This window comes from Chlorocebus sabaeus, chromosome 2 (assembly GCF_047675955.1).
Source record: "Chlorocebus sabaeus isolate Y175 chromosome 2, mChlSab1.0.hap1, whole genome shotgun sequence".
NCBI classification, from domain to species: domain Eukaryota; kingdom Metazoa; phylum Chordata; class Mammalia; order Primates; family Cercopithecidae; genus Chlorocebus; species Chlorocebus sabaeus.
Window position 1 is genome coordinate 36672411 of NC_132905.1, and position 114274 is coordinate 36786684.

General features: G+C 50.3%; 3 protein-coding genes across 8 annotated transcripts; all 3 read left to right on the forward strand.

Moving 5' to 3' along the window:
• Positions 1-18459: 18459 nt before the first annotated feature.
• Positions 18460-36329, forward strand: TRIB3 (tribbles pseudokinase 3). Of its 2 annotated transcripts, none has more exons than XM_008019831.3 (4): positions 18460-18668; positions 24963-25253; positions 29722-30014; positions 34969-36329. In XM_008019831.3, the coding sequence occupies exons 2-4, from the start codon at positions 24963-24965 to the stop codon at positions 35459-35461; spliced, it is 1077 nt and encodes a 358-aa protein (XP_008018022.2). In that variant the 5' UTR covers positions 18460-18668; the 3' UTR covers positions 35462-36329. The 2 variants fall into 2 exon arrangements, with proteins under 2 accessions (XP_008018022.2, XP_037849873.1); XM_037993945.2 differs by lacking the exon at positions 18460-18668 and adding an exon at positions 20159-20254.
• Positions 36330-42798: 6469 nt separating this feature from the next.
• On the forward strand, positions 42799-65904 carry RBCK1 (RANBP2-type and C3HC4-type zinc finger containing 1). 5 transcript variants are annotated; one of them, XM_073007558.1, is made up of 12 exons: positions 42799-43445; positions 45220-45364; positions 53167-53260; positions 53373-53571; positions 54685-54806; positions 54910-55083; positions 56166-56326; positions 57395-57506; positions 60393-60572; positions 61566-61664; positions 62026-62169; positions 63431-65904. In XM_073007558.1, exons 2-12 carry the CDS (start codon positions 45228-45230, stop codon positions 63509-63511), a joined length of 1503 nt encoding a protein of 500 aa, XP_072863659.1. In that variant the 5' UTR covers positions 42799-43445; positions 45220-45227; the 3' UTR covers positions 63512-65904. The 5 variants fall into 5 exon arrangements, with proteins under 5 accessions (XP_072863659.1, XP_037849875.1, XP_072863656.1 ...); XM_073007555.1 differs by lacking the exon at positions 42799-43445 and adding an exon at positions 43472-44123; XM_073007561.1 differs by lacking the exons at positions 42799-43445; positions 45220-45364 and adding an exon at positions 43472-44123.
• On the forward strand, positions 64827-112468 carry PYGB (glycogen phosphorylase B). Its single transcript, XM_073007574.1, is given in 21 exon segments — positions 64827-64925; positions 69780-69881; positions 83574-83652; positions 85806-85909; positions 88964-89095; positions 90976-91087; positions 91573-91655; positions 92659-92769; positions 93391-93483; positions 94627-94776; positions 95319-95491; positions 96389-96426; positions 96429-96502; positions 97521-97622; positions 98526-98673; positions 102749-102807; positions 104817-104958; positions 106660-106867; positions 108380-108514; positions 109817-109883; positions 110887-112468. Coding segments are annotated over 21 exon segments (2292 nt in total). The 5' UTR covers positions 64827-64898; the 3' UTR covers positions 111040-112468.
• Positions 112469-114274: the final 1806 nt, after the last annotated feature.

The following is a 114274-nucleotide window of genomic DNA, read 5'->3' on the forward strand; positions in this document are numbered from 1 at the left end:
CTAAAAACAGGGCAATTATACTCACTCCCAGTCTTGTTAGAATAACCTAACGCATCATGACCTCAACACATCATGATTTTCTTTCCTGAGTTCCTGCCTTCCCAGCTATATTGTCTATTCCTCAGCAGTATCCACTGACTCTTATATCCCCGTTTCTCCTGTGACACTCCGTTATACAGGACTCAAATAACTACCTGCTCTAAGAATTGCTGAGTGACATGTAGTCCTCATAAATAGCAATAATAGTCACTAACATTTATATAACAACAAAAGCCAGCAATTTTGATTTTTTATTATGTCGGGCATTGCACTGAGCACTTTACATTCCTTCATGCATTTGACAGACGTTCACTGAACAACTGGTAGGTGCTGGGCTCTGTGCTAGACGTGGGGATGCAGCATCTTTGCCCTCAAGGTTCTTACATTCTAATGGGGAAGAAGGGACAGAAAAAAGACAATTTGGCTGGGCACAGGGGCTCACCCCTGTAATCCCAACAGTTTGGGAAGCCGAGGCAGGCAGATCACTTGAGGTCAGGAGTTTGAGACCAGCCTGGTCAACATGGTGAAACCCCTGTCTCTACCGAAAAAATGCAAAAATTAGCCAGGTGTGGAGGTGGGCACCTGTAATCCCAGCTACTCGGGAGGCTGAGGCACAAGAATTACTTGAACCTAGAAGGTGGAGGTTGTAGTGAGCGGAGATTGAGCCACTGCACTTCAGCCTGGGTGACAGAGTGAGACTCAATCTCAAAAAAAAAAAAAAAAAAGATAATTTAATACATAAATGGGATAACTTCAAACCTTGACAAGTGCTATGAATAAAATAAGGAAGAGTTATGGATTAGAGACAAACTGTAGGGATTAGATGGGGCATCATACTTGATGAGTGGTCAAGGAGGGCCTCTCTGAGGAGCAGACATTTGATCTGAGACCTGAAGAAGAGGAGCCTGGAAAGATATAGGAAAAGTTCCAGGAAGATGGCACAGCAAGGGCAAAGGCCCTGGGGCAGAAGAACTTGGTAGGTTTGAGGACTAGGAGAAAGGGAGTGTAGCTGGAGGATGATTCAGCAAGCCTGGCAGGTCTGTTCTGGATGACTCAGCAAGCCTGGCAGGTCTGTCCTGGATGACTCAGCAAACCTCCCAGGTCTGTTCTGGTTTCAGAACCCAGGCATTTTGTCCTTCACTCCGGGCAGCCTCAGAGACATGCATCCCTGCCATACACAACAATGTGTGCACATTGGCACACACGCACATGTATGTGCACACACATCTGCATGCTGACACACAACTAAGGGCCGGACCAGCCATGATAGTCTAAGACGCTAACATTTTTCTCTAGTGTCTTGTGGGGCCAAGTAGGAGGGCCAGATGTCACCTTACCCCAGCCTTCCAGAAGCTCTGGGCCTAAGAAAGATTAAATGGCAGAAAGAGAGAAATGGCTTACTAAGAAGGTGTAGGGGTACTCGGGTGGTCTGTGGGGGTACGGAGATGGGGGGAGATGATAGAGCCGCTGGGGACATCCCCTCTAGGGAAGTGAGGGAGCGCTGAGGACAGAGAAGCAGAGGGAGTGAAGACAGTTCTCAGAAGCGCAGGGCCTCCACACTCACCACAGCCCCCACTCAGCGGACATGCCCTGCTTCCTCTCACCTCCCCAGCTTCACCTCAGAGATGGGACACTTGTTGCCCACCAGGGCAGCCTGGGTGGTGCTGACTGTGAGACAGCTCCTCTTCCACATCTGCTTTCATGGCTGTAAAATGTGGAAAGTTTCATCCACTAGAATAAGAGAAATACCTATGAAAGCTGCAGGAGACTTTTTTTATTTTTTTGAGATGGAGTTTTGCTCTTGTTACCTAGGCTGGAGTGCAGTGGCGTGATCTTGGCTCACTGCAACCTCCGCCTGCCAGGTTCAAGCGATTCTCCTGCCTCAGCCTCCCAAGTAGCTGGGATTACAGGCGTTTGCCATCATGCCCAGTTAATTTTTTTTTATTAGTAGAGACGGGGTTTCGCCGTGTTGGCCAGGCTGGTCTCGAACCCCTGACCTCGGGTGATCCACCCACCTCAGTCTCCCAGAGTGCTGGGATTACATTTTTCTAAATCAGTTTGGTAAGAATCAAAAATTTTGGTAACACCCAGTGCTGTTGTAGTTCTGGGAAACAGGTACTCACATCCTTTGCTGGCAGGAGGTAGATTGATAACAATCTCTATAGAGGAGGAGCCAGAGATCGCCATTAAAAGTGCAAATGCACAAATATTTGACTGTGCCTAGAAACTCTTCTTCTAGGCAGGGCGTGGTGGCTCACGCCTGTAATCCCTGCCTCCCAGGTGGAGGTTGCAGTGAGCTGAGATCGCGCCATTGCACTCCAGCCTAGGCAACAAGAGCGAAACTGTCTCAAAAAAGAAAAAAAAAAAAAAGAAATGAAAAAGAAAGAAGGAAAGAAAGAAAGATTCTAGGTAATTAAAGATTCTAGCTAATTAAAGGAAATTAGCTCAGAACTTCTCTCTACAACCCCATGTATGAACGTTGTAGCATTTTTTGTTATAGCAAAAGACTGGAAATAATTAAATGTTCATTGACAAGGGATGGTTTAAATAAACCAGTACATTCCTAACCATGGAATAGGACCAAGCTGTAAAAACTGACCAGGCAGGTCTTTCTGAATTTTCTGATATGGAAGAGTCCCCAAGATAAATTGTTAAATAGGAAGGAAAAAGGCAATCTGAAGGACATGGAGTGTGCTCCCGTCTGTGTAAAAAAGTGACAACAAATAGTCATATTTTATGTCCTGAAGGAAACACAAGGAAATGGCTTGACCCCAGGAAGACGAACTAGGAGATGGAGATAGGAATGCGAGGGAGACTTCTCAAGTATTACCCTTCTGTGCCTTTGAATTTTGAGCTAAAATATTTAACAAAAATATTAATATAATTAACATAATATAATTAATATTGAATAAAATAAAATACTTAAAAATCTGCTCCCCAGGCGGTGGCTCACGCCTATAATCCCGGCACTTTGGGAGGCCGAGGCAGGTGGATAACCTGAGGTTGGGAGTTCAAGACCAGCCTGACCAACATGGAGAAACCCCGTCTCTACTAAAAATACAAAATAATTAGCCGGGCATGGTGGCGCATGCCTGTAATCCCAGCTACTCAGGAGGTGGAGGCAGAAGAATCGCTTGAACCCGGGAGGTGGAGGTTGCAGTGAGCCGAGATCGCGCCATTGCACTCCAGCCTGGGCAACAGAAGTGAAACTCTGTCTCAAAAAAAAAAAAAAAAAAAAAAAAAAAAAAAAAGTCTGCTCAAAAGTGCCACATACTCCTACACACTCCTTGCCCTCAGCTAAGTTCTGTCCCCATGGAACTCTCCCTGGAAGAGATAATCTGTCTCCCAAGACAGCAGGCCTGGGTGTGAGTCCTGATTCTATCACTGACCCTAAGTGACCTCAGGCAAGACACCCACAGCCCTGGCTTGTACTAGACAATGCTCTCCAGCACTGACACTCGGTCTCTCCCGCTGGAGGGGCAGGCACAGTGTCTTCTTGCTCTGTAATTCATTCAGTTCACCTAAACTGAGTTACCTACTCTGGGCCAGAGTCTGGGTTTGTCCATTTCTTGCCCTCCATGCCCCACTGCAGTGTCTGGCAGGGGAGTTGGTACCCTAGAGGAGTTCTGGATAGACTCAGCTTACGGATGAGGAACGGATGGTGGGTCAGATGCACGGTAAGGATGGTCAGGTACAGGCACATGGTGATTGAATAGATTCATGGGGTGGGTCTTTAAGACAACAGCCTTTACTCAATCCTAAACCCTCCCCACAGCTACCACCCTATTTTTTCTCCCCTCTGCAGAAAAGGTCTTGGAGAAAATTGTCTATCCTCGCTGTTTTTAATTTCTCTTCTCTATCTCTCTCCCTCTGAGACAGGATCTACTCTCTCACCCAGGCTGGAGTGCAGTGGCGTGATCATGGCTCACTGCAGCCTCAACCTCCTGGGCTCAAACGATCTTCCCACCTCAGCCTCCCGAGTAGCTGGGACTACAGGTATGCACTACCACGCCTGGCTAATTTTTGTGTTTTTTGTAGAGACTGGGTTTTGCCATGTTGCCCAGGCTGGTTTTGAACTCCCAGGCTCAAGTGATCCATCCACCTCAGCCTCCCAAAGTGCTGGGACTACAGGTGTGAGCTACCACACCAGGGCCTCTTGTCTCTTAACTCCATTCCAATCATACTTCTTCTACCTGTCACTTCCCCAATTGAAACTGCTCTTGTCAATTTCACCACATTGCTAAATCCAATGCTCAGTTCTCATTCTTCATCTTTTTTTTTTTTTTTTCCTTTGAGACAGAGTCTTGCTGTGTCATCCAGGCTGGAGTACAGTGGCACGATCTTGGTTCACTGCAACCTCTGCCTCCTGGGTTCAAGCGATTCTCCTGCCTCAGCCTCCCGAGTAGCTGGGACTTCAGGCACAAGCCACCAAGCCCAGTTAATTTTTGTATTTTCAGTAGAGACGGCGTTTCACCATGTTGGCCAGGATGGTCTCAATCTCTTGACCTCGTGATCCACCTGCCTTGGCCTCCAAAAGTGCTGGGATTACAGGTGTGAGCCACTGCGCCCGGCCCATTCTTCATCTTCTTAACCGATCAACAGTTTGACACAGCTGACCACTCCCTGCCCCTTGATGTACTTCTCTTCACTTGGTGGCCAGGCCTCCACTCTCTACTGGCTTTCCTCCTTCTCAGGCTCCCTGCTTCTCTCATTCCTGTTGGAGCAGTCAGGACTCGGTCCCTGGAGCTCTCATCCAGTCTCACGTCTGACTCCCAACACTGTATCCTCAGCCCATAAGTCTCCCCTGAACTCCAGCCCATACATTCAAATACCTACCTGATGTCTCCTCGAGGGTGTCTAAAAGCCATCACAGACTCCACAGAACCAAAGCTGAACCTGGGCTTCCCCCAAACACCTCGCTTCATCTCATTTGATGGCAGTTCCACACCTGTCACTGTTCAGGCCAAGAAACCTTGGCAGCACCTTGACACCTCCTTTTCCCTCACACTCCACATCTAGACCTGTTGACTCCACCTTTAAAATATACCCAGAATCTGGGCCAGGCACGGTGGCACATGCCTGTAATCCCAGCACTTTGGGAGGCCGAGGTGGGTGGATCACCTGAGGTCAGGAGTTTGAGACTAGCCTGACCAACATGGTAAAACTCCTTCTCTACTAAATAAAAAAATTAGCTAGGCGTGGTGGTGCATGCCTGTAATCTCAGCTACTTAGGAGGCTAAGGCAGGAGAATCAGTTGAACCTGGGAGACGGAGGTTGCAGTGAGCCGAGATTGTGCTATTGCACTCCAGCCTGGGCAACAAGAGTGAAACTCTTTCCCAAAAAAAAAAAAAAAAAATACACCCAGAATCCAATCACATCTCACCCCTAGCACAGCCACTGCCCTGCTCTGAGCCACTGGAGTTTAACGGAATTATTGCAACATCTGCTCCCTTGTCTTCCTGTCCTTGCCTCATTCAGTCTATTCCAAGTACAGATCCCTAAATGGTTTTATTTAAAAAGTAAGTCAAGGCTGGGCATGGTAGCTCATGCCTATAATCCTAGTGCTTTGGGAGGCCGAGGAAGGAGGATCACTCAGGTGCAGGAGTTTGAGACTCACCTGGGCAATGTGGCAAGACCCTGTCTGTACGTTAAAAAAAAGAAAAAAAAAAAAAAGGCTGGGCATGGTGGCTCACGCCTGTAATCTTAGCACTTTGGGAGGCTGAGATGGGTGGATCACCTGAGGTCAGGAGTTCAAGACCAGCCTGGCCAACACGATGAAACCCCGTCTCTACTAAAAATACAAAAATTAGCCAAGCATAGTGGTGCACGTCTGTAATCCCAGCTACTCAGGAGGCTGAGGAAGAAGGATTGCTTGAACCCAGGAGATGGAGGTTGCAGTGAGCCTAGATCGCGCCACTGTACTCCAGCCTGCATGATGGGAGCAAGACTCCATCTCAAAAAAAAAAAAAGATAGGTGAGATCATTGCCCTCCTCTCCTTAAACCCTCCCCTGCCTCCCCATGACTCCCAGTATCCTTTCAAAGGCCTCCAAATCTCCAGATTATCTGAACTCCCTTTACCTCTCTGACCTCATCTGCCGCTGCCCCCCCTGTCACTTGCTGCACTCCAGCCACACTGACCTTCTCTGATGGCACACCAGTCAGCTAGTCAGCTTCCCCATGGAACTTTTGCATGAGCTGTTCCTCTTCCTGAACAATTTGCCCTTCAGATAGTCTCAGGGCATCCACTGGAACACTCCACTCAGTACAGCCACTGTCCACCGACCCAACAGTCCTCATCCTCTGTACTTACTCTTTTTTTCCCTTGCATTCATCACCCTCTAAAATATGCTATAATGTATTTATTATAGTAATTATTTCTTGCATGTTTCTTTCTCTCTTTTTTTGAGACAGGGTCTCACTCTCTTGCTCAGTTTGGAGTGCAGCAGCGTGATCTCAGCTCACTGAAATCTTGGCCTACGTGGCTCAAGCCGTCCTCCTACCTCTGCCTCCTGAGTAGGTGGGACTACAGGCACTCACCACCATGCCTGGCTAATTTTTGTATTTTTTTGTAGAGATGAGGTTTCACCATGTTGCCTAAGCTAGTCTTAAACTCCTGGGCTCAAGTGATCCTCCCGCCTCAGCCTCCCAAAGTACTGGGATTGCAGGTATGAGCCACTGTGCCTGGCTGCCCATGTCCTTCTAATGGGATGTAAGCACCACTTTTGTCTGTTATTTTCACTGTAGTATTGCCAGCCTTTGGAATGTTGTCTGGCAAGTAGTAGGTACTCAGTAAATATTTGTCGAAGAAACGGATGAATGTATAAATAGCATGGATTGATATGGGAAAGCTATGTAGGTGGATGGATGGATGCTTGTCGAATGGAATGTAGATGAAAGAACAGCGAGAAATTCGAATGGCTAGATGGTGGGGATTGTTATGAAAGAATAATTCATAGATGGAATAGGAATGCATAGATGGGTGGAGGGATTTAATCCCTTCAGCTACTATTTACTGACCACTTGCTGTGTGCCAGGCACTGTATGAGGTTCTAGAGACACTGGTGAGCCACGCAGGCAAGGTGCCTGTCCTAAGGGAGCCTGTAGTTCAGTGGGGGAGGCAGACACTAAACAAATAACAAATGCATGCATAATTCCAATTATAGTGAGTGTTCTGGTGGAAAAGAACAGGATGCTCTGGGAGAGAATAATATGGATAAGTGATGGAAAAATGGACAATAAATGGGTAGATGGGGATGGATAGGATTGGGGCTACTTGCCTTAAAGGGCCTTTCGGACCACATGCACATCCCACATTACCAGACCAGCTCTGCTCTCAGAGACTGTCCCCTCTCTCCCTGCCCTGACTCAGCACCTGCCTGGCCTATCCCCAGTGGTCCTGCCTGACTCCACCTCCAGCCCCGACCCTGCTGAGGAACAGTCAGGCTGGTCAGGGGACTGCCTCATGTTCAACCCAGCCCCTCAGCCTTCCTCGACCTGGGGAGGCGTGGGGAGCAGGCCAGAGGGGAGGGGAGCAGGTGCCAAGCTCTTGATGCCTGTGCCTGAGCACTGCCCTGTTGAGACTAGAGAGAGAATCTATGTCCAGGGTATCTGAGGCTAGAGTTGGGGTTTATCTGGGGCCTGGGGTCACACATGATGGATTAGAGCTAAATCTGTCTCCAGGGTTATAACTAAATCAGGAGTTAGAATTCAAATTCAGTTTATGGATCATGTGGGGAAAAGGTGGCTGCCCAGTGAACGACCAAGACAGTGTTCAGTTTGGGGCCTGGGTCAGGGTTAACTGTGGCTAGGGCTCAGGGCTTAGCGATCACAGCTCAGACTACATTCAAGGTTTCAGGCCAGAGTGCAGTTGAAGTGCAAATTCAGGCAATAGGGTTCACTCTAGGACCAGAGTCAAGGATCTGGGCTCAGTCAGTGTCCAGGGCACTGGCCTTGTCTCCTCTTCTTCCGGAGGGGAGCTAGGTGGATGAGTTGGATCTAAATGCCCTGAGGAGCAACTTCCAGCTCAAGTTCCATCACCCAGGCAGCCTAAGCCCTCTCAGCACTGGCCCCAAAGCCTTCCTCCATCCCTCAACTTCCTCCATCACTCCCTGACAGCCTGGCCTGGCTCAGTGTCCCTCACAAGGCCAAACAGTCCTCACTTTGGCACCCCAGGGGACAGGGTAGGGGTGGGGACTATGGGACAGGGTGTTTGACCCAGGAGGGCGTCTTGCGCAAGGTTTTCTGATGCAACTGGCTGAGTGCTTCAGCGCTCCACCCCCACCCCCCAAGCTTTTCTCAGAAAGGCAAGGGCTGGGCAGTTATCCAGACTGAACACACATAATCCCCTTCCTTCTCTGGCCTCTGATGGCTTCAGGACCTGCAGACAAAAGGAAGGCAGGCAGGAAGGAAGGAAAGAAGGTCAGGTGACTCAGCAATGAGTCCAGCATTGGGAGCTGGCAGATCTGGGGCTCCCTCCTCCTCCAGCTGAGAGGCGAGAAAGAGAATCAGGATCCCTGGAAGTTCGGAGATCCTAACCCTTTATACACTCAAAGCAGCAATTATATGCCTGAGCCCAGGGAGAGACCTGTAGTTGCCCAAGGTCAGAGGCAGGGTCAGAACCAGACCAGCTGTCTTCAGCCCATGACTATGATCTAGCTCTTTCCACCACACAGAGGGAGAGAGCCCTTCACCCTTGAGGAGGGCAGAGGACTTCCCCAGGAATCTCCTGTCCATCTTGTTGAGGCTCCTGAAATGGTGGAAAGACGTGGACTTTGGAACCACACAGACTTGGGTTTAAATCCCAGGCCGGGAGCAGTGGCTCACGCCTGTAATCCCAACACTTTGGGAGGCTGAGGCAGGCAGATCACTTATGGTCAGGAGTTTGAGACCAGCCTGGCCAACATGGTAAAACCCCGTCTCTACTAAAAATACAAAAATTAGCCAGGCATGGTGGTGCACACCTGTAATCCCAGCTACTCAGGAGGCTGAAGTGTAAAAATCTCTTGAACCCAGGAGGCGGAGGTTGCAGTGAGCTGAGATCACGTCACTGCACTCCTCGGTGAGAGTGAGACTCTGTCTCAAAAAACCCCACTGGCTTGCTGTGTAATGCTGGGGAGGTTACTCTCACTCTTTGACACCGGATTTGCTCATGTGCAAAGTGGGCGTAAATGCATCCTTAGCTTACAGGGCTGTGGTGAGACTGACGTGAGGAAGCACTGGAAGGCACAGCCTAGGCTCCACATGGGCCACTCTCAGGAAGTGTGTCCCCACCTCCCCCTTTATCCTCAGCTCTCACAGGGTGTGTCTGCTGGGAGAGGAGGTGCAGCAGCCCTGGGGCCTTGGAAATAATAACAGCCACTCACCCTCCAGTGCTTACCATGTGCTGGGAACACTCCTAAGCGGTGAACTTAACTTGTATTAGCCCATTTAACCCTCCATTTAATCCAATAACAGTTCCCAGGCCAGGCATGGTAGCGCATGCCCATATCCCAACTACACAAGAAGCTGAGGTGGGAGGACCGCTTGAGCCTGGGAGGTTGAGGCTACAGTGAGTCACGATCACCCTACCACACTCCAGCCTGGGCAACAGAGCGAGACCTTCTAAGAAAGAAAGAAAGAAAGAAAGAGAGAGAGAAAAAGAGAGAGAGAGAGAGAAAGAACAGAAAATCCCGATGACAATAAGCAGTTCAATAACCCTACAGGAAAACACTGTCATGAATCCCGCTTTATAGATACGGCTGTGGGTCTCAGAGTAGCTAAGTGACTTTGTCCAGGACTTTGTCCAAGACAGTGGACAAGAGGCCATATGGATTTTGAGCCAGGCCAACTGGCTCTGAATCCCACTGTCCCCTCCCTCCTTAAACTAGTGATGTCACTGCTCTAAGCCCCAGTTTCCTCATCTGTCTCCAGGGATAAAAACAGCAGCTTCAAGGGGGAAGTCTGAGGATGACACAAGATGACATAAGGGAGATCCTCACACAGGGCCATGCTCCACCCACCGGCATGAGAAAAGACTTTCTCAGGAAGAATCCCAGGCCGTCCCTGGGGCAACCACCGGGCTGGCCTTCCTGTCTCTCCTTAGGCCCAGCCTAGCATCATCTGGATGGTGAGGGATTTCTGCAAAGCCCCCAGGGGCCTCTAGAAAGGAAGGTGCCTAGTCTCCTAGATAAGGGCTCTCAGAGAGGATCATAGCCTGGAGTTGCCATTCTTGAATCACCCACTGTCTTCCCCTAGTTGATTGGTCTGAATCCATGTACTTATTTTTTATATTAGTTCCATAATGTTTTCCTTCCAACCAGCTCATCTTTTATTTATTTATTTTTATTTATTATTATTTTTTAATACAGAGTCTTGCTGTGTCACCCAGGCTGAAGTACAGTGGTATGATCTCGGCTCATTGCAATCTTTGCCTCCCGGGTTCAAGCGATTCTCATGCCTCAGCCTCCCAAGTAGCTGGGACTACAGCTGCACACCACCCTGTCCGGCTAATTTTTATATTTTTAGTGGAGATGGGTTTTTGCCATGTTGACCAGGCTGGTCTCAAACTCCTGACCTCCGGTGATCAACTCGCCTCTGCCTCCCAAAGTGCTGGGATTACAGGCATGGGCCACTGCACTCGGCTGCAACCACCTCATTTTTAAAAACTATGTAAATTTATTTAACATAGAAATTTTAAATCACTGACCTCAAATAGAAAACTATATGATTTGCCATAAAGAAGAGGTAAGCATAAAATTAAATACAAAAAAAAGCAGACCAAGGTTATTCCATTCCAGCTAAATCCTGTTTCTTGCTGAAAGCTCCAAGCTAAATTCTGCTCTCTCATTCTTAACAAGAGAGGTGTTAAAAACATAGAAGCTGTTAGGCGCGGTGGCTCATGCCTGTAATCCCAGCACTTTGGGAGGCCGAGGCGGGTAGATCACAAGGTCAGGAGATCGAGATCATCCTGGCTAACACAGTGAAACCCCGTCTCTACTAAAAATACCAAAAAAAAAAAAAAAAAAAAAAAAATTAAACAGGAGTTGTGGCACATGCCTGTAATCCCAGCTACTTGGGAGGCTGAGGCAGAAAAATCGCTTGAACCCAGGAGTCAGAGGTTGCAGTGAGCCGAGATCACACCGCTGCACTCCACCTTGGGTGACAGAGCAAGAGCAAGACTCAGTCTCAAAAAAAAAAAAAAAAAAAAATAGAGCTGTTGGCCGGGCACAATGGCTCATGCCTGTAATCCCAGCACTTTTGGAGGCCATGGTGGGAGGATCACGTGGTCAGGAGATCAAGACCATCCTGGCCAACATGGTGAAACCCCGTCTCTAGTAAAAATACAAAAATTAGCTGGGTGTGGTGTTGCACGCCTGTATTCCCAGCTACTCGGGAGGCTGAGGTAAGAGAATTGCTTGAACCTGGGAAGTGAAGACTGCAGTGAGCCGAGACGCCACTGTACTCCATCCTGGCAATAGAGCCAGACTCCATCTCAAAAAATAATAATAATAAAATAAATAGAAGCTGTTAAATGAGACTTTCTCCCTGAGTCCTTGGAGAAACATGAAGAAAATTGAAAGGGTATAAGTGTATCACAATTATGATTCAATGTTATTTCATACAGAATCTGGAGACCCTAAAACCCTCTGGCACTCAGCCATTGTTGTACATAGTATATTTCAGAAAACACTGACCTACTCCAACTGTCTCTTCTTTTTTTTTTTTTTTTTTTTTTTGAGACAGAGTCTAGCTCTGTTGCCCAGGGTGGAGTGCAGTGGCCAGATCTCAGCTCACTGCAAGCTCCGCCTCCCGGGTTTTCGCCATTCTCCAGCCTCAGCCTCCCGAGTAGCTGGGACTGCAGGTGCCCGCCACCTTGCCCAGCTATTTTTTTATATTTTTTAAGTAGAGACGGGGTTTCACCGTGTTAGCCAGGATGGTCTCGATCTCCTGACCTTGTGATCCGCCCGTCTCGGCCTCCCAAAGTGCTGGGATTACAGGCTTGAGCCACCGCACCCAGCCTCTCTTCTTATTTTACAGATAAGAAATTTGAGGCCCCCCAAAGGGAGGTGACTGGTCCACAATCTCACAGGCTCAGTGGCTTCAGTCAGACCTGGAACACAACCAGAAGTTCTAAGGCATCATGTCACTTTTGTGGGGGAAATGTATGAAGATGAAAAATTTCAAGGACACCTATGGTGGAATTTTAGGCATATGGCAGTCATTAGGGACACCCACGTGGAAGGGAAGGAGTCGGGCATGGCTCATATCATTGCTGTGGGCCCCACATCCTTTCCTTCCTCATCCCAGTGCTGGGAGTCAGAGACGGAACTCATCAGAACTATAGGAAAGAGGCTGGGCGCAGTGGCTCACGCCTATAATCCCAGCACTTTAGGAGGCCGAGGTGGGTGGATCATTTAAAGTCAGGAATTCGAGACCAGTGTGGCCAACTTGGTGAAACCCCGTCTCTACCAAAACTACAAAAGCATTAGTGGGGTGTGGTGGTGCACACCTGTAATGCCAGCTACTTGGGGAGCTGAGGCAGGAGAAATGCTTGAACCCAGAGGCGGAGGTTGCAGTAAGCCAAGATTACATGCCACTTCCCTCCAGCCTGGGTGGCACAGCGAGACACTGTCTCAAAAAAAAAAAACCCAAAACTATAGCAAAGAGAAAAGCAGCCTTCTGGGCTCAGAAACCTGAGTAGAAAGATGTTCTGAACCTGGAGAAAGAAATTCATAAAAGCCTGACTCTCTCTCCAGAAAAGAGTACATTTCTGAATTTAATTTTGGGGGGATTGGTCACCATTTTCTTTCTCGCTTCTGAACAAATGATTGTATAGCATTTATATTCCAAGCACTTCACAAATATTGTCATTTAATTCTCATGCAAACCAGTGAGGTAGAAACTATTGTTATCCCCATTTTACAGATGGGGAAACTGAAGTACAAAGAGCTGAAGTAACTTGCCCAAAATAGATGTGGTTTTGAACCCAAGAAATGTGGTACAACTATGACATGAGGCAGCCTCAATTCATTTAATCCTTATGACTGCAATGCAAGGGAGGTATAATTAATTCCATTTTATAGATGCAGAAACCAAGGCTTGAGGCTATTTGGTGTTTATGGTGTAGATCTAGGAGTCAAACTCCAGCCTACCTAGACTCTTCGCCTCTGTTGCACCCCTGGACCATGTGTTAGGAATTCTTGGTACAGGGTCGTACTGCTCAATATGGTAGTGGTTTTAGTCTGTTTTCTGTTGCTTATAACAGAATGCCTGAAACTGAACAATTCTGAAAGAAAAGGAATTTATTCCTTACAGCTATGGAGGATGGGAAGTCCAAGACCGAGGGGGCACTTCTGGTGAGGACCTTATTCCTGGCGGGGACTCTCTGAAGTGTCTGGAGGTGGCACAGGGCACAGCATGGCAAGGGGACTGGGCGTGCTGACATGCTATGCTTTGGTCTCTCTTCCTCTTCTTATAAAGCCACCAACTCTCCTCCTGTGATGACCCACAAGCCCATTAATCCACGAGTGGGTTAGTCCATTCATGAAGGCAATTCATGATCCAATCACTTCTTAAATGTCCCAACCACTCAATACTGCCACATTGGCGATTAAGTTTCCAGCACATGACATTTGGGGGACACATTTAAACCATAGCAGTAGCCATTTGCCACATGTGGTTATTGAGCACTTCAAGTATGGCTAATGTGGCTAGTGTGACTGAGAATTTTTTTATTTTATTGAATATTTTAATTTAATTTAATTAATTAATTTATTTTTTTTGAGATGGAGTCTCCCTCTGTCGCCCAGGTCAGAGTGCAGGTCATGATCTCAGCTTACTGCAACCTCCACCTTCCGGGGTCAAGTGATTCTCCTGCCTCAACCTCCCAAGTAGCTGGGATTACAGGTGTGTGCCAGCATGCCTGGTGAATTTTTGTATTTTTAGTAGAGACAGGGTTTCACTATGTTGGCCAAGGATGGTCTCGAGCTGCTGACCTCAAGTGATCCACCTGCCTCGGCCTACCAAAGTGCTGGGGTTACAGGTGCGAGCCACCGTACCTGGCTGAATTTTAAATTTAAAACCAAAGCAGGTAAAATATTTTTATCTATTAAATACAATTTAATTGTTTTGGTAGGACTACATTTCACTTTAACCATTGGCAGTGTAGCTTTCACACTCATTTGTGTACAAACTAAGCATAAAATAAACACCAGATTTTGTTTTCTTTTGTTTTAGAGACAGGATCTTACTCTGTTATCCAGCCTGGAGTGCAATGATGCGATCATAGCTCACCGCAGCCTCTGAACTCCTGGACTAAAGCAATCCTCTTGCCTCAGCCTCCAGAGTAGCTAGCACTACAGACATGCATCATGATGCCTGGCTAACTTTAAATTTTTTGTAGAGATGAGATCTCACTGCTTTGCCCAGGTTGGCCTTGAACTGCTGGCTTCAAGCAATCTTCCCACGTCAGCCTCCCAAAGTGCTGGGATTACAACCGTGACCCACTACATTCAGCCTACACCAGATTTTGAAGACATTAGCATGAAAAATGGTTTTTTGTTTTGTTTTGTTTTGTTTTTTTGAGATGGAGTCTCACTCTGTTGCCCAGGCTGGAGTGCAGTGGCATGATCTCGGCTCACTGCAACCTCCGCCTCTCACGTTCAAGCAATTCTCCTGCCTCAGCCTCTGGTGTAGCTGGGACTACAGGTGCTGGCCACCACACACGGCTAATTTTTGTATTTTTAGTAGAGACAGGGTTTCATCATGTTGGTCAGGCTGGTCTCGAACTCCTGACCTTAGGTGATCCGCCCGCCTCAGCCTCTCAAAGTGCTGGGATTATAGGCGTGACCCACCGTGCCCAGCAAAAAATAGTTTTAATGATGTCATTACTGATTTTTATATTATCAGTTGGCAAAATATTATGTTGAGTATATTGGGTTAAATAGACTGGGTTATTAAAATTAATTTCACCAGTGTGTTTAGTGCATGACTAATTTTAAATTACATATGTGGCTCACATTATATTTCCTTTTTTTTTTTGAGACGGAGTCTCGCTCTGTCGCATAGGCTGAAGTGCAGTGGCACCATCTTGGCTCACTATAAGCTCCACTTCCCAGGTTCACGCCATTCTCCTGCCTCAGCCTCCCGAGTAGCTGGGACTACAGGCACCCACCACAACGCCCGGCTAATTTTTTGTGTTTTTAGTAGAGACAGGGTTTCACCATGTTAGCCAGGATGGTCTCAATCTCCTGACCTCGTGATCCGCCTGCCTCGGCCTCCCAAAGTGCTGGGATTACAGGCGTGAGCCACCGCGCCCGGCCAGCATTATATTTCTATTGGAACACAGAAGGGTCTAGAGAATTGGGATTTGACAACACCAGCTGTGACAAGGCACCAAAATTTGGGGGCCATACCCGGGGTGCTGATCCTGTCACCATACCCATAGATCCATGTGGAGGCTGCAGGGATACAAAGCTTGTGAAATATCCCAGGATGGCATGGGCACTGGAGTCAGCTGCCCCAAGTTCAAATCTAAAATCGGTCTTTTTTTTTTTTTGAGATGGAGTTTCACTCTTATTGCCCAAGTTGGAATGCAGTGGCGCAATCTCGGCTCACTGCAACCTCCACCTCCTGGGTTCAAGCGATTTTCCTGTCTCAGCCTCCCGAGTAGCTGAGATTACAGATACGTGCCTGTACCTGTAATCCTGGCTAAATTTTTGTATTCTTAGCAGAAACAGGGTTTCACCATGTTAGCCAGGCTGCTCTCGATCTCATGACCTCAGGTGATCCGCCTGCCTCGGCCTCCCAAAGTGTTGGGATTACAGGCGTGAGCCACCGCGCCCAGCCTGAAATCAGTCTTATATGACCAGCTGGGTGGTCTTGGGTAGGTCCTTTACCTTAACTCTTCTTGTCTGCAGAATGGAGGTGACTTACTGTTTTTCTCTGTCTCCCTTTCACACCTTTGCACTCTTCACCCTTTCTCTTCCCTCAGCTTTTAGTTTAAACATCACCTTTCTGATAAGCCCTGCTGAAAATGACAGAGAACAAATCTTTCCTATTTTATTCAAGAAAATGCATGATGCAATCTATTTTAAATGATCATGGTTTTAATTTTATTTTCCTGATAATGGTCTCTCTCTCCATTGATCTGTAAGATTTGTAAGGGCAGGGGTGGATCAGTCTGGTCACTGCTGAGTCCCCAGCATTTAGCACAGGGGCTGACACAGCACAAAATAACGTTAGTTGGGAATGTACATGCAAACCCAGCACACCTTCAGAGGGGTGCTCAGGAAACAACCCTCCCACCTTTCTTCACCCCTTACAGCTGTGGGATCTTCCTAACTGTTTCGGTGTCCCAGGATAGAAGATGAGTTTATTCACCCCTCCCCAGGAGGGGAGTTGCCAGGGTTAAATGAGATCCCAGAATGCCCTGGTACGCCCTGAGGTCTCTGGGACACAGGTGAGCTGCTCCCCAGGGATTTGGAAACACGAAAACAAATATGACTCCACCCTGCCTCCCATATAGCCTCTGCCTAGAGGAGTTTTTTTTTTTTTTTTGAGACGGAGTCTCGTTCTGTCGCCCAGGCTGGAGTGCAGTGGCGTGATCTCAGCTCACTGCAAGCTCCGCCTCCTGGGTTTACGCCATTCTCCTGCCTCAGCCTCCTGAGTAGCTGGGACTACAGGCGCCCGCCACCTCGCCCAGCTAGTTTTTTGTATTTTTTAGTAGAGACAGGGTTTCACCGTGTTAGCCAGGATGGTCTCGATCTTCTGACCTCGTGATCCGCCCGTCTCGGCCTCCCAAAGTGCTGGGATTACAGACTTGAGCCACTGCGCCCGGCTGAGGAGTTATTTTATTTATTTTATTTTACTTTATTTTATTTTGAGACGGAGTCTCAAACTGTCGCCCAGGCTGGAGTGCAATGGCACGGTCTTAGCTCATTGCAATTCCCACCTCCCAGGTTCAAGTAATTCTCCTGCCTCAGCCTCCTGAGTAGCTGGGACTACAGGCGTGTTTTTTGTATTTTTAGTAATTTTTGTACTTTTAGTAGAGACGGGTTTCACCGTGTTAGCCAGGATGGCCTTGATCTCCTGACTTCATGATCCACCTGCCTCAGCCTCCCAAAGTGCTGGTATTACAGGCGTGAGCCACCACGTCCGGCCTCTAGAGGAGTTATTTATTTATTTATTTATGAATGACACAGGATCTCACTCTGTCACCCAAGCTGGAGTGCAGTGGCACAATCATGTTTCACTGTAACCTGAACTCCTGGGCTCAAGTGATCCTCCTACCTCAGCTTACCAAGTAGCTGGGACCGCAAGCTCACACCACCATGCCCACTATTTTTTTCTCTTTGTAAAGACAGGGACTTACTACGTCGCCCAGGCTGTTCTTAAACTCCTGGCCTCAAGCAATCCTCCCGTCTTGGCCTCTCAAAGTGCTAGGGTTACAGACATGAGCCAGCTCGCCCAGCTGAGGAGTTATTTTTTGACACTGGTGAATTCAGATCAAAAGGGATTTCGAAGAAAGGTGCTGGACCCCTGGGACGCAGAGGGGTGTTTCACCCCAAAGGAAGTAGCACCAAGCCCTCCCAGGCCTAGGGTGCAAGCATATTAAAGGCCTTTTTCCCTCTTTGTCTCCATTGTCTACACTCCATTGAGCATGCGCAATGTGCCACACACTGTTCTAAGCGTCTTACACATATTACATTATTTAATCCTCACAATAACTTTATGAAGTGAGTGCAATTATGAGCCCATTTTATGGAAAAGGAAATTGAGGCAGGGTTTTAGGTAGCACTGTGGGTTGGAGGGGAGGTGCAGTGCACTCTTAGGCCAGCTGGCTCTAGGGGCTCTTCGCCACTAGGCCGCACTGCCTCTAGCAAAGGAACGCGGGGAAGCTCACCAGACCTTAGGCCTCCCCAGGGTGCCACAGTGGTTCTTTTGAGCCCAGAGTCAGCTCTTAGGTCCATAGGCCTTCCTGAAGCTTCTGGACCACTTGCCCACAGCTGGGCCTCAGGCTGGCTCTCAGTAGAAGGGGGAGAATGGAGATTGCCAGATGTCCAATTCTCCTAAAGGTTTTATAAGGCGGTGCTGGGAATGTGCTTTACAAAAGGGGAAGCACCCGGACAACAGTCACTGTTTGCTCTTTTGAGCACCATCCCGAGAAGGAGGAATGTTTTTCTCATTTCATAGGTGGGGAAAGTAAGGCTCAGAAAAGCAAATGTTTTTTTCCAAGGTGATAGGGAGAGTCCGTGGCTGGTGTCTGCACTGAGACCAGACACCCCTAGTGGGCCAATGAGGGCGGGGTCCCCAGGTGCAGCCGAGAAGGAGAGAGGCCCTGGCGGAGCGCGCCCTGGCGGCGACCCGGAGAGGCGGGACGCGGGGGATGGTGCAATCCTGGGCCTGAGGGCATCAGACGGCGGCTGATTAGCTCAGGTTTACATCACCCAGGCCAGGAGCCGGGCGCGCACGAGACTCGCAGCGGAAGTGGGGGCGGCTCCGCACACGTCCGCTGTTAGGAACCGAGCCGGGCTGGAGCTGGACAGGGATCCCGAGCTCGGCAGCAGCGAAGCGGGCCGGCCCACCTGCTGGTACCCTGGAGGCTCTGAGCACCGGCGGCGCCAGGACCCACGCGGGACGGCAGGACAAGGTACTCGGCGGGGTGCGGACTGTGGACTCGCCCGGAGCCTGGGGGGTTGGAGCCGGCGGCCGGGGAAGGGGCGCCGGGAGGCTCTGCGCGTCTGCGTGTTGCTGCGTGTTACACGCGCACACACACACACCTTTTAACAGACTCTGCCGTCGGGGGACACCCGGGGCCTAGTGCTCCCCCCGGGCTTCAGGTGACGCGGCCCCGCAGGGCGTGGGGTCGCCCGAGTTGGGCTGGGGAAGCCAGGGACGGAGGTGTCTGGCTGTCACCCCTAGAGGAGGGTGTGCGAGGGTCTGTTTTGCGTGAGTGTGGGACAGGGGAGTCGTGTGGTGAGGTGAGGGGCTTGTGGGGGGCACTGGAGGACTCTTTGTGGGGGTGTCGGAGGATCTGCGGGGGATCTGCGGGGGTCCTCGTGAACCCGTAGGGGAGAGTTCTGGGTGAGGGTGGGTCCCGGGGACCTGTGCTTCTGGGGATGGTGAGAACTGTCTGGAGGGCTGGGCACTTGGTGGCAGGGGTTGGTGGTGCAGGGGACACGGCCGGGACAGGGCTGGGGTGCCCTGGGAGCGAACCGAGCGAGTGGTGCGGGAGCCGAGCGAGTGGGAGCGAAGGCGCAGCGCGGATCCCCGGCCGGGCAGCGCCGCTGGTTCTTCCCGCTGCGTGGCTCCGGGTTTGCAGGTGGAAGGTGCGCGTGTGTTTGCGGTGTGTGCTGTGCCTGCAGACCGGGGAGGGCGGGGGACGACAGCCACCTCTTTCCCTCTGCCTCACCCCCTCCTGTCCCAGGGCCGCCCTTCAATTTCCGCTGAAACTTCTGACTGGGACACCGCCGCCTTTCGCTTTCGCTCCCACTGAAGGGCCCTGGCTGCGGGGGGCGGGGCGGGGCGGGGTGGGGCCGGCCTTGCTTGTGTAGACCATGGGTGTGATAGCTGGGAGGGCTGTGTGTGTGTGTGTGTGTGTGTGCGCGCTAACGCTTACCCGTGGAGGGCAAGGGTGTGTCACTTAATGTCTGTCTTCCCTGGATGTGTTGTCGCTGGCTGGCTTAGACAGTGTCTCAGGGGTGTGTGTACACCTGTCAGCCCTGGGGGTGTGTGTGTGTGTGTGCGCGCGCGCGCGCTTGATGTAACCCGCCGTCATTTCCCTGGGTCCCGAGTATGGCAGGGAACAGCAAGAGGTAGATATTAGGGGCTGCTTTCATTCCACAGCACAGATTCTATTCTGCAGTGTGGTCTGCAAAATGCCTTGCCCAAGATTTATAGACTCAGTTACCCCCTCTGTCCCCATCTGGGTGGAGCTTATCCCAGGCCCCAGCAGGCTCTGAGGGATGACTGGGGCCAAGGCAGCCTGGAGTACTGATGTGGCACAGGCCAGAGGGACTCCAGGCAGTCTTCTGCTGCGCAGGGCACAAAGCATGTGCACGGCCAGGTAGCATCCTGCGGGACTCAGAACAGCCTCGAGATGTAAGGAGTGTCATCCCAGCCTCCAACCTGGGGAGCTTTCTAAGACTCTCAAGGATGGTACTTAAGCATCTTGCTGTGAAGAACAACAGGATGAGTGCTAATAGTGACCATTTCCTGACACCTACCCTGCAACAGGTCCATAAGCTCTACGTGCTTCATTTGTTTTTTCATTTCATCATCACTAAAAACCTGTAAACTTTGCATCCTGTTCCCACTTTACAGGAACTGAGGCTCAGAAAGGTTGAGGAACTTGACCAGGGGTACCCCCCAGCTAGAAAGGGTCTGAGACAGGATTAGAACCCAGGAATATCTGACTAAGCCACTCCTTACTGCATTCTTACCAAGCCAAAGTCATGACCTTTCACTCATGTGGGGAGACCTTCCCTTCCAAGGCAGCTCTTCCGTTTAGGAGCCGCCTACTTGGAGAGGTGGGCCTCTGTCTGGTAACTGACTCGTGTTTCCCTGTTCATCCTGCCTTGAACTGTTGGGAAGGTCTTTAACCAGGCTGAGGTCCCTCTCGCACCAGTGCTCAGACCTGGGCATGCACATTCTTGGAATGGAGTTTAAGTGGGTGGGCAGATGGGTTCTAGAGAGAACCTTCCTGCCCTGACATGCCCTACTGCCCTCTCCTTCAGCCACCCCACACACAGTCACACGGCTGCGTGGATAGTGGCTTTCTTTTCATTTAACAGTTCACGCTGGAGATCCTTTCAATTAGGCTATAAACAGCATCCTCAACCTTTTAAATGGCTGCAAATTTTTCCGTTGTGTGGATGAAGTATAATTTATGTAACCAGCCCTGTAATTATAGACAGCAAATTATTTCTGTCACAAGGGCTGCAGGATAACTTTGTATTTGCATGCTTACACACGCACACCTCTACAGGATACATTTTAGCAATGGGATTAATTGCTGAATCAAAACTCACACACTTTTCATTTTGTTGTTTGTTTGTTTTTTTGAGACATTCTCACTTTGTCACCCAGGCTAGAGTGCTTGACCATGGCTCACTGAAGCCTTTACCTTCTGGGGTCAAGTGATTCCCCTACTTCAACTTCCTGCATGGCTGGGACCACAGGTGTGTGCCATTATGACCAGATAATTTTTTTTTTCCTTAGGGACAGAGTCTCGCTATGTTGCCTAGGCTGGTCTTGAACTCCTGGGCTCAAGTGATCTTCCTGCCTCAGCCTCCCAAAGTGCTGGGATTACAGGCATGAAGCACTGCACCCAGCCTGTTTTTCATTTTGATATTGTCAAAATGCACTCCTCGAAGTTTGCACCTTTTATTCCCCCACTAGCACTGTCTTCATTGTTAGTGGGTGCACTGCCACTATTCCACAGAATAAACCCACTTTTCATGATACTGCCAGGACCTAACAGGTCTGAAATTAAACTTAAAATTTTTCTTCCATAGTCCCCCAAATAAAGGCTTCTCCTCCAGCTTAGGACATGTAGCCATCATCTCTTCTCATTGCAGGAGCCAAAAGCTGGACCTTACCTCGATTCCACCCTCTCCGTCAACCCCCATGTCCAATCAATCCAGTTCATCCAGTCTGCCACTGAGTCCTCTTGATCCTCCTCCTATGAGCCCTTAACTTCGTGTCTCCATCTAGCAACCCCCCTAGTCCAGGTCACCTTTTCCTGCCTGGACTCCTGCTTGTGCAGAACTCCTAGCTAGTCTCACTGCCTGTCTAGTACTTTCAAATCCACCCTAAAGGCATGATGTTCCCCTGCTGAAAATCCTTCAGTGGCTCCCCACTGCCTTTGGATAATTCCAAATCCTATTGTGTGTTAATTAGGATTAGGCTCAGCTATAATATAGAAACAGCCACTTAATAGCTAAAATGAAATAGACGTTTCTTTCTTTTCTTTTCTTTTCTTTTCTTTTTTTGGGACAGTCTTGCTCTGTCACCAGGCTGGAGTGCTGTGGCAAGATCTCAGCTCACTACAACCTCTGCCTCCCGGGCTCAAGTGATTCTCCTGCCTCAGCCTCCTGAGTAGCTGGGATTATAGGCACGCGCCACCATGCCCAGCTAATTTTTGTATTTTTAGAAGAGATGAGGTTTCACCATGTTGGCCAAGATGGTCTCTATCTCCTGACCTTGTGATCCGCCTGCCTCGGCCTCCCAAAGTGCTGGGATTACGGGCGTGAGCCACCGCGCCCCGCCTATTTTTTTTTTTCTTTAACTTTTCACTTTTTTTTGCAGTCAGGCTCATTCTCCAACATGTTTTTGGGGAACATGCAGCACGTTCTTTTGCCTCTTCCATCACCCCAGAACAGGGGTTACTGGACAGTGGCATCAACTTCCCCTGGGAACTGGATGGAAATGCAGATTCAGACCTTCTGAATGAGCTACTTTGGGAGTCGGGCCCAGCAATGTATGTGGAAACAGGCCTTCAGGTGATCTCAATGCTTGCTCAAGTTGGAGAACCACTGACTCTCCATGGTCATGGAGAACCATGGTGACTCTCCATGTCACCTGGCTAACTCTGCCTCACTTTCAGGTCTCAGTGTAGATATCACCTCTTCTAGGAAGTCCTCTTTTGACCCACCAGCCCAGGAGAGAGGCCTCTCTGGGTTCCTAGAGGCCCACGCTTCTCTGTATAATAGGGCTGATCACACTGTACGTGACTTTTTTTTTGAGACAGAGTCTCACTCTGTCACCCAGGCTGGAGTGCAGTGGCACAAACATGGTTCACTGCAGCCTCAACCTCCCGGGCTCAAGCAATCTTACCACCTCAGCCTCCCAAGTAGCTGGGACTACAGGCATCCACCACCACACCCAGCTAATTAAAAAAAAATTTTTTTTGATAGAGATAGGGTCTCACTATGTTGCCCAAGCTGGTGTTGAACTTTTGAGTTCAAGCAGTCTTCCCACCATGGCCTTCCAAAGTGCTAGGATTACAGGTGTGGGCCACTGCACCTAGTCTTGGATATGATTTTATGATTTCATCTGCCCTCCAAATTGACTGGAAGATCCTGATGGCAAGAATGCTGTCTAACCCACTTCTCTTCCCTAGCACCCAGTGTTAAGTGAGTGAACAAGATCATATCTCTCATCTGTGAATGTACTAGAGCCATGGATTACGAAATTAGTTGATCTTCTTTACTTTAATTTTTAGGAACAAGCTGGGTTTTCAAGCAGGTATTTATTTTCTTAAATGTAAATTTCTGATTAGGAAATACTTTTTTTTTGAGACAGAGTCTTACTCTATCACCCAGGCTGGAGTGTAGTGGCACAATTTCGGCTCACTGCAACCTCTGCCTCCTGGGTTCAACCGATTCTCCTGCCTCAGCCTTCCCAGTAGCTGAGATTACAGGTGCGCGTCAGCACACCCGGCTAATTATTTTTTCCCCCGTGACGGAGTCTTGCTCTGTTGGCCAGGCTGGAGTGCACCAGGCAGTGGTGTGATCTCAGCTCACTGCAACCTCCACCTCCCAGGTTCAAGTGATTCTCCTGTCTCAGCCTCCCAAGTAGCTGGGATTACAGGCCCACACCACCACGCCTGGCTAATTTTTGCATTTTTAGTAGAGATGGGGTTTCACCATGTTTGCAGGTTGGTCTCAAACTCCTGACCACCGCCTCGGCCTCCCAAAGTGCTGCCGTGGGCTGTATTTTGGCGTTGCCTTGGTCACGTGTTGCTACCTGGGATTACAGGCATAAACCACTGCACCCGGCCTAATTTTTGTATTTTTTAGTAGAGACAGGGTTTCACCATATTGGCCAGGCTGGTCTTGAACTCCCAGCCTCAAGATCCGCCCACTTCGGCCTCCCAAAGTGTTGGGATTACAGGCGTGAGCCACTGCGCCTAGCCAGGAAATACATTTACGTGGCTCAAATTCAAAACTATAAAAGTTGGCCAAACATGGTGACTCACATCTGTAATCCTAACACTTTGGGAGACTGAGGCAGGAGGATTGCTTGAGCTCAGGTGAGACCAGCCTGGGCAGCATAGGGAGACCCCGTCTCTACAAAGAATAAAAAAATTAGCCAGGCATTATAGTGCATACCTGTATTCCCAGCTACTTGGGAGGCTGAGGTGGGAGGATCACCTGAATGCTGAGGTCAAGGCTACAAGTGAACTGTGATAGTAAGAGTCTCCTCCTAATCTTGTGCATCCTTCCAGAGACAGAGATTATATATATTCAAAAATATATATACATATATATACACATATATTATATATAATTATATATTTATATAATATATATAAATATATATACATATATAATATAACATATTTATACATATTCTTTTTTTAACATAAATGCATAGCCAGGTGAGGTGGTTCACTCCTAGAGTCCCGGCTACTTAGGAAGCTGAGGTGGGAGGTTCACTTGAGGCCATGAGTTTGAGACCAGCCTGGGCAACAACATCTCTTGGGGGAAAAAAAAAAAAAAAAAACACCATAAAAGTATTCTATAATACCTAATTCTGTGTTTGTCTTTCTTAATACATCTTGGAGATCAGTGCACATCAATATATAGAGAGTTTCCTTGTCCTTTTTCATGGCTGTGTAGTATTCTGCTACATGGCTATACCATGAAGTTTTAACTAGCTTTCTACTGCCTGACATTTGGGATATTTCCTGCTTTTGCTATTGGACACAAGGCTCTGATGAACAGCCTTTACTATATTCAATTTTTTGGTAAGAAGTTTAACTGGAGGATAAATTCCCAGAGGTGGGTCACCCAGTTAAGGGTATGTGACTTTGTCATTTTAACACACACTGCCAGATCACCCCCTATAAATGTTGGGCCATGTATGTGTGAGGATACAGCAGGGGAAAGGAGGGTCGCCAAGCAGTCTCACTCTACTGCTTTTCTCCCCTTTTTGCTAGATGCGAGCCACCCCTCTGGCTACTCCTGCAGGTTCCCTGTCCAGGAAGAAGCAGTTGGAGTTGGATGACAACTTAGACACCGAGCATCCCGTCCAGAAACGAGCTCGAAGTGGGCCCCAGCCCAGGCTGCCCCCCTGCCTGTTGTCCCTGAGCCCACCTCCTGCTCCAGATCGTGCAACTGCTGTGGCCACTGCCTCCTGTCTTGGGCCCTATGTCCTCCTGGAGCCCGAGGAGGGCGGGCGGGCCTACCGGGCCCTGCACTGCCCTACAGGCACTGAGTATACCTGCAAGGTACGTCCCATGGTACAGTACCCATGGGCCACTGTCTCCCAGCATCACAGGAGGCCTGGAAAGGAGGCCTCCAAAGGATTGCCAGGGTACAGAGGGGTCCTTATGTTCATTCATTCTTGTGTTTAGTGGGGAAGCATCCAGTGAGCCCCTGCTGGACTGATACCAGATAGAAGTGGGAGATGGGAGTTGCAGGCAGGGGGAACAGCTGTTCAAAGGCCTAGAAAAGTGAGGGGATAGTACTTTAGAGAATGAAAAGGACTTATCTGTGGCCAGAGTGGAGAGGGTGTGCAGAAAGGGGCAGGAGATGAGGGTTGGCAGCAGCTGGTCATGAAGGTGTTAACAAGGGGCCTCCACTGGGCTGTGCAGAGCTACTGAAGATGTTTGCACAAGAGAAGGGTAGGGCATGGTAGACATCAAAACTCCTGGGACCCCGGAGGTGATTGAGCCTAACCCGTGGCCATTTTACAGATAGGAAGACTGAGATGAAGACAGGGGAAGGGCCATGCGTGAAGTCACATAGCACTGGGCCTGGCTCCCGGGGTAAGGTAAGGGGTAGAAAAGTCTGAAGATTCCTGGCTGAAACCAGGAAATGGACAGGATCAAGGCCCCTGAGGGTCAGCCCATGCAGGACACTGGCAAGTGACAGTCCAAGAGGACAGAGATGAGAATAAGAAGTGTAACAATAGGTATTCACTGTGCACCAGGTACTATGTTGATTGTTTAGTGTGCACAATCTCTTAATCTTCACACAACGAATGAGGTGGTTACTATCATTGTGCCCATTTTACAGATAGAGGACACTGAGACTCAGAAAGCCATGGTTACTTGCCACGTGACAGAGCCAGGTGGTATCAGAGCTGGGATTGGGCCCAGGAGGCTGAGCCCAGAGAGTCCTGTGCCTGTGCTAGGATAAGCGTTTCAGACACAACCAGGGCAGGCTGCCCTGGCAGGCAAGCATAAGGAAGATAAGGGGGACCTGGACACCCAAGGGAGAGTAGCGGGGGCCTGGGTCCCTTGGGAATGCACAGAGAGGTGGAAGGACTTAAACCTCCTCCTCCTGGGAGCAGCAGCAGAGCTTTGCTCTGTTGATGGAAATGCAGTTAGCAGCGGGGTAGATCCAGACAGGGTCCAGCTCCTAGCTTCACCTGGGCTCTTGTGCACAGGTCTCCAGTGCTCTTAGCAGGTGCCGTAAGGAGCCCAGAACTCTGGGTCCCCCTCCTGCAGCACCACAGGTTCTTTTCCATTCTCCCTGGGAAGGTGAGTCCATGATGAGAGGAATAATGCAAGCAGGCTCAGGACAGAAGCGTCCTGCGTTCACAGGGCCCCGATTCTCCAGAAACATTTGGGAAAATCCACTGGAACATACTCATCCCCATGCCAGTGTGCATCACGGGTGCTGAACAGCCATTTCCACACTTCCTCAGCTTTTCTGGTCAGTGTGTAGAAAGATCAAACTCCTGTCTTTGTAAATTATCACCTTATTCATTAATTCAACACAATTTCATTGAGCACCTGTATTTGCCATGTACCATGCTGTGGTTAAAAACAAAGTTCTGTTCTCATCAAGCTGACATTCCAGTGGGAGATACAGACAATAAACAAGTGAGTAAGTAAAATATGTGTCAGGTGACCGGGCGCCATGGTTCACGCCTGTAATCCCAGCACTTTGGGAGGCTGAGGCAGGTGGATCACGAGGTCCAGAGTTCAAGACCAGCCTGGCCAATATGGTGAAACCCCATTGCTACTAAAAATACAAAAATTAGCCAGGCATGGTGGCAAGTGCCTGTAATCACAGCTACTTGTGAGGCTGAGGCAGGAGAATCACTTGAACCCGGGAGGCAGAGGTCACAGTGAGCCGAGATTGCGCCACTGCCCTCCAGCCTGGGCGACAGAGCATGACTCCGTCTCAAAAGATAAATAAATAAATAAAATGTGTCAGGTAATCACAAGCACTATGGAGAAAAATAAAGCTGGGAACAGAGAGATCAGAGGACAAGGAGGGCAGGAGTGCAGGTGATTTTAGCAAGGGAGGTCCAGGAAGACCTCTCTGAGGGGTGACATTTGAGCAGTGACTTGAACAAATGGAAGGAGTCAGCCTTGCAGGTCTAGTGGAAGAGCATCCAGGCAGCAAGTGCGAGTGCACGGGAGCAGGAATGAGCTCGCCCCAACTAAAAATAATAATCATCTCTGTTTGGGGGTTATTTCCCCCATGTCACCCCAACTTGTTTTTTGTTGGTGTGTTTTTGAGATGGAGTCTCACTCTGTCGCCCAGGCTGGAGTGCAGTGGCATGATCTTGGCTCACTGCAACCTCCATCTCCCAGGTTCAAGTGATTCTCCTGCCTCAGCCTTCCGAATAGCTGGGATTACAGGCGTGAGCCACCACGCCCAGCCCCAACTGGTTTTTAAAGTCAGGTACTTTAACTTTTTTTTATCATAGATTAAATATGTATGTGTCTTATTTATTTTTCTTTGTGGCATAGTCAACATAACATGCAAAGGATTTAAAGTCAGACAAACCAAAGTGAGTATACTTGTTCTGCCACCAATTAGCTGCCTGGCTTCTAGTAAGTCACCTTCCTTTTCTGAACCCAGTCTTATCGTTGGTAAAATGGGACATACCTTTCAGGGCTAGGGTGGAGTTTTGCTGTAATGCCCACAGACGCCTAGCACATTTCCCATCAAGCTTGCCACCCTCATCACATGTCCTTTTTCCCCTCCCCAACCCTTTCTGGCTACGCTGATCTTTGGTTGGGTTTCTAGAGCAGGCCAAGCTGTTTCCGGTCTCAGGGCCTTTGCACTGTCTGTGCCCCTACTCAGAAAGCTTATTCCATGCGCATCTCTGAATCATTCAGATCACTTTTCCAGAGTCCCTCCTGAACCATACTTTCTTTCTTTTTTTCTTTTTTTTTTTTGAGTTGGAGTCTTGCTGTGTCACCCAGGCTGGAGTGCAGTGGCGCAATCTTGGCTCACTGCAAGCTCCATCTCCCGGGTTCACGCCGTTCTCCTGCCTCAGCCTCCCAAGTAGCTGGGACTACAGGCGCCCGCCACCACGTCCGGCTAATTTTTTGTATTTTTTGTAGAGATGGGGTTTCACCGTGTTAGCCAGGATGGTCTTAATCTCCTGACCTTGTGATCCGCCCGCCTCAGCCTCCCAAAGTGCTGGGATTACAGGCATGAGCCACTGCGCCTGGCCTCTGAGCCATATTTTCTAAAATGGGTGCCCCCTTCCAAAATAATCTATTCCAGGCCAGGCACAATGGCTCACGCCAGCTCAAGTCGAGGCAGGCAGATCACCTGAAGTCAGGAGTTCGAGACTATCCTGGCCAACATGGTAAAACCCTGTCTCTATTAAAAATACAAAAAATTAGCCAGGCATGGTGGCAGGTGCCTATAATCCCAGCTACTCGGGAGGCTGAGGCAGGAGAATCTCTTGAACCCGGGAGGCGGAGGTTGCAGTGAGCTGAGATCACACCACTGCACTCCAGCCTGGGCAACAAGAGCGATCTCCGTCTCAAAAAAACAAAAAACAAACCAAAAAAAACACCTCTATTCCAGCATCTTTCTTGGTTCCTTTGCAATGCTTATCAGCATTTGTCAATATTTAGTTTCTGGGCATGTTTGCATGGCCTCCCAGCGGGCACCGGAGAGCAGAGCCCATGGCTGTCAGTCCAGCTGGACACATGGCTGGCCCACACAGGCCCAGGGCCAGGATACTGAATGAATGAAAGGGTGGGTGGACAGTCAAGTGTAGAGGACAGGAGCTGTGACGGTGATGAGCATCAGGTGCCTTCTGCATCATCTGCCCTTCTGGGTTCCTCCTGCTTTGAACCTGTTACTTTTCATTTATCTGATGTTTGAGGCCATATAGCCTAGCAGTTAAGAGCACAGACCAAAGGCTGGGTGCGGTGGCTCACACCTGTAATCCCAGCCTTTTGGAAGGCTGAGGCGGGAGGATCACCTGAGGTCAGGAGGATCACCTGAGGTCAGGAGTTTGAGACCAGCTTAGCCAACATGGTGAAACCCCATCTCTACTAAAAATACAAAAATTAGCTGGTTGCGGTGGCGTACACCTATAATCCCAGCTACACGGGAGGCTGAAGCAGGAGAATCACTTGAATCCAGGAGGCGGAGTTTACAGTGAGCTGAGATTGCACCACTGCGCTCCAGCCTGGGTGACAGAGCGAGACTCCGTCTCAAAAAACAAAAAAGCACAGACAATGGAGTGCATAGGCTCAAATCCCAGCTGTGCTGCTTGCTGGCTGTGTGGCCTCTCAGCTTCCTTAACTGTAAAATGGAGTGAGTTATCCTACTTACAGGGTGGGGTCAGGGCTGAATGACTCGGGAAGTGAAGCGCTTAGTGCAATGCCTAGCACATGGTAGCACAGCTAGGTCAGCTGTGACTGTTTGCAATGCCAGCCTCAGCTCCCGGGAGTCCCCAGCTGTGCTCACACCATTCTCTGCCCACAGGTGTACCCCATCCACGAGGCCCTGGCCGTGCTGGAGCCCTACGCGCGGCTGCCCCCGCACAAGCATGTGGCTCGGCCCACTGAGGTCCTGGCTGGTACCCAGCTCCTCTATGCCTTTTTCACTCGGACCCACGGGGACATGCACAGCCTGGTGCGAAGCTGCCGCCGCATCCCTGAGCCTGAGGCTGCTGCGCTCTTCCGCCAGATGGCCACCGCCCTGGCACACTGTCACCAGCACGGTCTGGTCCTGCGTGATCTCAAGCTGTGTCGCTTTGTCTTCACTGACCGTGAGAGGTGAGTGTGGTTGCAGAGCCCCAGCCACAGACACACCCCGGGGGGGAGCATGATGGAGAGAAACTGAGGCCCAGGAAGGCAAAGTAACTGAGGCAAGAAGTGGAGAGGCTGGAGTAACTAGCAGCCCCTGTCTAGTTCCCTGAGAAGAGTTGACTGAGGCCAGGTGCAGTGGCTCATGTCTTTAATCCCAGCACTTTGGGAGGCAGAGGTGGGTGGATCACTTGAAGTCAGGAGCTCAAGACCAGCCTGGCAAACTTGGTGAAAGTCCATCTCTACTAAAAATATAAAACTTAGCCGAGTGTGGTAGTGCACACCTGTAATCCTAGCTACTCGGAGGGCTGAGGCAGGAGAACTGCTTGAACCTGGGAGACAGATGTTGCAGTGAGCCAAGATCATGCCACTGCACTCCATCCTGGGCAACAGAGTGAGATGCCATCTCAAAAAAAAAACAAAAACAGAAACAAGAAAAAGAGTTGACTCAGTCCTCTTGGGAGCCCCTTTGGAAGGCTGGGATGGAGCACTGAGATGTGAAAGTCATAGTAGCTGACAGTGATGAAAGCATCACCACATTATCTAATGAGGTCTTCCATCCTTACAAACATGAGGCAGGTGCTATTATTATTCCCATATGATCAAGGAAACTGAGGCCCAGAGAACTCAAGTAACTTGCCCAAGATCCCATAGCAAAATAAATGGTAGAGCTGGGATTTGAACCTAGATCTGACTCCAGAGCCTGGGTCTTAATTCAATCTAAGCTTGAGAGGCAGGGGGCCTGGCTGGGCTTACTAACTGACTTTGGGTGACCTAGTGTCTCTGAGCCTCAGTTTCTCCATTGGTAGGGAAAAGGGTTGGATTGTTAGGGTGTTTTCAGGATTCTAAGACCACAGCCAAAACATGGTCTGAGGTTCCCCACTCGGGCACTTTTTCTGTGAAACTGAGAATTAGCACTTTTTGGTTAAAAGATAATCTTCCTTCTCTAGGTTGGGATGCTAAGAATTTTTTTTTTTTTTTTTAATTGAGACAGAATCTCACTCTGTCACCCAGGCTGGAATGCAATGGTGCGATCTTGGCTCACTGCAACCTCTGCTGCCCAGGTTCAAGTGATACTCCTGCCTCAGCCTCCCAAATAGCTGGGACTACAGGCATGTGCCACCATGCCCGGCTAATTTTTTTCTCTGTTTAGTAGAAACGGGGTTTTGCCGTGTTGGCCAAGCTGGTCTTGAACTCTTGACCTTAGGTGATCCGCCTGCCTTAGCCTCCCAAAGGGCTGGGATTACAGGTGTGAGCTACTGTACCTGACCTAGATGCTAAGAAAAAATTTTAAAAGATAATTCTGGGGAAAAGGGCAGAGAGACTCGCCTCCTGTTCCGTCTCCAGACTCCTGGGGGCAGTCAAGATGTGTCAGGGAGTGCACTAAGCCGCCAGTTACACAGGAGTTTTCTGTGGAGAAAGGAGTGTGATCCCATTGCATTTTCAAAAACTTTTTATCTTGAAATAATTTTAGACTTTTAGAAAACCTACAAAAATAGTTCAAAGAGTTTCTATATATCCTTTAACCAGTGTCCTCCAATGTTAACCCCTGACATAGCTATGGTACAATTGCCCAAACTAAGAAATCAACCTTGGTAGAGTACTATTAACTAAGCCACAGATTTATTCCAACTTCCTGAGTTTCCCACTAACACCCCTTGCTGTGCAGGATACAGTGAGGATCCTAATTTAGTTGTCAGTGGTTTCCTTGGTCTCTTCCAATCTGAGACAGTTCCTCAGTCTTTCCTTATCTTTGATGATCCATGACCTTGACACTTTTTTTTTGAAACAGGGTCTCACTCTGTCACCCAGGCTGGAGTGCAGTGGTGTGATCACAGCTCACTGCAGCCTTGATCTCCTGGGCCCAAGTGATCCTCCCACCTCAGCCTCCTGAGTAGCTAGTTCTACAGGTGTGTGCCACGCCGCCTGGCTAATTGAGATGGGGTCTTGCCTGGGCTGGTCTCGGACTCCTGAGCTCAAGCAATCTGCCTGCCTCGGCCTCCCAAAATGCTGGGATTATAGGCGTGAGCCAACGCTCCTGGCCATAACTTTGAGATTTTTGAAGAGTACTGATCAGTTACTTTGTATGTCCCTCAATTTGGATTTGATTGATGTTTTCTCATAGTTAGATTGCAGTTATATATTTTTGGCAAGAACAACACAGAATCGATAGGCCCCTCTCCATATCGTATCAGGAGATGCTTGAGTTGATAGTCATCACTGTGTTATAACCTTGATCACTTGGTTAGAGTAGGACCTGCCAGGTTTCTCTACTGTAAAGTTCCTAATTTACCCTTTGTAATTGACAGATACCTTGGGGGGAGGTAAGCTAAGCATATAAATATCCTGTTTTTCCTCAACTTTCACCCACTAATTTTAGCAACCATCTATATTGCCTATAGCAGTTATTATTGTGTGTTTGCCTAAGTCTGATTTTCTTTTTATTTTAATTTATTTTATTTTTTCTGAGACAGAGTCTCGCTCTGTTGCCCAGGTTGGAGTGCAGTGGCACGATCTCGGCTCACTGCAACCTCCACCTTCTGGGTTCAAGTGAGTGACTCAGCCTTTTGAGTAGCTGGGATTACAGGCGCATACCACCACGCTTGGCTAATTTTTGTGTTTTTAGTAGAGATGGGGTTTTGCCATGTTGGCCAGGCTGGTCTCCAACTCCTCAAGTGATTCGCCTGCCTCAGCCTCCCAAAGTGCTGGGATTATAGCCATGGGCCGCTGTGCCTGGCCCCTAAGGCTGATTTGCTGTTAATGTTACCTTCTACAATAGGCATGCCTTTTTTAAAGAAGTAAAATTTATAATGATTTGTAAGCTAGTACATAACTTCAAACACATTTTAAGCTTAGGGGAGATACGACTACCCCAGACCTACTGGAGGAGAGAGCGTGCTTCCTGCTCTTTTCAAGAAGCCATTTGATGGCTCACACCTGTAATTCCAGTGCTTCACGAGGCCAAAGTAGGAGGATTGCTTGAACCCAGGAGTTCGAGGCCAGTCTAGGCAACATAGCAAGACCCCATCTGTACAAAAAAATTTAGAAAAATTAGCCAGGTGTGGTGATGCACACCTGTGATCCCAGTTACTTGGGAGGCGGAGGCAGGAGGATCGCTTGAGCCCAGAAGTTCCAGGCTGCAGTGAGCTAGGACTGCACCACTGCACTACAGCCTGGGTGACAGAGTGAGACCCTGTCTCTAAAGAAAAAAAAAGAAGGGGCCAGGCGTGGTGGCTCATGCCTGTAATCCCAACACTTTGGGAGGCCGAGGCAGGCAGATCACGAGGTCAGAAGATCGAGACCATCCTGGCTAACACAGTGAAACCCCGTCTCTACTAAAAATACAAAAAAAAAAAAAAAAAAAAAAAAATTAGCTGGGCATGGTGGCAGGCGCCTGTGGTCCCAGCTACTCGTGAGGCTGAGGCGGGAGAATGGCATGAACCTGGGAGGCAGAGCTTGCAGTGAGCCGAGATTGCACCACTGCACTCCAGCCTGGGCGACGAAGCGAGACTCCATCTCAAAAAAAAAAAAAGAAAAATCACCTGAGAGTCATTGGTAGAAGAGGGACCGTAAGTTAGATAGAACTGTGTTTAAATCCTGGGTTCTGCTTCTTACCTGCTTTTTGGCCCTTAGCAAATGACTTCACCTGCTTGAGCCTTTGTTTCTTCATCTGTAAAATGGGCTAATAATGCTGACACTCTTTGTCCCCCAATACTGTGATTCATAGGATTGGTCAGTATTTGTGAAATGCCACTGGACACCCAGGAAATAGTGGAAGTAGGGCCATAAAGGAAAAACTAATAGCAGTGGTAATAGAATGATTACTATTAAAGTCATCTTAGAGTGCTCCATAGGAGTTGTTTAAAGTAAAAATTGCAAATGGCAGGACAAACTTTTTTTTTTTTTTTTTGAGATAGGGTCTCACTCTGTTGCCGAGGCCAGAGTGCAGTGGCGTGATCTCGGCTCACTGCAAACCTCCGCCTCCTGGGCTCAAGCGATACTCTCCTGCCTCAGCCTCCCAAGGAGCTGGGACTACAGGTGCGAATCACTATGCCTGCTAATTTTTATATTTTTTGTAAAGATAGGTTTTCACCGTGTTGCCCAGGCTGGTCTTGAACTTCTGAACTCAAGCTATCCCCCTACCTCGACCTCCCAAAGTGCTAGGATTACAGGCATGAGCCACCGCGCCCAGCCTTACACACACTTTCTTTTTGCCCTGCTTACCTGTTTGTGTTTTTTATAGAAACTGGTTGCCAATATTTTTTTAAATGGGGACTTTTTCATTAAAATACAAGTCCTGGCTTCTCTTTGGGAAAAGAATGGGAACATGGGGCCATCTTGGGAACTACGAGAGCGGGTCACAGCACTGGCTCTGGGTATCTGCCAGCCAGGGTTCCCATCCCAGGCCAATGCTCAAGAGCTGTAAAATGGTGTCCTCCTTGCAGGTTGTAGCCTGGATAGAATGAGATAAGCCAGGTAATGAGAGGCCAAGGGCCAGGAACACAGCAGAAACTCGATAAACCCTAGAATGCGTTGTTAGTGGTACCCTTTTTAGGCAGGGCTTGTGCTGAGATGTCTGGCACACTTCCTGTTTCTCTCATTTTATTACCTGCCTGGACCCTAAGTTTGTATCTGGTTTAAGAGAGGCTTACCCCTCTCAGCCCCATCAGGCTCCTCCCCATGGGACTGTTGAAAAATGTATTTCTTTCAGAATTTTTCGTTTAAATGTAATTGCTCTGTGGCCTTAAATGACTTAACCTCTCTGAGCCTGGGCTTGGTTATCTATAAAACAGGATCAGATATCACAGGACTGTCAAAGGCCAGCAGGCACTTGGAAAGTGGGTACCACTAGGGTGACAGTATGGGGTGGTGGCATGGGGGTTCTGGGTAGGACCTGACCCTTCAGTGTCTCCCCATGTCCCAGGAAGAAGCTGGTGCTGGAGAACCTGGAGGACGCCTGTGTGCTGACTGGGCCGGATGATTCCCTGTGGGACAAGCACGCATGCCCAGCCTACGTGGGACCTGAGATACTCAGCTCACGGGCATCATACTCGGGCAAGGCAGCAGATGTCTGGAGCCTGGGCGTGGCGCTCTTCACCATGCTGGCAGGCCACTACCCCTTCCAGGACTCAGAGCCTGTCCTGCTCTTTGGCAAGATCCGTCGCGGGGCCTACGCCTTGCCTGCAGGCCTCTCAGCCCCTGCCCGCTGTCTGGTTCGCTGCCTCCTTCGTCGGGAGCCAGCTGAGCGGCTCACAGCCACAGGCATCCTCCTGCACCCCTGGCTGCAAGAGGACCCCATCCCCTCAGCCCCAACCAGATCCCATCTCTGGGAGGCTGACCAGGTGGTCCCTGATGGACCAGGGCCGGATGAAGCCAGGGAAGAGGAGGGAGACAGAGAAGTGGTTCTGTATGGCTAGGGCCACCCTACTACATGCTCGGCTGCCAACAGTGGATTGAATTTGGGGTGGCTCCAAGCCTTCTCCTGCCTCTGAACTGAGCCAAACCTTCAGTGCCTTCCAGAAGGGAGAAAGGCAGAAGCCCATGTGGAGTGTGCTGTGTACACATCTGCTTTGTTTCACACATATGCAATTCCTGCTTGGGTGCTTATCAAGTGCCAAGACCTGTTCTAGGTGCTGCGAATACAGCAGTGAGCAAAGGGGACGATACTCCCTGCTCGCAGAGATGACAAACTGGCATTCTTGAGCTGACAGCACTTTCCCATGACCATAGGTCATTGTCTACACTGGGTACACTTTGTACCAGTGTCGGCCTCCACTGATGCTGCTGCTCAGGCACCTTTGTCCAAGGACAATCCCTTTCACAAACAAACCAGCTGCCTTTGTGTCTTGTACCTTTTCAGAGAAAGGGGGGTATCCCTGTGCCAAAGGCTCCAGGCCTCTCCCCTGCAACTCAGGACCCAAGCCCAGCTCACTCTGGGACCCATGTTCCCAGCATCTCTGTCCTCTTGATTGAGAGATTCTCCTTCCAGGCCTAAGCCTGGGATTTGGGCCAGAGATAAGAATCCAAACTATGATGCTAGTTCTTGTCTAACTCAAGAATGTTCTGGAATGAGGGTTCAGGCCTGTCAACCATGGGGCTTCTGACCTAAGCACCAAAGTTGAGGGACAGGATTAGGCAGGGTCTGTCCTGTGGCCACCCGGAAAGTCCCAGGTGGGACTGTTCTGGGGACACTTGGGGTCCACAATCCCAGGTCCCTACTCTAGGTTTTGGATACTGTGAGTATGTATTTTTACCTGTGCCTAATAAAGGAGAATTATGAAATAATTTTATTTTTCTAGGCGATTTCTTCCATCCTTTCCAACCATCTCTTACCAATTTTCCCTGCCTTCAAAACTGCCCCCCATGGTGAAAGGCCATAGAATTGTGTCACAACCTGGGCTGAGTGGTTTGTGAGAACAGATTACCTGGAGCCCGGCGGGTCTTCCTGCACTCCCTCTGTTTCTTCTGGCAGCAGCAGTGTCTCTATTAGGGTACTTTCTGAGTCAAAATGGCTTCAACAAGATGGAAATACATTTTACAGAAAGCAATAAGTCAGCACATAGGGTGGGCTTCAGTGCTGGTCCATTCAACTCCCAAAGCTGTGGCAGGGACCCCGGCTCTCCAGGCTCCTTCTGTCTCTTGGCTGTATTGTCCCTTGAGACTGCTGGCCCAATGGCTACAGCAGGTGTCACATTAAAGAGGTCCGTGACCAGAGGAAGAAGCCAGGGGTCACTGTAATACCTGAGAACTCAGAACTCTGGAGTTAGGCTGCCTGGAATTAAATCCTGGCTCCAGCACTCAATAGCTGTTTGACCCTTGGCAAGTTTCTTAACCACTCTGTGCCTCAGATTCTTCATCTGTAAAATGGGGGACAACGATATTACCTAACTTATGAGAACTGAACGACTTATTTTGTGTAAAGCAATAAGAACAAGCAGCGCCTGGCACAATAAGCCCACAATAAAAGTTACTGCTGGCTGGGCGTGGTGGCTCAACGCCTGTAATCCCAGCACTTTGGGAGGCCAAGGTGGGCGGATCACGAGGTCAAGAGATTGAGACCATCCTGACCAATGTGGTGAAACTCTGTCTCTACTAAAAATACAAAAATTAGCTGGGCATGGTGGCGCATGCCCGTAATCCCAGCTACTTGGGAGGCTGAGGCAGGAGAATCACCTGAACCCAGGAGGTGGAGGTTGCAGTGAGCCGAGATCAGGCCACTGCACTCTAGCTTGGCAACAGAGTGAGACTCCACCTCAAAAAAAAAAAAAAAAAAAAAAAGTTAACAATAAATAGAACAGTTGTAACAGTATGTTGTAATACAAGTTATCTGAATGTGGTCTCTCCCTCAAAATGTCCTATTGCTCTGTACTCACCCTTCTTGTGATGATGGGAGATAATCAAATGCCTACATGATGAGATGACGGTAAATGAATGACATGGGCATTGTGATCTAGCATTAGGCTACTGCTGACCTGACGATACGTCAGAAGGAGAATCATCTCCTTTGGGTGATCCAGGATCATGAAGCCATGACAATGACCGTGGTTGGATGTCAGGAGCAGATGATGTTGATGATTAATGGTGGGTAACGTCTACAATATGGATACCGTGGAAAAGAGATGATTCACATCCTAGGAGGAATAGTGCAGGATGGCATGAGATTTCATCATGTGGTTGGCTGCAGGTAACTGAAATTGCAGAAAGCAAAACCACAGATCATGGGGGTGGGAGTGGGGAACTACTGTACAACATGAGATATATTTGATTAAATAAGATGATGTGCACCTAAAACTGTCCTTACAGGTTGTGTGCCCCTGGGTAAATTGCTTGGTGTCTCTGGATCTCCAGCTGTTCGTCTTCTTTCTGCATGGCTAAGCCCTATCCATCACTTGAGGCTGGACCTAGAGCCCTGCCTGGCCACTAAGCCCTCAGAACAGGGTGTCTTTTTTAAAAAAAAGACAGGGTCGGGAGGCAGAGGTTGCAATGAGCCAAGATCGCACCATTGCACTCCAGCTTAGGCGACAAGCGTGAAACTCCATCTCAAAAAAAAAAAAAAAAAAGACAGGGTCTCGCTCTGCCACCCAGGCTGGAGTACAGTGGTGTGATCATGGCTCTCTGCAGCCTTGAACACCTGGGCTCAAGCTATCCTGCCACCTCAGCTTCCTGAGTAGCTGGGAGCACAAGTGAGTGCCACCATGCCTGGCTAATTTTTTAAAAATTTGTTTTGTAGAGACAGGGGCCTCACTATGTTGCCCAGGCTGGTCTTGAATGCCTGGCCTTAAATGATGCTCCTGCCTTGGCCTCCCAAAGCACTGGGTTTACAGGCATGACCACTACCCACAACCAGAACATTTCTCAAATGTGATTGGTTGATCTCCTGCATCCATCCCTGGAGTGCTTGTTTAAAATGCAGATCCCTGGACCCTCCCCCAACCTAGAGAGTCAGAAGATCTGGGCTCCTGCATCTTAACAAGCTCCCTGGGTGATGCTGCTGGGCCTCCAAGTTGGAGAACCTCTGTATTTGAAGAAATTCGGACTCCTTGGGGACTCAAATCTTATTTCAGCTCTTCTCTGGACCAGTTTGACTTTAGCCTAGATGTAAAATTGGTATAAATTTTACATGCCTGTGATGCCAGGATGCACTCACAGGGGAGGGAGGGCTTTAGCAGAGGTCAGAATCTAAGCCACCACTACAGTTGTACCAGATCCATGGAGAAAGACACCCAGGCCTCATTTCCTCATTGTTCTCTCTTCCCTTACCTGGTTTTATGGTTCTTCATAGCACTGAGCACCACCGGGCAGTGTATTTTATGTTTTTTTGAGTTTCATAAGGCCAAGGACTATGTTTTATTTATAACTGTTCCCCCAGTTCCTAGAACAGTGCCTGGTACACAGGGGTGCTCAATAAATGTTTGTGGAATGATTGAATAAAAGTTGTTCCTGTACAGATTCCACCTGCCTAGAGCAAAGCCAGGACACTGATTGGGATGAACACATAGCACATGCCAGACATGGCTCTGAGTGCTTTACCTGCATCATCTCACTTCATATGTGACAGCCAAATGGCCCCCAGTGGCCTTCACCAGTTCACACCTTTGAACAGTTTCATCCTATCCTGAGCTGGGCTGACCAGTGTAATTAATAGGATATTGTGAAATGAGAAAGTATGACTTTTAAGATTAGGTCATAAAATACGTTATGGTTTCTGCTTTGCTTTTCTGGATCATCTGCTCTGGGGAGAGCCAGCTGCCATGTTGTGAGGACACTCAATTACCCCTGTGGAAACGTACACGTGGTGAGGAACGTAGGCATTCTGCAAATAACCAGCACCACCCAGGCACATGAGAGAGCTTTCTGGAGTCGATCCTCCAGCCCCAGTCAAGCCTTCAGATGACTGCAGCCCCAGCCAACATCTTAACTACAACTTCATGAGAGACCCTGAGTCAGAACCATCTATGTAGCTGCTCCCCAGCTCCTACCCCACAGAAACTGTGTAACAGCATACATGTTTATTGCTGTTTTAAGCTGTTAATTTTGGGAAATTTGCTATGTATCAATAATTAATAACTTGTACAGATTCTCACAACAGCCTATGTGGGAGGAGCCATTATAATCACCATTGTACAGAGAAAGAAACTGAGGCCCAGATGGGGGAATCTTTGTCCAGGGTCACAGAGATAGTGAACTGTAGCACTGAGATTGGAACCCAAGTTTGAATGACTAGAGTCTACCCACTGAGGTGAAGGGTGTTCAACTTGAATGCCAGCTCTTCCCCTGAAGGGCCAAGGCTGAGACCAGAAAACCTGAAACAATATAGCTGCCCCCAATATAAATATGTGCAGGTCACTCAGGGCTGATGGTACATGACCATAATAAATCAGCAGGGTCATTAGGAGAAAGCAAGACAATAGGAGTGAAAACGGACAGAAACAGATATGCCCAGAGTTTGCATATCAGTATTATCAGATGCAGATTACAAAACAAAATGTTGGCCAGGTGTGGTGGCTCATGCCTGTAATCCCAACCCTTTGCGGGGCCGAGGCACATGGATCACCTGAGGTCGGGAGTTCAAGACCAGCCTGGCCAACATGGTGAAACCCAGTCTCTACCAAAAATACAAAAAATTAGCCAGGAGTGGTGGCAGATGCCTGTAATCCCAGCTACTCAGGAGGCTGAGGCAGGAGAATCAGGAGGCGGAGGTTACAGTGAGCCAAGATCGTGCCATTTGCACTTCAGCCTGGGCAACAAGAGTGAAACGCCATCATACACACACGCATACACAAAAATTAAATTTAAAAGATGGGCTAAACAGCAAATTAGACATGGCTAAAGAGGGAGACAGAAATCAGACACCAATCACAGATTCAAGAAACTCCATAAATTTCACACATAGACACATCATAGTAAAAATGCAAAAAAACCCCCAAATATTAAAAAAAAAATTCTTAAAAGCACTCAGAGGAAAAGAATCAGAGATTCTAAGAACAAAAAACAAAACAAACAAACAAACAAAATCCCAAAACAACAACAAAAAACAAAAAATACCCAGTACTACCACATGGATAAACCTCAAAAACATTATGTCAAGAAAAACCCCAATGTTATGCCAAGTGAAAGAAGCCAGTCACAAAGGTTCACATATTGTCAAAGCCTAATTTTCTTTTGGTCTCACTCTGTCACCCAGGCTGCAGTGCAGTGGGGCAATCACTGCTCTACAGGTGCACACCATCACACTTGGCTAATTTTTATATTTTTTGTAGAGATGGAGTTTCACCATGTTGCCCAGGCTGGTCTTGAATCCTGGGCTCAAGCGATCCACTCGGCTTGGCCTCCCCAAGTGCTGGGATTACTGGCACGAGCCACTGTGGCCCATCAGTAAGATCTAATTTCTATAAAATATCAAGAAGAGGAAAGTCTATAGAGACATAAAGTATATTAGTGCTGTCAGTTGGAGGATGGGGAAGAGGCAATGTCTGCTAATGAGTACAGGTCTATTTTGGGGTGATAAAAATTTTCTTTCTTTCTTTCTCTCTCTCTCTCTCTCTTTTTCTTTTCTTATGGAATCTCACTCTATCACGCAGGCTGGAGTATAATGGTGCGATCTCAGCTCACTGCAACCTCTGCCTCCTGGGTTCAAGCAATTCTCATGTCTCAGGCTCCACAGTAGCTAGGATTACAGATGCCCACCACCACACCTGGCTAATTTTTGCATTTTTAGTAGAGACAGGGTTTCACCATGTTGGGCAGGCTGGTCTCAAACTCCTGACCTCAAGTGATCTGCCCGCCTCAGCCTCCCAAAGTGCTGGGATTGCAGGTGTGAGCCACCATGCCCAGCCAAAAATGTTCTAAAATTTGATTGTGGTGATGGGTACACAATTCTGTAAATGTTACTAAAAACTATTAAATTGTATATTTTAAGTGGGCGGATTTTATGGCATATAAATTATATCTCAATAAAGTTATTTATAAAAAGAACAGCAGTTAGATTGACAGGTGATGATGTCTCAACAGCAACCATTTCCCAGCATTTTGGGAGGCCAAGGTGGGCAGATCTCTTGGGCCCACCACGAGTTCAAGACCAGCCTGGGGACCATGACCAAACCCTGTCTCTACAAAAATTAGCCAAGTGTGGTGGCACGTGCCCGTGGTTGCAGCCACTCGGGAAGCTGAGCCCAGGAGTTGGAGGCTATAGTGAGCCATGATTACGCCACTGCACTTCAGCCTGAGCAACACGAGTGAAACTCTGTCTCAAAAAAAATAAAAAATAAAAAATAAAAGCTTGCCCCAGGCCATTCAAATGTACAGCCAAAGTTGAAAAACATTGTCTTAAGAGATGCGTTTCAGGTAAAAGAAAAATTATCACAGATAGGCCTGGCGGCGCGGTGGCGCATGCCTGTAATCCCAGCACTTTGGGAGGCCGAGCCAGGCGGATCACGAGGTCAGGAGATCGAGACCATCCTGGCTAGCACGATGAAATCCCATCTCTACTAAAAATACACAAAATCAGCCAGGCCTGGTGGCGGGCGCCCGTAGTCCCAGCTACTCGGGAGGCTGAGGCAGGAGAATGGCATGAACCCGGGAGGCGGAGTTTGCAGTGAGCCGAGATCATGCCACTGCACTCTGGCCTGGGCGACAGAGCAAAACTCTTGTCTCAAAAAAAAAAAAAAAAAAGAAACAAGAAAAAAAGAAAGAAAAATTATCCCAGATGAAGATCAGGTTCATTCCTTCATTCAACATATGGAGCCTCCGTTACGTGTTTGGAACTGTGCTAGACACCAGAACACAGCAGTGAGCAAAACAAACCAAAGTCCCTGCCCTCTAGGAGGGGAAAACAGACCCAGAAAAACAGAAATAAGTAAAATATGCTTCGTTAGACACTAATAGATGCTGAGAAGAAAAAAAAAATGAAGCCAGGAAGGCGGATGTGAAATGCTGGATACATGTGTGTCTGTGAAATTTCAGATGGAGTAGCTAGGGAAGATTTTTGGGTAAAGACCAAAATAAAGGGAAGGAGCGAGCCATGCAGATGTTTGGGTTATGGCAGGTGCAAAGACCCTAAGGCGGGAGTGTGTCTGACTTACTCCAGGACCCAGCAGGTCAATGGGACTTGAGTGGAGTGAGGCAAGGGCAGGTTAGTCAGCTACGAAGACAGAGATCTGGAGGCAGTTTGCAAGCCCTGGGGAAGATCTCGGCTGTTGCTTTAAGCGAGATGGGAGTACTTGAGTCGGGGAGTGGCCTGAGTTTGATTTACATTTTTAACAGGACTCTCCGGCAGCTGGGTGGAAATGGACAGAAGAGGGCAAAAAGAGAAGCAAGGAGGCCCAGGAGGAGGCTGATTCAGGACCCCTGAGACGATGGAGCACTGATGGAGCTGGAGCGGGATGGGGCCGGAGGAGGTGAGGGATGAGAGTCTGCAAGTGGAGCCCACAGCATCTGCTGATCGATGGGACGAGGAGCGGGAGAAAAATTAAAGCAGGCGAATGCAAACTTCACCAATAGCTCAACGAAAAGACAGACGGTGACCGCTGAGAGGCAGCGTCGGACCTGGGTAAGGGCGGGTTCCTGAGCCTGCCAGGCCTGGATTCAAACCTCGGCTGAGTGGCCTTGGACAGGTCATCAACAAACAGAGCCTTCGTTTATTCATTTGCAAACGGAGCCAAGGACCGGGCCTGCCCCGTGGTATGCCTGAGGCTTGGGTGAGCAGGCGCCGGGCTCGCAGGGGGCGCTCCTAACCCGGCCCCGGCAGCTCGACGCTGTGGATCTAGCCGCCTTCCAGCCCCGGCTCCAGCTCCTGCTCAGGTTCCTGCTACTGCCCCCGGTCCCCGGCCCCGGGCCCCGCGCCCCGCCCACCCCGCCTCTCGGCCCCGCCCCCTCCCGCTGCTCCGCGGCGCAGCCGGCAAGGTGAGCTCGGTGGGGGTCCGGGGGTCCGCGGTCAGCCCCGGAGGACAGGGTGGGGTCGCCCCAAACAGGAGCGCTGGGAGCGCTGGAACCCCGCGCTCGGCGTCCGCCGCCGCCGGGTGGCCGGGCAGTGGAGGTCCCGGATGAGGCGACAATTTTTCCGGCCCCCCTCCCAGTCCCGCCCCACTTCCGGGGCCGCCACTTTCACTTTCTCTTCCGCCGAAGCCGCTCCGCTTGCGAAGAACTGGGGCCTCCTGGGAGGAGAGAGGGCTTTGCGTTGAAACCCAGGACGCCAGGAGTGCTCCCGCAAGTGGGGGTCCTCCGGGACTTGGAACGCCCTGGCTGGGCGGTGTCCGGGCGTCCTTTCCCCGCTTCTCCCCACCTCGGCTGGTCCCGTTTCTTCTTGCGCCCAGTGCGGACTTGTCTCGGCGCCCGCTGCCCTCTCACCGCCCCACTCGGGATCCCGGCCTGGTCACCAGGCAGTGTGATGCTTCCCGATTGCCGCGGGGACAGCGAGGCACAGACAGAACTTGGGCCGCGCCGGAGGCCACACGGCCTGGCTGAGTTGCTCCTGGTCTCCCGCCTCTCCCAGGCGACCCGGGGGTAGCATTTCCCAGGAGGCACGGTCCCCCGCAGGGGGATGGGCGCAGCCACACCAGATGGACGAGAAGACCAAGAAAGGTGGGCAGAGGCTGGAGGTGGCTGGGGAACTTCCGGTGGGAAGTGGGCCCCGCCGGACCTGGCCTTGCCTGCCTGGAAGGACCTTGGAGAGGGGGCTTTAGCCTGCCCTCCCTCTGCCCCCCTCCCCATCAGTTTCCTCCTTTAGTACCTGCTGGCTTCCAGAGCCATCTTGGGGCCCTGAGAACTCCTTGGGCCGGCTCTGTGCTGAGATGGGGCTTGGGGACTCGCAGAGGACACAGGGCATTGAACTTGGAGACCTCCTGGGCTGGTGGGATACAGACCTCAGGTTGACCTGAGTAGCAGGGGTCCTTGCCTTTTCTCTTGCCCCCTGCACCTAGGGTTGTAGAACAGAAGTCAGTCACTGCCTTGCTGGAAACCTTCCCATGCCCCTCTGTGTTCTACAAACAAAACCCAGAGCCCCTGGGTGACCCACAGGACATCTCAGTCACCCCGCCATGCTCACTCTACTGGAGCCCCACTGGCTTCTTTCGGTTCTCATCCAACCATTTCTTGGCCAAGGCCCTTACTCTTCCTTCCACCTGGACCACTCTTCCCCACTGGGGCTTGACACGTGCAGCTTCCTTCAGGTCTCACCTTCAGTGTTACTCCCTCCCAGAAGCCTTCCCTGGTCTCCTTAACCTGTTTATTTTCCTGCCAGCAAGGATCACAATCTGACTTTTTTTTTTTTTTTTCTTGTTAAACTTGTTCATTGTCTCCCCACTGGGCAGGGAGATCCATAAGGAGAGGGACCCTGTTTATAAATCTCTGTGAGATTCCAGTTCCTGGGACAGTGGGTGGCACACAGTAGGAGCTCAATAACTGCTTATTGGATAAATGAATAGAAGTATGAGGGACCCTGGGAATATGAAGGACAAACAGAACCAAATGAGCCTAGAGTGAGGAGGAGTGGGGAATATCAAAGAACCCCTCCCAGAGAAAGGGACTTTTAGTCTGGGTGCTGAAGGATATGTAGGAGTTCACCAGGAAGACAGAGAAAGCAGCACACACAAAGGATCATCTCCTTTCCTACCCCATTACGCCCACCTCCTGAAAATAAAACCCTGTGCTAACTGGCTCCTGCTGTACTGGCTTTCAGCAGAGGAAATGGCCCTGAGCCTCACCCGAGCAGTGGCAGGTGGGGATGAACAGGTGGCAATGAAGTGTGCCATCTGGCTGGCAGAGCAACGGGTGCCCCTGAGTGTGCAACTGAAGCCTGAGGTCTCCCCAACGCAGGACATCAGGTGAGGAGTGCATGGCTGGCCTGAACCCTAGGGACAGCAGGACAGGACATTCTTGCGTGTAAAACAGTTCTTCCTAATGGCAGGTTCTGGCTTCAGGAGGGCTGGCTTCTAACCCTAGTTATGTCATTAATCAACTGTGAAATATAGGGCAGGTCACTTCACCTCTCAGTGTGTCCTCATGTTAAAAATCAGACCATATCATAGGGTTGTTAGGAGGTGTACTGTATTAGGATGACCGTAACAGTAGCTATCTCATAGGGTTGTTAGGAGGTGTACTGTATGTTAGTCCTTACACAACAGAAGAAAACAGAACAGTGATGTAAACAAATTTATGGCAGGGAGTCCAGATAGGGGGGTTCTGCTCCCCACAGTCCTCAGAGGCTCATGTTGCTTCTCTCACTGTTCTGCCCTTCATTCCCAGATTCCTCATGGTGCAAAATGGCCATTCCAGCTCCATCCAGCCATCACATCACAGGAGGAAGGGAAGAAAGGCACCCCTCCACATTCCTCTAAAGAGCATAGCTCAAAAGCTGTACACACTTCTTCCATTAATTCCTATGGACCAGAACTGATTTGTACAGCTACAGTTCAACTTGAGGGAAGACTGTATAGTCAGGATATTCAACTAGAATTCAGGGGTTTGCTTGGTAAGGGAAGGGAAGAGAATGGATACTGTCAGTCTCTGCTCCAGGAGACTTAAACTCAATGCTGAAACACTTTGCACAGTGCCTGGCGTGTGTTATGCACTCAATAAACATTAGTGTCTATGGTTCTTTTTTGACTGCTTTTTCATTACTGGATAGTAAGGCAATAGTTTTATGGTTTCTGATTTTCAGTTTTCATGGTAGGTCCCATTTGATTTTTCTTAAAACAGTTTTATTTATTTATCCATACAGTTCAACCATTTAAAGTATACAGTTCAATGGCTTTTAGTATATTCAAGTTTGTGCAACCATTACCACAATCAATTTTAGAACATTTTCATCATCCTGTAAAGAAACCTGGTACTCATTAGCAGTCAGTCTCCATCTCTCTACCTTTTCCCTAACTCCCCAACCTTAGGCAACCACTAATCTACTTTTTATCTCTAGGGATCTCCCTTCTCTGGAAATTTCATATAAGTTGAATCATACAACATATGGCCTTTTGTGTCTGGCTTCTTTCACTTAGGATCATGTTTTCTAGATTCATCCATGTTGTAGCATGTATAACAACTTCATTTCCCTTTTTTTGACATGAGGTCTCACTCTGTTGTCCAAGTTGAAGTGCAGTGGTGCCATCATCTCTCACTACAGCCTCAACTTCCTGGGTTCAAGCAGTCCTGCCTTGGCCTCCCAGGTAGCTGGGACTACTGGCGTGTACCATCACACCCAGCTAATTTTTTAAGAATTTGTAGAGATAAGGTCTTGCTGTGTTGTCTAGGCTGGTCTTGAACTTCTGGCCCAAGCAGTCTTCCCACCTCAGCCTCTCAGAGTGCTAGGATTACAGGTGTGAGCCACCATGCCCAGCCAGAACCTTATTCCTTTTTATTGCCAAATAATAATCTATTGTGTGGACATACCTCATTATCATTACTGATTAAATCAGTTGATGGACATTTGGGTGTTTCTATTTTTTGGCTATTATAAACAATGCTGCCATGAACATTTGTGTCCAACTTTTTGCGTGGACATGTTTTCATTTCTCTTGGGTACATACTAGGAGTGGAATTGCTGGGTCATACAGTAACTCTATGTTTAACCTTTTAAAGAAATGCCAGACAGTTTTCCAAAGTGGCTACACTGTTTTACATTCCCACCAGCATATATGAGGGTTCTAGTTTCTCCACATCCTCTCTAAGACTTGTTATTTATCTATTTTATTATAGTCATCCTAGTAAATTTGAAGAGGTATCTCATTGTGGTTTTGATTTGCAATTTCCTAACCATTTGATGACAAATGATGTTGAGCATCTTCATGTGCTTATTTGCCATTTGCATATTTTCTTTTGAGGTTTGCCTATTCAGGTCTTTTGCCCATTTTAAAATTGGGTTTATCTTTTTTTTTTTTTTTTTTTTTGAGATGGAGTCTCACTGTATTGCCCAGGCAGGAGTGCAATGGTGCAATCTCAGCTCACTGAACCTCCGCCTCCCAGGTTCAAATGATTCTCCTGCCCCAGCCTCCTGAGTAGCTGGACTACAGGTGCCTACCACCACACCAGCTAATTTTTGTATTTTTAGTAGAGATGGAGTCTCACTGTGTTGGCCAGGCTGGTCTTGAACTCCTGAAGCCTCAGGTGATCCACCCACCTTGGCCTCCCAAAGTGCTGGGATTACAGGCATGAGCCACCACACCCAGCTGGATTTATGTTTTTATTATTGAGTTGTAGGAATACTTTATTCATCTGAGATAGAAGTGCCTTATCAGCTGCATGATTTGCAAAAATTCTCTCTCATTCTGTGGGTTGTCTTCTCACTTTGTTGATAGTGTCCTTTGAAGCACAAAAGTTTTAAATTTAGATGATGTCCAGGTCGTCTATGTTTTATTTTGTTGTTTGTGCTTTTGGTGTCATATCTAAGAAATCATTGCCTCATCCAAGGTAATGAAGATTTACCTCTATATTTTCTCCTAAATATTTTATGGTTTCAGCTCTTACATTTAGGTCTTTGGTCCATTTTGATTTAATTTTTATATATGGTGTGAGGTAAGGGTCCAACTTCATTCTTTTGCATGTGGATATTGAGTTTTGCCGGCACTATTTGTTAAAAAGACTATTTTCCCGTGTTTAATCATCTTAACCCTTTTTGAAAATTAATTGACCATAAATATGAGTGCTTATTTCTGGACTCTCATTTCTATACCATTGAACTATTATATACATCTGCCCTTATGCCAGTACCACACTGTTCTGATTACTGTAACTTCATAGTATTTGAAATCAGGAAATGGAAGTTCTCCAGCTTTTGTTCTTTTTCAATATTGTTTTGGTTATTGCAAGTCTCGAATTTCCATATAAATTTTAGGATTAGCTTGTCTCGTTCTGCAAAAAAGAAAAAAAAAATGGGATTTTGGTAGGGATTTCATTGAATCTGTAGATCATTGGCCACTTGATTTTAACCAAAATATTGGTATATCTACTTTTTGAAATGGTTGATTGAGACAGTACCTGTGTACTCCTTGCTATGAAAAATGAGGAAGTTAACATACTCATCTTCCACCTTTGCTTTTCATGACTTTTTTTGTTGAAGTATCATTGTGGACATTTTCCCAGTTGACTTCCACTTGATCCCCTGAATTAACTAACTGGCACTGGCGTTTCCTCTGTACAATGTACAATGTCAGCCACCATCTTGCTATTAAAGTGTGGCCCCTGGACCACAACATGGGGGGAATCTCAGGTCCCACCTCAGACTTGCTGGATCAGAACCTGAGTTTTGAGAGGCTGTGGGCAACCAGCACCTCTCAGACCTGCTGTTGGGTTCTCATCGATGGACCCTATGCTTCCTAGCAAATGATACCTGTTGTATGTGTTATTGGTAATAACATAGTTTACTTAGCTGTTACATTAATTAATAAAACATGAGCACTGAAAGAGTCATTTCTGTGAAAAGCTGATTGCTTTAAAAAGACAAGAGACAAATCACACAGACACATACACACACACACACACACACACACACACACAGATTAACACTTTTGGGTGAGACAGTAGTAAGGAAATACAGTAAAAATCCAGAAGGGCTCTGTGCTCTGATGCTTCAGGAGTGTGTCTAAGTTCTTGCTCACTTTAAAGAAGCCGCTACTAGAAATATATAGATCATGATTATGGATGTGATTCATACAAAAAAAAAGAAAAATCCATGGGAAACTCCAGTCAGCAGGTATAAACGCATGCTGGGCATGGCGGCTCAGCACTTTGGGAGGCAACATAGTGAGAACTTGTCTCTACAAAAAATGAAAACATTAGCCAGGTTGGGTGGCACACGCCTATAGTCCCAGCTACTTGAGAGGCTGAGGCCAGAGGATTATTAGATCTCAGGTGGTTGAGGTTGCAGTGAGCCATGATCATGCCTGAGTGACAAGGTGAAACCCTGTCTCAAAGAAAGAAAGAGAGAAAAGCTGTTGGCTGTACACCTAGAGACTGGCCAGTGAATATGCATTTATAGCATGTAAGTTAAAATTAAGTGTTTAAGCTTTGACTGCAGCTGTTTTTGTGATTCTCTGCTGTTCACCAGCGATCTTGATGTGACATTGAATGAGAGAGCTCCAGCTGTATTTTTTTGTTGATAGTGTTAAGATTATAGCTTTTAAAAATTTTGTTTTCTAACATAATTAAGGCTTTTATGCTTTGCCTCTAGGTTGATTCTAAAAGTGCAATACTACTAGAAAGGATTTATAGTATTTTGATTATGGAAATATTATTCACTATAGAATAACTAGCGCAGCTGAAACCATATGCACTTTTATGTTTCAAAACCCTTATTGCTGGAAGAACATTTTGGGGTTAAGATCCAGTCCTTTTCATGTTTTACTTTTCTTCTATTCTCCTGTATGAGACTCATCTATTTTTGTTTTTCAAGAACTTTTCATGTGGAAAATGTGGTACATTTTTAGTTTTTGCATGTTTAAAAATTTCTAGGCTGGGCGCGGTAGCTCACGCCTGTAATCTCAGCACTTTGGGAGGCCGAGGCGGGCGGATCACGAGGTCAGGAGATTGAGACCATCCTGGCTAACATGGTGAAACCCCGTCTCTAAAAATACAAAAAATTAGCTGGGCGTGGTGGCGGGCACCTGTAGTCCCAGCTACTGGGGAGGCTGAGGCAGGAGAATGGCGTAAACCCGGGAGGCAGAGCTTGCAGTGAGTGGAGATCGCGCCACTGCACTCCAGCCTGGGCGACAGAGCGAGACTCCTCAAAAAAAAAAAATTCTGTATTTTGCTCTCAATTCATTGACAGTCGACTGGGTATTCAAATTGTTTACCTGAAGAATTTTAAGAACATTTTCTGGACTACTTTTAAACAAATTTCAGATATTATTTTATCCTTAAATCTTTAGTATGTGTCTTCAAAAAATTAGGACTTGGCCGGGCACGGTGGATCATGCTTGTAATCCTAGCACTGTGGGAGGCTGAGGCAGGTGGATTGCTTGAATCCAGGAGTTCAGAACCAGCCTGGGCAACATAGTGAAACCTTATCTCTACAAAATATTAGCCGGACATGGTGGTGCGCCCCTCTAGTCCCAGCTACCCGGGAGGCTGAGGTGGGAGGGTCACTGCAGTCCAGGAGATTGAAGCTGCAGTGAGCCAAGATCATGCCATTACACTCCAGCCTGGGTGACAGAAGCGAAACCCTGTCTCAAAAAAAACAAAAACAAACAAACAAAAAACATCAATATTATTATCACACCTTAGAAAAGGAATAAGAATTCCTTAAAATCCCCTAATGCACTGTTTATATTCAAATTTTCCTATTTCATTAGTGCTTTTTACAGTTTGTTTTCTTCAAATCAAGAGCCAAACAAGATCTACACATAGCATTTCTTAATATGTCTTAAGTCTCTTTTATTCTTCTCTATTTTTATGCCACTAGTTTTTTTTAAGAAACCTGGTCCTTTGACCTCTAGAATTTTCCCCATATTCTGGATCTATCCATTACCTCTTCATGGTATGTATTAGGCCACTCTAGCATTGTTACAAAGAAATATCTGAGACTGGGTAATTTACAAAGAAAAGAGGTTTGGCGGGGCGCGGTGGCTCACGCCTGTAATCCCAGCAGTTTGGGAGGCCAAGGTGGGCGGATCATGAGGTCAGGAGATGGAGACCATCCTGGCTAACATGGTGAAACCCGTCTCTACGAAAAATACAAAAAATTAGCCGGGCGTGGCGGCGGGCGCCTGTAGTCCTAGCCACTGGGGAGGCTGAGGCAGGAGAATGGCGTGAACCTGGGAAGTGGAGTTTGCAGTTAGCCAAGATCGCGCCACTGCACTCCAGCCTGGGCGACAGAGCAAAACTCCGTCTCAGAAAAAAAAAAAAAAGGAAAAGAGGTATAATTGACTCAGTTCTGCAGGTTGCATAGGAAGCATGGTCCTGACATTTGCTTGGCTTCTAGGGAGGCCTCAGTGAGCTTTTACTGAAGCGGGAGCAGGCACTTCACATGGTGAGAGAGGGAGAAAGAGAGAGAGTTGCGGGGGAGGTGCCACACTTTACAAAAGCCAGATCTCACGAGGACTCACTGGGGCGAGAAGTCACTACGGTCAGAGCGGCTCCAGGCTGTGAGGGAGCTGTGCCTATGACACAAACATCTCCCACCAGGCCTCACCTTCAACACTGAGGATTACAGTTCAAGATAAGATTTGGTCGGGGACAAATACCCAGACTGTCATGGTGTCATTTACTATCTCCCATTTTTCCTGTAACTGGTAGTTAGAGATAAAGGTTCAGGTAGTCAGCAGTCACTTTTTTTTTTTTTTCCTTTTTTTTTTTTTAAGACAGAGTTTCACTCTGTCGTCCAGGCTAGAGTGCAGTGGTGCAATCTCGGCTCACGGCAAACTCCGCCTCCCGGGTTCATGCCATTCTCCTGCCTCAGTCTCCCAAGTAGCTGGGACTACAGGCGCCCACCACAGCGCCCAGCTAATTTTTTTTTTTTTTTTTTTTTGTATTTTTAGTAGAAACAGGGTTTCACTGTGTTAACCAGGATGGTCTTGATCTCCTGACCTTGTGATCCACCCACCTCAGCCTCCCAAAGTGCTGGGATTCAGCAGTCACTTTTAATGTGCAGGACTCTTTCTCATTTTTTGGTTACTTCATGCCTTTTCTTGCTTTCTGAATGCAATGTTTTCCCAAATCTCTCTGAAGACTTCACTGTTGCTTATTGTTCTATACCCTAAATGATCTCAGTTTGCTTTGGGGTCAGTTCTGCTTTTTCATCTTCTCATGCTTTTGATTTTTCAAAAATGTTGGAGGATCCTCGAGAAAGTTAAAACCACTTTCTCTGGAATAATACCATGTGGATTTAAATCCTGCCTCTGGCTGAACACAGTGGCTTACTCCTGTAATCTCACTTCAGGAGGCCAAGGCAGGAGGATCACTTGAGGCTAAGAGTTCGAGACCAGCTTTGGCAACACAGTGACACCCTGTCTCTACAAAAACTTAAAAAATTAGCCATGGGGTCATGAGCCTGTGGTCCCAGCTACTTAGGAGGCTGAGATGGGAAGATCCCTTGACCCCAGGAGGTTGACGCTGCAGTGAGCCAAGGTAGCACTACTGCACTCCAGCCTGGGCCACAGAAAGAGAGCCTGTGTCTTAAAAGTAAATCAATACATACAAATGAATCCTGCCTCTAACAGTTAGTTGCTTAGTTTGGCAGAGTCACTGTAACCTATCTCTGCCTCACATTTTTATCTGTAAAACAGGGATACAGCAGTACCTGCCTGATGGGTTCATTGAGAGGATTAAATGAGTTAATACACATTCAGTGCATTGAATAGTCTTAGCATATAGTAAACAACAACTTTTGGTGGTTTGACTAAGGAGCAGGGGAGAGAAGATAGAAAAGGTTGGAGAGGTCAGGGAGGTGCCAGCTCATGGAGGCCCTCGTGTGCTGCCATGAGTTGATTCTAAGAGTAGCATGGAGCCATTGGAGGGGCCTAACTGGTGGGTTCTAATAAAGGAGGAAGCATGGGTGGGGGCCTACCCCAGACTGGGGGTTGTGTGTGTGTATGTGCATGGCCACGCGCCTGTGTGCAAATACATACATGTCTGTAGCCGGTGGCTGAGGCTGGACCCCTGGCCAGAGCCCATGCTGAGCCCCTGCTGTTCTCTGCAGGCTGTGGGTGCGCGTGGAAGATGCTCAGATGCACACTGTCACCATCTGGCTCACAGTGCGCCCTGATATGACAGTGGCATCCCTCAAAGACATGGTGAGTGAGGAGGCTGAGGGCGACACTGGGGTGGAGGCTCTCCCTTTCGCTCCTGCTTCCTCTCTCTCCTCTGGCCCTGCCTTCCCACTCTCTCTCTCGGTGCCCCCACCAGGTTTTTCTGGACTATGGCTTCCCACCAGTCTTGCAGCAGTGGGTGATTGGGCAGCGGCTGGCACGAGACCAGGAGACCCTGCACTCCCATGGGGTGCGGCAGAATGGGGACAGTGCCTACCTCTATCTGCTATCAGCCCGCAACACCTCCCTCAACCCTCAGGAGCTGCAGCGGGAGCGGCAGCTGCGGATGCTGGAAGGTGAGGCTCTGCCCGGAGCACCGTGGGACCCAGCAGGGGCCCTGGACTCACTGAGAGTGTAGGGCAAGCAGGGGCAGAGCCCCTGGGTTTTTAGTCAGGGGCTCACCCAGAGGACCCTATCCAAGTGGGGAAGAGAGGACCTAAGACACATGGGAGGGAGCATTTCAGGGACCCATCATGACAACAGCTGGCATGGGGACGGGTGGATTCCATCCAGGCTCTGGCATGCCCAGCTGTGTGACCTTGGGCAAGGTTAGTCCTATCTGCTGCCCAGTTTGCTAAAATCATAAACTGGGTATGACGGTGATGATAACTAGTGTTTATTCTTAATTTTTAACTTGTGAAATGTTTCAGACCTACAGAAAAGTTGCCAAATTTTACAAAGTAGTATATAAAGAATTCCCATGTGCCTTTCATGTGGGTTTTACCATATTTGCTTTCTTTTATCATTCTCTTTCTATATAAAATTATTTTATTTTCTGAACCATTTTGAGAGTAAGTTGCAGCCATGATGTCTCTTTCCCCTAAATAATTCAGTGTGCATTCCCTTGAAAAGAAAGGTCATTTTTTTACATTACTAGGCATAGCAATCCAACTCAGGAAACTAACACTGATACAGTACTGGTATCTGGTATCTAATCTACAGATCTTACTCAGATTTTACCAGTTGTCCCACTATTATCATTTATAGCAAAGACTTGGCATTCAACTGTCATGTCTCAATCCCTTTCAAAGAGTCTAGGCCAGTTTCTTTTTTGTGGCGGGGGTGGGGGCTGATGTGTCCTCGGGAATGGAGTGAGCCACTGTTTTGACAGGACCGCCTCAGCGGTGCTCTTGTGTCCCACTTGGTGAATCCTTCAGGAGGCACAGAAAGGCAGGTGTTATGTTAGATTTTGAAGCTCAGAGGACACAGAAGCATTTGCGGGTGGAATAGGGACCCTGACCCTGGAGGAGCCAGGATGCCCATTTGGCCAGATGGAAGCTGGAGATGCCCCCAGGGAGGAGGGAGAGGATAGGGGGAGGGTCTGCCTGGCTGGCTCAGGGAGACCCACCCCCATGGGTGTGGACCAAGCGGGCCACGTGGAACCACCACCCCTTAACCCTTCTCCACAGATCTGGGCTTCAAGGACCTCACGCTGCAGCCACGGGGCCCTCTGGAACCAGGTCCCCCAAAGCCCAGGGTCCCCCAGCAACCCGGATGGGGGCAGCCAGATGCAGTGCCCGAGCCCCCACCGGTAAGCTGTCCCTGACCACACCTCCCTGGCCTCAGTATCCTCTTCTGTGCCCCTCCCTTGCCCTACCCTGTCCAGTCCGGCTCACAGCCCGCTTTGCTCCCAGGTGGGCTGGCAGTGCCCCGGGTGCACCTTCATCAACAAGCCTACACGGCCTGGCTGTGAGATGTGCTGCCGGGCACGTCCCGAGGCCTACCAGGTCCCCGCCTCATACCAGCCCGACGAGGAGGAGCAAGCACGCCTGGCGGGCGAGGAGGAGGCGCTGCGTCAGTACCAGCAGGTGGGTGCGGAAGTCCCTGGACAGACACCTGCAGACCGCACGGGGGAGGTGTAGGCCAGGAAGGGAGACACCTGTGCATTGCCGCTCCTCCCCATTACTGCCTTGCCCCTCCCAACCACGCTGCTGGCAGTGACCCTGCACCTGGCTGTGACCTGCCCTCTCTCAAAGGTCACCCTGTGGCTGAGACCCACTCCCTGGCTGTGACGCACATCCAGGTTCACATGCCTCACTCCCACGTGAGCTGTGGCTCCATCCCTAGCTTTGACACACCACACAAGTATGGCTGGCTATGACCCCAGCATCCTAGCCATGACCACACCTCAGCTCGGACCTCACCCTCACCTGCCTGTGACCTAATCCTACTCCACCTCCCTGTGACCTCACCCTGGACTCTCCTACTCCTGACCTCATCCCTCTCAGGCTTGGCCCACCCTTGACTTCCTGAGAGCCTGGCCTGGCCCCTCACTGCTCCCTAGGGGGATGACCCCCAACCCTAGTCTTGCGCCTTAGCCCTCCCCCGCCCCCATCATGACACACACACTAATGACACAGACACTGACCCCCGAGTGCTCCCCATTCTGATCTCACCCCTGGCCCACCTGCATTCCCCTTGGACCCGGTGCTACCCCTGGCCACCCCACTCCTGTTCTCGTCTCAGCCTTGCTCTGCTCCCCGGCTTTGTCACTTCCCCACCCCTGACCTTGAGCTGGCTCCACCAGCCCTGGCCCAGGCCCTGCCCTGCTACCTGACTCACCACTCAGACCCTGGCCCCCTTCCTTTCCCTGCTGCCACTGCTCCCTCTCCTGATGCCTTCCCTGGCTACCTGGCCCGCCTCCCCTCCCTTGGCTTCCCCATGGTCTGCCTGGCCTCTCTCCCAGCCCCGCCCCTACCAACCTTCCTGCTCCTGACCACCCCTGCCCACCCCCATCCCGGATCCCCGATCCCCGATCCCGACTGGCTCCCAGCTTTGCCTCTTGCTGGTCTGACCCAGCCCTGACCACGCCCTCCGGTCCTTCCCCCTTCGTGGTCTGACCCGCCCCTGAGGCCCTGACCCACCCCGTGGCCCCGCCCCGTGTGCCCAGCGGAAGCAGCAGCAGCAGGAGGGGAACTACCTGCAGCACGTCCAGCTGGACCAGAGGAGCCTGGTGCTGAACACCGAGCCCGCCGAGTGCCCCGTGTGCTACTCGGTGCTGGCGCCCGGCGAGGCCGTGGTGCTGCGTGAGTGTCTGCACACCTTCTGCAGGTGCGGCCCCCAATCCCACCCCCGGCAATGCAGCTTTATTAAAGCCGCCAGTTACGCAGGGCTGGACGTGGGTGGGGCCCTGTGCTCTGATACCTCATTGGACGCCTGCGAAAACCTACGAGGTAGGCTCCGTCTCCCCATTTTGCAGATGAGGAACCTGAGGTACGGAGAGGCCAAGCAGCTTACCCAAGGCCACATGGCTCGTAAGAGAAGCAGCCTAGACATGAACGCAGGCATGAGTGGAGAGCCTCCCTTCCCCTCTACCTTTCACCGCCCAGGCTCCTGCAGCCACGCTGCTCTGAGCCTCGCTGTGGGCATCTGCCAGTTTCTGAGTCTCCTGTCATGGCCCTTCCACCCCTGAATGTGGGGAACACAGACCCACTCACCACAGCAGACCCTTGTGGAGCAGTCCCTGGGTGACAGGCTCCATGCCTGCCTCCTGGAGCTTACATTCCAGCAGAGAGGCTGATGTGAATTGGATAATCACTGGTTGATGTCCTTGTGAATTATGTCAAATGCTACATACAGTACGTTAAGAGACAACAGGAGTCCTTCCTGGAAAGGGTGGTCTGGAAGCTTCCAAGGAGGTAGCTCCAGAGCAGGGACTGGAAGTCCTGCTGTAGGTGTGGGCCTGGCGTGTTGGAGGAGGCTAAGGAGGTCTCTTGGTGGCTGGAGCAGAGGGGTGAAGGGGGTAATCAAAGAGCAGGATAGAGAGGTGTTGGGTTTTGTTCTGGGTGGGATGGGGGTCACTGGGGAGACATGGCTGCTGTTCTGAGATAGACTTTAGGGACCAGATGGATGCAGGGAGCCCAGTGAGGAGGCTCCTGGAGTCGCCCAGGCAGGGGATGTGGGGCCTGGACCAGAGAATTAGAGCGGCCGTATGGAGACAGGATTGGAGGCCTTGGTGATGGGTTGGTGAGAGGGATGGGAAGGAGGGGGATATTGAGGAGAAGCCCACCTGGGGTGACTGAGTGAGGCCCCTGGGGTCAGCCCTTGCCATGTGAGGGGTGGAGTCACCAGTGGATCGGGTTCCTATGATCCTAACTCTTCTCCCCTCCCCTCCCCTAGGGAGTGCCTGCAGGGCACCATCCGCAACAGCCAGGAGGCGGAGGTCTCCTGCCCCTTCATTGACAACACCTACTCGTGCTCGGGCAAGCTGCTGGAGAGGGAGATCAAAGCGGTAAGGCCTTGGGGTGGGAGACATACCCCAGTCCTAAGGAACTGGGCCCGGAGCAGGCAGGTAGGGACTGGCTCAGGCAGCAGGCATCTTTTCTTTCTTTTTCTTTTCTTTTTTTTTTTTTTTTTTTGGAGATGGGGGTCTCCCTATGTGGTCCAAGCTGGTCTCAAACTCCTGGGCTTAAGCGATCATCCATCCTTGGCCCTCCAGACATTTTTCAAGAGATTTGTCTATGTGGGGTGCTGAGACCCCAAGCAGAGAAAGAATTGAGGGGAGTAGCTAGTCAAGAAACCACATCTATGAAGGAAAGACAGCAGAGTTGTTAAGAGTCAGGGACTCGGCTAGGCGTGGCAGCTCACACCTGTAATCCCAGCACTTTGGGAGGCCAAGGTGGGCAGATTGCTTGAACTCAGGAGCTCCAGACCAGCCTGGGCAACATGGCAAAACCCTGTCTCTCCAAAAAATATTCAAAAAATAGCCAGTCGTGGGGGCATGCGCCTGTAGTCCTAGCTACTTGGGCGGGGGTCAGGAGTGAGTGGGCTGAGGTGGGAGGATTGCTTGAGCCTGGGAGGTCAAGGTTACGGTGAGCTGTGATTGTGCCACTACACTCCAGCCTGGGCAACAGAGTGAGACCTTGCCTCAAAAAAAGAAAAAAAAATAGTCGGGGAACTCTGGAGTCTGGTGGCCTGGATATGTGACCACAAGTCAGATATTTAACCTCTCTATGCCTCTATCTCATCTCTGTTAGAGTCAGAGTTACAGCTTCTATTTCCAGGATTACAAAGATTATGGCAGAGCATATGTGTATAGAATTTAGAGTAGTGCGGCCAGGCACAGTGGCTCATTCCTGTAATCCCAGCGCTTTGGGAGGCCAAGATGGGTAGATCACCTGAGGTCGGGAATTCGAGACCAGCCTGACTAACATGGAGAAACCCCATCTCTACTAAAAATACAAAATTAGCCGGGTATGGTGGCACATGCCTGTAATCCCAGCTACTCCAGAGGCTGAGGCAGGGGAATCGCTTGATCCCAGAAGGTGGAGGTTGCAGTGAGCTGAGATTGCGCCATTGCACTCCAGCCTGGGCAACCAGAGCGAAACTCTGTCTCAAAAAATATATATGTATTTAGAGTAGTGCTTGTCACATGGTAAGCCTTTGTTGTTGTTAGCACTTACTGTGTAACAAATCACTGCAGGCTCAAAACAACAGTCATTTATTTAGCTCATAAATCTGCAAGTTGAGTTGGCCGTCTGTATCTGTGGGTACCACACTGGGGAATTCAACAACGGTGGATAGAACATATTCTTGAGAAAACAAAAAAATTACAATAAAAACCAAATTTAAAAAACAATACAGCATAAACTGTTTATATAACATTTATGTTATATTAGGTATTATAAGTAATCTACAGATGATTTAGAGTGTATGGGAGGATGTTGGTAGGTTGTATGCAAATACTATGCCATTTTATATAAGGAGTTTGAGCATCCCTGGATTTGGGTATCTGCAGGGATCTTGGAACCAATTCTCTCTGGATACCGAGGGATGACTATAATTTGGGTTGGACTTACCCGGATGGTTCTTCTGATCTGGGCGGGGCCTCGCTGATTTCACCTGGGCCTTGCTGGTGGGTCAGCTGTTTGTTTGTTTAATTTTTATTTTTTATTTTTGAGGGTACATAGTTGGTGTATACATTTCTGGGGTACATGAAATACTTTGATACAGGCATGCAGTGCGTAGTAATCACATCATGGAGAATGGGGAAGCCATCCCCTCAAGCATTTGTCCTTTGTGTTATGGACAGTCCAGTTATGCTTTCTTAGTTATATATAAAATGTACAATTAAATTATTGACTATAGTCTGTCCGTTGTGCTATCAAATACCAGTTCTTACTCTATTTTTTTGTACCAATTTACCATCCCCACTCCCTTCCCACGCCCCACTACCCTTCGCTGCTTCTGGTAACCATCCTTTTACTGTCTTCGATAGTTCAGTTGTTTTGATTTTTAGCACCTGCAAATAAGTGAGAACATGTAATGTTTGTCTGTCTGTGCCTGGCTTATTTCATTTAACATAATGACCTCCAGTTCCTCCATGTTGCTGTAAACGACAGAATTGCATTCTTTTTTTATGGCTGAGTAGTACTCCATTGTGTATATGTACCACTTTTTTTTTATAGGATACTAGTTTAATCATGTCTTTCCCAACATTGCTTATTATTTATGTTCCTTTCTTTATTGTGAGAAAGTAGACATAACATTTACCATTTTAACCAGTTTTTAAGTGTACAGTTCAGTGGCATTAAGTACATTCACACTGTTGTGTGACCATTACCACCATCCACCACCAAAACTTTTGGAAATTCCCCCCACTTTCTTTTTACTTTTCTTTTCCTTTTTTTTTTTTTTTTTTTTTTTTTTCCAGCTAGGATTTCATTCTGTCACCCAGGTTGGAGTGCAGTGCATCAGTCATGGCTCACTGCAGTCTTAACCTTCTGGGCTCAAGCGGTCCTCACAACCCAGCCTCCCAAGTAGCTGGGACTACAGGTGTGAGCACCACACCTGCTTTTTTTTTTTTTTTTTTTAATTTTTTTGTAGAGATGAGGTCTCACTGTATTTCTCAGGCTGATCTTAAATTCTTGGCCTCAAGGAATCCTCCTGCCTTGATTGACCTCCCAAAGTGCTGGGATTACAGGTATATGCCACCACGCCTGGCCTAAAATCCACTTTTTGAATGGAGTTTTTCAACACTATGAGGATCACATGAAGGAAAAAGCCTGGCCTGGGTTGGAGTTTATGGGCTGGGGGCTTTCTGGAAGGTATGTGGTGGTCAAGGGTCATATGTCAGGTGTTCTGAATCCTGAGCAACAAGGACGTGGTCTGTTGGCAGCTCCTGACCCCTGAGGATTACCAGCGATTTCTAGACCTGAGCATCTCCATTGCTGAAAACCGCAGTGCCTTCAGCTACCATTGCAAGACCCCAGATTGCAAGGGATGGTGCTTCTTTGAGGATGATGTCAACGAGTTCACCTGCCCTGTGTGTTTCCATGTCAACTGCCTGCTCTGCAAGGTGGGGCCAGGGACTCACCCCCCCTAGTCACTGTCATCTTGCCTGGAGCTTACCATGCTGCAGTGCGTGTTCTCCTGGGAAGGGAGCTGTGACCCTGGCCTGCTAGTCATGACTTAGAGCTGCATGTCGGTGGGAGAGTGTGGCTCGAGCCTGAACCAAGCCCTGGCCCCACAGATGGGGTCCCAGACCCGGCCCCAGATGGAGCCTCCAGCCTAGGCAGCCCTGGTCCACAATGGAGCCCTGACCCGGGACCAGTCAACCCCAGTCACAGACTGAATCCCAGTCCCACACTGAGCCCTGACCCCATCCAAGTCCATAGACTCAGCCTCTGACCAAACCTGACCCTGCACTTGTCACTTAAGGTGGTCCCATATTCAGCCCAGACCCTGAACTAAGCTCTGACCCTGGCTTCTGACTGAACCTGTCACAGACTAAGGCCCAATCCTGGCCCTATGCCACATCTCCGCCCCTGTCCTGAGCTGAGTGCTGACCCCAAACCCAGACAGCCCTGCATGGTCCTTCCCCCAGGCCTGTCCCTGCCCCTTCATCTCAAAAGTGGAAGGTGAGGAGCCGGTAAACAGGTCTGGAGCCTGCTCTCACACTCAGCCTGAGCAAGCTCAGTCTGGGGTCATTGGGCCTGTAACCCCGGGCAGGGCCTTGGCAGGGATGCGGGGTCTCACCTTAGGGGTGTAAGTGATTTCCGTGCCCATCAGAACTTAAATAAGCTGGGTGTGGCAGCATGTGCTGGTAGCCTGTGCTACTCAGGAGGCTGAGGTATATTTTGTTGTTAGCATATGTGATGACCTTGACTTCACCTCCCTGGTGCCAGTATCCTCTTCTGTAAAATGGCTTATGCTTTACGAAGTGAGGTCCTGCCAGTGACTACACCTAGAGGCATTAAGTGCCTTTGTGGACTCCTGCCCTGCGCCTCACCTCTCCCAGCTTCTTAACCCCTGAGGAGCCTTCTCACCTTGAGTGCCTCACCTGCTGCAGGCCATCCACGAGCAGATGAACTGCAAGGAGTATCAGGAGGACCTGGCCCTGCGGGCTCAGAATGATGTGGCTGCCCGGCAGACGACAGAGATGCTGAAGGTGAGGCTGGGACAGGGCCGAGGCCTAGGGATTTTAAGTTCTGGGATCCAGGTGGGGGCTGGGGGCTTCTCAGCAAGGGCTATGCTCACACATCCCTGGAGGCTCTGGTCTCCCTTCTGACTGTCACTTCCATCCAGAGATGGGACTTAGGCCAAGTTGTCATGTTGGGAAGAGCGTCTGGGTGGAGGGTGGAGACCACAGGAATGAAGAGGGGCTTGCTGGACGGAGCCTGGCCTGGCGGAGCTGCACAGGAGAGACTCCACAGCACCAGAGGGTCTCTACCTTCTCCCTGCCATGGGGAGGAGCCAGGCTGGGTGACTGCCCCAGCCCCGCCCCAAGGCCAGCGCCTGTCCCGCTCCAGGTGATGCTGCAGCAGGGCGAGGCCATGCGCTGCCCCCAGTGCCAGATCGTGGTACAGAAGAAGGACGGCTGCGACTGGATCCGCTGCACCGTCTGCCACACCGAGATCTGCTGGGTCACCAAGGGCCCACGCTGGGGCCCCGGGGTGAGTCTTCGCTCGTGGTGGTGTGGAGAGGGTGCCCTTGTGGGTTTGCCTTAGAGGAGGGCTTGGAAAACTACAGCCCATGGGCCATATCCAACCCAGCACCTGACTTTGTACAGCTCCCGAGGTAAGAGTGTTGTTTCTTTTGAAACGGAGTTTCGCTCTTGTTGCCCAGGCTGGAGTGCAATAGTGCAGTCTCGGCTCACTGCAACCTCTGCCTCTCAGGTTCAAGCGATTCTCCTGCCGCAGCCTCCCAAGTAGATGGGATTACAGGCATGCGCCACCATGCCTGGCTGATTTTGTATTTTTAGTAGAGACAGGGTTTCTCCATGTTGGTCAGGCTGGTCTCAAATTCCTGACCGCAGGTGATCCGCCTGCCTCAGCCTCCCAAAGTGCTGGGATTACAGGCGTGAGCCACCGTGCCCGGCCACAGGAATGTCCTTTACATCTTTAAATGGTTGAAAAAATACCAAAAGATGACTATCTTGTGACATGAAAATTACATGAAATCCACATTTCAGTGTCCATAGGTAAAGTGCTTTGGAGCACAGCCGTGCTCGTTCATTTACATGTTGTCTGTGGTTGCTTTTACACTGCAGAGGCAGAGGCCATATGGCTGCCCAGCCCAAAATGACCGGCCCTTTGTAGAAAAGGTTTGCCCACCCTTGCCCTAGAGGACAGCAAGTAAAGGTTCCATCTGGAGTCGGAGGTGGATTGGCCCCTGGCTCTGGCACATACCGACTGTGTGATTAGGCTGCTCACCTCTCTCAGCCCCCTTTCCTCCGTGAAATGGAGATGATAGCTGGGCTTATCTCAGGCTTGTTGTTAGAATCAAGTGGAAAAATTGCAAGAGAAGTGCTTAGAGAGTCTGTCATTTGGTGAGCACTCTTGCAAATGGTAGTAGCTGTCATTATTAGGGGTGTGCTCTGGAATTGGGAGCCTGTTGTAACATTCAGGTAGACTTTCAGACAGGTAGAGGCAGAGGAACCTGCCCTTGTGCATGCTGCCAGTATGCTGACATGTCTGGAATATGCAGAGTGGTCAGATCCTCTCCCTGGCCTGTTCCTGGATCTAGGCTTGGGTAGACTGAGTGCTGTGGGAGCCCAGAAAAGGCCTCAGTGACTCTCCATCAGGTAGCTGAGGCCGACAAGGCCATTCTTGCAGGAGGGCCTGCAGAGGCAAAGGCCCAGGTGGGAGAGTGCTCGGCTGTGGGGGCAGTCTCTGCACTGCCCTGACATTCTCTTCTCTTCCTGTCATCTTCTAGGGCCCAGGAGACACCAGCGGGGGCTGCCGCTGCAGGGTGAATGGGATTCCTTGCCACCCAAGCTGTCAGAACTGCCACTGAGCAAGTGGTGGGACCCCATGCTGACCCAGCCCCACATCCACATTCTGTTACGGGGCAGGGCTGGGCTTGGGACTTTGGCTCCAACTTCTGGCTGGGAGATGCTTTTGTGCGGAGACCAAGTCCCTGAGCTTCGTGGACGGCCTTGCTTGCTGTAGCGTTGTAGGGGCCCTGCCTGCACTGCTGTTGTCCATGGTCACATCTGCCCCAGTGCGTTTGTCCTTCCCTTGGGGCTTGCCAGCCAGACTTCTCTCCCCTGCAGCTCCCACCTCTGCCTGACCCCAGCCTTAAACACAGCCCCTGGCCAGAGGCCTTGCTGGGTGGAGCCTCTGTGTGACTCCATACTCCGCCCACCACAACACTCATCTTTCGAATACCAAGCACTCTCAGCCTCCCTGCCTTCCCCTGTCAGCTTTCCAGGGCTAACTGTTCTCTGCCTTTGTGGTTGGAGGCCCGGGGCGCTTAGAACTCTTGCTAACCTGTTCAGAGCCGGGAAGGAGACTGGGCAGTTTTGAAAGCACAGCTCCTCAGGTCCAGTTCTGCGTCTCCCTCTCTGCAGCGTTTGTAAGCTATTATAATTAAAATGGTTTTCTGGGAAAGGATGAGTGTGATGTCCTTGAGAGGAAGTGAATGTCCTGGGCTGGGATCCTACACACAGGTAGGATCCCGAGGTCTCTGGGAACTGCCTCAGAAAGTTGACTTGTCAGTCCATCGATGGTAGAATGAGACTGTGACTGAGCACTGGGACCTTTCTACCAGACGTGGACCATACGCCCAGCCTCGGGGACCAGGATGTGCTTGGGTCCCCATCAGCCAGGACAGGCGGAGTGTGCAGTATGTCAAGTCTGCAGAGAAGGATGGGCTTAGGGGCGGGAGGGGAAGTCTTGCCACTCCTGCTCCCTTTTGACCTCTCAGCAGGCATCCAGGGTTGGCAGGTCGATAGTTCAAGAAGGAACGAAGGTGCTGCGGTTGAGGGGTGAGGTCCATCCTAATTTTCACATCTCAAGCAAGACGGCACAGTATCGATTCAGCAGTATTGATTAGCACCCACTCGGTGCTGGTCAGAGGTGACTAAGACATGGTCCTGGGATGCTCATTCTGTAAGTTTTTCCTCCATTCTGTGACCCACCCTCCTTCCCCTTTTGAGATCTGGTATTTATTGTCCACGCTGTGACATCATATCATCATATCAGATGGAGGGCGCCAACCTTGCCTGAGTCCAAACCTAGCCCTGTGCGAGCCCACAGGTTAGTGTGGTCCTCTCAGAGGCTGAGTGACTTGCCCAGGTCACCCAGCTAGCCAGGGCAGGGAGCTGGGATGGGACCCCAGCCTGTACCATTCAAGTCTGCATTTTCTTCGCCAGCTCCTCCAGCAAGCCTCTTTCAGTTTCATGGTTTTCACTCGGAATCATCTTAAGGTAAAAGCAAAATAGACACATCTCAGCAAATGAAAGTTCTTAAATTGAAACAAGTCGCAGAAAAGCCTCACAACAACAAAACACATTGCAGTCCCCAAGGACAGAGCCTGTGGCAGGGCAGACCCTGGGCAATGCCTTGGGGGCTGTGCTTCAGCAGGAGGCTGCAGAAACCTCGATGTCTGCATGCAACCTGGAGGACAATTGGAGATGCACAGGCTTCGAGTCTAGGCCCAGCACTTGCCGTATCACTACTGTCCCTTACAAACAGAGATAATCAAGCTCTTGGGATGTGACTGGTAAACTTTTTCCCCACAGTAGAAAAGTTCCTAAGTAGAAGTTAGGAACTTTTGCAGAAAGAGCAAACTACAACCTAAAAATACACATTTTAGCCAGGTGTGGTGGCGCACACCTGTAGTGCCAGCTGCTTGGGAGGCTGAAACGCGAGGATCACTTGAGGCCAGGAGTTTGTGGCCAGCCGTTTGCGGCCAGCCTGGGCAACAGAGTGAAACCGTCATCTCTTAAAAAAAAAAAAAATACACATTTTTAATTAAAGGCAAAATCATTCTGATCATGTTCCTAGCCTGTCAGCTTTTTATAAAACCTCTTGTTAATACTTGACCTATAGTATTTTCTCAGACAGCCAGGGTCTAGCTGGTCTCAGTATGATTTCACACTTGTTAATAAACCCCACCTGGACAGTGCCTGTGGCTTCCTCTGCAGGCGGGGAGGCAGGTGCTATGGAAACCCCATAGAATATTAAGTTCATTCAAGTAAGTCCAGCGTGATGAAAGTCTGCCAGAGGCCTGGCTGTGAGTGACAGCAGCAGTAGTTGTACTTACAGTGGCTATGAGAACTCATTAATTATACTGCTGTAATGTCTTGTGATTTAAAAGATGTTGGAATTTGTATAGTAATGTAGAAGCCTATATTCAAATGGGCAAAAAAGTAAAAACAGGCCATTAAAGACAGAGCTATGGTTTGTGTGTGTGTGTGTTCTTTCAATTTGTAGATTTCGATATTATATAGAGTATTCTTAAATTATGTATTAAAAACTTTATGGGCCAGGAGTGGTGGCTCACGTCTGTAATCCCAGCACTTTGGGAGGCTGAGGTGGGTAGATCACCTGAGGTCAGGAGATTGAGACCAGCCTGGCTAACATGGTGAAACCCTGTCTCTACTAAAAATATAGAAATAGCTGGTGTGGTGGTGCACGCGCCTTTGTTCCCAGCTACTTGGGAGGCTGAGGCAGGAGAATCACTTGAATCTGGGATGCAGAGGTTGCAGTGAGCCAGAATTGCGCCTCTGCACTCTATCCTGGTCAACAGAGTGAGACCCTGTCTCAAAACAAAACAAACAAAAAAGCCCTTTATATATATGTATATTTTTTATTTTTTGTAGTGACGGGGTCTTGCTATGTTGCCCAGGCTGGTCTTTCACTGCTGGGCTCAAGTGATCCTTCCACCTTGGCCTCCCAAAGGGTAGCGATTATAGACTACCACACCTGGCCAAAAATACTTTAAACATTTTATTCAGCCTCTTTTCAGTGAGCCTGGTGATGCAGACATTAGGTGTCCTCGGTCTTCCACGCCAGTATCTTTCTCCTCAGTCCCTCTCATGCTTCTCCCACTCTGGTTCACTTTTTTCTCAGCCAGGTTTTGTTTTCAGCTTTGCTTTTGTTTTGCATTCAGTGGTACCTTTAGTTCTGTGGTCGTTTTATTTACTTATTTATTTTACTTTCCCATGCTTGGTTGGATCCTTCTGTAACAGTCGTCATTTCTTGACTTCCTGGGCAAGTCTGTGTTTATGAATTTCATTTGCCCCTGGGTAAATGCTTTGTGCTCTTTGCCCATTGTAGTTTTTTGTTTTTTGTTTTTGAGACAGAGTCTTACTCTGTCACCCAGGCTGGAGGAGTGCAGTGGTGTGATTGCAGCTCACAGTAACCTCTGCCTCCTAGGCTCAAGCGATCCTTCCGCCCCAGCCCCCCGAGTAGCGGGGACTACAGGTGTGCACCACCATGCCTGGCTTTTTTATTTTTTATTTTTTTTGAGACTGAATGTCGCTCTGTAGCCTGGGCTGGAGTGTGGTGGCACGATCTTGGCTCACTGCAACCTCCACCTCCTGGGTTCAAGCGATTCTTCTGCCTCAGCCTCCCGAGTAGCTAGGATTACATGCACCAGCCACCACCTCCGGCTAATTTTTGTATCATTATTATTATTATTTTTGAGACAGAGTCTCATTCTGTTGCCCAGGCTAAAGTGCAGTGGCACGTCTCAGCTCACTGCAACCTCCGCCACCCGGGTTCAAGTGATTCTCCTGCCTCAGCCTCCCGATTAGCTGGGATCACAGGTGCCCCACCACCCCCGGCTAATTTTTTGTATTTTTAGTAGAGATGGCATTTCCCCCATATTGGCCAGGCTGGTCTCAAACTCCTGACCTCGTGATCTGCTCATGTTGGCCTCCCAAAGCACTGGGATTACAGGCATGAGCCACTGTGTCTGGCCAATTTTTGTGTTTTTAATAGAGATGGGATTTCACTATGTTGGACAGACTGGTCTCAAACTCCTGACCTCAAGTGATCCGCCTACCTCAGCCTCCCAAAGTGCTGGGATTACAGGCGTGAGCCACTGTGCCCGGCCTTTTTTTTTTTTGTAGAGATGACCTTGAACTCCTTGACTCGAGATCCTCCCGCCTCAGCCTCCCAAAGTGCTGGAATTACAGGTGTGAGCCACCGTGCCTGGCCTCATCTATTACTTTCTTTGACAAGAGGTATATTAACATAAAATTCGGATACTATACCGTTCACCCCTTTAAAGCATACAGTTGGATATACTGGTTTCAGGATATTCACAGAGTTGTGCTTCCATCACCACAATCAATTTTAAAACATTCTTCACCCTGAACAGAAACTCTTTAAGCCTTTTGTTATCACCCACCGAAACCTCTAATCCCCAACCCTTAGGCAATTACCAATCCCCTTTTGGTTTCTTTAGATATGCCTGTTTTGGACATTTCATATAAACGGATTCATGGAATGTGTGGTCTGTTGTGACTGGCTTCTTCTGTTGAGCGTGGTGTTTTTGAGGTTCCTTCATGTTGTAGGACATGAAGGATTGACATTTGGGTTATTTCCACCTTTTGGCTATTATGTACAAGTGTTGGAGGGGACATAGGCCTTCATTTCTCTTGGGCGTGTATATACCTGGGAGTGGAATTGCTGGGCCAAATAGTAACTCTGTTTTTCACTTTTTGAGGAACTGCCAAACTCAAAAAGTGCTGGAATTGGAGATGTGAACCACTGCGCCTGGCTCATTGCAGCCTTGACCTCCCAGGCTCAAGCAGTCTTCCCACCTCAGCCTCCCTTGTAGCTGGGACCACAGGCATGCGCCACCACGCCTGGCTAACTTTTAAATTTTTTGTAGAGAGGGGAGTCTCATATTGCTGCCCAGGTTGGTTTCAAACTCCTGGCCTCAAGCAGTCCCCCGCCTTGTTCTCCCAAAGTGTATGTGCCATAGTAATTGTTTAATTAGTTTTATTTTTGGAATGTTCATTGCTAATGAACATTGGATAGTTATATTAATCATGAATAATTAATTAAAAACAATAAAGTTAACTGATTTTGTGTTAGTCTTATATTCTGCTACCTTGCTGAATTCATTTATTAGTGCCAAAAGCCTGAATGTGGCTTAGATTTGTGACAATTTGTTGATCACTCCTTGTCTTTTATGACCTTACAAATTTGATGATTACTGGTCAGGCATTTTATAGAAAATTCCTCAGTTTGGGTTTGTCCGCTATTTTCTCATGATTACACTGGGGTTATGGGTTTTGGGAAGAACACACAGAGGAAAGTGTCCTCATCACAGCACACTGGGGTGCTGGTCAGCATGGTCAGCTGTCTCCACTGTCAAGTTGCTGCCGTTTCCTTTCTGTGCTCCTCAGCGGGATGTCGCTACATCCAGCCCACCCTCAAGGTGGCAGACAGGGAAGTAAGCTCCTCCTGGAGTGAAGAATATCAGAAAGAGTTTGGCCCCTGGTTAAAACCACCACAGCAATTAGTAAATATTTCAGGGGAGATGTTGGCTGTGCAGATATCCTGCTAGTCCTTGGAGTTGTGCCCACTGATCTTACCATTCAGCCCTGGCTGCTGCAGGCCCATGGATGGCCATGAGAAGTACTCGGTAGAGAAAGGGCACCTAGAACCCCGCTCAGGGCCCAGGAGGCACTGCATGGGTGGCCGTCCTTGCCACGACACCTCAGAGGCACAGAGCTGGCTCATGTGGCAACCCCAAGCCAGCCAGCCAGCCAGCCAGCAGGCATCAGCCAAGAGACTTCTGCTGGGGAACATGGATGCGTGCATTCAGCCGTCTCTGCTGGCGTTCATTGGTGCTTCATGTGGGTGCTGGAAGTTGTGCTCAGGGCTTTACATTGAGTACTTGAAGACATGGCCTACATTACATCCGTGTTAGAGATGTGAAGTAACTTGCCCAAGGGCACATGTGTGGTAAGCTAAGTGCATGGTGAGCTAAGTGCAGACCTGGGTCTGTCCAGTTCTGGGTGCCTTGGCCCCAACCACCAACCTGCCCTGCCTCCCCACACATCATGGAAGTTAGTGTGCGTTCATCCAGGTGCTTGAGGGTCAGGGAAGAGACGGCCGTGTTGAGGAGGGGTCTCCTGGGTGGGCTGCTATGGTGGGCTGCAGTCAGCAGGCTGCTTGACAGAGCAAGCCCAGTTTTTGTGCATGGGACTGACATGAATGAAATCCCGAGTGGGGGCTTCATGGGTCCTGTCATCTCTGTAACCTTCCTAAAGTGTAGAATGGAATGAGAAATCTGATTCTTTCTTCTGCTTCCTCAGCGCATTTATTATCTTTCCCTGGAATTCTACATGGGCCGCATGCTGCAGAACACGATGGTGAACCTGGGCCTTCAGAATGCCTGCGATGAAGCCATCTATCAGGTACGGGGCCTTGTGGCTGGGCTTCTGGGTGGCCCCTCCTGGTGCTTTGAGGTCTGAATCCATTTTCCCACGGAGGTGAGCCCTGATGTTAAGACTAGCAGCTATCTGGGAATCGGGAGACTTACAGCCTGTTCTCCCCTCCTGGAAGGAATGGGTTGGTGGGGCTGCTCTCTGTTTTTGAGAGGAGAAAGTGAGAATTGAATGGACCACAAGCATGGGGTTGAATTGGGATGCAAAGGTGTAGAGGTTCTAGAGGCCATCCCACACCCCACCCCACCTTGGGCGGATTTAGAGCACCATACCGGTGGTTGGTATTATTCCATTTTGACTTCATCAAACTGTTAACCCACATCTGGTTTCCCTCCCTCCACCCCTGAGATGACCTCTGGAGCTTACCCTGGTTGTCTAGTTGTGAAAGCGCCATTTCTCCCCTAAAAACAAAAACTGCCTTTCTTTGGGAGTTCGTCATTAGCACTTGCTCACTTTGAACTTAATCCTTTCACAGTTCCTTTGTGGTTTTAGAGCAGAGCAGCCATTGGCTTCCTTGTCTGTCTTCGCTTCCCTTCCCAGCTGGGTCTCTAGAGTGTAACCTTTTACCTGCTTATAGATGGGTGTCTTCATGGCGAGGCCACTCCAGCTCAGCACCCTGCCATCACCTTTGCTTTGCTTGGGTTTGGATGTGGGTGGGAGGAGTTGGGGGGTTTCATTGGGGGCAAATGTCTTGCGTGGCTGGGAGGCGGCTCAGCGTTGCCTGGGGCTCCGTCTGCCCCTGCAGGACGTCATGGCTGTGTCTGTGCACAACAAAATGCAACAAAAACTTCACTCCCCGTGTTCGAAATTAGCTAATGGTGCTAAAGGTTACCCTGGCAGGTGACATGTCATTTATGTCTGTTTACTGACTGTTAACATTAGGACATGTCCGTAAGAAGTACAGAACATACAATATCTTAGTCTTGTCTTTGGATTTTACCATTATAGAATGCATTTTATTTTTTGAAACATTTTATGCAGTTCTTACATATAGTAAAAATTTTAGGGAATAGTTTGCATCATAACTATGCAATATGTTTATAATTTTTATTCACAAAAAATGAATGTTAATTATAGAAATTTAGAAATTGCAGGCAAGCATGTATCCTTTTAAACTTTGTATACTTGATGGGAGGTTCCAAGATGGCCGAATAGAAACAGCTCCAGTCTACAGCTCCCAGCGTGAGTGACACAGAAGACTGGTGATTTCTGCATTTCCAATTGAGGTACCAGGTTCATCTCACTGGGACTTGTCAGACAGTGGGTGCAGGACAGTGGATGCAGCCCACTGAGGGTGAGCCAAAGCAGGGCGAGGCATCACCTCATCCGGGAAGCACAAGTAGTCAAGGAATTCCCTTTCCTAGCCAAGTAAAGCTGTGACAGACAGCACCTGGAAAATTGGGTCACTCCCACCGCAATACTGCGCTTTTCCAACAGTCTTAGCAAACGGCACACCAGGAGATTATATCCTGCGCCAGGCCCAAAGGGTCGCACACCCACGGAGCCTTGCTCATTGCTAGCACAGCAGTCAGAGATCCAATTGCAAGGAGGCAGCGAGGCTGGGGGAGGGGCGCCCGCCATTGCTGAGGCTTGAGTAGGTAAACAAAGCCATTGGGAAGCTCAAACTGGGTGGAGCCCACCAGAGCTCAAGGAAGCCTGCCTGCCTCTGTAGACTCCACCTCTGGGGGCAGGGCATAGCTGAACAAAAGGCAGCAGAAACTTCTGCAGACTTAAATGTCCCTGTCTGACAGCTTTGAAGAGAGTAATGGTTCTCTCGGTACAGAGTTTGAGATCTGAGAACAGACAGACTGCCTCCTTAAGTGTGTCCCTGACCCCCGAGTAGCCTAATTGGAAGACACCTCCCAGTAGGGGCCGACTGTCACCTCACACAGCCGGGTGCCCCTCTGAGACGAAACTTCCAGAGGAACGATCAGGCAGCAACATCTGCTGTTCTGCAGTATTTGCTGTTCTGCAGCCTCGCTGGTGATACCCAGGCAAACAGGGTCTGGAGTGGACTTCCAGCAGACTCCAACAGACCTGCAGCTGAGGGTCCTGTCTGTTAGAAGGAAAACTAACAAACAGAAAGGACATCCACACTAGAATCCCATCTGTACGTCACCATCATCAAAGACCAAAGGTAGATAAAACCACAAAGATGGGGAGAAACCAGAGCAGAAAAGCTGAAAATTCTAAAAATCAGAGGGCCTCTTCTCCTCCAAAGGAATGCAGCTCCTCATCAGCAACGGAACAAAGCTGGACAGAGAATGACTTTGATGAGTTGAGAGAAGAAGGCTTCAGGCGATCAGACTTCTCCGAGCTAAAGGAGGATGTTCGAACCCATCGCAAAGAAGCTAAAAACCTTGAAAAAAGATTAGATGAATGGCTAACTAGAATAAACAGTGTAGATAGGTCCTTAAATGACTTGATGGAGCTGAAAACCATGGCACGAGAACTACATGATGCCTGCACAAGCTTCAGTAGTCAATTCAATCAACTGGAAGAAAGGGTATCAGTGATTGAAGATCAAATGAATGAAATGAAGCAAAAAGAGAAGTTTAGAGAAAAAAGAGTAAAAAGAAATGAACAAAGCCTCCAAGAAATATGGGACTATGTGAAAAGGCCAAATCTACCTTTGATTGGTGTAACTGAAAGTGACAGGGAGAATGGAACCAAGTTGGAAAACACCCTTCAGGATATTATCCAGGAGAGCTTCCCCAACCTAGCAAGGCAAGCCAACACTCAGATTCAGGAAATATGGAGAACACCACGAAGATACTCCTCAAGAAGAGCAACCCCAAGACACATAATTGTCAGATTCACCAAAGTTGAAATGAAGGAAAAAATGTTAAGGGCAGCCAGAGAGAAAGGTCAGGTTACCCACAAAAGGAAGCCCATCAGACTAACAACAGATCTCTTGGCAGAAATTCTACAAGCCAGAAGAGAGCAGGGGCCAATATTCAACATTCTTAAAGAAAAGAATTTTCAACCTAGAATTTCATATCCAGTCAAACTAAGCTTCCTAAGTGAAGGAGAAATAAAATCCTTTACAGACAAGCAAATGCTGAGAGATTTTGTTACCACCAGACCTGCCTTACAAGAGCTCCTGGAGGAAGCACTAAACATGGAAAGGAACAACCGGTACCAGCCACTGCAAACTCATGTCAAATTGTAAAGACCACTGATGCTAGGAAGAAACCGTATCAAATAACGAGCAAAATAACCAGCTAACATCATAATGACAAGATCAAATTCACACATAACAATATTAACCTTAAATGTAAATGGGCTAAATGCCCCAATTAAAAGACATATACTGGCAAATTGGATAAAGAGTCAAGGCCCATCAGTTTGCTGTATTCAGGAGACCCATCTCACATGCAGAGACACACATAGGCTCAAAATAAAGGGATGGAGGAAGATCTACCAAGCAAATGGAAAACAAACAAACAAAAAAAGCAGGGGTTGCAATCCTATGCTCTGATAAAACAGACTTTCAACCAACAAAGATCAAAAGAGACAAGGCCATTACATAGTGGTAAAGGGATCAATTCAACAAGAAGAGCTAACTATCCTAAACATACATGCACCCAATACAGGAGCACCCAGATTCATAAAGCAAGTCCTTAGAGACCTACAAAGAGACTTAGACTTCCACACAATAATAATGGGAGACCGTAACACCCCACTGCCAACATTAGACAGATGAGTGAGACAGAAAGTTAACAAGGATATCCAGGACTTGCACTCAGCTCTGCATCAAGCGGACCTAATAGACATCTACAGAACTCTCTACCCAAATCAACAGAATATACATTCTTCTCAACACCACATCACACTTATTCCAACATTGACCACACAGTTGGAAGTAAAGCACTCCTCAGCAAATGTAAAAGAACAGAAATTATAACAAACTGTCTCTCAGACCACAGTGCAATCAAACTAGAACTCAGGATTAAGAAACTCACTCAAAACCACTCAACTACATGGAAACTGAAAAACCTGCTCCTGAATGACTGCTGGGTACATAACAAAATGAAGGCAGAAATAGATACGTTCTTTGAAACCAATGAGAACAAAGACACAACATACCAGAATCTCTGGGACAGATTTAAAGCAGTGTGTAGAGGGAAATGTATAACACTAAATGCCCACAAGAGAAAGCAGGAAAGAACTAAAATTGACACCCTAACATCACAATTAAAAGAACTAGAGAAGCAAGAGCAAACACATTCAAAAGCTAGCAGAAAGCAAGAAATAACCAAGATCAGAGCAGAACTGAAGGAGATAGAGACATAAAAACCCTTCAAAAAATCAATGAATCCAGGAGCTGGTTTTTTGAAAAGATCAACAAAATTGATAGACTGCTGGCAAGACTAATAAAGAGGAAAAGAGAGAAGAATCAAATAGACGCAATAAAAAACGATAAAGGGGATATCACCACTGATCTCACAGAAATACAAACTACCATCAGAGAATACTATAAACACCTCTACGCAAATAAATAGAAAATTGTAGAAGAAGTGGATAAATTCCTGGACACATACACCCTCCCAAGACTAAACCAGGAAGAAGCTGAATCCCTGAATAGACCAATAACAGGCTCTGAAATTGAGGCAATAATTAATAGCCTACCAACCAAAAAAAGTCCAGGACCGGACGGATTCACAGCTGAATTCTACCAGAGGTACAATGAGGAGCTGGTACTATTCCTTCTGAAACTATTCCAATCAACAGAAAAAGAGGGAATCCTTCCTAACTCATTTTATGAGGCCAGCATCATCCTGATACCAAAGCCTGGCAGATACACAACAAAAAAAGGGAATTTTAGACCATTATCCCTGATGAACATTGATGCAAAAATCCTCAATAAAATACTGGCAAACTGAATCCAGCAGCACATCAAAAAGCTTATCCACCATGATCAAGTGGGCTTCATCCCTGGGATGCAAGGCTGGTTCAACATACGTAAATCAATAAACGTGATCCATCATATAAACAGAACCAAAGTCAAAAACCACATGATTATTTCAATAGATGCAGAAAATGCCTTTGACAAAATTCAACAGCTCTACATGCCAGCAACTCTCAATAAACTAGGTATTGATGGAACATATCTCAAAATAATAAGAGCTATTTGTGACAACTCCACAGCCAATATCATACTGAATGGGCAAAAACTGGAAGTAGTCCCTTTGAAAACTGGTACAAGACAGGGATGCCCTCTATCACCACTCCTATTCAACATAATGTTGGAAGTTCTGGCCAGGGCAATCAGGCAGGAGAAAGAAAGAAAGGGTATTCAATTAGGAAAAGAGGAAGTCAAATTGTCCCTGTTTGCAGATGACATGATTCTGTATTTAGAAAATCCCATCGTCTCAGCCCAAAATCTCCTTAAGCTAATAGGCAATTTCAGCAAAGTCTCGGGATACAAAATCAGTGTGCAAAAATCACAGGCATTCCTATATACCAATAACAAACAGAGAGCCAAATCATGAGTGAACTCCTATTCACAATTGCTTCAAAGAGGATAAAATACCTAGGAATCCAACTTACAAGGGATGTGAAGGACCTCTTCAAGAAGAACCACAAATCACTGCTCAGTGAAATAAAAGAGGACACAAACAAATGGAAGAACATTCCATGCCCATGGATAGGAGGAATCAATATCGTGAAAATGGCCATACTTCCCAAGGTAATTTGTAGATGCCATCCCCATCAAGCTACCAATGATTCTCTTCACAGAATTGGAAAAAACTACTTTAGCGTTCATACAGAACCAAAAAAGAGCCTGCATTGCCAAGACAATCCTAAGCCAGAAGAACAAAGCTGGAAGCATCACACTACCTGACTTCAAACTATACTACAAGGCTACAGTAACCAAAACAGCATGGTACTGGTACCAAAACAGACATACAGACCAATGGAACAGAACAGAACCCTCAGAAATAATACCACACATCTACAACCATCTGATCTTTGACAAACCTGACAAGAACAAGAAATGGGGAAAGGATTCCCTATTTAATAAATGGTACCGGGAAAACTGGCTAGCCATATGTAGAAAGCTGAAACTAGATCTCTTCCTTACATCTTATACAAAAATTAATTCAAGATGGATTAGAGACTTAAATGTTAGACCTAAAACTATAAAAACCCTAGAAGAAAACCTAGGCAATACCATTCAGGACATAGGCATGGGCAAGGACTTCATATCTAAAACACCAAAAGCAATGGCAACAAGAGCCAAAATTGACAAATGAGATCTAATTAAACTAAAGAGCTTCTGCACAGCAAAAGAAACTGCCATCAGAGTGAAGAGGCAACGTACAGAATGGGAGAAAATTTTTGCAATCTACTCATCTGACAAAGGGCTAATATCCAGAACCTACAAAGAACTTAAATTAACAAGAAAAAAGTCAAACAACCCCATCAAAAAGTGGGTGAAGGATATGAACAGATACTTCTCAAAAGAAGACATTTATGCAGCCAACAGACATATGAAAAAATGCTCATCATCACTGACCATCAGAGAAATGCAAATCAAAACCACAATGAGATACCATCTCACACCAGTTAGAATGGCGAGCATTAAAAAGTCAGGAAACAACAGATGCTGGCGAGGATGTGAAGAAATATGAACACTTTTACACTGTTGGTGGGACTGTAAACTAGTTCAACCATTGTGGAAGACAGTGTGGTGATTCCTCAAGGATCAGCTCACTGCAACCTCTGCCTCCCGGGTTCAAGCAATTCTCCTGCCTCATCCTCCCTAGGAACTGGGATTACAGATGTGTGGCCACCTTGCCTGGCTAATTTTTGTATTTTTAGTAGAGACAGGGTTTTACCATGTTGGTCAGGCTGGTCTCAAACTCCTGATCTCAACTGATGCATCTGCCTCAGCCTCCCCAAGTGCTGGGATTACAGGCGTGAGCCACTGTGCCTGGCCACATCTTTCTTAATCTATAGATATCTCCTCTTTTTTATTTTCTGCCTTGCAGTTAGTTTGTTGGAACTGGGTTTGTCCTGTAGAATTTTCACAGAATTTACATTTGACGGACTGGGTCCCCATCTGGTCTTTAATCTACCACTGTGTCCCAAGGATGTCTGCTCCCACAACTTCTTTTTATTTTTTTGAGACAGAGTCTCACTCTGTTGCCCAGGCTGGAGTGCAGTGGCTTGATCTCGGCTCACTGCAAACTCTGCCTCCCGGTTTCAGGTGATTTCTGGCTAGTTTCTGCATTTTTAGTAGAGACGGGGTTTCACCGTGTTGACCAGGCTGGTCTCAAACTCCTGACCTTAAGTAATCTGCCCGCCTTGGCCTCCCAAAGTGCTAGGATTACAGGCGCGGAGCCACCACACCCGGCCTGGTCTCACAACTCTTACTCAATGTTGTACTCAGAGTCTTGGCCAGGGTATTTGGCAAGGAAATGAAATAAGAAGCATCTAGATTGGAAAGGCAGAAGTAAAACTAACTATTTGCAGATTACATGATCTAGAAAACCCTAAGGAATTGACTAAAGACCATTGGAACTAATAAATGAGATCAGCAAGGTTGCAGGATATAGGATCAATCTACAAAAATCAACTGTATTTCTATACATCTCCAATCCAAATGGAACAACATTTCATTAATTCAGTCCAGATGGAATAAATCCAAAATGAAATTAAGAAAATAGTTTCATACCATTTACAGTAGCATCAAAAAGAATAAAATGCTTAGGTGTAAATTTAACCCAAAAAATGCAAAACCTATACCCTGAAAACAAAGATTTTGAGGAAGAGCTAAATATGGAAAGGGATCTCATGTTAACATCTTGGAAGACTCAGTGTTGTTAAGATAGCAGCACTCCCCAAATTGATCTACAGATATAGTGAAGTCTCTATCTAAGTTCCATTTGGCCTCTTTGCAGAGATTGACAAGCTGATTCTAAAACCTTGCTAGAAATGCAAGGGAAGTCCGGGTGTCGCGGCGGGCAGCTGGAGTCCCTGCAGTTTGGGAGGCTGAGGAAGGTGATTCCCTTGAGCCCTGGAGGCAGAGGTTGCAGTGAGCCAAGATTGCACCGCTGCACTCCAGCCTAGGTGACAAAGCAAGTAAGACCCTGCCTTAAAAAAAAAAAAAAAACGGCCAGGCATGGTGGCTCACACTTGTAATCCCAGCACTTTAGGAGGCCAAGACGGGCAGATCACCTGAGCTCAGGAGTTTGAGACCAGCCTGACCAACATGGAGAAACCTCATCTCTACTAAAAATACCAAATTAGCCGGGCGTAGTGGTACATGCCTGTAATCCCAGCTACTTGGGAGGCTGAGGCGGGAGAATTGCTTGAGGCAAAGGTTGTGAGCCGAGATCACGCCATTGCACTCCAGCCTGGGCAAAAAGAGTGAAACTCCGTCTCAAACAAAAAAGAAAGAAAAAAGAAAAAGCAAGGGACCAGGAATAGTCAAAATAACCTTGAAAAAGAAAAGAATCGGAAGACTCACACTTCACAATTTCAAAATTTACTGCAAAGCAGCAGTCATCAAGACTGTGTGTTAGAAGCATAAGGATAGAACAATGGAATTAGAATTAAGAGTCCCAGAAATAGGCTGGGCATGGTGGCTCACACCTGTAATCCCAGCACTTTGGGAGGCCAAGGCGGGTGGATTGCATGAGCTCAAGAGTTTGAGACCAGGCTGGGCAGTATGGTGAAACCCTGTCTCTACAAGAAAATTTAAAGAAAAAAATTAGTCAGGTGTGGTGTTGCTTACCTGTGGTCCCAGCTGCTCTGGAGGCTGAGGAGGAGGATTGCTTTAGCCCAGGAGGTCGAGGTTGCAGTGAGCTGAGAACGTGCCACTGCACTCCAGCCTGGGTGATAGAACGAGACCCTGTCTCCAAAAAAAAAAAAAACAAAGTCCAGAAATAAGTCTCATATGTATGGTCTGTTGTTTTTCTGCCAACTAAAAAAATTGCGGTAAAATATAAATAACATAAAATTTGCCATTGTAACCATTTTTAACTGTACAGTTCAATTGCATTGAGTACCTTTACCTTGTTCTTTATCCATCACCACCAACCATCTCTAGAACTTTTTCATCTTTCCTAACTGAAACTCTATACCCATTAAAAAATAACTCCTCCTTTCCTCTTTGCCTAGCCCCTGAAAACCACTGTTCTGCTTTTTGTCTCTATGAATTTGGCTACTCTAGGTACTCATTTAAGTGGAATCATACGTTATTTGTCCTTTTGTGACTGGCTTATCTCACTCAAGCAAAATGTCCTGAAGGTTCATCCATGTTGTAGCATGTGCCAGTACTTCATTCCTTGTAAAGGCTGAATAAATTTTTATTATGTGTATATACCATATTTTGTTTATCCATTCGTCTGTCAGTGGACAATGGGGAGCTTCTACCTTTGGCTATTGTGAATAATGCTGCTGTGAACATAGGTGTACAAATATCTCTTTAAGATCCTGCTTTCAGTGCTTCTGATTATATACCTAGAAATGGAATTGCTGGGTCATATGGCAGTTCCATTTTTAATTTTTTTTGGAACTACCAAAATGTTTTCCACAGCAGTAGCACCATTTTACATTCCTACCAAAAGTACGCAAGAGTTCCAGTTACGGTACATCCTCACCAATGCTTCTTTTGAATTGAAAATAGAATGACTACTATTTTTTGATAGTAGTCATTCTAAATGGGTGTAAAATGGTGTCTTATAGTTTTTATTTGCATGTTCCTGATAACTAATAATGCTGAGCATCTGTTCATGTGCTTGTTGGCCATTTGTATATCTTGTTTGAAGAAAAGCCTGTTCAAGTCATTTACTCATTTTGAATCAGGTTGTTTGTTTTTTTGTTGTCGAATTTTAAGAATTCTCTATTTGTCCTAGATATTAATAGCTTATCAGATATGTGATTTGTGAATATTTTCTCCCATTCTATGGCTTATCTTTTTACTGTGTTGATAGTACATATTATATTACTCTCTATATAAAGATGAGGTTTCACCTTGTTGGTCAGGCTGTTCTCAAACTCCTAACCTGAAGTGATCTCTTGCCTTGGCCTCCCAAAGTGCTGGGATTGCAGGTGTGTGACACTGCGCCCGGTCGATAGTATCTTTTGATTCACAAAAGTTTTTAATTTTTATGAAGTCTAGTTTGTTTATTTTTTCCTTTGTTGCCTGTAAGATTGGTGTCATATAGATCAATAGATTTTTTTGAAAGGAAATAGGTACCAAAACAATTCAATGGAGAAAGATGTCTTTTCAACAAATGGTATTGGGATATTTGGATATCTACATGCAAATAAATGAAATTGAACCCCTACCTCACACTACATACAAAAATTAGCTCAAAATGGATCAAAGACCTAAATGGTAAGAGCTAAAAGAATACAACTTTTAGAAAAATATATAGAGATCAATCTTCATGACCTTGGATTAGAATGATTTCTTAGATATGACACCAAAAACCCAAGCAACAAAAGAAAAAATAGATACATTGGACTTCATCAAAATGAAAAACTTTTGTGTGTTAAATAAAGACAACCTACAAAATGAGGGAAAACATTTGTAAATCCTAAATCTGATAAGAGTCTAGTATTCAGAATATATGTAAAGAACTCTGACAACCACAAAAAGACAACCCAATTGAAAAATGGGCAAAAAGACTTGGATGTTTCTCCAAAGATGATATCCACGTGCACAAAAAAGATGCTTATTATGATTAGCTATGAGGGAAATGCAAAGCAAAACCACAATGAGATGCCACGTTATACCCACGAGAACGGCTATAATCATAAACACAGAAAACGAGTGTTGGTGAGGGTATACAGCCATTGGTGTGATTGTCAAATCTTGCAGTCACTTTGGAAAATAGTCTGGCAGTTACTCAAAAATTAAGCATAGAATTCTCATGTAGCCTAGCAATTCCATACCAAGGTATAGGCCTGAGAGAAATGAAAACATATGTCTACATGAAAAATTGTATATGAATTTCACAGCAGCATTATTCATAACAGCCAAAAGTAGAAACATCCAAATGTTTATCAGTTGATATGTAGGTAAACAAAATGTGGGCTAGCCATACAATGGACTAGTACACAGCAGTACAAAGACGGGAAGGGCTGACATATGGCAGAACATGGATGAAGCTTCAATACGTGCTCATTGGAAGAAGCCATGAAATATCCGAAATAGGTAGATCCATAGAGATGGAGAGTAGATCAGTGATTGGCAGAGGCGGGGGAAATAGGTTATGACTGCTGATGGGCACGGGACTGCTTTTTGATATGATGGTTTGGAATTAGTGGTGATGGTTGCACAATTTTGTGAACATACACTTTTAAAAGGTGAATTTTATGGTTAATGAATTATATCTCAATAAAGAGTTAAAGGTTACTGGGTGTACTGCAGTGCACTTTTTCTGTCTTCAGTTCAGAAGCCCACTTCAACAGAGTTTTGGACTTTCTGTCAGCTACTTTCTGTGGTGTTGTTGAGACAGGGTCTTGCTCTGTTACCCAGGCTGGAGTACAATGATATGATCACGGCTCACTGTAGCCTCAACCTCCCGGGCTCAAGTCATCTGCCTCAGCCTCCCGAGTAGCCAGGACTGTAGGCATGCGCCATCACACCCAGCTAATTTATTTTTTATTTTTTATTTTTTTATTTTTTTATTTTTTTTTTGAGACGGGGTCTCGCTCAGGCTGGAGTGCAGTGGCCAGATCTCAGCCCACTGCAAGCTCTGCCTCCCGGGTTTACACCATTCTCCTGCCTCAGCCTCCCAAGTAGCTGGGACTACAGGTGCCCGCCACCTCGCCCAGCTAGTTTTTTGTATTTTTTAGTAGAGACAGGGTTCCACCGTGTTAGCCAGGATGGTCTTGATCTCCTGACCTCGTGATCCGCCCACCTCGGCCTCCCAAAGTGCTGGGATTACAGGCTTGAGCCACCGCGCCGGCCTATTTTTTATTTTTAGTAGAGATATCTCATTATGTTGCCCAGGCTGGTCTTGAACTTCTGAGATCAAATGATCCTCCCACCTTGGCCTCCTAAAGTGTTGGGATGACAGACTTGAGCCACCGTACCCAGCCTTTTTACATCTTTCTCGAATGCTCACAAAATCAAGGTGACATTTGCCCTCCTAGGTGGGATGAGTGTGCTGTAGGCACTCAATTTAAAAACATGAAGGAACTAAACATCTTTCCCTATGTTGACTTGTAGCCTTTCTTTAGAAAAATATATAGAGATTTTTTAAAAGTTTAATGGATTTTTTGAATTTAATAGATTTTTTTATGAACGAGAGGTTTTAAGATCGGTTTAGACCATAAACTTAGAGGTTTTCTGGTCGGTTATGTTGTAGTTAAATATATTTCTTAACTTTGAGCCAGTAATGCATTATTGAGTAAATCCTAGCACCCCCCTCCCTATATCCAAAATATTGTTGGTGGAATGTACCCTTTGAAATTGCTTTAGGAGGCCGGGCGCGGTGGCTCAAGCCTGTAATCCCAGCACTTTGGGAGGCCGAGACGGGCGGATCACGAGGTCAGGAGATCGAGACCATCCTGGCTAACACGGTGAAACCCTGTCTCTATTAAAAAATACAAAAAACTAGCCGGGCGAGGTGGCGGGCAACTGTAGTCCCAGCTACTCGGGAGGCTGAGGCAGGAGAATGGCGTGAACCCGGGAGGCGGAGCTTGCAGTGAGCTGAGATCCGGCCACTGCACTCCAGCCTGGGCCACAAAGCGAGACTCCGTCTCAAAAAAAAAAAAAAAGAAATTGCTTTAGGAATTAAGTTCAAGTCATGGTATTTTGAAATTTTACCCTGAATCAAATTACTGTATGTGTCAATATCATTCATTTGACTTAGTGTATGCTAAATCATTTGTAACTTTGCTGTTGTTATTTAAAACACTACCACTCTTCTCAGTGGATATTTTTTTGGTTTCAAAAATGTACTTTTTTAGAATTAAACTTTGTTGTTTATGTTAACATGTATTGGGTTTACTATTTTTAAATGAATTCATATGTATACTTTAAAAAGGTCTGCATTTTAATTTGTAATTTGATAAATATCAATACATGTAATTCAAATAAACAAAAGCTGTTTGGATTCTTCTGAGACCAAAAGGTATAAAGACTACCAATCCAGATAATGTGAGCAATTTGTCAAGTTCGTGCACTAAATCCAGATTAATGGAATATTTATCCATATGCCATAATGAGAGTACTGAGTTCGGCTTCTGGAATGGCGTTAAGTGTCAATCGTGATTTTATTGCTTTTTCTCTAATTTTTAGCATGACATATCTATTTCACAACATTGTTTGAATACAGTTGGAATCACCACAGGAAAAGTGCTTTTAGGTTTCAGTTTAAAAATATGTCATGTAAATATCTTTAGCCTATGTGAAATTAGAGAATGACAGAACCATTGGTTTCATTTTTAGGATACATGTTATAATTTGTTCACTATTAATAGGTTAACTACCTGGCAATAAATGTTTTTGAAATATTTGTAAACTTTCATTTCCATGCGTTAACATCAAATTTTAACATTGGATTTTCAAGTCTAACAGAACCCAGACTCTAACTTTTAGCATAAGCTCACAAGACTCACGTGTCTTTCAGCCTGTCATTCAAGGGAACATATTGAGTAACATTAAAATGCTGCCTCTGTTTTTGTTTGCAGTTGGGGTTGGACTTGGAGGAACTCGAGGAGATAGAAGAAGATGCTGGCCTTGGGAATGGAGGCCTGGGGAGGCTTGCAGGTAAGCTGCCCCATCTAGGAGGAGCTCTCTTGGACCCGTTGGCTTGGTTGGTGGCTGTGTGGTGAGGCCAGGGTCAGGTAAATTGGCTTCAGGGTAAATTGGCTTTGAGTGGATGGGCCAGTGTGTTCTTCAGATTGAAATCTTTGCCACTATTCGAGGGAAAAGGGGAAAATATATGTTTTCTTTCACACAAGGGGCATGTCATCATTATCATGAAGACCAGTCCTGCCAGCATGGTGTAAGCTGGTGCTGGGAGGGGCTTCCGATATGCTGACCACTTTCCAGGGCACAAGAGCCAGCGATTGGCAGACAGCCCAAAGGATGGAAAGATGATTTATGAACGTGGCCCTGCTTGCAGCAGGCAGTTTCAACTCTGATGCAGTCAGCAGATTGCCTTGAAATAAGAAAGCAGGGCACTGAGCTTTGAGGGTTTTCAGCCCTCTCCACACCCCAGCCTTCGCGACATGTGATGGGTCACCACCGTCTTCCTGCTACGTCCCTTCTCATCAAATGCAAAATTGGGCTTCCTACACTCAAGGGAAGCTCCAGCCTCCTTTGTCCCCATCTACTGACAACCCCAGGGGCGGCCATTCACCCCACGTCTCACCTCCAAGCTGGAGACTGTGGACTGCTCCCTCCCTGACCCTGAGACCTGCTTCCATTTGGGGTGTTCCGGGTCCTTGGGCTTTCCCAGTCACCTTGCCTGCCCCTTGCTCCTCCCTCCATCCTTCTCCATGGCCAGATATGAGTAGAGCCTTTGCCTTCTGCCCACAGGGCCCCGTACCCACAGACCCAGGCAGCACTGAGCCTGCCATGGCTTCATGTACTTCCCTCCTTCAGGCAAGTCCCCAGAACAAGAGTCCGTGAGGTTCCCTCATCCCTCTCCCTCGGCAGAGGGCCTGAAAGGCATCTGTGTGTTCCATGGATTGGACGTTTTATTTTAGTTACTAGTGTTCCATGTCGGTGTTTTTTTGATTTTTTAATCCTGAAGTTTTTTTTTTTTTGAGACGGAGTCTCACTCTGTCACCCAGGCTGGAGTGCAGCGGCGTGATCGCAGCTCACTGCAAGCTCTGCCTCCCGGGTTCACGCCATTCTCCTGCCTCAGCCTCCCGAGTAGCTGGGACTATAGGGCACGCCACCACGCCTGTAATTTTTTTGTATTTTTAGTAGAGACGGGGTTTCACCGGGTTAGCCAGAATGGTCTTGATCTCCTGACCTCATGATCTGCCCACTTCGGCCTCCCAAAGTGCTGGGATTACAGGCGTGAGCCGCCACGCCCGGCCGGTCCTAAAGCGTTAATAAGGCTGCATTTCACTCTCGCCCAGGCTGGAGTGCCATGGCACAGTCTTGGCTCACTGCAGCCTCAACCTCTCTGGCTCAAGCAATTCCCCCACCCCAGCCTCCCAAGTAGCTGGGACCACAGGCATGCATCACCATGCACGGCTAATTGTATTTTTTATAGAGACAGGATCTCACTATGTTGCCCAGACTGGTCTCAAACTCCTGGACTCAAGCGATCCTCCCACCTAAGCCTCCCAAAGTGCTGGGATCACAGGTGTGAGCCACCACACCTGGCCTCTAAATCTTTATTCAAAACATTGTTTTGTTTTTCTTCCAAGAAGTTTTGATTGGAACAAGGGCTGGGTTTAATGACACGTGCTGTAGCGCCTTGGGGCCCCTGGTGCTGCGGTGTTTGCACAGGTGGACGTTGATTTGCTCGTGGCCAGCTGCCACTGCTATGCCGGCTTCACTTAGGAGTAGGGTGAGGCTTGGTGTGTTGATGTGTCCCTGCTGTCAGAACAACTTGGGTTTCAGTGGAATGTGCAGGGGATTGGCGAGGCCTCAGCCTGAACTGGGGTGTCCGAGAGTGGGGCAGTGGGGGGCTTCATGCTTAGAGAGGTTTCCGGCCTGGCCGAGTTCTCTGGGATTCTTCATCTCCCATCCTCCCGTGCCCTTTGAGTAACCACGTTGATGTCTTCTGTGTGTGGCCCCAGGATCTCATGGGGAGGGTGAGGGCTCCAGTTTTCCTCTCAGTGAAGCCTGAAGTCAGTGTGATCCCCTCTGAATCTCTGCCTTGCGTCCCGTGGGCTGCCTCCCCGTGGGACCTTGGTGCCGTGCCTTCGATTCTGACTGATCTGTGATTGATTTCTCAGCGTGTTTCCTTGACTCAATGGCCACCTTGGGCCTGGCAGCGTACGGCTATGGAATCCGCTACGAATTTGGGATTTTTAACCAGAAGATTGTCAATGGCTGGCAGGTGGGTGAGATTTCATTTCTTCACTGATTTCCAGCTCTTGTTCACACAATAAAATGGTAACACTTGCAGTTAGTCTTTTTATACTTCCCGTGCCCCCGCCAGGGAACTGCAGGCTGGCCAGGGCAACGTGGAGCAAGTCAGGGCAACTCCCTTGCTCCGGCTCCTTGGCCTACATGGCCTGGGAGAGCCTGGGCCCTGTGTGAGCTTTTTGCCAGCTGCCTCTGCCTGGTGACGGGGAAGTTGGGGCATGCAGGACACAGAAGCCTGGCTGAGCCTTACAGCAGCTCCCAGTTAGGGCCAATAGCAGCCAGGCAGTGAGGGTCACTCTGGTGACCCTCTGCACCAAAATGCAGAGTGCAGGGTGGTGCTTTTGGGGTCAGCCTCAGTGGGATGTTGGCCCTAAGTAGTTAGAAGAGCAGTTGTAGCTTTTGCTCTCACCTTCTGCCTTCACTCCCTGACCCCAGTGAGGGGACAGTGCCCTTGGGGTTAGAGACTGGACTCTGCATAGTACAGTGGCCCTTGGAAGGAGTGAGCCTTGATCTTGAAGCCTCACATTACAGCTAAGTGAGGTGGTTGAGACTGTGGCAGGGAGGAGGTCGTGGCCTTAAAATGCAGCCTTCTCCTCCCCGGGGAGCAGCTCCCTTCCCATGTGCCTCAGAATGAAAGTCACCACTATTCCATTCAGTTGGAGAATGGTTTATTTAATATCATCTGAGGCCTGCAAGTCACAAATAAAGCTAGTCTGGGGTTAGAATCAAAAGATTTGTAGCATCAGAGTGTACAGTCCCAATGAATGTGTGTGTGATGGGTGTAGAGATGTCCTTGGGGCAGGGGTGGGAAGTGGGGTTGGGCCGCATGGCGGGTGCGGCCTCCAGAGCTCGTCCATGGCATCTGTAGGACTCACGCCTCTCACCGTAGAGAAATTAACCCAAAACGTAAACACGCAAGGAGCTGCTGTCCATGACACGCACAGCGATGTGTTTAGAGGGAATGTGGACTCCTGTCTGCAGCTTGCCTTAAATTCACCCCAAAATCAATGGATTGGCGGATGGAGAAACAACAGACTATTTACAGCACCTAGGTGTGGGTGCATGACGTTTCTGCATGTTTGAAAACGCTCACAATAAAATGTTGGTAAAGAAAAGTAATGGCTAAAGGTAAACCTAAAACGGACTCGGATCCATTGCTTGATTTGTGGAGATGCCCTCTGCAACCTTAGAAAGGCGCCTTTCTCCACTGCCTCAGGACAGCTCTGCCCCAGCCCTCCACGTGCTGCCTGAGCGCCAGGGCAGTCCAGTCCATGCACATGCTGATGCTCTGACTCATTCTGGCCCCCAACAGTCCCCATGTCACGTGTGGGTTTATAAGGCAGAAGCTCAGAGGCTCCCCTTCGCCTAGTTGGTGTTAGGGTTTTAGCAGGAAGGTATTGGTGGTGGTTTTGGTTTTAGCACGAAGACTTTTTTCCTTCTGGTGGTCGTCGTTCCTGTAACTCTTGCCACCTTGTGTGATAGTTCAGGAAGATCAGTAAGTGAAGCTCATCCCTCCTCCCATCCCCTTTTCATGGGAACTGGTCATATTCAGTGGGTTTTTAGTTGGCTTTAGCCGTGGAAGAAATAAATACAGGCAGAGTTGGCCAGCAGCGTGTGGCCAGAGGGGCTGCAGGCCAGCCTGCTTGGCACCCTGGCCGAGGGGGCAGGGAGGCCCTGGAAGGGAGACTCAGGCAGCCTTTGTATGTGGGAAGCTGTTGCTTCTGCCGACGACTCCTGGAGCAACTCTGCAGGAGATGGTCAGGCCCTGGTGTTGGGGAATCTCACAGCGGACAAGGAGACGCCACCAGAAAGGTCTTGCTGAGAGTACAATGGGGAGGTGCCTCCCGAACAGCACAGCCCAGACGGTCTTGCTTCTGACTCTTTATGTCTGTGTAGGAACCATTAAGAGGAAATCCCTCGGTGTAGCATACTACGGCTGCTTGTTTGTTCTCGAGAGAAGAGGCTTGATCTCACTTCAGTGTTAGGAATTTAGATTTCAGAACCCACCTTTGCTGCTATACCAGACAGAGTTACTCTGTCACCTGGTGGTAAAGCAGCCCCTAGTGCTTCTGCGCAAGGGTGGCTCGAGTCTGCAGGGCCGCTTTTCGTGTGGGAATTGGTTTTGTGTATTCACTGGTCTCGGGTGCCACTGGGCACAGATTTTGGGAATAAGCCCTCCCGGAACAGCTTGTCTTCCTGCGTGCATCCGGGGCACCCTCACTGCCAGCTGCCAGCTTGGCCTCAGCACTTGTGGATTTGCAGCGTCACTTTCTTTCTTTTTAAAATTTAATTTAATAATTTATTTTAGAGTTAGGGTCCTGCCCTGTCACCCAGGCTGAAGTGCAGTGGTATAGTCATAGCTCACTGCAGCTTCGACCTTGTGGGCTCAAGCAATCCTCCCACCTTGGCTTCCCAGAGTGCTGGGAACTGTCGGCGTGAGCCTCCGCCTGGCCAGTGTGTCCCCGTCAAAGCAGTGTCTTCTAGTGATTCTTCTGTAACAGCTTTATTGAAATAGAGTCGATTTCAGTATATTCAGAGTTGGGTAACCATCACCACTGTCTATCTTGAGAACATTTTCATCACCCCAGAAAGAAGGCCTGCACCAATTTGCCGTCATACCCAGCCCCTGACAGCCTCTTGCCTGCTTCTCTGTGCAGGTACCCATTCTGAACATTTCCTGTAAATAGCCGCATGCGATGCATGGTGTTTTTGTCTGGCCTCTTTCACTGAGTGTAGGTTTTTCAAGCTCCATGCAGGTCGGAGCATGTATCAGTCAGTGGTTCTTAGTGTCCTTCTTTGCGGTGCATATTTCTGAATTTTTAGTTTGTTACTTTAGTGTCCACCGTGTTCATTTTACCCACGTGGGCTTGGCCAGAAGTGGGAATCCCGACGTGGTAAGTGGCTGTAGGTAAGTTTAAGTGCCAGGTGCTGTGTGATCTCGGCTGCCCGGTCTGCTGGGTCCAGGACAGGGCGGCGGCCTGGGACATCTGCGCTGAGGGTGCCCTCACAGCTCTCCCCGTTCCAGGTAGAGGAGGCCGATGACTGGCTGCGCTACGGAAACCCCTGGGAGAAAGCGCGGCCCGAGTATATGCTTCCTGTGCACTTCTACGGGCGCGTGGAACACACCCCCGACGGCGTTAAGTGGCTGGACACACAGGTACCTGGGCTGAAATGTCCACGGCAAGGCTGGGACCGGGTGAGGGGGCTGCTGCGGCTCATTCATAGTCATCTCGACTTCTTTTGGCTTGGGGGACTTGCTGCCTCCCTGGAGGACTTAAGGTAAAAGCCCGGGGAGGTTTATTCTCCTCGTCTCCCCAGTCTCTTATGCTTTGATGGGAGCTTCCCAAACAGTGGAGGTGCTGAGCACAGTGCGAGACTCCGCGGGGAAGCCCCACTGGGCAGGAGCTGTGTGTTGGGGCTGGGCAGGGTCCACTCACAGCCAGATGCTCACGAGAACCCCGCTGCTTAAGAGCAGGCAGGAGGGTGTTCTGATGGGATGGGGGCACGGACCCCCGGGTGAGTGAAAACAGCTCCCACTATCTGTGGAGCATGCGACAAGCTCGCTTGGCCTCCTGGTGCCATATGTGGCCTGTGGCTCTCAAAACGTCAGCTGTCAGAACCCCTGGAGTATGTGTGAGGTCTGGGCAACGTGGGGATGGGGCCAGGCTCTCCTGCCCAGCAGGGTGCTGATGTGGGACCAGGGCAAGAGCCTAGAGTGCTCAGCAGCGAGGGGTGCCAGGCACACAGAGGCCACGTGAGGGAGCACCCAGTCCAGGCTCAGGGCAGCTGGGAGCCGGGGTGACTGGGGCAGGGCAGGGGCCGGCAGGAGAGGCTGCAGGAGAACGTCGGGGCATCAGTTGAGATTTGGCCATCTGTGATGGAGAAGGAGGGGCGATAACAGGAGAGCCCGGAGGCTGGGTGGTCACTGGTGTGCAGAGGGAGTTGTCCTAACTTTGTAGGACACAGTTTTAAATCAAATACATGGGCTTAGAGTGGCTGGGGCCATGCCATGGAGGCTGAAAATGCCATGAAAAGTTGTATTTAACTTGCAAAAGCAGGGCAGGGGACTGGTGCTGTAGATGTGTTGGTGGATGAGTGTGTCAGTGTGAGTGGGGATGCTGGAGAACTGGGACATTGCAGGCAGGCTGTGAAGATGGGCTTAGCCCCGAGGGCTGGCCAGGATGGAAGGGGCTGGAATGCCTTGCCAGGGACTTGTCGCTCACTTGGATGTCGCCTTGTGGGGCAGGGGCAAGGGTTGACAGGAGAGAGGAAGAGAAAGGGATACTGGGGTTTTGGTCTTGGTGGCCCCGGTGCGTCCCCTGTGTGGCTATCTGAGCTGACTGGCGGTGCCACAGGCACGTGTGTGCCGGGATGAACCCGAGCATCCCTGAGTGCACCTACCGGGAAGCTGGGACCACAGGCCAGCCTCAGCTTTGTGAGCCTCCTCCTGCCCTTGGTGGGAGTGGAGCTGATGTCTCTGGATGCAAGGGAACCTGGGGGCTTGTCAAGGAGAGGGGGAGCCAGGCTGGGGCGGAGGGAGCACGGCTGGGCTTGTGCTAGGGGGAAGGCAGCTGCAGGAGCAACCTTCCTGCAGGTGGAGCTGAGAGAGGTCATCTCCAGGGCGAGCCTCTGTGTATTGGAGTTCCTAGAGCAGAGTTGAGTGAGGAGGGGAGGCGTGGAGGGCGGAGGGTAAGGAGGGAGGTGGGGGTTGGTGCTGCGGCACCTCAGGAAGTTGGGATGGGGATGATTCTTCGTTTGAAGCCATTCCTGAGGAAGGTGAAGTGAGAAGACCAGTCTGGTCTGGGGAGGGTGGTGGGGTGGGTGGTCCTCTCAGGATGACAATGTGGCACCACAGGGGCGGCTGCGGACGGGGACTGTGGTGCCGAGCATGGGCTGGGTGGATGTTTGGGCAGAAGGGGGAGACCGTGGGGGGCCAGCAGGGCGCCAGGTGCCCAGGAAGAGGCTGGGGCGGGGAGAGGCTCAGGGGCCGGTGGGGGCCCTCGCCACTCCGTCCTGAGCAACCTGTTTTGTGGCCAGGTGGTGCTGGCCATGCCCTATGACACCCCGGTGCCCGGCTACAAGAACAACACCGTCAACACCATGCGGCTGTGGTCCGCCAAGGCTCCCAACGACTTCAAGCTGCAGGACTGTACGTTCCGTGGTTCTCGGCGCCCCTGTGTCCATGTGGGTGGCTGGTCCCGGACGCCCTCGCCCACAGCCTTTACCACGCCCTGCGGCTCACTGTCCTGGAGGCTGCACGGCCCTCCTCTAGGGTGAACCTGCATCCTGGTGAAAACGAGGCTGGTGCAGCTTACCTGTGTGTGGGACCTGCCTGGGAAGGGCCTACAGGCAGAGCGACCGAGACACCTGGGCCCTGGGCACCCAGGGTCTGCTTGTGCAGATCATGTGCCCCTGGGGAGGCGTGAGGGGGATGGAGTTGTATGCGGTGCGTAGGGGAGCTGCAGGAGGGATCACGTGTACCTCCAGGGGTGGGGGTGAGGTGAAGTAATGCAGCGGCTAGGGGAGTCCTGTGCTCGAGCGAGTTTCATTGGCCTTTGCAAGTAGGCCCCTGAGCGGATGCGGTGCTGGTGCCAGGAGGCACGTGTGTGTTGACCCCACTCCGTTTCTTCTTAGTCAACGTGGGAGACTACATAGAGGCGGTCCTGGACCGGAACTTGGCCGAGAACATCTCCAGGGTCCTGTATCCAAACGATAACGTGAGTAGCTGACCTGGGCACTCTTGCTCAGACTGTGTCGCTTTCCGGCTTAGGGAGGTGGGCTGACTGGCTGGGCTCCCCGGTGGGGCCTCTTGTTGGCCTTGGCAAGCAGCCACCTGGTGGCCCTCCCGCCTCAGGTGCACACACGATGCCCTTGGGGAGGAGAGGGAGGCACTGTCCTCCATAAAGCCCAAGCGGGTCCTTGTGTGCCTCTTGGCAGCTCTGGGGTCGTCTCTCTGAGGACACTCTCTGCCACTTTCCCCTCTTATCCATTCCCTCTTATCCATTCCCCTCATAACCAGCCACTCCTTGGGGCCAGCTGGAGCCTGTCAGCCCTCCAGCCTGTGTGCTGTTCTAGCCCGCAGTGCCACTTCCCCAAGTAGGTGATCTGTCTCTCCGGGGGACGGTAGCGCCTACGTGGCATTGATGCCTGGGGACATTTGAAAGGTACTTGGCACATGCCCTTCCCCGCAGCCATGTTCCCCACTGCCACCTACATTTAGTGCCCAGTGGCTTTCTTTTTGTTGTTGTTGCCTGACAAGTCCTTAGAATATGCCCTAGTGGGCAATAAAAAGTTAGCTTTTTATTTTATGAAAGTAAACCGTGCACACAAGAGCAAAGGCCTGGGTACCGGAAGGCTCATCAAAGAGTGTACTCTCCTGTCCCCATGAGACTGTTGGCAGACCCCCAAGCCCCAGGTGCAGAATGTTCCAGAAGGCCTGTGCTTGGACAGTGCAGCTCCTGAGTAGTGCTGTCACTGTACTTCTCCTGACGGATGGACACTGTGTCCCGGGGTCTGTCCCAAGGCAGGGTGACCCTCCTTAGTGACCTGAGGGCACACAGGCAGGCCCCAGTGTTAGGCGGCTGGGCTGGGCTCCTCTTGGCCTTCTGCCTGCACCCTTGAGCCAGGAGCTGACCTGGGCTTCCTGGAGGAGCCCTGGGACTGGGTCATGGGGCATGCGCCCCCCAGCCTGCACCCTCCAGCTTGCTCTGCTGTGTGCAGTTCTTCGAGGGGAAGGAGCTGCGGCTGAAGCAGGAGTACTTCGTGGTGGCCGCCACGCTCCAGGACATCATCCGCCGCTTCAAGTCGTCCAAGTTCGGCTGCCGGGACCCTGTGAGAACGTGTTTCGAGACATTCCCAGACAAGATGCATGGTGGCCCTGGGAGGGATCTCAGTGCCAGGGGCTGGGCGCCTTCAGGCTCTTGAGGTTGCTTTCTTGTGTCTGTCCCAAAAGGGGCTAGTGGGATGGCACATGCCCCTTGTCTTGGGGTCTCGTCATCCTGGGCCAGGATCCCACCTGGGCCCTCCCTCCCAGAACAAGGGCCACCGGCCTTGTTAGGAGTCAAGTCAGCAAGGGACATGGTGAAAGGCTCCTGTGCAAAGTCAGATGTGCTTGGCGGAGCTAAGTGCAGTTATTTCAAACAAAGCCCTCATAGCTCCAGTGAGAGAGCCCCCAGCCCTGGTGGCCACGGCTCCTCCCCTCCGGCTGCAGCACACACTGGCAGCAGAGCACACCGCTGTGGGGCACTCACCAGCAGGCACGTCGGGCACAGCACACACCTGCCACAGTGTGAGCCTGACTGTCCTCCGTGCTCCCTTCCCAGAACCCCTCCCTGTTCTCTAGGCTTCTCAGGGCTGGGCTGGCTCCTTCACTCGGGGAGCTTCATATGCCAACAACCGTGGGTGCCCACACGGGATGAGATGACTGAATGGCACCCCTTGTGCGACCTGCAGGTGGCCATCCAGCTGAACGACACCCACCCTGCCCTTTCCATCCCCGAGCTCATGCGGATCCTGGTGGACGTGGAGAAGGTGGACTGGGACAAGGTGCGCGTGGAGGAGAAGGGCGGCACCTCCCCAGAGCCTGGAGCCCATGCAGACCAGGGCTACGAGGAGCTGAGCTGGGGGGCCTCTCCCCTGGCCTAAGGAGAGCTGTGTGGTCATCATGCCTGGGAGAGATGCGAGCTGTGGGAGGGGTCTGGTTCCAGGAGACAGAGGTTCTGTGGGCCAGTGTGCGGGGAGCCAGAGTGTGGGGGACAGGGTGCGGGGGACAGGGCACGGGGGAGAGGATAAGGATAGGGCTGTGACACTTCTCAGGGTTTCCCATTGGTGCATTCTCATCTTGAAGTTTGGTGACAGCTCCCCAAAGCGTTGTTTAGAGCTCTGTGCTCTGTTCATGGCACCTGCTCTCACGACTCAGCGTATTTTGGACTTTAATACGTTTGTGTGGTGAAATTTTCTTAATCTAACCGTTATCCAATCGACATGTAGAACCATGAAACTGGACAGTGTGGTGACTCACACCCGTAATCCTAGTGCTTTGGGAAGCTGAGGCAGGAGGGTCACTCGAGGCCAGAAGTTAGAGCCTGGGCAATACAGCAAGATCCCACCTCTAAAAACAAAAGATAGCCAGGTGTGGCGGCACACACCCAGAAAAACAAAAAAGAAACCATAGAACAAATTTTTTTAACTCCGTTTTGTAGAAACCCAGGCCTCTCTCTGGCCTTGGTGTGTGTACACTCCAGGTGAGGCTGTGCCTGTTGTGGGTACCCAAGTTCTGCCCAGCACGGGGCAGGTCCACGTAGTAACCAGTGTCCTCCCCACTGTGGGTGTCCGGCTACTATAGTGGAAATAAATAGAAAACCGCTCAGCGGTGCGTCCATTTACCAGTGATGCGAGAGTGTGAAGGTGACCCCAGGTAGCAGGCGAGTGTGTCTTACTTGTGTGTGTGTCACGCACTGGACCATAACGTCACACTTCGATGGGTTGCATCAGCAGAGTGAGGGCTCTGGGCTGCGTGTCAGGCTTTCAGAGGGCTCCAGATCTACCCTGGAGAGCAGAGGGGAGGGTGGCCCTTCCTGGGGTACCCAGCATCTGCCTGGGATCCTGGATGCTCACCCCTCCTAGGCAGCTGGCCAGAGAGCTGCTTGTTTCTAAACAAACACATGGGAACATTCTCGAATGGCCTAGGCCTGGGAAATCATCACGAAGAAGACCTGTGCATACACCAACCACACCGTGCTGCCTGAGGCCTTGGAGCGCTGGCCCGTGTCCATGTTTGAGAAGCTGCTGCCGCGGCACCTGGAGATCATCTATGCCATCAACCAGCGGCACCTGGACGTGAGTGTGGGCCCAGGTGGCCGTGTGGGGTGGTGGTTACACCCGTGCCAACGGCCCCCCCACCTGGCCTGGGCGAGGAGGTGCTTTACTCCTTGAACGAGGCACCCTCCATTTAGCAGAGGATGCTTGGGACTGGGGGCTGTCCCTTGGCAGAGCTGTTGGCTGATCCCCACGCCTGAGCCACAGCTGTCCCAGGTTCCTCTTTGTAAATTAAATTGCATGTTCTCTCCCTCAGACCCATCTTCCTCAGACATAGTAGCCCTGTGGGTCCCTGGGCCGGGCTGGGCCCTTTCCTAGGCTGGGGAGTGGAGTGAGCGAGAGCCTCCTCCTGGAGCTGGCCCCGGGCCCTTGTGAGAGGCCTCTGAAGTGCCTGCTGGTGCTGGGAGCACTTGAGTGAGGTCCGGCTGTCGCAGCCCCAGGACTTCCCTGGAGGCAGCAGAGCTTCCTGTGGGTGGTCATGGACTGTCCCCTGGTCATGGGGAGTGCTGGGTCTCCGTGGGGCCTCCCGTGCCCACCTACCTGCCTCTGTGTTTTGGCACTAGCACGTGGCTGCGCTGTTTCCCGGGGATGTGGACCGCCTGCACAGGATGTCTGTGATCGAGGAGGGGGACTGCAAGCGGATCAACATGGCCCACCTGTGTGTGATTGGGTCCCATGCTGTCAACGGTGTGGCGAGGATCCCCTCAGAGATTGTGAAACAGTCGGTATGAGTGGGGCGCTTGCCCAAGGGGGGCCAGCTCTGTCTAACACCCAGGCCTGCACCTAGGACCATCCACCGAACACATGGACCCAGCTGTACGGCACACACCCCATGCCACTAGGCCCCTGCCTCCATGGGAATGACAGAGCTGCCCAGAACACCCTGTCAGGGTCACGCCTTGTGCATTCACCGACCAGCACATGGGGGCCTCCGGCCCTGTGGGCAATGGGGAGACGGCTTTGTCTCCTGTTGCTCTCCTGCGCCCCTGCCTTCCTGGGGGTCCAGTCGGAGGCTCTGCACCACTGGTCCTCCTGCCGCTGGTGGGACTTAGACAGGGCTTGAAGGAGGGATTCTTAGGTCAGATCTCGTTCTTGCCCCTCTTAGGTGGGGCGTGATCTAGGAATCACTCCCACTCTTTCACCTAGCATGTGCTGGGCGTCTCCTGTGCATGCTGGGCAGGCAGAACCCGGCAGGACTGGGGGCTTCTGTGCCCGGGGCTGGGCTGCAGGCTCTGTGCATGGCACCCACAGCAAGCTTCTGTGTTGGGCCCCTCCCCAGTACCGATGAGGAAACTGACCACAGCTTCTCAAGCCCTACAGTCTTGCGGTCTCGGCTGTCATGACTTGGACACCTGTTTCCGCATGGACCGCTCCGGAGAATGGCCAGGCTCTGATGCCTGTGAGGGTGTAGTTGGGCAAACCGCACAGCCAGCCACAGAGGCCCTGGGGCGTAGGCCCTGCCTTTGTATGGCTCCCAGAGCCTGCAGCGGCCATGGTCACTGTTCTCAGAAAACAGAACAGAAACACTGAGCTTGAGGGATCCTGGGACCTCCTTAAAAGGGCCTTAAGGTCTCTTGCTTACCTGGTTCAAGGCACAGCATTTGTGACAGTTCCCTATTCTCTGTGTTTGCAGCTTTAAGGATTTTTATGAACTGGAGCCAGGGAAGTTCCAGATAAGACCAATGGTATCACCCCCCGCCGGTGGCTGCTGCTGTGCAACCCAGGGCTGGCCGATACCATCGTGGAGGTGAGCGCCAGGCCCTGCCTGTGCCTTTGGGTATGCCTGGGCTGAGAACCACTGGCCATGTCATCAGCCCCTGCTGAGTGGTTGCTGAGTAGGCAGGAGTCTATCCTCACGTGTTGATCTGCAGGCTTCCGGACATGAGGGCTGAGCCCCTGAACATGGACGCTGAGCTGGGCAGTCACCCAGTGGGGCCTGGCAGGTCCTGTGTGCGAGTTCAGAAGCTGAGCTTTAGAGAGGGCTGCGGTGTGGCTCAGAGCAGCCACGGGGCCGTTGCAAAAGAGGCAAGAGGCAGCTGACTGCCAGGAGAGTCTGCCAGGCTGGGCGCCTATTTCCTGTTTGTATGTCGGCTCCTATGCAAGCTCCCGAGGGAAACAAGTGCTGAGGTGTCAGGCCCTGTGCTACAGGCCAGGACCAGTGGCTGGGAGGGTGGGACCACTCACCTGGGGCTAGGGTCAGGGAAGGCTTCCCAGGAAAGCTGAGGTCTGAAGAGGGAGGGAGCAGTGCTCTGGGGCAAACTGGTCCAATGCCCTGTGCTGGGGGATGGGCCCCTGGGACCTGGAAGGCAGCGTGGCTCCCGTGCAGTCTGAGGCGGGCCTGGGCACAGTGAGGAGAGGTGGCCGAGTGTTTGCGGGCAGCACCTGGGTGAGGTGCTGGCTTTGAGGGGGCTGCCTGCTGCGTTGTGGAGGCAGGGAAGGTGCTGGTGGAGGGCAGCCGGAGGATGGCTTTGGGTTTTGGGTGGTGATGGGATGTTCAATGTCAGAGAACCCTAGGAACGGTGGCTGAGGGGGGCTTGTGTGTCTATTGTGGGCATTTGAATTGGTGGGACTGGGCCACATTGCAGAGCCCTCTCAGAAGATCAGAAGAGGTGGGAGGGGCTGCCGGGGTGACCCTGTGGCCTGAGAGGTGGGATGTGTGGAGAGGCTGGATGAGCAGATCCCAGGGGAAAGCAGGGGCATGGGCGACAATGGGAGGAGGGCAATTGGCTAGGGCCCACAGTGAGTGGAACCTTTACATTCTCCAGAAAATTGGGGAGGAGTTCCTGACTGACCTGAGCCAGCTAAAGAAGCTGCTGCCACTGGTCAATGACGAGGCATTCATCAGGGACGTGGCCAAGGTCAAACAGGTAGGCACGGCCCTGGCCCTGGCCTGAACCCCGGCCCCAGCCCTCCCACAGCCAGGCAGGTACGCCCTGGCCCCAGCCCTCCTACAACCAGGCAGGTACGCCCTGGCCCCAGCCCTCCTACAACCAGGCAGGTACGCCCTGGCCCCAGCCCTCCTACAACCCAACACAGGTCCTGGGGTACCCACTGGGGCTTTAGTGGGGACTCGGAACAGGACTGAGGGTGAGGCTGTTAGGGTCCCCTGAGGTTTCTCTACCCCACTCAGCCTTTCAGATGAGGGCCCTGAGGAGGACAGGTCACGTGGCAGATAGCTGAGTGCAGACCCCAGGCCAGCCCTGCCCGTTCCTCAACCCTCCACCACGGGTCAGTTCTGTATGGAAGCCTCTAGAAGCCAATTCCCGCGTGATGCCCTCTTTGCCCCTGGAGAGCTGTGCAGGTATATGAACTGTCTGCACCGGCAGCAGCCCCTCGGCTAGTCCAGGGCCAGTCACGGCAGCCTTCAAACCTCAGCAGGCTGGAGGCCATTCTACACAGCCTGTCGAGCTTGGCCTCCTCCTAGAGGCCAGAACTAGTTCTCCTTGTAGTCCTTTCAGCTGTCCCGCTCCCACGCTGCTCCCCTGCCTGCACGCCTGGCTCTGCAGTGTATTCTACTTGGCTCCAGGTGTGCTCCTGGGCCGGCTCCTCACTTATCCCCTATTCCTGGTACAGACCCACCTTCAGCATCGCCCTCTCCCCTTTTCCCATGAGAAGACCCCTAGTGCCATCTCTGCCCCTCAGCTCCATCCTGTATACCCCTGCCCCTTCCCTGTGGCGCTCCTCACAGGGCACTCCAAGCAGGAAGCTGCAGGGTCAGTGGGTGGAGTCCTGGTGAAGTCTCCAGCCATCCTTCCCCCTCACTCTCCCAGGAAAACAAGCTTAAGTTCTCAGCCTTCCTGGAGAAGGAGTACAAGGTAAAGATCAACCCCTCCTCCATGTTCGACGTGCACGTGAAGAGGATCCACGAGTACAAGCGGCAACTGCTCAACTGCCTGCATGTCATCACCCTGTACAACCGTGAGTGCCGGCATCACCTGCACGACTGCACTGCAGGGCCCAAGGCTTACCCTTGCCCGCCAGCTGTGCGCAGACCCTGGGCCTTTGTCATGGTGGGGGCTGTGTGTGTGTAGGCGTGGGCATGTGTGATGTGGCACATTTATTTTAAGCAAAAGCCACGTTTTTCTGTGTGCCCCATGTCAGGCCTCACGTGAACAGGTGAACAGTTAAACACCCGAAAGGCCCAGGCTGGAGTGCAGTGGCACCATCACAGCTCACTGCAGCCTCGACCTCCCAGGGCCCAGGAAATCCTTCCACCTCAGTCTCCCAAGTGGCTGGGAGTACAGGCGCACGCCACTGTGCCCTTGTGTTTTTTGTAGAGACAGGGTTTCACTGTGTTGCCAAGGCTGGTCTCGAACTCCTGGCCTCAAGTGATCTACCCACTTCTGCCTCCCAAAAGGGCTGAGGTTATAGGCATGAGCCACTGTAGCGGGCCTTCAGTTTTTATTTTAAATTTAGTTATTATCTCTGTGAGACTAATCTTATTTAGAAAGATTATGCTTATTAAAGGCATTTAAAGCATACTTATAAAAATTAAGATAGTATGTGTTAAATTTACACATGTATCTTATATTGTCTAAGGACATTTAATTATGAGAACAAACATGAATCAGAGACCTCCAGAGGTCAATGTGACTATTTGCTAGGTTTAATAGATAATAAAACCTTAAGGAAAAACTAGGTTTCTAAAATTTTGTAATTTAATGAAGTAGGTATTTTAAAAACCAAAGGAACCACACATCCTCCTTTCCGATACAAAGCTCCTCTTGGAAATACATCTCCTATTCCCAATGAGTAAGCCTCGATGGGGTGGAGGATCTGGGTGCATTTGAGAGATGCACAGGTGGCTGGAGGCCACCCCCACTGAGGACCCCTCTGCTGTGTGGGCACCACGGGAGATGCTTCCCAGGGCTGTGGCTTCCCGGCTCCGAGGCGGTGCATGGGAACTTTGCATCACCTTTCTTTGCCCCGCTTTCCTCCTGCAGTTGTGATGCTCTGTGTGTCCCTGGTGGTGACCCGGAGTCCTCCGCTTGCACAGTGCTTGGTCCCATTCATAAGCGACAGTGAGAGTCGCGGGTCACCCCTCCCTTCCTCCCACCCCACTGCCCCCACAGTCAGTTGTTGCGTCGTCATTTAGTGTTGGCCGTCAGGCTTCCCAGACACTCTGCTTCCGCTTGCTTGGTTCGTTCGCTTTGAACAACCCGCTGTGATTTCCAGCCATTCACAGGAGGCAGCCAACAGGCTGGTGCTCGCTCCCACTGGTCTTCCCCCTTGCCCCATGTCTGTGTGTGCGTGCATAAATGTATGTGTGTGCTTGCGTGTAAACACGTGTGCTTGTGTGTGTGCATGTACGTATGGACATGCATCTCCTTGCCCCACCGTCGGAGCTCACAGCATCAGTACTCTGCCCTTCCTCCTGTCCCTAGCTCTGTCATTTTGAGTCTGCAAGTGAGTATGTTCACTGCTCCTCACGGTCCTCCTGCAGAGTGCTGCCCAGCCCTGCCGGCGCTTTGTGTCTAGTTCATGACTGGCTCATGGGAACAACCTTCCCGAATTCTTGCTTGTTCAAAATAGCCTGGAGCCTTCACCACGAAGGTCGGTTTGGCTGAAGATGCCAGTCTTGACTCCACTTCCTTCCCCCAGTGCCTTTTGGGGCCCTGCTGGGCACTGTCTGGAGGGCGGATGTGTGTGCAGAAGTCTGGTGAGGTCTGAGTTCTCGACCTCATGAGTGAATCACTGTCTTTGCCGTGTCTTGGTGTTGGCTGTTAACGCGGCATTTTCGTCGGTACTCAGGGTGCTTGTTGAACATGTTGCTGGACTTCAGGGAAGTTGTCTGTCTGAAACGTGTGTTTGGTTCTGTTTGGTTTTTTGCTTCTGGGCTGCAGTGTGGCGTGAGGTGGCTTTCTCTGGCCTGCCTCCTTGGTACCTACTTCTCTCAGGACTTGGCTTGTCCTTGTCCATGGGGTGGCACTGCTCTCTGGAGCGTCTCCCGGCTGCAGTTTCCTCCTGTGCCGTCTGCTCCTCTCGTCTGCTCTCTGCCCCCCTCCCTGAGGCCTTGCATTCAGCTCCATGTCTTTCCAAGTTGGTGGTCACCAAGGGTATGTGGTTCGTGAAGGGGTTCACTCCCTTCCTGTGGCCTGTTGCAGGGCTGGGTGCTGACTTCCACTGCTACGTTAGGGTTAGCTGGATCGCCTGGGGCTATTCGGAATAGGCTTCTCAGCCCTCCAAGGCAGCTCCTCTGCTGGGCCAAGGCCGTGCTTCCCCAGTCTGTGGCACCTCCCTGTGGCTGCGTCTCCGCTGTTTCTCCAGGTCTCACCTGGGCGGGAGGCTCCCCTGGATGCCAGGACCTGCCTTGTGAGGATGCCCTTGTGGGAGAGGCGCTTGCCTGAGCCTACTGTCCCCTGGGGGCTCCTTGGTGGCCCCCAGGACCGGAGCTCTGCCCAGAGTGCCCCTCCCCAGAGGTTAGGATTCCCAGGACCCTGTCCCCTGCCCACTGTGGCTTGGAGTTTGCATGGTTGCCTTCTTTCCTAGTTGTGCTGAAATCATCATCTGTGTGTTTTGTTTTTCCTGTTCTCTGCTGATTTCCAGAAGTGACAAGATCCAGCACTAAGGGGCAGCTGTGTTCCTCCTGGAGCCTGGGGCCAGGGGGTACACGTCGGCCTGATTCCTTGCTGCCCCCCCCAGGCCCGGCTCGCTGGTGAACACCTGTCCAGGGTGGCCATTCATCCCCTTTTTGTAGGAACCTCCCGTGAAATCTGCAAACCCATGACCTGGCAAGGACAGCCTGTTTGCTGGGCTGGCAGTGAGCTGGCCGTCATGGCTTGACCCTCCATCCACTTCTGTGAAGAACTTTGGGGGCCCTCACCCCTTGTCCCAGCAAGGCAGAAGGGAGACACAAGGTCTCACCCAGCACCCCTGCAGGCTGATGGCACCACAGCCACAAGGCTGAGGTTGCCACTTTTTCTTTGTGTCGTCCAAACAATGTGTTTAAAACACAATTTAAGGTCAGTGTGGTTGCTCACCCCTGTAATGCCAAGGATTTGGAAGGCTGAGGCCTGACGACTGTTTGATGCCAGGAGTTTGAGACCGGTCTGGGCAAAAAAGCGAGACCCCATCTGTACTAAAAGTGAAAAAATTAGCTGCATGTGGCAACCTGTTGGTGCCTGTAGTCCCATCTACTTGGGAGGCTGAGGAGGGGAGGATCACTTGAGCCCAGGAGTTTGTGGCTGCTGTGAACCCCAATTACACCACTGTACTCCAGCCTGGGTGGCAGAGCTACACCTTGACTCTTAAAAACAAAAACAACAAAAAAAACACAAGAGTGGTAGAGCGCGAGGCGCGGTAGCTCACGCCTATAATCCCTGCACTTTGGGAGACCGAGGCGGAAGGATTGCTTGAGCTTGGGAGTTTGAAACCAGCCTGGGCAATATAGAGAGACCCTCATCTCTACAAAAAGTGAAAAAATTAGCTGGGCACAGTGGCCTGTGCCTAGGATCCCAGCTACGCAGGAGGCTGAGGTGGGAGGATTGCTTGAGCCTGGAAGGTAGAGGCTCCAGCCTGGGTGACAGAGTGAGCCGCTGTCTCAAGAAACAAAACCAAACAAAACCCACAAGTGTACCCTTCATGTACAGGGGCCTCGAACACTGGTGACCAAACCCAAGGAGGCTCCTGTATTGGGCTTTTCTGGAAACTGAGGTGCAGCGTTTCCTCTGAGCCCCTGGGAACAAACAGCGTTTTTGCTCAGGTCAGCTGCCGGGTTCGTCACTGGTCCTGGCTGGCCTTCCTCACCAGCTGGGAACCTAAGTGCAGACCTCAGGGTGGCCTCACTCCCTTGTAAGTGGCAGGTTCCTGGTGGGTGGGGAGTGGGTGGCCAGTGGCCCTGTGCCGCTGCCGCCCGTGTCACTGGGGCTTGAAGCACACTCACGGCGGAGCCTGCCTGTCCTGCCTCAGGGTCGGCCTCTGATGTTGCTGGGCCCCGGCAGGGGCTTGTCCGGCTCCCGGTGCCTTGTGTGAGTCTCTTCCGTGTGTCCTGCAGGAATCAAGAGAGACCCGGCCAAGGCCTTTGTGCCCAGGACTGTTATGATTGGGGGCAAGGTGAGTGACGTCCTCTGCAGTCCTCTCTGTGATGTTTGGTCCAGGGACAGTGGGTGGGCAGCCTGCATGCTTCTCGTGGTGCCACAGCCATACTGAGGAGCTGGGTGCCCAGCAGTCACCGGCCCTAGTGGTGTGCCTGTGGGGGCGGGGACCCTGTAGAGGGTCAGAATGGGATGGAAGCCTCCCTGCCCAGCTCACCGGAGGGGGTCCTCAGCCTAGAGGGCCAGTCCCCAGTGGGCTTGCTGGTGCCCATCTCAGAGGGGGCGGTGTCCTTTCTCTTTGTGCCCATAGGATTGCATGGTGCCCACTGGGCACAGGACGCTGTGGCTGCTTCATCACCTGCACATGCCCTGAGCATTGCCTGCTTTCAGTTCACTTTATTTACTATGACACATACTTTCAGAGTCCTAGATGTGCTGTCATCGAGTCCCAGGTCACATCGTCATACTCATCAGCCCTCTGCGGCCAGTGTCCCCACCTCCTGCCATGTTTCCCTAGTAGCTTGGTCTTTATCCAGAACTGTGGGGCTGCCGTGGGGTGCAGTGTCCTTAGGAGGGTCCTGCTGGAGCAGTGGCCCTAAGTGAGTCTGGACTGTGTGAGGCACCCCAGCTCTTCATGGCAAGGCTGGGGCCTGGGGGTGCTGGTGCCTGTGTGCAGCCTGAAGGACACCCTCTCCCAGCCTTCAGCGAGTGGGAAGCTGGTCAGAGGGGCGGGCACTTCTCAGGGTTCCACCATCTCCTGGCACACCCCATTTGGTCTCTGTCCACTCTTGTCACCTGCTGTTTTTGAAGCAACTTTTGGAATTGCATCATTTTATTTGTCAGTATTTCAGTATGTGAAGTCTATAGAGATACGGAGTTTGAAAAAGTTTTAAATGTTATTATGAAAATTTTAGGCCGGGCACGGTGTCTCACGCCTGTAATCCCAGCACTTTGGGAGCCGAGGTGGGTGGATTGCATGAGCCCAGGAGTTCCAGACCAGCCTGGACAATGTGGTGAAACCCCATCTTTACAAAAAAATGCAAAAATTAGCTGGGTGTGGTGGTGCATGTCTGTAGTCCCAGTTACTTGGGAGGCTGAGGTAGGAGGATCGATTGTCCTGGGTGATTGAGGCTACAGTGAGCTGTGATTGCACCGCTGCACTCCAGCCTGGACAACAGAGCCAGACCCTGTCTCAGCACAAAAAAAAAAAAAAAAAAAAGAAACATCTGAACCTAGAGAAAAGCAGGAAGAACTGTAGCAAAACCATAAGCCTATCCCTCACACTAGCTGAAGCATTTCCCAGTAAACAGCAGCCACTCTAGCTCTTCAGTCTTACATACGTCAGCATTCCTCTTCATAAAATGATGTTTTCCACCAGAACCACAATAGGAGTAGCCTGAAACATCACCACACAGTACCACCCACCATCCGTCACACCTAAAGCACTGGACAGGAGTCCTCTGTGTCGTGAAATGTTCACTCGGATACCTCATGGGTCCCTGGCCCAGTCGTCTTTGTGAAGTGACATATTTCTAAAAGTTGGTCTGAGGGAGAGCCCAGTGAGTTCTCGGTTAGACTTGCCGTGGTGTCTCGGTTCTCTGTAGGTTTTCCCCACGGTCTGTCTGTTACAGACATCGGGTTGTCTGTCCGCCGTAGCCTGGCTCGCTCTGAATGTGTCCCTCTAGTGTGTCCCAGTATGTCCCTAGGGACAGTTCTCTGTGTCCTGACAGTCGGCAGCTCTAGAAATCCTGGTCTCTTTTATGTTGTGATTTCTGAAAACCTGACAACAACCAGAAAACCAGACTTGAGGCAGACACGTTTCTGGATGTGGTGAGGTGGCCACCATCCTGAGCGCTCAGCAGAGGCTGAGGCCTTGGGGCCAGGGCGGCCTCCCCAGCTCCTCTACTGACTCTCCCGGCGGCAGGCTCCTGTGGCTCTGGCCTCACCCTCCTACAGACCCCAGGAACCAGGAGTGCTTCCGAGGGCCCGAACAAGGCGTTTATGCTAAAAACCTTCACCCCTCTCCAGGCAGCGCCCGGTTACCACATGGCCAAGCTGATCATCAAGTTGGTCACATCCATTGGCGACGTCGTCAATCATGACCCAGTTGCGGGTGACAGGTTGAAAGTAATCTTCCTGGAGAACTACCGCGTGTCCTTGGCTAAGAAAGGTAACTCTGGAAGCCTGTGTCAGACAGAAAACTCACCCCTGCCCAGGAACGGGCACTGTACCGGCCCCCGGGCCTTTCATCCTCAGCCGGTTCAGCTCTGCCTGGACACCCAGACCTCACCAACCGGGCGGCAGGCGAGCAGGGAACGGCTTTGGGGAGTGCTCCCTGTGCAGTGTGGAGTACTCAGTGCGTCCCGGGGCACCTTGCATGTCACAGGCAGTATCATCCCCCATCTGGGCACCCTCACTGCCGTGCCTTCCTGGCCTGCCCTCTGTACCCTCCCTCCCCTGCCCTTTCCTCCTGCCCATCAGCCATGCCTTCTGCCCTGGGCCCCTCTGCTGGCAGGACATGCACCAGGCCAGTGGGGGTGTGGGCCCACAGCTTCCCCCAACCCCGCTGCCCCTCCTCCGCCCACATCCTTGCTCCTCACTGCCTGCCTGCTCTTGGGCCCACCACTGTTCTCAGGTGGCAGCACCTGCCTCATCTGTGCTTCCTGAGGGCAGCCTGGGCCGGTCCTGGGGAGACCCTGGGATGCGCTGCCACATGCCTTGGAGCCCATCGGTTCCCACCCCTATGGGCCCTTCTGGGTAGGAAAGTGATTTGCCCACCAGATGGTGGGAGATCTGAGCCTGGCCTTCTCGTGCTCCCCTCCTGCCGCCGAGGGCCAAGGGCACCCCCCTAGTTCAAGCCGCCTGGACTTCCCAGGCTGCCATGGTGTAGGTGAGAGGGCTGATCCGCTGTTGTCTTGCAAACTCAGTGGTGGAGGGGGGTCCCTGGGCACCGTCCCTGTGGCCTGGCTGCTGCCTTGGTGTCCATGTCGCTCCCTCTCTTTAGTGGTGCCTGGCCGGCGAGGTCCCTTGAGGCACTCATGGGCCGGCTTGCCTCCGACTTGGCCAGGAACTCCAGTGGCGTGGCTCTTCCTTCCCTGCTCCTCTGACCGAAGCGTCTCCTCTCTCCTGCGCTGCCTGAGGCTTCCCTCATGTGTCTTTGGGGCCAGCTGACTCTTGCCCATCTTTAGAGCAGGCCTTTGGGCGCCTGGTCTGGAGCCTGGTGCTGGCTTCAGGGCCCTGTTCTCCCCAGCACTGTTGCTGTGGCTGGGCTGCAGCCCGAGATGAGGGCGGAGAGCAGGTTGTATAGTCACTGTGTGCAGTCACAGTGTGCCTGGGAGCAGTGGCCAGTCCCGAGGGACAGGCACAGAGAAAGCGCAGGGCCGTGGCATCTGGCAGCTGCTGGTGCCCACGAGGTCGCCGCCCCTCAGCCTCTCCAGCCCTCTGGCTCTATGCAATTCTACATTCCTCCTGAAAGGATCCAGGGAGCTACTGGGGCTGATCAAGGTCGCGGGGACCCAGGGAGTGACATCATCAGCGAGCCAGGACTGGCTCCTTGGCTAGTCCTGGTTTTGGGAAGGTTTTGGTGCAGAGATCCTTTGCCACCTGGGGGGCTCCTCAGGAGCCTCCATCTTGGACCCTCTGCCTCAAGGCTGCCCCAGTCATGAAGGGGAGCCCTGCAGAGGCGGGTAGCCGTGTCCAGCCTGGTCCCCTGTGGGAGCGGCAGCGGGAGCGGGAGCGGGAGTGGGGGCTGGAGCGGGGCCACTGCATTGGTCCCTCCATGCCCCAGCCCTGGGTGGATGGGCCGGCTCGTCCTGCAGTGAGCCTTGTGACTGAGGACATTGGGGTCCTGTTCCTGTGCTCCCCTCCACAGTGATCCCGGCCGCTGATCTGTCGCAGCAGATCTCCACTGCAGGCACCGAGGCCTCGGGCACAGGCAACATGAAGTTCATGCTCAATGGGGCCCTCACCATTGGCACCATGGACGGCGCCAACGTGGAGATGGCTGAGGAGGCTGGGGCTGAGAACCTCTTCATCTTCAGCCTGCGGGTGGAGGATGTCAAGGCCCTGGACCGGAAAGGGTGCGAGCCCCCTCCTGTGCCCCTGGGCACCTGGCAGCGTGAGGATGGAGAATGAAGGGTGTTGGGCTGGGGGTATTGCTTGGACCGGGCTCTTGGGGCCAGGCCACAGTGTGCCAGGGTCAGTGCCCGCCCAGGGCTGTGTGCCTGCCTGCAGGGGTGACCATTCTCTCCAGGTGCACGGAGTGGACGGGGTCCGGGGTCTGGGTGAGGTCACGGGGATGCTGGGCTGCTGCTGTCTTGGCTCTGAGGCTGAATCCGTGGGGTCCAAACCAGGGGCTCCTCCTCCAGGAAAGGCCTTTTCCCCCCTGGGGAAGGTCTCCTAGAGGGACGCCCCCTGGGGCACAGGCTGGATGCAGCCCCACACAAATCGGCTAGGGCTGGGCGGGATCTCCACTGCCAGGGGCGCTCTGCCAGAGCACTCTGATCTGGGGCTTGCCTGCTGTTGAGGTTCCCTAGTCTAAGTTGTAACTGTTACAAATAGTTTAAAAATAGTATTTTGGAAACATTTTAAATGTGCGGGCGGGGAGCGGGGGCAGCGGGGATCCCAAAGACAGTACCCAGAGCTTCATCCACCTTCTCCCCGCGCCCCTCTGTTGGCTGCACTGAGCTCGGAGCACTGGCCCTCCTGCAGCCCACACTCCATTCCGACTCTACCAGGCTCTGTTACTGTCTTTCCCATCCCAGGATCCCATCAGGGCACACAGCTGTGTGTGGCCATCAGGTCTCCCCAGTGTCATTTGGTCTGTGACAGATTCTCAGTCTTTCCTTGTTCTTCATGAGCTGGACATTCATGAGGAATCCGGCACCGGCCTGATTCCAAGCAATAATTACAAATAAAAGGCAGTGTTGCCTGATTGTCTTGAAGTGCTGGGGAGCCCGTGAGGCCTCAGGTGCAGTCAGGTGAAACCGCACATGCCATCTGAAGTCAGAGCTGTGCCTTACTGGCCCGAGCACACAGGCCTATGCACCCTTTCTGCACCCTCACACAGCTTCTCCCGCCTGGGCCCCGTCCTGGGATGTCCAGGTCTGCCCGTCCTTCCCTCACCCACTTAGCTCTGCCTTGTCCTGTCTGGTCTTGCTTGCGTTTTTCCTTTTCCATCTTTGAGGTCCCAGCCAAGGGCACTCCACTTCACTTCCTGCCACCCTGGCAGTCTGTTTTTCAAAAGCTCTGCCCAGGATTTCACAGTGAGCCAAGTTCTGAGTGGCCCTCTCCACTAGGAATGTGGCATGAGCCAGTATATCCTAGCAGATCTGCTAGTGATGACATTTCTTTAACAGTCAAAGGAGCAGATGGGATTGGCTTTAGGCTGACTTCACATCTCTGTTCGAGCAGGTCCCTGCTTAAGGGCCTCATAGCCACCCATGGCCACTGGCTGCTGCCCTGGACCGTGCAGGCCTTGAGCTCCCAGGGCCATCCTGGGGCAGGGGCTGTGCCAGGCACCAACGTGGCTTGTCCCCCAAGGTGGCCCACCTGGGGCACTGGCTGCTGACTTCTGGCCCATTGCCTCGCAGGTACAATGCCAGGGAGTACTATGACCGCCTGCCCGAGCTGAAGCAGGCTGTGGACCAGATCAGCAGTGGCTTTTTTTCTCCCAAGGAGCCAGACTGCTTCAAGGATGTCGTGAACATGCTGATGCATCATGACAGGTGGGACTGACTGCGCCCTGGTTGGCCGGCTGGGAGGGAGGGAGGGAGGGGTCCTCTTTGTGGGTTGGATATTGCACCTTGTTTGGAGAGCGAAACCCATGCTTTCAGGACGTCTCCACTGTGCCCATGAGACCTTACTGGGCAGAGCCTTAGACTCCAGCTGGGAGTTTGCGATGGCCTGTGGCAATGCCAGGGTGCCCTGGGCAGCGACACACAGCAGCAGAGTCCAGCCCCCAGGCCTTGTGGACCAATGTGCTGAGCAGGAGGGGGTGTCATCTGGTGGTTGAAGTCCCAGGGGCAGCCATGTCCCAGCAGGCCAGTAGGGGGAGCATGGGCCCAGAACTCCCTGGGGTGGGGTAGGGGGCGCACAAGGGCTGCGGAACCCGGGCAGGTGTCAGTGCCAGTGACAGGCAGTGGTGAAAATGGATTTCACTTGCAACGATGAAACATTATAATGTAGTTAGTGTTTTATTTCGGTGAAGTTAGCACATGATATGGTTTATCTAGAGTTACAGACTTTGTAAGGTTTGCAGCACAGGGCAGTTCTTTACCCTGCTGGCAAAAGTTGAATCTGGCGAGGGCTGGGAATTCACCTGTCCTCCACTTTCAGCTGCCTTTGGGTTAGTTTTGTCTGCTGCTCTTTAATAACTGTGTCACCTATTGGCTTCAGTCACACTGGCTCTGATCACATGCTGGGATCTGGGCTGGAACCTGGGTCCTGCTGAGGTCTGTGATAATGGAAGTGCTTTTAAAATTGTGAACTCTGCATTTCGTGAAGTGTGCTTCTGACTCGATAGTGAACAGAAATGGATTTGTAGAGTCATAAATCTGGCATTTTTGTTCAGCACATCAGGAACTGCAAGTCAGTATTTCCTGTGTAGGCAAATCCCAGTCAGACTTGAGATAAGACAGCAAATGGAGATGCCGTTGCCCAGCAAGTGCCCCCGCCCCGAGGAGGTGCCATGGGCTCTCCACTGTCTGCCCAGGAGGCCTCTCCCATGTGCAGCTCTAACTGCCCTGTGTGTGGAAGATGCACTTCAAATGCCAGTTTATTTAAAGGAGTGTTGGGTTGAAATAAGGTTTTCCTGAAATACCATCCCAGGACATAAGTCCTTGCTCACAGAGAAGCCCCGTGGCCAAATGGGCCCGGTGCAGCCTGGCTCTGACCAGCTGCATGGGCCCCTTCGCTCCAGGCAGGACCAGGTGGATGGTGCCTGGCCTCCTGCCCCGGGACTCTCCCCTCGGGACAGTGTGGGCAGGGCTCCCTGCTGCCCTGGCCCAGCCTCCTTTCTCCCATTCCAGGTTCAAGGTGTTTGCAGACTATGAAGCCTATGTGCAGTGCCAGGCACAGGTGGACCAGCTGTACCGGGTGAGACTCCTGGGCCCAGAGGCTGGGGGAGCAGCTGGATGGGTCTGTGTAGACGTGTTGGGTCGGATTGTTTATTTCCCAAGCTGAGTAGGTTGTTGGCCGAGGCCAGAGGGGTTTGTGTTTCTGATTTGTTATCAGTCAGCTGTGGATGCCTTTAGGGAAGCTGTCACTGTCACTTCCTCCCTTGAAAAAACAGCTCCTAATGGCCAAGAAAAGAACGTGGGGCCTGGAAACTGAGTGCCGGGCAGGGCCCTGGGAGGGACCTTCTCTTCCCTTAGTCAGGGCTGCCTCGAGGAAAGCCTGGCCTGGTGCAAGCTGCAGCTTGCGGCAGCTGTGAGGCTCCCTGGTGGAAGGAGAGTGCTTGGCCATGTCCGCTGGCACTGGATCTGCCTGGACAGTTTTTTTTTTTTTTTTGGAGACAGAGTCTTGCTCTATTGCCCAGGCTGGAGTGCAGTGGTGCGATCTCGGCTCACTGCAAACTCCGCCTCCAAGGTTCACGCCTTTCTCCTGCCTCAGCCTCCTGAGTAGCTGGGACTACAGGCACACTCCACCACAACCAGCAAATTTTTTGTATTTTTTAGTAGAGACAGGGTTTCACCGTGTTAGCCAGGATGGTCTCGATCTCCTGACCTTGTGATCCGCCCGCCTCGGCCTCCAAAGTGCTGGGATTGCAGGCGTGAGCCACTGCACCCGGCCCCTGCCTGGGCAGTTCTTATCTGGTGCTATCCCTATCGTCATCTTGGGGGCCATGCCCTAGCAGGAATTTTCAAGGCTGGGACCTTCTCTCCAGCTCCTTGCTTCCTGTATCTAGGTATGTGGTAGCTTTCCTGGTCCGTGGGGTCCCCTTTTCAATGAACAATTGATTGTAATGTCCTCCTCTTCCAGCGGACAGCCCCAAGGCTCAGAGCTCATTTGGAAACAGTCCTAAAGTTCTGGAATCCCATGCTCTTAGCAGCCCCTAGCCCTGTGACGCCAGAGACTAATTTCATCTCCTTCCCTGCAGAACCCCAAGGGGTGGACCAAGAAGGTCATCAGGAACATCGCCTGCTCGGGCAAGTTCTCCAGTGACCGGACTATCACGGAGTATGCGCCGGAGATCTGGGGCGTGGAGCCCTCCGACCTGCAGATCCCGCCCCCTAACATTCCCCGGGACTAGGCGCACCCTGCCTTGGCGGGACCAGCGGGCTTTTGTTTTCTTGCTGACTTTGCACCTCCTTTTTTCCCCAAGCACTTTGCCAGCCGCTGGTGGTCCCTGCTTTTCTGAGTACCATGTTTCCAGGAGGGGCCGTGGGGGTCAGGGTGGTTTTGAGAGAGCAGGGCAAAGAAGGAATGTGCTAGAAGTGCTCCTAGTTTCTTATAAAGGAAGCCAGAGTTGACAGTACAAAGGGGAGGTTTGTACAGAGTCGACAGTACCAGAGTGGGAGGCAGGTGAAGTCGCCTGCTGGGCTCCCCTAGAACTTTGCACGCATCTTGCTATGTATTAGCTGATGTCTTTAGTGTTGAGCCTCTGGATTCTGGGGTCTGGGCCAGTGACTGTAGTGAAGCCTGGGGACATATTACTGCAGCATCTGGGCTGCCAGCCACAGGGAAGGGCCAAGCCCCATGTAGCCCCAGTCACCCTGCCCAGCTCTGCCTCCTGGCCATGCTGGGAGGGGTCGGATCTTCCAGGTATTGCCTTCACAGCCCCCTGCCCTCTGCCCTGGCATATGGGTCATGGACCCAGATGGGGCTTTCCCTTTGTAGCCATCCTGGGCATTGTGTGGGTGCTTGGAACTCGGGATGACCGAGGGGTACATTGGAGTGGGTGCTTGTGTCTGCTGTCTGAGAGGTCTTGGTCAAGATGAAGTTGGCTGATGCAGCTTAGCTTGGTTTTGCTTATTCAAGAGAAAATAACTACACATGGAAATGAAACTAGTCTTGTTTTAGCAACTGAAAATTGTACTTGGTCACTTTTGTGCTTGGGGAGGCCCATTTTCTGCCTGGTGGGGGGCAGGTCTGTGCCCTCCCTCTGACTCCCACTGTGTCCTGATGTGCATTTCCTGTTGTACACACAAGAGCCAGGCTCCATTCTCCCTCGCTTTTTACCAGTGCCACAGCCTCGTCTGGAAGAAGGACCAGTGGTCCCAGAAGAACCCGTTTCTGCTCTGCGTGGACAGCAGGCCTGGCACTGGGAAGTGGGGGTGAGCCCCTCACAGCTTTGCCCCTCCCCAAGGCTGCCAGTCTGCCTCCCATTGCCCAAGCGAGAGAGCAGGGACAGGCTACTGGCCTTCCCTGTGGAACTGCTGAGAAATCTAGCGCCTTGCATGCTGGATCTGGGCTGCAGGGAGGCTCTTTTCACCCTGGCCTCCAGTGCTCACCAGGAGGATCTGCGTGTGGTGCACAGCCCACCAGAGCACTGCAGCCTTTTATTGAGTGGGGCAAGTGCTGGGCCGTGGTCGTGCCCTGATAGCATCTGTCCCAGGCAGTGGCTGTGTGGAGGAGGCCATACTCCCTGAGCTGGTCACTGGGGCCACCACCCTGACCATCACTGTGCCCCTCATTGTTACTGACTTGTGAGATAAACTGATTAAACCTTTGTGGCTGTGGTTGGCTGATGTAGGGTCTGTGTTTCACTAACTGCAGGTGGTATTGTGAGGCTGTGGGAAGCAGAGAACACAGGCCTGAGGCCCAGGGTGGTGCCAGTGCAGTGATGAGACCTGCAAGTGGGCTGCAGGTCCCCCCTCTGAAACTAGAGCTGGGCCTGAATTATACCCCATCATTCTGGGATTGAGGGCAGAAAAGTTTGCATTTCCACGAGGTGTGGGACCTGGGGCCATGTGTACCTGAACAGCTAGCTTTTTTTTTTGAGATGGAGTTTTGCTTTTGTTGCCCAGGCTGGAGTGCAATGGCGTGGTCTTGGCTCACTGCAACCTCCACTTTCTGGGTTCAAGCAATTCTCCTGCCTCAGCCTCCTGAGTAGCTGGGATTACAGGCACCCACCACCACACCTGGCTGATTTTTGTATTTTTAGTTTCGCCATGTTTGCCAGGCTGGTCTCAAACTCCTGACCTCAGGTGATCCACCCACCTCAGCCTCCGCGAAGTGCTGGGATTACAGTTGTGAACCACTGTTCCTGGCCAAGCTAGCTATTTTCTTAAAATCCTATCAAATCGTGCCATTACTAAACATGCTATCTGGGGATAAGAAACACTGGCCTTTCTGGTGTGACTTGTGCTGGTCCCTTTGCACCTGCAGCTTTTGTCTCCCACTCCTGGCCCTGGGGACCAAAACATCCCCCCTCAATTGTATAGTTGCAGATGAAGAAATCGGGAGAAACGAGTCTAGGGCTCAGTGCTACCCTGAAGACCCGAAAACTGGGATGCCAGAGTGCCGTGGGTGTCCTTGGCCCGAGACCAGCTCGTGCAGGGCTTGGTGCTACCAGGTTGTCCTCATCCCCACACCCACCATGCACCTGGGTGGGCGGCACCAAGATGGTGCCCTGGGAGTCTGCCTCCCCAGGTCTGTGGGGTTCTCTCCCAGGGATTCGTTGCTTGGACAACGGAGCTCAGCAGCCCTGGGTAGGGAGGGCACTTGGATGTAATGAGCTGACAGGTGATGGCAGAGCAGCTGCCACACAGCGCACCCATCTCGCTCTGATCTGCATCTGTCAGTTTTGTAAAAAACACTAGTAGCTTGGCTGAGTGCAATGGCTCATGCCTGTAATCCCAGCACTTTGACAGACCAAGGCAGGAGGATTGCTCAGGAGTTCGAGACCAGCCTGGGCAACGTGGCAAAACTCCATCTTTACAAAACATACAAGAATTAGCTGGGCATGGTGGCATGTGCCTGTAGTCCCACCTACTTGGGAGGCTGAGGTGGGAGAACTGCTTGAGCCCAGGAGGTGGAAGTTGCTGTGAGCTGTGATTGCGCCACTGCACTCCAGCTTGCGCAACAGAGTGATGAGACTGTCTCAAAAAACAACACCCACTAGGAGCTTGTAGTTTTAGTTTGTATCTTGCCTCAGTCCCCCAGCCAAGGATCCAAAGTAGCTTACATGGACAAAAAAATGAGGAAAAGATGAAGGCCAGCCCAGGTAGAGCAGGTCGCCTCTGCTTCATGGTCAGGAGCCACAGTGCGGGGCAAGGCCAGGAGAGCAGCCTCGGGCTCTGTGCTGGAGTCCACTTGCGTCCTAAAGAAGGGGCTGCCTGGCTCCCCTAGGGGTTCCTATAGCCTCGCAGAGACAGTCTGGGACGCCACGTGGGTTGTGTCCTCAGATGGCTGTGCAGGGAGATCCCAACCCAGGGGCATGTAGTGTCTCCGGGGCCATGGGTGGGCAGAACAGAAATGACACCCTAATTAGAGACCAGGAGCCGGGGCATACCCTGGCCAGGAAGGGGGCCAGCGTTTTCAAT

What these genes read in the sequence shown, in the direction of transcription:
- TRIB3 (XM_037993945.2), top strand. Translation starts at nt 20,174, where the DNA reads ATGGTACTTAAGCATCTTGCTGTGAAGAACAACAGGATGAGTGCTAAT. An exon ending in GCACTGAGTATACCTGCAAG is followed by an intron (nt 25,254 to 29,721) that starts GTACGTCCCATG and finishes CTCTGCCCACAG; the next exon opens with GTGTACCCCATCCACGAGGC. An exon ending in GTCTTCACTGACCGTGAGAG is followed by an intron (nt 30,015 to 34,968) that starts GTGAGTGTGGTT and finishes CCCATGTCCCAG; the next exon opens with GAAGAAGCTGGTGCTGGAGA.
- RBCK1 (XM_073007555.1), top strand. Translation starts at nt 44,102, where the DNA reads ATGGACGAGAAGACCAAGAAAG. An exon ending in TGGAGAGGGAGATCAAAGCG is followed by an intron (nt 57,507 to 60,392) that starts GTAAGGCCTTGG and finishes GTCTGTTGGCAG; the next exon opens with CTCCTGACCCCTGAGGATTA. An exon ending in GCCCACGCTGGGGCCCCGGG is followed by an intron (nt 62,170 to 63,430) that starts GTGAGTCTTCGC and finishes GTCATCTTCTAG; the next exon opens with GGCCCAGGAGACACCAGCGG.